At 42.9% G+C, this 121896-nt stretch overlaps 3 protein-coding genes across 3 annotated transcripts in view; 1 reads left to right on the top strand and 2 right to left on the bottom strand.

Annotated features, from left to right (window-relative positions):
- Positions 1–1571: 1571 nt before the first annotated feature.
- Positions 1572–84902, bottom strand: POLR3B (RNA polymerase III subunit B). The gene is made up of 28 exons (XM_056846945.1): positions 84822–84902; positions 82086–82118; positions 79474–79530; positions 78819–78883; positions 77768–77843; positions 76639–76739; positions 75361–75452; positions 74336–74453; positions 67411–67519; positions 56692–56814; positions 54420–54536; positions 53241–53375; positions 46629–46790; positions 44636–44836; positions 44223–44385; positions 41675–41828; positions 40666–40740; positions 39081–39179; positions 38046–38173; positions 31760–31969; positions 29238–29396; positions 27971–28088; positions 26675–26817; positions 11848–11951; positions 10468–10634; positions 9038–9151; positions 8017–8190; positions 1572–1701 (listed from the first exon to the last, which is right to left on the bottom strand). Exons 1-28 carry the CDS (start codon positions 84891–84893, stop codon positions 1572–1574), a joined length of 3399 nt encoding a protein of 1132 aa, XP_056702923.1. The 5' UTR covers positions 84894–84902.
- A 6909-nt stretch (positions 84903–91811) lies between these two features.
- On the bottom strand, positions 91812–108030 carry TCP11L2 (t-complex 11 like 2). The gene is made up of 10 exons (XM_056846745.1): positions 107943–108030; positions 102061–102232; positions 100894–101029; positions 100330–100450; positions 98877–99097; positions 97009–97145; positions 96013–96203; positions 94548–94729; positions 93799–93971; positions 91812–92061 (listed from the first exon to the last, which is right to left on the bottom strand). Exons 2-10 carry the CDS (start codon positions 102194–102196, stop codon positions 91817–91819), a joined length of 1542 nt encoding a protein of 513 aa, XP_056702723.1. The 5' UTR covers positions 102197–102232; positions 107943–108030; the 3' UTR covers positions 91812–91816.
- A 13314-nt stretch (positions 108031–121344) lies between these two features.
- CKAP4 (cytoskeleton associated protein 4) overlaps positions 121345–121896 on the top strand; it is an 8371-nt gene continuing 7819 nt past the window's right edge. The window contains exon 1 of the mRNA XM_056846770.1: positions 121345–121704. Within this exon, the coding sequence (XP_056702748.1) occupies positions 121345–121704 (360 nt within the window). The remainder of the gene's footprint in view (positions 121705–121896) is intronic.

Genomic DNA, 121896 nt, shown 5'->3' with positions numbered 1-121896 from the left:
GTACTTTTCAGGGATGTCAAAATTTATGGTTTTGGGGTTAGGCAAATTAACCATTTGTTCTGTGATAGAGAAGACTTCTTGCGAGGGATGATTGTCTGGGCATATGGGCCAATATATCATTATTTAACGCTGACAACACATTTCCCATCACATTGCGAGGAGTAGCACTTACTGCTCTTATGTCTTCCCTCATTTTGCTTCTGGCAATGTTTGCTGCTGCTTTTTGAGGACAGGAATCATGACAATGCTCTGTTGGTTCTTGAACTACGTTACCATCTTTTGTTTTTATAATTGAATGGCACTTTATAGAGCGATTCTGTCTGCATCTCCAAGTCACCACTCCACTGACAGTGCGAAAAGCGAGATACTCAAACCCCAAGTAAATCATAACTTCATTGTTCTTCTGGCTTCTTGAAAACTCCACTGTTTGCACTACAAAAATAAAAAATAAAACTCATAATGTATATTTAAAAAAAATACTTTTGAGTATTTTTTCATGTGGACTTTTTTCTGTGTGGGCTTTCTTCCATGTGGCCTTTTTTCCGTGTGGGCTTCTTTCCGTGAGGGCTTCTTTCCGTGTGGGCTTCTTTCCGTGTGGGCTTTTTTCTGTATGGGCTTTTTTCCATGTGGGCTTTTTTCTTGTGTGCATTTATGACTCTGGGGTTTTTTCTGTGGGCAATTTTCTTGTGGGCTTTTTTCATAGAACCACTGATAACACGTAAGCAACCTGGAGTGTTTACAAATATTAGTAATTTCTCTCACTGAGAAGAACCAGAAGTATCTCACTCCAGAAATTGTGCATACAAGAAGAAGTAAATATTTAAAGACATGCTCCTTTATCAGAGTATCTGAAGACTTTGAAGAAGAAGTTGGTTTGTATGCTGACTTTCTCTACCACTTAAGGGAGACTCAAACCGGCTTACAATGACCTTCCCTTCCCCTCCCCACAACAGGCACCCTGTGAGGTAGGTGGGGCTGAGAGAGCTCTAACAGAGCTGTGACTAGCCCAAGGTCACCCAGCTGGCTTCGTGTGTAGGAGTGGGGAAACAAATCCACCAGATTAGCCTCCGCAGCTCATGTGGAGGAGAGGGGAAACCAACCCGGTTCTCCAGATTAGCCTCCGCTGCTCATGTGGAGAAGCGGGGAATCAAACCTGGTTCTCCAGATTAGAGTCCACTGCTCCAAACCACCGCTCTTAACCACTACACCACGCTGGCTTAGAACTCTCAATATTGCTACACAGTGATAGCTTAAAGCTGTGATAGATGATAAAAAACCAAGATGCAGCGATGTACTTGAATTTTTTTTATTCATTTTGGTTTCTGTTTCGTTAATAAAACTTTTTTAAAAATCCAACAAAAGCCTGTGGTTTGGGTGTAGACTCAAGCCTGCACACCAACAGCTACCACAACTGTCTTGAGCAATGCCTTCCATTCAAGAAGGAAGGGGGACACACCAAGTCATGAATGAGAGGCTGATTTGCTCCCTTGTTTTGACCGTTAGTGCTTTGTCACTAATTCCTCCTGACTGTTTCCAGTTTGCCAATTTGTCTTTTTTTGGTCCTTGATCATTTACTCGTTGTACTTGGCCAGTTTTAATCTGGGAATAATGTTCATAGATTGAAGTTCTTGGAATAAGAGTTTACAGGCATACGGTATGCGCAGGGAGGACACGTGACATGAAGACTTGCAATAGTGGCACCTAAAGGAAAGGAAAAACAAAAGCAAGGTCAATGCATGTACGTCTGGTAAATTTAAGAAGAAAACAGACATCCTCTGAATGTCCCTTGCCTTGAAAACCCTATGGGGTCTCCATAAGTCAGCTGTACTTGATGGCACACACACACACAGAGTGTATCCTGCTGAAGACACATTTCACGCATCTGATCAAAATGAGCTATAGATCTACTAACATTTATGCCACAATACATACGCTAGCCTTTAACATGTCACAAAAATCCTTTTTGTTTATATACTGCTTATTAAACTATTGGTATAAACATATTTTGCCCCCCAAATTATATCTCTTGAACTTTGAAAAGAAAAGCAACCGATCAACCGAATTTATTTAAACTTCCAATTTTTAATCAACTCCATCACGCAAGAACATCCAGAAGTTTTCCCTCTTCCCAAAGGGAAACAAAACAGGCAGGCAAACATTAACCACATCTGAAATGCTGAGAATCTGAGAACATATTATGCCATCAAATGCAACTTGCAGTTTTGGTTTAAAAAACCCCATATTAATCTTGGGAAGATAGATTTCAGATATAAAGCGGACAACGCGCTTTATCTTTTACTAGGCCAGTGCCAGCCTACAGACAGGAGCATTATTTCGTGCTGTGTTCCTGCAGTTCCGCTACACAATTTCCAACGCTGACCAACCTGTCGTAAATATTTAATGCAGCCGATCTTCTGACAAACCAGCGGCTGGCCCTGACGGCTCTGCGAGGCTCTGCTGCAGCCCAGCATTACCAAGGAAACCCTCAGACAGTGGCACAGCAATGTTAATTGTGGTACTCCAATTTAGGGGTGAAGAATGAGAGTCCCCCCTCAATCTAATTTGTGAGCTGAATGAATGGCTGGACCTGTACTTGCCGGAGCTGAGAGGAAAGACTACAATAAGATTTGTTTTAAAAAAACCACCAAAACAAAAACACTACAACTAACAGGTTTTTCTGATAATGATTGTCTCCAAAAGTAAGGGAAAAGAGCACGCTAATTCAACAGCTCGCTGTTTTGTTATGACCAAACAAGTCAGTTTTTAGGAACCTTAAAAAAAAAAAAAAGTCAACAGCTTAACTAAGTCAACCACATCCAAGTCACAGAGTTAACTGGGAGTGGGGTAAATGGGACTGCCTGGATGTTATTCCTCTCCCCTGTGTGGTGAGATCAGGAAGTCACTCCCCAATTATCTTCCATAACGTTCATACACCTGCATGCTCTCCCAGTTCAGTTATTCACTTATGAGCATAGTGTGAGAGGGGGTGAAGTGGGCGGTGGGAGCACAAAAGCTTGTGACCCACTCTTTTCTCAGTGTATGTAAAAGATATGTGAGATAAGGGAAGTTAACAGTAACATATAAAGAGCTCTGGAGCTTCTGCTGGCTTAGTGTGAGATCTGGGTAGTATTCCTCAGGGAAGCAATGTAGCCAGGGAAAGGGGTCTAGTTACTGGTGACTCCTCGGGCCTGCTAAGTAATGGGAAGTTTTGGTATAAGGTGACCATTGTGGAGTGTCTTGGGTGACATTTTCCTTACATGGGCTGCTGCTGGCCCCTGCCTGAAGAATCGCTATCTTAGTGACGCCAATTCCAGCTTTCCAACATTCACTGTTAATGTGCACTGGAAGTGCTACTTGGTATGTGGTCCTTGGCCAAAGATCCTACTCAGGCAAACATTCCCCCCCCCCTTTGCGTCTTCCATATTGTTTTTAGATCCATGTGCTGCGGCAAGAGTTTCTATATAGAAATGTCTTACTAGAGCTGGAATTACCGGCAAAGGCCGCTGCAGAGGTTTGGAGCTGCTGTAATTGCCTAGTTTCTATTGTGCGGCTCATTACAGGGCTGCTTGGCTCCCACTATTGACAGACAGAGCACATAATCACCTAATAACTGGATAAGAAACCCAATTACAGGTTATGTTCCCCATCAGACATTGTAAAATGAGGATTACATCCCTTAAATGTCTTTCCAGAATCTATACAGGGCAACCTACACAGTTTAAACAATTTGTATGAAATGTTTTACAAATGTAGTGACAAGATGTAATCATCTAAAACAGCTTTTTTTTTAACTACAGGCTGGCAGTTTACTGCATTCTTTGCTCAAGAAATGTTTAATGGAATCTGACCGCTGATGTAAGCTCAAGAGAATCTCAGAATTCTATACCTGAAAACAAAAACAAGTTTCTGGTACTCATGATTGTAAAATTATGCACCTGAAAACACGCAGGTAATGTCTGCAAACTCAGTTGCTCAGAAAGTCAATCTTACACGCCTTTCTGTGCCTACAAGTACAAGCCTCTCCCCTGCAGCCTTCAGTTAGTTTCTTATAGCCTCTCAATACTATCTGAAACACTTATATTCTGGAGTCTTTGCCCTTGTTCCTACAGAGGGTCCCAGATTATCAAAATATATTTAAAAAAATTAAGAACACTATAATAATCATAAAACATAACAGGACCAAACCATAATATAAAACAGCGCAATGAGGACACAGTACAGCATAAAACAGTACAATCAGAACACTCTAAAATGAACAGAGAGCATAGACTGTGTCACTCGGGGCCATTGCAAGCATAGTTCTGGATCAGAGACAAAGAAGGGAGAACAAGGAAAGCAATAAAAGGCCTTGGAAAACAAATGTTTTCATTTGGTGCTCTGAGGTCAACAAGCCTGGTGCCAAGTGAATTACTGAGGGAGGGAGTTCCACATCCTCTATTCCTATTACTACACACCCAGCAAAAATTCCACAACTACGGGCAGGCAAACAGAATCCCTTCACACAAACAACCATTTACCCCAGTGATTTGTATAATTTACTCTGGGTATAGATCGTGTCCGCTTAAATGCAAAATAAAGAAACCCCCCAAATCAAAACTTGTGTCTTCTTCTCATAAATAAATCTGTACTGTACATGTTCACCTTTATGACCTTTACACTGATGTATTATCATTTATCTCTAACATTAATGAAAACATTAGAAAAATAATTTGCTTTTATGGAATGTTTGCATAATTTTTCTTCTTACAAAGTGTGGGTTCTCAAGCAGGAAAGGGTTGGAATTTGGTACAGAATGTCTAAAATTCCTGATATTTTCTTTGCCACCTGCGATTCCTGCAGGGCAATTCCAGCAGTGGAAGCTACATAAAGTAGAGAGTGCATCCTGTTATTCCTTGACTCCATATTTGAAAGGGAACAACCCAAAATTTCCTAATTTCCTATCCATCCCAGGAAAAATGACTTGGGAATGATTATAAAAACACACTCCTGCACTAACTTCTTAAACACTCTTTACTACCCTCCTTTCCTTCTAGTCATGGGGTACTCCTACCACATAGCCTTCTTATATAAAACCAGAGATCTGTTGCCCTGGTCTGGATAGCCCAGGCTAGCTTGATCTCATTACATCTTGGAAGCTAAGCAGGGCGGTCAGCCTTGGTTAGTACTTGGATGGGAGACCACCAAGGAAGTCCGGAGTTGCTATGTAGAGGCAGGCAATGGCAAAAACCACCTCTGTTCTTCTCTTGCCTTGATAACCCTACAGGGCTGCCATACGTTGGCTGCAACTTGATGGCATTTTCCACCACAGGTCTATAGCCAAACACTTGGCTGGTCATTCCAAGTCAGTATGAACTCTTGCTTTCTGGGCCATATGCATATTTTACCTCCCAGTTATTTCTTTTCTCCACAGACTTCTGTCTGTGCTCTTCTGTCCATTCATTTGGGCTGTTCCTTCTTCCAACTTCCCTTTCCTGGGGCTGCTACTTTCTCAGATCCCTCACCTCCCCCTTTGCCTTCTCTCTTCCCACAAAGGATCAGGACAGTTCAGTCAATTATAGAAACAGAATCTTCTGGCTCTCCTCCATATGTTATTAGGGTAGCTCTGCCAAGCACTGAGTGCTAGAAAAAACACTACAACATGGACTAGAGACTTGGCTGTTAGTATGTTAACCTCCATCCTGCTTCTAATATTCTCAACTTTACTAGCCATTTGACTCCCTTCCCAAGAAAGTGGTCTAGATCAGTCTGCACCTTCCTCCTAAGAGCACCTAGCCCTCTACTCTTGACGCCATGAACAGAATACCATTTTTTTCCTTGACTCTTTTTCTCAATGACCTTCTTCGCCTTTCCCAGGTATCTTCTTCCACTCATTTGGTCATCATGTTCTCAGCCTACAGCATAGACATTTCTCTTCCTTTTGGCTATTCCTGTGCTTTCCCGTTTCCTTCCCTACCCTCCCTATCCCTGATTCAATTTAGCTTCACCAGTACAATTGCCTGTGCCCTCTCTTTCCCCCTGAGTTGGGCCCTCCAGCTTGTGGGCATTTTTGGAATTTTGAGAATAGGCACCACCACAAAATGGCTGCCACTGGGTACTAGGGCCAGTTACAAAATGTTGAAAGACGGCAAGCCAAGCATCTTCCTATGATGCAGGCAGCTATTTCTAAATAGGTGTTCTCTGCAAACACAAAGCTGATGCCCTGTTGGGTTCTTTTGAAGCATCTCCTGCTCTAGTGAGGAAGAGGAAAGCCAGGACTGGCTTGTGCTTTGGAAAAGAAGGAAATGGGCACTAGGACACCCACCAATGGGCACTGTGGTTCCCATGGGCAACATGTTGGGAATCACTGCCCTAAGCCCTGTAAGGTTTTTATCCTAGGCTAAGCTTTATGCTACACCAGCGTGGTGAAGTGGTTAACAGTGGTGGTTTGGAGTGGTGGACTCTGATCTGGAGAACCGGGTTTGGTTCCCCACTCCTCCACATGAGCGGTGGAGGCTAATCTGGTGAACCGGGTTGGTTTCTCCACTCCTACACATGGAGCCAGCTGGGTGACCTTGGACTAGTCACAGCTCTCTTAGAGCTCTTTCAGTCCTGCCTACCTCACAGGGTGTCTGTTGTGGGAAGGGGATGGGAAGGTGATTGTAAGCCAGTTTGATTCTTCCTTAAGTGGTAGAGAAAGTAGGCATATAAAAACCAACTCTTCTTCTTGTTACTGAATGAGAAGCAGAACTGTAAGCAAAAGTATTTTTCGTAAGGCCTCTTCCCATGTTTTCATTTGCCTACTGGTGAGTTGTAGATTCTTTTACCAATCTATTCATTCTCTCAGCTAGCCCACTGTCTCTTGAGTCTTATTGATAGGGGTCCATTTTCTGGAACATTTCATAGATTTCTTTTTAGAACAGTATCATTTCATGGCCATCTTTTGCGGGGAGGGGAAGGGAAGGTGATTGTAAGCCCGTTTTAGTCCCCCTTAAGTGGTAGAGAAAGTCGGCATATAAAAACCAACTCTTCTTATGCTGCTGCTGCTGATTTTTAAGACTATTGCAGTTTTTAGGGTTGGGCAAGCCAACACAGGCTACGGTTGTGCAAAACATCGCTCACTCTGCTCAAAGAACAATCCATATACCCTTTTATTTTCTCCTTCCTCAAGATACAGACTGAAAGGCATAGTAAAAAAAGAGGAGGTGACAGTAAACATTGGTAAGAAAAAACTTATTCTACGATCCCAAACTTGGGGGAGGAAAAAAAAGAGGTTTTGCTCGCCCCAGTCTCTGTGCCCTCCTTTTTCCTTTTGCTATGCAAAATCTCAAGCCATTGAGAAAAGGGCCAGTTCCCAAGTTCCGTGAGGTTCTTTTGCCAGCCCTTTCAGTGTGGTCTGGTTTGGGTCTCGAATGAGAAAAGGACATTGACACAGCTGGTCTCCCCTCTTCTGAAAATGCTGTGACAAGTCAGCCATTGGTAACATGAGATGATACACGTGGTCCCATCTTTGTCTCAATTCCTGCACTCAGCTGATGAGCCCTTTTTGTTTTCCTAAAGTTTAGACTTGAATCTTTTCCGCCTAAAGCTTGGAAGATCTCCAAACAAGTAGATAATCTTCTGCCAAAAAAACAGGGGAGAGTCTAGTTTCCTTTTAAATGATTTTTGTCTGGTAAATACATAATCCAGCAGCTCTACGGGCACTAAAACACTTCACTAAAACCCTGACTAGAAAGGCTTTTTAATAATCTTTGAACACTTGCTTTGTAAAAAGAACAGAGATATCATCCTCTATACTAAGATAAAGAAATTATTTAAAAATTCATAAAGGGATTTCCTTCTTTCCATGCAGCACTAGAAGTATCCTCTGCAACACAGATCAAAACACAAAATATTTGCAAAGTGCTATGCCAATTATTACAGGCATGTATTTCCACTTGTCAGCAAAAGCAGTAGAAACTGTGTAGAAACACAGAGAAAAACAAGTCTGGAGGGGTAAGCCTTACATAAACACTGAAACAAAATAAGTTGTCTACTTACCAGCCAGAATATCCCAGCAGTCCACACTGGCCACACACATCCACTTCAAACGCGTCACTTGAAATCATAAGTCTCTCCAGCAAGAGCATGCTGGCTCCATAGCCTATCAAGCAATCCCGTTCCATTTCTCCCAGACGTAAGCCACCATCACGAGATCGGCCTTCTGTAGGTTGCCTTGGGATACACAACAGGGACAGGTGCTCCAGAACATCATCTTGTTTAAACCAAAAAACACCTTCCTCCAAAGAATTGCATCAACGGACTGCTGTTAAAAGGCTAACACTCGCTGTCTCTGATTCTGCAAGGCTGTATTTCGGCCAAGATTTTAGAGTAGTTCTGTTTTTTAAAACCAATATAAGGTTAGTTGTTCTATATATGACGTGTAAAAGAAAGCAGAGGAAGGCACAGTTAATAATGAGTATAATGCTCTTCAGTGGGCTACCCAGAAGTAGGCATAAGCAGTTCCTAAGGGAGGCATGAAATATCTCCCTGGTCCATTCACTGGGCTGGATCCCACAGTGAAATAAACTGTGAAATAAACATTGCAAAGCTGCTTGCGCTAAGTTAAAACTATTGAATCCAAACTTTCTTCTCTGGGCACGCGAGAGGTATCACAAGGTATTTTTTTATCCAGTCAATATTCCATATAAAGTGCTATGGGATGTAGTTGTTGTCAGTTAAGCACCTGTTTTTGCCCAGCCAACATTTTGAGAGGCTTTCTCTTCTTCACATAAAGTTACGTTTACTGATATGACATAAAATCCATAAGTAGCACTCAGTTCTTTGAAAAGCATTTTAAAGGTTACAGGACACCAAAATTGTAGCTTCAAAATAACCATTTCCATTTTTCAAGGCACATTTAAAGTAGAAACTTTTTGGGATCCAAGATCTGTCCAGAATTTTGCACAGGAATAAACTGCTGAAAAACCGAACAGCCCTGAATATACAAGGCGAAGGTCAACCGGAATGCAATAAGCTGGCTTTTACAAACTGGAAATGTGTGTTCATGTTTCTGCCGTACCTGGTAAGGACTGCCCTTGGTCCTCGAGCTCTGGCATGCATCTTATCCAACACCATGTGCTTCAGCTTCTGATAATACACTGGCCCAAAATAGATATAGGCTTCTAAGGGCTCCCTACAAAGGAAGAAAGTTAAACATTTCAGGACAGCCATGCCTGTCTGTTGTAACCGAACCAACAGCACAATCCTAAGCAGAGTTACACCCTTCTAAGTTGACAAGCTCTCCTAGGATTGCAGGGCAGGAGTCCTGTATCACCTAGAAGACTTAGGAATGCCCTTTCCATTGAGGCTTACCTGGTGCTTACCTTACTCTCCTTTAGATATCATGCCAAAACATTTATTTTACCTAGGCTTTTAAATGGAGTGGTTTCACTTTTTAAAAGCTGTTTTTGTGGTCTGCTTCTAGCCAGAGGACAGTTCTATGAATACTATTTTTGGCTGCATGATATTGTTTTGGGTTGCTTTTTATGTTGACCAGGAGAGCTACTTCTGCAATTAAGATTCACAGCCATGGGAGCGCTTCCACAACTCATCCCCTTAATCAAAATCAATTCACAGCTTGGCATTCCGAGCGACTCCTGAATTCTCGGTTGACAATTCTGATAGAATCCCATGTTACAATTTTGCTTACAGGAGTGGAACTGCAAGAACACTCCTGTCATAAAAAAAATGTAACAGAGGGAAGCAATTTTTCAGAGTCCCCAGAAAACACATTAGACAGAGGTTTCTGACAACCTGTTGGGCAAAGAAAATAACACCATACTCCAAACACAAGAGTTTCCTTAGAAAAGATAACTCTAACGCTATTTTTTTTCTTATTTAGGAAGGCAATAAATCAACAGATGGAACAAGTTAATGGGCCAGAATATGTCCAGGGAGGGGTGGGGGGAAAGAACAGGGTTATAGTGGGAATGGTGGGAAGTAGACAGGTAGGATTAAGATACATTTGAAAATGCAGACATGTTGGGCCATATGGCCTTGTCCTGTTCCTACACTGTCTCCTATTCCTTTGAACTTCATGTCTCTCAGGAAAGTCTGACCAACACAGCAAGAATTTAACAGAACAGCTAACTATGCCAGAAGCTGTGCACAAAACGTCCTGAAGGACAAGCACCTGCGTTCAATACCATATTTTACTACCTTATTCAATTGAAGGCTGCTAGTCTTATCCCGAGACCATGTAAAAACGTCTGCCAAAACTCCTTAGAATTTTTTTAAAAAGCCTTATCTGCATACCTAGTAAGCTTAAAAATTTTTTGTTTTTGCTACAGGGGAAGGTTTCTGTTGTTGTTTTTTAAAGCAATTTATGTAAATGCAATGCACTCATGCACTGACACAGTACTATCAGGTATTAAACGTAAAACAAAAAGAGACATTAAAAATAGCAAGGAAGTGCACCTCTCAATCCAGTTTCTTACAGGAGGTTCTTACCCGGTAATGCCAGATGTTACATAGTCCTTTCCTAAGTAGTTATAGCCGTGGCGAATGAGATCTTCACACACATCCTTAACTTTACTGCCTCCAAATGCTGTTCCATAGTGAAATTTACCATCTAAGACACCAGCTTTTCCTGCCAGAAGTTCAATTAGTTTTCCCACCTGTACAACAGAAAGCAAAAGAAAATTCAAAGGAAGATTTTTGTTGCATCTCAGTTTGAAATATCTCTCTAAAAATTCAGTCTTAAAGTGGCTATTTTCCCTTACTTGTGTTTGTGCAAATAAGATCTAATCGGGGGTAGGGGGGATGATGTAGGTTTAGGGAGGGATGCAAAGAACTGGTTAATTCATTTCATGATCCCACGGGATCTGGGTCTGTGTTTGCTGAACAGTAATGCCCAATTCATGCACCTTGCTCCCTCTTCCACACACACCCAATGCTGGTATGGGGAATGTGGTATGTGGTATGGGGAAGGTCCTGTTTTTGAAACAAAAAACCAGTATCCCACAGAGCAACTTGACCCTTTGATACACACCTTACGTAGCTCATGGGATCCTAGAAAGAAATCTGAAGTTAACTTTCCCCATCATAGCGGATATGTGGACCATGCGGATCTGTCTCCTATTCTTGCTTCTTCCTCGGATCCATGCTGCCCATCCAAAAGGGGGAATGGACGATCAGATATCTAAGCACCCCTATTTCTGTAACGGCTCTTAATTTTTTGTGGCATGACTAGAACCGTGGAAATGCTCCCACCCCCCAAGATGAAAGTTATTACTTAGAATTTTTGTTCCTGCCTCCAGAGATGGATGGAATGAGCAACCTGATCCAGGATATCCTCCTTCAGTAAGACAGAATATTGTCGGTGCAGACAAATAGAACCCTACTGGGAAAACCTGGAAACAAGCAACATTTTGACGATGGATAATTCACTGCTTTGCAAATACAGGGTTCACTGCTCATTCATCAGCAGGCAGAGGAGTAAACAGATATGAAGGCTATACAAATCAATCTCTACCAAATTTATCTATCGGCAGGTTGACAACCTCTAAAGGAGGTACTAATTCACTGTCACTGGGCTTCCCTTCTACAATAGTCACTAGGAAGATGAGCCTACCAGACAATTGAGAGTGTCAGCTAAGAGAATAAGAGACATAAAATACGTATGGGGTATATTATTAGACCAACTACAGTCAGGAAAGCAAAGCACAACCTTTCACAACGCCCACTTGGCTAACCCATTCTGCACCTAAGAAGAAGAATGCATAATGTGAAAGTCTGCATTTTTCTTTTATTAATAGAAAACTTCTCTCTATATAAGAAGAGGTAAGGACATCCAATTTTGAAAATGCATTAACCTGAGACATAACTGACCGTCATACGTGATGGGAAGCCATGGGGATTCATGATAATATCGGGGCAGATTCCTGTATCACAAAATGGCATGTCTTCTTGAGGCACAATCAGGCCACAAACCCCTGGAACATAAGAGTATGTTTCAAACAACAAAAAACAATGCGTACTGTGGTGCCAGTGTCAGCTATTATGCACTCTTGTATTGTCTCCTCTCTCATGGGGCACTTCTGGACAAGACTGAAGTTTTGCATTAGCCTATACAATATAGTTCCCTGAGAACAGAATTGGAGGACCAAATTATGATAGGAGAGTTATGAACTGATCTCTGGTGGAAGTGGGGTTAAGCTTAAAATCAGTCAAAGTGGGAGGCAATTCTGGACTGGGGCCACAGCATTGGGGGAGGAGGCTTTAATCCTTTCCTCCATGCCATGTTCCCAGTGGAAATCCTTTCCACCCCTGGGGCTGCTATTTGCCCCAGAGAAGACAAATACACTATACAGCTCCTGCACCCCCTCAACAGACAGCAATTCCTTTGAGCGAGGGGTATTTTCACCGGGGAGATAGTATAGGGAAAAGCATGAACTCTCTTTCCCACAGTGACATGGACTCAATCTCAGAATCAGAAAAATAAGCAGTAGCAGTATATTTCATAACACTACTATAAACATACATGAGAATGAACTATATTACTATGTCATAGACAGTGCATTACTATATAAAATTAACCCCCCACGCACACACAGATCATGCAATACTGATTAAAGATTTTAAAACATGACCAATTTAAGACAATCTTGAGTGGTATTGCATCGTACCACTCTGGATACTCTGTAGAGGATTCTGCTAGGGCAGTGATGGCGAACCTTTTAGAGACCAAGTGCCCAAACTGCAACCCAAAACCCACTTATTCATCGCAAAGTGCCAACATGGCAATTTAAACTGAATACTGAGGTTTTTGTTTAGAAAAAACAACTCGCGCTCGCTGCACCACCAGGCACTAAACGCCGGGGTGATGGAGAAAACAGCAGGTAGTTTGCCAGTTTTCATCCCCCCCCCAAGTCTCCTCGGAAGAGACTAGGCCCCCCTACTCTGCCCACAACAGGAGCCGCAACAACAGGTCCTGCTGGATGCACCCGGATCCGCCTCCCCACAAAAACAGCCCAAACCCCACAGCCGGTGCCGGGAGGAACAATAGGCGCCCCGTCCTCCTCTGCTCACAGTCCCGGCTTTGTCACCCCCCAGGAGCCGCTGATCGGGAGAACGAGAAGCTATTCTTCCAACTCTGGGCCGGGAAGGAGAGGGCCACGTCCAGGCTGGAGATGGCCGCGCTGCACTCCTGTGCAGGCTTCTCTGCCTCGCGCCTTCGGAGCGCAGCAGCAGCGCCCTTCCTTCCCTCGCCCCAGCAGCTGGTGCCCGAGGCGAGCTGTCCCCTCCACGCAGCGCCGAACTCAGGCGAACTCTGCGCTGGGGCGATTGCACGCATGCCCACAGAGAGGGCTCTGAATGCCCCCTCTGGCACACGTGCCATAGGTTCGCCACCACTGTGCTAGGGCGTCCATCCAAAATCATGTTTCATTTCTAAAAAATCCAGTCCAACATAGAAATCAGACTACAGCTACGGCTGTCAAATTATAAGTGGGCTAAAACGAATTAGGGGACACAATCTAATGTCTTAATACACTTCCCAATCCCCCAGAGAACATTTTAAATTTCAAATTAAATCAGATAGTGCATTTTATATCCTTCTGGTGAACTGAACAAAAGTTTTACATCACTGAGCCACCGAGACATTTTATGTACACTCAATAGGAATTTGTTAAACCAACCAGTTTGTGGGGGGAGGGGAAGAATGGTGATATTGTTGCCCACTCAATTCTTCCAGTATCCAATTCAAAACTAAACAAAATAGGAACTAGATACATGGGGTTGCAGTTAACAGAATGAGAAGGGATATAACAGGAAAGGTGCAGCAAACGAAGAAGCAGCTCCAGAACTTCTGAACAGTTCATTTATTAAAAGTAGTGACTTCATTGTTATTATCACAGAGAAAACACACCCCCCCGCAATCCTTGGTGATAACACACACACACACACACACACAAAGTTCAGTAGTTTTCTTACATATGAACAAAGATGCAACAGACCTACCACATGATATTTATTGTGGGGTTGACCAAATTTACATTCTCTCTCCTACCCACCCCTCTGCATTAAAGAAAGGGGTTTGGTAACAGGACGAGAGGGCACCTGTAAGCCAAAAATTAAATCTTCGCTAAACTTAAAATTACTTTAGGCGCTGAAACCCTTTCATGCGCCAAGACAGTTCCCATCGCAGACAGCCACTGTGTTGTTTGTTTTGTGTGAAAGTGAATGATAAAAGATCCATGAAATCGACACAGAAAGGCAGAACAGCAGAAAGAGCCGAGGCCTCTCCATCATAGCGGCTTCTACCCTCTGCTGACTTGTATAACAATGGGATCGAGACGTCCAACTGCAGATCTAACACAGCTGTGCATTTCATTAGATGAAGAGCACTAGTGACACAAGTAAATAATTAACTTATTCTGGTCCGCTGACTGTGCTTATGAGACCAGTCATAGCTGACAGATTTTAATACAAGTTAAACACAAAGACAGCATAATGAGATTAGATGTTAAAACAAAATATTTTGGAATCTGGAGAAGGTGGAAAAAGTACTCATCACCAGGCAATTTTTTTTAGAAGTTATCCTTTCTAAAAAAAGAAGAAGTTAAAATTCTTAAATTTCAAGGGGGGGGGGAAATGTTTTGAAAGTTGTAAGAACCTTTTTCTCTTCCAAGAAACTAAGAAGTTATGCTAACTTATATTCAGTCTACAGATGTAGCCTCTAATAATTAGGTTTTAAAAAAAATCAGCTTATAAAAAAACAAAAACAAAAAAATCAGCTTATATATTACCTTAAATTTAACATGAAGAATCAATGTTTTAAAAATAAACTCTAAAACTGTGGAAAGGAAATAGAAACTGTTGACAAACCAGACACAGCATTTTCAGATCCACATTTTCAGGCTCATTGTATGAGTCAACATAATACATATTCAGGTAAGAAATGTACCAATCTCCTCAATGGCTAAAGGGCATAACATGCTTATAGATTAGTGTCTCCAAAAGCACACTTCTATTTCCATAACACATTACTCAATATTTAAAATAAAAAAATATTTCAGTGACATTTTATAGTGCTCAAGACAGTGAAACTACATTAAAAATGTAAACGGAATATTAAAAATTTGGGGGCCAGGCAGGCTTTCCTTGGGCAGTTCTATGAAACTGAGGCCACCGCTAAAAAGACTCTGCCATGCCCCATTCTGAGCCTCCTTACACAGAGATACTTCTTGTTGAAGCAACCATATGCATCTCTGAGCGCAGCATGTAACTGATGTGACCATGAAATTGCAGTCAACTGCATGTGACTTTCACATGCGAGTGGCACTTTCTCTTCAATGTGGGACTGTAACTATAGAGAAGCAGCCAACATGGCACTCAGTGACCTGAAGCACAGTTTCTCTGGATGGTTTTAAGAGATGAGTGGGCTCAGTAAAGAGAGAGGACAGCAGTGTTGGGCAGAACCCAAAAAGAGTTTCTCAAATCCATGCTATAATGAATCCAGTGAGAGGTGAGGAAGGGCAGAAATTATAGTTCCCCTCTTTTCCAAGGGGACACAAAAAGATCAGCTCCCGATTAATTATGTCTATTTTTCTTTTTAAAAATCTTTATATAATGAAAAAAAGATTGTCTTACTAGCATTGTAGGAAGCTGAATTTGGTGGATACGGAGCAGTGCAAGTAACAGAACTTATGTACCCATCAGACTGAACCAGAATGCTTATTACCCTAACTTTCTACAACTAAGGGATTCAGTTGTTCAATACTGTTTGAGACTCCATCATTTGAAGTTGTAGAATATTATTGTTCTTTAGAATTTCACTAATGGGTTACTAGAATCATTTAGATAAAAAAATAAAATTAATGAGAAAAATAAAGTCTTTCATATTTGAGAGATTTTAAGAACAATGAATTTGCCACAATAGCTTTTTTATGTTGATACAACAGCTAAGGTAATACTACCTTCTCCTTCAGCTGTTTTAATTGATGTGTGTATTTGTGTAAAGCGCCGTCAAGTCACTTCCAACTTATGGCAACTCTATGAATTAATGACCTCCAAAACATCCTATCAGTAACAGCCTTGCTCATGACTTGCAAACTGAGGGTCGTGGCTTCCTTGACTGAGTCAATCCATCTCATGTTGGGTCTACCTCTTTTCCTGCTGCCTTCAACTTTTGTGGCATTATTGTCTTTTCCAATGACTCTCTTCTCATAATGTGACCAAAGTATGATGGCCTCAGTTTAGTCATTTTAGCTTCTACAGAGCTCAGGCTTGATTTGATCCAGAACCAGCTGGCTTGTCTTTTCGGTGATCCACAGTATCTGTAAAACCCTCCTCCAACATCACATTTCAAATAAATCCATTTTCTTCCTGTCACCTTTCTTCATTGCCCAACTTTCACACCCATACATAGGAATGGGGAATACTATGGTATGCATTATCTTGATTGCCAGTGACACATCCTTACACTTCAGAATCTTTTCTAGCTCCTTTACAGCTGCCCTTCCCACTCTCAATCTCCTTCTGATTTCTTGGTTGCAGTCTCCCTTCAGTTGACAATGGAACCAAGGAATAGAAAATCTTGAACAATTTCAGTTTCTTCATTGTTAACCTTAAAGCTGTGTAATTCCCCAGTAGTCATTACTTTTGTCTCTTTGATGTTCACCTGTAATCTTGCTTTGTTACTTTCTGCTTTAATCTTCATCGGTAATTTCAAGTCTTTGCTATTTTCTGCCAGTAATGTGGTGTCATCTCATATCTCAAACTGTTAATATTCATTCCACCAATTTTCACTCTACCTTAATCAAAATCTAATCCCTTATGATATGTTCCACATAAAGATTAAAGAGACAGGGAGATAAAATATATCCTTGTGTGACAGCTTTGCCAGCTGGGAACCATTCCATTTCTCCATATACATAACAATCAGATGTTGTGGTACACTCATTTCTTTTAAAACCAACCACAACTTTTCATGATACACACAGTCAAAAGCTTTGCTGAAATCTATGAAACACAAGCTGATTTTTTGTTGAAAGTCTCTCATATATTCCTGTAAATTTACAATATGATTTCTAGTGCCTCTTCCTTTTCTGAATCCTGCCTAAACATCTCACATTTCTCGTTCTATATATGGTAACATGTCTTTGCTGTAAGATTTTGAGCATCACTTACATTCAAAAGTATAGCAGGTATTTGGGGTTGATGCTTGAACACTGGGATATCATTACAGACCCCAGATACCAAATCTGCATATTATTTATAGTATAGATGTGTTATAAATAACAATCTGGTTCTGAACCTGTCTTGCTTTACAATAATTTTTTTTTGAGGTTTTTATTATGGTTTTGTATTATGGGGAAGGAGTATCCCCGTAGTACAGTTAGATAAACGAAACAGGGAATGGTAAAATATCAGTCAAACAGAACAAACAAGTGTTATTTATATTTTCTTTGACACATAGAATAAAATGTTTATGCACCTTGTTGTGTGGTTTATTTTATAGTGATAGAGGTTAGCAGTGTTGTGGATTTATATGATTAGACCTGGATCTAAATAGACACAGGATCCTTTAAATCACCTTAGCGTCATGGGTGCTATATTTCTACAGATGGCTCCTATGCAGCCGGGATAATATTTAAATAACCATGTGATCCACTCTCATTGCTCCTGGTCCAAGGAACTGGCAATTCCATCAGTGGCAGCATAAGCAGCTTGCATGCAGCAAGGAGAATGTTGAAAGGGCCTGTTAATTCAGAGTCTCCTTTGAATGGGATTGTGGATGTAAATATGAGGTTCCAATTTTCAGACCTGGGAGATATTCTGATGCTGGTAAACTACGCTCTCTAGAAGTTTTGCATATCTTCTTATGCAAAAATCAAGGATTTCTTTTACGCATGACAAAGTGTTGATTTTCCAATTATCACACGCATAAGATACTTTCCATATTGCCAAAACTCTTTTAAGATTCTGATAGAACAAGTGATCCTACTATACTTACACTCCAAAGAAGACCAACACCGTGCACAGTTAAGCAGTCAGAAGCAACAGCAAAACACTACTGGTGCTTTTGTCATAGTGATTAGAAATGGGACCTATTGTTGTAAGACTCAGTCAACACATTTACCATAAGATTTATCCTGAAGTTGATGACCTTCCTTACTTGCCTTATTTCTTCTACCATTATGAATCAATGTGCTTTTAGTGCTCTGTTCTATACTGTTTTGCCTGTGGATTCAGACTGTGTGGAAATGCTTTTAAAAGTACTTTTAAAAGTTCACCTGTTAGTCAGCACTAGGTCTTCTCAGTGATAGATAATGCCACACTCACAATAAGAGGCCCGCATTACCTTAAAAAAACCCATTAATACAAACATTATAATTTGGGGCCTGTAGTTTATAGACGAATAGTTTTTCAAAGTATCGCAAATGTTAAAAAGCTGTCTTGAACAGGACTCTGGAGAGGCGGCACATAAATATGACATGATAATCTAATTAGCATTCTTTATCCAGAACATGCAAAATAACACCAATTCGTTCTAGTTTTGTTCCACTGCTGAATCATTTGTGGATCTGTCATATCACTTGCTATGTATGTCCCATCTGATGTGAAAATGAACAGAATTAAAATTAGCAGATAAATAATACATAAGTAAACTTGATTAGCTTCCTTATTAAAACCATTCTAAATGAGAGGAGGTGCTAGAAGACAATGCAGCATGTACACTGGTTTCCCATGAGCTGCTGAATGGTCTGAAGTGATAAATTTGCATAGTCTGAAGCACACAAAGAGCTGATTAACTGAAACCCTTACAATAGCTGCTTCCAGGAGCATTGTAAAACAATAACCATAGGAACTTTGCAAAATACACATTGCTGAATGAATCAATGGCTTCAGGAAAAAAATGTGTTTAGGATATCTACTGTTTGAAAACAGAATTGGGAGATTTTTATTCCGTGCCATAAAAAGTTAAAGCACCGTAATTTGGGAGGGAAGGGGACAGAGGGGGAAGGATTTACTGAAAAGGGTCAGAAGGTTACCTGTTTGCTATTTGAGTTAAAATGCTTACTTGACTCTTAGAATAGCAAGTAAAGCAGAATTTAGTTTAAAAAATAATTCAGAAAGTTAGTCTTATACGACCTTATGACTTGGACTTGCTAGAAGCAGAAGGAAATAAACTAAAAAGGTTGAGAAATTTTGGTATTAATTTTAATTTAATGTAAGTTGTTAAAATGCGGTTTCGGTGTTAGAATCTGACCCAAATCCTTGGTATACTGTGGACTACAGATTCAACATGTAAAATGAAATAGAATAGATTTGCATTTTTATACTTTTTTGTGTGCAGTTAAAGCAACCTGCCCTCCATCTTCCATTATTTGGCATCAAATTCATTATCTTAAAATCCTCTCTACTACTCCAAATTATGTTGCATTCAACAGATTGTCATTTTCAGCTTGAGACTAAAAGAAGTTTATAAGTGGCATAAAGATGGCATGATAAGATTATAAGCATGTTTATATTCAGAAGTGTGGTGGGTGGCCAATGTATGCAAGGATTCTTCCTCAACGCCATCTTCTACAAAGAACTCCATTTTGAAGGAAGTATACTTGGACAGGAAGAACCAACAAGAGATGGATTGACTCAATAAAGAAAGCCACAGCCCTCAATTTGCAAGATCTGATCAAGGCTATCAAAGATTGGACATTTTGGAGGACACTGATTCATAGGGTCGCCGTGAGTGGGAAGTGACTTGACGGCACTTAACACACACACACATACTTGGACAGCTTATTGCAGAAGGGGTGAAGACTGCTTCAATTGTACTGTTATGGTCTACATCATGACTTATAGTTTTAACTGACTTAGACCAGTTTATTAACGTTTGCCTTCTAAGTGCTATGTTTAATGGCATTGTCATTTTATTGTGAATTCATTGAATTATTTTATGTAAACTGATTTGGGAATTTGCTTTCTGAATAGCAGGGTAAGCATAAAATGAAATAATAGATCTCTCACAGGATCCTCAGATATATTCAACATAATAAGTGAAAAATACTTTGGGTGTATTTAATTATTTCACTCAACTAGGAGTAGAGGTTTCCATTGGCAGAAGAGGTTCCATCTGCTGATGGAAAGCTCCACTATTAGCAGAACAGAGCACAAGCCTAAAGATATTTACCCACCATAAATTTGTCCCAATATCTGTTTGTGAGAGCTGTGGTTTTATCAACCATCCTAACAAGCCCACTATAACAGGCAAAGGATACTACAAATCAATTATCTGCTTTGCAATTGCTCTGTCCCAGCCCTAAAAGCCTATAGAACTTTGTTTTACTAAACTGGTAATGTTTATGAATTCAAAGTCATTTCCTTGTCTTTTGAGACAATGTAATACAGATGCTTCAAGAAAGGTTTAAGCCTTTATGCTGGATCTTTAGCTATTAAAACAGCTTCTGTTTGCCATTTCAATCTCCCTTCCTTAAATACAGTTCTTCCACTTCAGGAATACTGTTCAGCTCTGCTGCTTAGTTGTGTGATCTGCAGGACCTTTGTTGGAGGTGTTAATCCTTTTTCACATGACAGACTGAGAAACGTTCTTTCAGAGAACTGATATATTGCTTTTTCACATCAAAGGAATCTAACTTTTCTCCTTCACTGGGACATGTACAGAAGTAAGAGGAAATCTGGAAATATAATGATCTTGTATATATGGAAGCTGGAACTCCTTTAGTCCTGTGCTTTCCTTGCCCCTCCTTAAATCTAACAATAGATTTCATCTGGCACACTGGAAAAAATAAGATAATGGTATCCTTATGATGCTTAGGACTTCACTCAAAATTATTTGATGAAAGTCAAGCCATTGATATAAATGGCCACTAATATTCTCTTGATATCTCTATCTGAAATGTCGAAGCTCCGTTTAACAGGATGCTTAGTATTTTCTTGCATAAACAGAGCTTTACCTCCCGTCATGCAGTGAAGATCCTTGTGCTGCCAAGACAGCTGCTACTGAGACATTTTAAAAAATCTGTGCAGCCACTGTGATCTCCAATGGCCAATCAGAAGCCCCGCTGGGCAAAAGTCCCACATGGCCCTGCCAGGAAAGGTGTTGGCAGGTGCTATGGTGCCCACATGCACCACATTGGGGACCCATGGTGTAGAAAATTGCACATTCCAGCATACACACTTAGCCTTGGTCAGAGCCCATGTGTGAACTATTAAATCCCAGGAAAAAGTTGCTTGGCCTAGAATACACCTCCGTCCCCCCCCCCAAGAATCCACACTGCAGTGGAAGATTTAGTGATATTTTCACTGACATACCTTGGTAAGCTTTTAATTAATTGCAATATTCCATTAAATACAGTATGAAAAATGATTTAGGGGTAAGGACTCACTCTGATGGGATCCATATTAATCCATAAAGAATAAATACAATGGTAGGATATAGAATGGGGACATTTCCATTGCTCCCTGAGCAAACTAAAGTCTCCCCTCATGCTGTTCCTGGAGGTCCCCTGTCTCCCAGGAGCAGCATTTGAGGGAGTTCAGTGCAAGGGAGAAGCCAAGAAGTCCCATTCCATTGATGGAAATCCTTTCCACCAGTGGAGATTTTCTGCATTTTTGTTCTGTTGCACATGAACTGGTTCTGTTGCACATGAACATGTATAACTGGTTCATTTCTAGCATTTTGGAAGACTTCTACCGATCTGATGACTGCAAAAGTAAAGTGTCTGATGCGCTGCGATTCACATCTGGACACCATAATTTGAGAAAGGCTCTGACAAACGGAAGATTTTTAGAAGAGAGATACAAGTACAGTATTTACTCAAATACAAGACAAGAGTTTTTCCAAGTATGCCATCAAGAAGCAGGGTCATCTTAAATTAGCATACAAGTTACAGTGATGTGCAATACTAAATTTATCTTTGAGTACAACATTTGGGCGGGGGGAGTCATCTTAAATTCAGGATCATCCTTCTTTTGAGTAAATATGATATTGTGGAGGGTCCAGGAAAATTAAACATGTAAGGAAAGGCTGATGGAACTATGCATGCAGGAAACATTTTTGGGGTAAAAAACATGGGTAAAAACCCAACGACCCCCCCCCAAATTTTTCCAGCCATTCCTGTCCAAATAACATATGTTCTTTTGTTTCCTAATATAGGTGCCTGGAGGTGGTAATTAGATGGATGAGGGCCCATTAACTGAAGCTCAATCCAGACAAGACTGAGGTAGTATTGTTCAAGGACAAAGGTGCTCAAGGACTGAGGTCAGCCTGTCCTGGAGGGGCTTGCACCCTCCCCCCCCAAGCAACAGGGAGTTACTGCTAGGTTCTGTCTTACAGTTGGAGTCCAAGATCTCCTCTGTGGCACATAGCGCCTTTTATCAGCTTTGGTTGATATGCCAGCTATGGCCGCTACTCGAAAACCACGATCTGGTGATCCATGCTCTGATTACATTCAGGCTAGATTACTGTAAATGAGCTTTACATAGGGCTGCCTTTGAAAACAGTCCAAAAGCTTCAGCTCATCAAGCTACTGTCAAAGGCAGGATACAGGGATCTTACTATTCTGGGGCCGGGAGATCTTCACCGGCTGCCCATTTATTTCTGAGCACAATTCAAAGTGATGGTTCTCACCCTTAAAGCCCTAAATGGCATGGAGCTAGGGTACATGAAGGGCCGCCTCCTCCCATATTGTCCAGTTTGCCAGTTGAGATCTACCTCATAAGCCCTGCTTTCTGTGCCCCCCACCTTCAGAGGTGAAGCTGATGGAAAATACAGACAAGGCTTTTTCAAGTAATGCCACCTTGCTTATAGAATGCCCTTCACTTTATTTATTTATTTGATTTATATCCCACTCTCCCTGGCAAAGCTGGGCTCCGGGTGGCTCACAACATGTTACACAATTTAAAACACACAATCCCAGTTAAAATTCTTCAATATCTTGAAATTTCTCCTGGCGCCCTTAATCATTCCAGTGCGGGTGCCAGCCGAGTAAAGACATGAAACAATCTTAACAGGGGAGGGATCAAGGTTAGGAATAGGCATGACTACTAATAAAACTAGGAAGACAGATAGGAAAAAGGAAGAGGAGGGGGGCCACCTTGACGCTAGTCTGTAGCCTATATTTCTTCCTTTTAGGTGCCAGGCCAAAATGTTGCTGTTCACTCAAGCTGTTAATTAGGGGATTGATTTTTATAATATTATTTTAGCCTGGGAACTGTTATTTCAAGCTGTCAGTGGTCTGTTTTTATGGTCTCTGTTGGGCTGGGTTTTAAAATAATGGATTTTAATTAATATCTTTTATTATTTTGTTGTTATTACTTTTTATTCTGTAAGCCTCCTCAGGCAGGTTCCTGGAGAGGCAGCTTAAACTTTTTTCTAAATAAATACATGAATAATAAATAAATACTGGCATGCTTGTGCTTTCTATTTTCAGCTTATTTTTTCCCTACCTCTCAGATGGCAAATACTTAAAATACATGTGCTAAGGCGCAGCAATTTGTAGCACTCTCTTTCTAGCACCAGGTCAATTTGCAATTTTGCGTGCAGAATACTAAGGCATTTATACTTTAAAATTTCATAAATATGCCTAAATAGTAATTTTTTACATAAATATGTTTAGGCTTGATAATAATTTCCCCCCAAATTTCTGTTTTCCATCCCCCACAGGAGACCCCCCCTCCCAGACCCTGCCTTTCCCCCATGGCTTTGAAATTTCTGGAATGTTACATTTCTACTGCCAAGCGATGCAGTAGTAACTCTCCTGCCTTGTAAGTTTTGAAGAATGGTTGGATTGGCATCTACTGGGAATATAACTGGCACAGGGGGTTGGGAAGCCCAGTTGAAGGACTACCAATTCCACGGTTTTATAATTCATAAATCAGGGAGTCATACTGTATGCAAGATCAGTCAAGCATGCAATTCTAACGGCAAGTAAAAACATCAAATAGATGCTGACAACAAGGGGCGTCGCCTGAGGCTTTTGCCCCCCTCCCCACTTCCATTCGTCTCTGCCAGTTGCTTCTGCCCAGGGCAGCTAACACTTCTTCCCTTCTCATTCTCCAGGTGCCCTTAAGCATAGTGTGGCAACAACACCTGCCCAATGGGGCTTCCCAAATCCTCATGGAATATCTTCGTCTAGATTCTCTTCCACTGAGTCTGCCAATTTCTTATTCCGCACTTAACTGCTACAAAAGAGAGCACTGAGTAACGTAACCACCTGACAGAATGCAGTGATTTAACACAGTTGAGACAAATGTAGTTGACTTTATCTGTGCTTTAGGGTGAGGTGAGGCAAGAAACCAATGCTGAAGGTGAAACTGAAAGTACGTTCTCTCTCCAGAGAGAGAACTGAGGGAGGAGCGGTCTCCCGGCATCACCTCGTGGCCATTTGGGAGGGAAAGGAGCCTGGCTTGAGGCGGAGGGGAGGGGGAGCACTCCAAAGAGGCGGAATCTTCTAGAAGCTTAAAAGTCTACTTTCTGCAGCTGGCCTGTGCCTGCACAGTCCCATGTGGGACTGCACAGAATACACAATGATGAACATGGCGTTGTAATTTTTTTTTTTTTTTTGTAAAGCAGGGTCTCTAACAAGAATCCTGTGCTCTTTCCCACCACAAAGACAATCCGGAGACTCCAGGGTACAGATTGCTGCAGCATGGTTATTATTAGGAGCCAGATGGAGTATGCATATCACTTCCATTTTGCAGTCACTCCACTGGCTGCTTATCAGTTACCAGGCCCAATTTAAGGTACTGGCTATCACGTACAAAGTGCTCCATGGCCTTGGTCCCTCATATCTGCAGGATCACCTCTACCTTTATGCTCTGCCATGACAGCTTCACTCATCTGAACAGGGCCTTCTTTGGGTGCCACACTGCAAATGGGCAAAATCAACAACTGCCTGTACATGTGCCTACTCTGCTGTGGCCCCCACCTGATGTAATGGTCTGCCTGATGAAGTCAGGAAGGCTCCCAACCCTCCTGACTTTCCACAAGCTATGCAAGTCTGTTATTCAGGGCTTTTTGCACAGGAAATAGTGCTGCACTGTAACAATATGGCTCAGAAAGAAGCTTGGGGTAAAGGGTTTGGGACTGCAGACTACATAAATAGTATAGGCTGGACTACCTATTGTTGTAATTAGGCTCCTACTATGTAATTTTTGCTTTTGTGTAACATATCATGTTAATACTTATGCTGTGCTTCACCTCTGATTGATTTCCAGATCTCAACAAGTCAAACCCTACTGGACTGTCTTCTGGATGTCCTACTCTGTCCACTGCACTGATTTATTCTATGTAATCCACTTGAGTCCCAGTGAAAAGGGTGGACTATGGGTCATGTAAATAAAATAAAATAACTACAACCCTTATGACTTATTGGGGGGCACTACAGTAAGACTATAATCAGACAGGATGGTTGTTCGTCTATCAATAGTCACCTTATGAAATAAACCAAGAACCCATTTACATAAATAAAAGACATATTTTAATGAAAGTTCTATTCTGAGTATTCCAAAGGAGAAGAGCCATTTCTTACAATGTTTTGAATTTATGGGATAGTCAGACGGCTCCAGTCTCCTGCCAGGGCTGCTTGCTTTCGACCCCAGCACAGGGCAGTGCTATAGTGACTGTACATAAAATTATGTTTTTCTCTCTTCAAAATAAAAGGTCAGTTGCTCTTTAAGGCTATCACAGGGCAGTGCTGAGTAGGACCACAAATTGAATTCCATGAACATGTGAATAAACAGCAGCATTGAATGGAGCATTTCCAGGCCAATTTGTACAGACTGCTGTTTTCTTAAAGACAAGATGCTCATCTAGAAGTTAGAAACTGGCTGAGTTCATTCTTTAAATTTAATAAAAAATAATCCAAAGTGACTATTAAAACACTTCCTACTTAAGGCTTAAACTGATTGCCTGATTTCTTCTAATGTGGCAAGAAATTTACCCAGGTCTCTGTTTAATAGAAATAAGGTTCTTGCCACAATGTCTAAGTTATATAAGCACTGACCAACTTCCACAAGCTTTCAGTGATTTAACTTTACAATTTGGGAGTTGAGAAAAAAGAGAGGGCAATTTGTTTCAGACATGAATACAAGGTTTAACTATTGTTATCTCCACTTCATGAGATTTCCTCAGACTGGTAGGTGCTCAAAATTAGGCCTCCACAGCATCAGCAGAAGGGGCTGTGGGTAAAATATGTTCTTCTAGCATACTGGTGACTGAACTGAGAGTCATTTTAAAAAAATAAAAATACTTTAAATATTATGTACCATAAATATGAGCCAGTGTGGTGTAGTGGTTAAGAGCGGTGAGAGGGGGAGAACTGGGTTCTCTAATCTGGAGAACTGGATTCGATTCCCCACTCCTCTACATAAAGCCTGCTGGGTGACCTTGGGCCAGTCACAGTTCTCTCAGAACTCTCTCAGCCCACACAGAGGCAGGCAATGGCAAACCCCGTCTTAATGTCTCTTGCCTTGAAAACCGTACAGGGTCGCCATGAGTCAGCTGCAACTTGACGGCACTTTATACACACACACACACCATAAATATCTCATTTATTCCTCCAAAGAGCATATACACACACAGTCACATTATACATGGAGAAATCTACTATAAAATATTGCTATCTTACCTTATTCTAAGAACTGAAAAAAATATTTGAATTACATTAAGGAATAACTGAATACGGCTCACCTTTTTGCCCATGACGACTGCTAAATTTGTCTCCAATTTCAGGACGCCTAGTTTGCCGTAGCAATATTTTGATCAAGAATGCATCCTCTGCATTTGAAGATATCATGACTTTCTCAATGTATGAATCAGTTGCACCCTTGTAACTAATAAATAGGAGACAAAAATATTTCCGTTCAAAGAAATACAGCGAAATCTAAACAGGGCAAGTCCTCTCTGAGCATTAATAATGGTTTGAAAAAGAAGGATATTGTCCCAAGTTTCAATGGACTTAGAAGGGTGTGATACTGCTTAGGACTGCCACTGTAATGTATTTCTTAAAGAAAAGTTATTATAATAAAGCCAGTATCAAAAACTACGGGGATTAAACCCTAAGAACAGAAATGGCAGACCTTGTTTTAAAAAAAATTCCAAACACCTTTGTGCATGTGATTTATGAATTCTTAGAAAAGCAACAGCACCATCAAGGAACTTGAACATAAAAAAGTGTCTCAAAATATATCCAAGAGACACTGGCTGAATTTCTCACTGACTTCAATAAGAGATGGATTGTACCCAAAGAGCCCTATGGCATCTGAAGGACTTTATTGTTATAAAAGTATTCAGAGGTTTCCCCATAAATTTTCCAGAAATAAAATGTTGTTCATATTGTTCTGCAAATCTAACAACGCATTCCTGAGCCTGAAGGACTAAAGCCCTTAGGAGGCCATGAAGGCACTGCGCCGGCATTCCCCACCCCCCGTGCCAGCATCCAGGCAACTTACACCAGCGTTAGCAGCCCGAACACCGGTGGGAAGGCCCGGACGCCGGGCTCTGCCATGGCAGCACCACCCCAGGACACCGATGGGCCTTCCGATGCCTTCCCACTGGTGTAAACGCCCGCAGCAGCGGCCCGGGAGGCATCCTGGAAGGCGTTCCCGGGGTGTTTTGACACCAGGCTGGGGGAAGAGCCACCTTTAGGCACAGTTCCAAAGCCCTTTTGGGCCGGGAACACCCATTTTTTATTTTTGTGAAGGGCTGAAGGGTTGCATGGGTTTTTTGGCGAAAAGGAAGGTTTCGGCCCCAGTGTGTGTGGGGGGAACATCCTCCTGAAACCGGCGCAGCCATTCCTCTCAGGAATGTGTTGTAACACTGCTAACTCTACCCTGCGCCAGCCAAAGGCCTATCCATCAGCCACTACCTGAAAAACGTCTTTATCTGATCACCACTCCTAAGTTGCTCACTTCTACTGTTTTCCCAGAACGAAGCATGTCCTCCCCACCCTGCTTTGTCCTCTGCAAGTTTTTAAAGATAACATACGTGACTGGCACATCTTTATACTGTGGCTGCTGCGGTACGCTGCTGCCTTCCAGAGGGGTCTGGGTCACCGTCGGCATTGATTTATTCACAAGCACCTGCTTGTTTTCTACCTTTTCACCTGTGAAGAGATGAGAACAGAACTTGGATGACGTTGGAAAGAACGAACTGGGTGATATTTTAGGCCAATTTACAAACGTATTATGAGATATTTTAGAATAAGACTTCAATTGGTGAAAAGACGGACCATAAGCAGGAATACAGTCCACAGCATCCATCACTTAAGTGGATTGCTTTAGTAAGTCATTCATCACTAAGCCTGTTAAGAAGGCCCACAACAGAAAATTCACATATGGGATTTGGGCTTCAAATGATTACATCATATGGTTATTTCAAGATCTCTTTTTCTGCAGAACAAATGATTAAATATGATGGCTTGCTTTAACTACAGAAAACTCTATGCACTTAAACATGCAACACTGTCACAGCAAAGTGGTACATTCAATGAAGCTCTGAGAACAGTTGGTCCCGCTTGCAGGCTTCTTGTACTGCCATTGTTCTTTCCCAACCATTTTCTATTTATTTATTCCTTATATTTATAGCCTGCCCTCATTCCCAGCAAGCCAGGCTCAGAGCGGGTTATCTGTTTTGTGGAACAGGCTACCAGAGGCAACGTGCACGATACTACTAGTTTTCTCCACTGCTCCTTCCCAGATCAATTTATTCCACCCACTTTTTCGCCTTTATTTCATCAGTTTTATTTACCTGAAAGATCACCTTCACCCATATTTCCAGCCTGCTAGTTAAGATTCCCCTCTGAAGCCCTGTTATGACCCTACCTGCAGAGATGAAACAGAGTTGCACCTTGCCTTGGGAATGATGCCCCACCCCTCATGGCTTGGCCTGGCACCTACCTTACTTTACACATGAGGCTGAAACATTCCTTTTCACCCAGGTTGTTCATTAAGGGAGTTTATCTCTTTTAGCTGTTCCATGATCTGCTTCTGGCCTTAGGACCCTTATAAATAACATTTTAGGCTGCTTGGTGTGTGTTTTATGCTGTTTTTATATCCTGGTTTATTTTTAATGTTTTTTTTTTACTTGTAAGCCACCTCAAGCACATCTCTGGAGCAGTGGAATATAAAGTTTCCAAGTAAATAAATAAATTAACCACCACAGGGGAAGGGTTATGCCACTTTGTATGTTCTGCATCATACTTAGTCCAAAATTCACAGCAACGGTTTTCAAAAGACATAAAAATATTTCTCACCCGGAGAGCAAATCCCATCAGCATCTAAAATTTCATGGCGCCAAATCGGTTTGTGTGTAGCTGCATCCAGCATGGGCCCCATCACCTTGTCGAATGTCTGGTTTGTGTAACGCTTGAGAGTACACTTAGCATTCTTGTACACAAGACACCTTCCAAAACCTCAGAGAAAGCAAAGAGGTTAACTGACATTATTAACAAGGTTATCTAAGAACAGCCAAAAAGCTGTATAATCAAATATTACAATTACAATACCAACAATTTTTATCGTCAGATTTTGCTGAATAATTTATTTCCCCCTAAACTCGAAGGCTGCAATCCAACATACACCTACATGCATTTGACCAGGCTGCATCCATTTTATGATAGAAAGGGATTTTAGGGACATGCAACATTATCAAGTGCATGGAAACAAAGTGGGTTTTGGCAGATGAACCAAGCAATCCTGAAGGGGAAGTGGAGCTGCTTAGGAGCTGGTGTGACCCCCTACGCCTACGTAAGTGCCACTTGCGCCAACTAAGTGGGCCCAGATGCCGGCACAGGAGCACTCATGCTGGCTCCGGGGAGCCACACAGCAGTGCGAGCTTCAAGTGCCGGCGCTGCCGCCCCAGCAGTGTTTTTTTGGTACAAGGCCTCACCCAGCGTTGATAGGGGTTTCCTGGGACATTCCCAGGGGCACATCTGACATTAGACAGCTCTCAAAGCACTTTCGGTCTGGGAACGCACCTTTTTGCAGGTGGCTACTTGTGCCCGCAAAATAGCTGGCATAGCCCCATGAAACTCAAGGGAAGAGTTTCTCACAGGGTTTGTGCGAACTGCCATTTTCCTTTTTTATTTCGGGCTGGGAAGCCTCTCAGGAGACAGCGCAGCTGCATCGTCCCCAGACATCCCTTAACAACCGCCCGCCCTAGTCAGGATTGCTCTGGAAAAGTCATGCCACAATAAATTTGGCTTTAAGGGGCCACAGGACTTTTTTTTTTTTTTGCTACTTGCCTACAAGATTTAAAAAAATTAAAATGATAAGTTTAGTGAGGTCATGCATTTCCCTTAGATTAAAAACTGGGCTCACAGAGAATTACACTGACAGAAATAGAAAAGGCACTAAACAATAATGGCAGAAACATGAAACCCTTCATCCTACATTAACATTTACCTTTTTGAACATAATGTTAAAATCTTTAGGATAAAACAGGCACACTTTAACAAAATTAAGACACTATTAAAGGGTGTGTTTTTTTCTTTTCCTTTAATGATTCTCAGACGGTTAAAATTTTTAACCAGAGACCAGTAACCAAACAATTTAATTAGAAATTATGTAACTGGAATACTGACCACTCTTTGCTTTTCAGGGAAAACAGAGTTAAAAGTTGATACTTTGGGGGGGTTTCAACAGCCATTCACTGGCTAAAGATTTCGGTGACGCACACCCATACTCCTAAAGACAGTGGGGGAGGAGGTCCAGAACAATGCCTTTTAATAAACTTTAGATTTTAAACTGAGAGATAGATGTGAGTTATGTGAAGTATATCTCCATCCTTCATTCAGTTACACCAAGTCATTCTGGACAGTCTTTGATTTCCTCCTAATGCTACTAGTCTACCAGAAGGAAAACATTCTGCTTTAAATCATGTCTGCCTTTGTTTTAGAAAAAAAGAATAAATTAAGTGTGCAGACATTAATGCCAAAGATACATGTCTAGGAATACTAGTATTGCTGCCTGGCAACAAACTGGAGAGGTGTTAAGGATGGGGAAAGTATGCTCAACCGCATCAGTACAAGCTATGAGAAAGGGGGGGAAATGGTTTTGGTCACACTAAAACTCAGGCAGACTGTAGTATTACCAATTTCACAGAGTAGCTGGTATTTTAAAAACAACATAAAATTAAAAGTCTACCATTCAAATAAGCACAACTGAAATGAATACTGGGATAATACTTGGTTAATCACAGACTTTGCAAACTCTTAAACAATGTGCAGCTTTGCAACCGTGTCCACATAGCACTAATCTATAAACGTTAACTTTCAAAAAACAAACTAATCAGCTTTATACTTTTTGTTCGTTTTTATTACCCCCCATTATCAGATTCAAACAATGTATAACATATGCCTTCTCTCTGCTGACACCATCAAGAGCTCAAATGCCTCTGAATTTCAGCATTATAGAAAAGCAATAAAAAACAAGATATGATTCGATCAAACTCTGAAGTCCCATTAATTCTAGTAGGAGATGCATGAGGTCTCCTCTCGCTGAAATTAATGAGTTAAAATACTTTAGCTGAATTACGTTTTTCAACTTCAGTTGCAACACAGAAGTCTCTCCAAGAGGCAACTTTCACAGCAACTGAACATTTTAATATATTAACTTTCACAAATTTTAACTTTATCAAAAAAATATTTTTTTCCTATTTAAGGAAACGCTGGTATTAATTGAAACTTTCTTCACTAATATCATTGGTAGAAAGTACGCTGCGATGCAAGAAATACGGTCGCTTTTCCACTGACAAATACGACCTGCTGCTCCTTACCTCTGTCTAAAGAAGCTTTATTTAAAACAAGAGCATCCTCAATATCATAACCACTGTAACTCATCACAGCAACAGTGGCATTCTGTCCGGCAGGCAGTTTCTCAAATTCTATCAGCTCTATGGTTTTTGTCTTGACCATTGGTCTTTGCGGATATGCCAACAGATACATAAGAGTATCTATTCTGTTCCTTTGATTATATCCAATGGTACCTGTAATTTTAAAACAAAGCAGGTCATCAACAAGATGGCTTCTTTGATGTTTAATATTAGAGCTATTTGCAAATGCAGCCAAGACATTTGTTATTAAAAGCCATCAAAAGCAGCAATACTTTGTTTTTCCATGATAAGAAATACAATAGACTATTGTCTATCTTTAAAAATACAACTATCACTGGTTGACCACTACCTCAGTGTTTCAGCCTCATGAATCAAATGAAAACTCTTAAAATCTAGGATTTCTTTTACTTTTTAAAAAAAGCACCACTCATAAAATTAAATTTTTAGTTGCAAATCATTACACATCATGGTTCACATCCCAAATGAACTGAGTACTCATTCCAATTCTAGAAACATTTACTCCACAAAATAGTTGCACCAACTATTTTGCACCAACAGTTAGCAACAGTTAGCAATGGCTAACCCAATGTAACACAGCAAAGTAACTAAACAGATTTTTTTTTGTTTATTGCCAGAACTGGCATCAAAAATGGGTTAGCGCATCAGACTAGAATCAGGATAGACCCAAGCTCTGATCCCTGCTCTCCCGAGAAATTTGCTCAGCGACCTTGGGCCAGTCACTGCCTAAGCGGCTTCACAGAGTTCTTATGAGGAGAAAACAAGAGGAGGTGAGAATGATGTATGACACCCTGAGCTTGTTGGAGGAGTGGCGGGATTCCAAGAAGGAACTAAATAAATAATGAAAATGCATAATGTTATAAATGGTAGACCATATTTTCTTAAGCTCAGAGGTTAAAAACATTTTGCAGCCTTTGACACTGGATACACTGGCAGTTTTTCACACGTCTCCCAAAGCAGGCATCAATTCGGTGAGTCAATGCATTTCAATTAATTTATTATATTTACATTCCACCTTTCTGGACAGTGGTTTTCCAACGTGGCTCACGCTAATCAAGAGATACAGGCCCTGCCCTCAGGTTTTCAAACTAGATAAGACTTCACACACAAGGGAGGGAGACTAGTCTGACAAAGTCAGACCAGAGTGAGCCTCTATACCTGGCTGGGCCAGGCTGATCTTCCCTTGCTAGTACTCTTGCTTTGATGGATGTCATGAAGCCATCCTGGAGCCCTCTGGCTGATAAAGGGCCAGAGTGCCCTTCCCTTCACACCTAGCTTTATAGCTATGAGGGAAAACTAGAAAAAATTAAATCTAGTAAACAATTCCCTGTAATTTTCAGAATTCTTTCACCCTGCATAGCGCTACCTCAATACTGAAGTATCAAATAAAGCATGAATGGATTATGACCTAAACGTAAGCTCATGCTTTTGACATAGTAAAGGAAAGGAGAGCATCCTTTAGGATACCTTTCCTCAGGATAGTCAACTTTATATTCCCTCTTAATTCCTTTCAGTTCTGTGGCAAAGACCAACACTCCTGCAAATCCAAGCACTTCATATGTACCCTGGGGGCTTTCCTCGGTTCTGTTTCTAATACAGCAACTTATATGGTATGAAAGGATTAACTCGAAGAATCTCAAGAGTTTAGAAGCAGCCTGTCCATCAGCAAGGGGTTTGCGGCTGTGAGGAAACCTCCAAAGCTGTGCTGAACACCCAGAAGGTACAGAGGCAACAACACACAATGCTCTGGATGCCAGTCATACGCTTTGAAGTTTAAAGAAATATAACTGCTGGGCCCAAGGGCACATGATATTACATTTTTTAAGCCAAGCAGGTCACAGCCTTGTCAGTGTCTTGATGAGGGGAATCATTTGGCAGGCCCACTTAAACTGTACTCTGAGCTACCTGTATCAGTAGCCGCCTTAAGTCCCTCAATGAGAGAGAAAGCATTAGATATATTTTTACAACACATCCAACAGAACAAAACAATATGTCTTGCTCTTCAAGAATCCTAACAGTATTCAAAAGGGGATGAAATTACTCAAGGAACACCTGAAATAATCTTTCAGAAATTTCCAGAATCCCACTAGTCGCATTCCAAAAAGTGAGTTTCGGCATTTTAATTCACTGGATGCACCGGCTTATTTGAAGGCATACAACCATTTTCTCCCCCAGCTTGCTAAATTCAAGGCTGACATTACTAAGGCAGTGCAGGTATTCAAATGACTGGAATGGGGCAATGTTAAGCAACAGGCCTTTTCTTCTCAGTAGGGAGCTAAAACGCTATCTCAATAATCCCAAACTCTTGACAGCCCGGGAAGTGACTAAATGGACTTGAACATGGATCTCCCGGAGGACAATGTGAAGACAGTTAGCGACAGCAGGGGGCGGGCAAAGCAGACTACAGGGAGGGCTGAGCTCCCCCCAAAAAAGGACAAAGCTACAGTAGTTATATTTGATTAAATGAGTCATCATGCAGACAGATTCAAAGAAGCCAATTCATAAGACTCGCACTACTTTTTAAGATTGAGAACCTCAGGAATACTTCCTTATCCGCACCAAATCCATGAGGATATGAGAGATCTTTCCTACGAGTAAGATCACAGAGTCTCTGGTTGAAGAATAGATCTGTGGTCTTTGATTTAAAAAAAAATCAGCACAAAAATAGAAACCCCCATGTGTATAAAGCAAAAGATGACAATGTAATATGCCAGCTTCTAAAGTGTACTTCTGCTTCCCCTGCTCATTCTTCAGAACGAGGTGCTTTGTAATAGCACACAGAAACAAAGCCCTTTTTTATTATTACTTAAAGATATTCAGCAGCTTTTGTGTTCCCAGCGTCAGCAGTAACGTCAGAGGATTGTATCCAAGGAGCTAAATGTGCAAGACCCAGGGTCAAAGCAGCTGAATACACCAACCTCAGAAAACACAGACAATGAATTGCAAATGACACTGAAAACAAAACGAGAAAAAAAGCCCTTCACACAGAAAACTACAAAAGAACTCTACAGATACTGAATTGGCTTTCTGTACACACTGATCCTGCTTAACTGTGTGTGGTAACTAACCAAACCTTCAGAAGCTAATAGTCCTAAAATAGAGTCTCCTGGAAATATTAAATACAACAATGGACAGAGAAAGGTGTACTCTTTCGAATTAGTATTTTTAGAAGGATGCAGCCACAGGAAAGGGGCATTCTTTCATGGGCCCCTATCCCGGGGGAAAAGATCACAAATGACTTAAAATAAATGGACATCTGATTTCTAGCAATGCCACTGCCTTTCATTACAGAAAATATTTTGAACTTAATTCACTGACAGTTTTTCTTAAGTCTCATTGAAAATAAATGGCAATAGGCAGAATCCCAATCTGTGTGTGCAACTAAAACCACACAGAAGAAAGTGCTGATGAATTCTGCATACTGCCTTATATTTAAAACTGAAATAACCACTGGAGGCAGGAGAGAGAACTGACCGCAATTCTTTTTAACTGACTGTAAACCCAGTAAAATGCCCTTTTATATATCTCAAAAGTTGCTAGATTAGCATCCCGAAGAGCAGGGTATATTTTTATTTTAAAGTAACCTGCTCAAATTGCACAAGCAACTGATCTAGAAGTTAGTAAACGTGCAGCATATACAATGAACTGTCCTATTAGTTTTTCAATATAAGCAGAAGTTCCATAGGTGCAAGGTCAGAACAGTGAGCATTTGCACACGGAGGACTCCTAGGCCCATGTTAAGAAGAAGAAAAATCCCTGGACAAATTTATTTCACAGAGTGTTCAAGTTTATTCCTATGTTGATTTACAAAGTGCACGAGGGATATAGCACCATGACCGGTTGTATTCTTCCACTGAAACTTTGATTTTGCTGTAAACTTAGGACACTAATTTACCTTTGATAATAATATGTAACAATGATCGTCTTGCCAAACAAGAAAAAGAATGTATTAAGCTGGGATAGGATTCTTAAATGCCATTTAGCATAGCACAAGTGGGAACCCGCAAGGACTTGAGGGAGGGACCTCATTTCCCCCCCTCCCCACTATTTCCTTTTTTCCCTTTCCTGAAAGCCCCCATAGACTCTCCTAATTCTTGCTTCCTTCTCTTCCTGGGAAATTCCTAGAGATTTGGGGGTGGAGTCTTGGAAGGCAAGGTTTGGGGAGGGAAGCAACCTCAGCAGGCTATAATGCCATTGAATCCATCCTCCAAAGTAGCCATTTTCTCCAGGGGAACTGATCGCTGATCAGTTGTAGTTCTGTAAGATCTCCAGTCCACACCTGGAGTTCCCATGGAGGAAATGCCTGCTTTGGAAGATGGACAGTATGGCATTAGATCCCTTTGAGGTCCCTCCCCTCCTCAAACCCTCCCCTCCTAAGGCTCCACCCAACCAAATCTCCAGGTGTTTCCTAACCTGGAGTAGGTAACCTATTTCCTTCCCACCCAACAGCCAACATACCTTTATCTGCCCCTCTGTCTTAAACTTTTCTTCTCCCCCTCTCCCTAGCAGCCTCTATCTAGGAAAACTGTGGCCCAGTTCTGTGGTGCCGGCCATTGGGCCAGGCCTAGTTGCATGGTAGGGACCCAGGGAGCTTCCACAGCAAGATGGGGATTCGAACCTGGGTCTCCCAAATCCTACTCTGAAGCTCTAACCGCTACATCACACTGGCTTTCATAGGGTGGCTGCTGCTGAACAGTAGCAACTACCCAGGCCAAGTTGAGTCATGCAAGGGTATCAAGTCACCCAGAGGCTGCTGCAAGGCCTAGGGTTTCCAAACCCCAGGTGTGACCTCCCAGAATTACAACTGATCTCCAGACAACAGAGATCTGTCCCCCTTGAAAAAAATATGCCTGCTCTGGAGGATGAACTCTATGGCATTTTATCCAGCTGAGGCCTCTCCACTCCCCAAACCCTGGCCTTTTTAGACTCCACCACAAAATCTCTAGGAATTTCCCAACCTGGAGGTGGCAACCCTAGCAAGGCCTGGTTCCAATGAATCCTCCATCAAAGGCTAAAAATAGGCCCAGAAAAGGCCCTGCACCCCCTCCCCTTGCCTTTTAGTGACAGAACAAAACCTGGAATCTGTGGTTGCCTAGCAACAGCCACTGAGGGAAACTGTTGCTTAAAGCTACTGGAGCTCTGTTTATCATTTTGCATGCTTTTAACCCCTCCAATGCAGACAGTCAGTCTGCCAGTGTTTATTGCGGCCCACAGGCCATTCAGAAGCAGAGTAAAACAGGTAAAAAGAGAAGCAGAGTAAAACAGATAAAAACACTAATATAAAATTAATTAACTACCTAAAACCTGTCATACATCACTTGTCTTTAAGATACCTACAGTTAAAAGGTGAGAACCTGAGTAAATTATGCACTGCATATTATTTCAGCTCGTATTTTCATTGTAGAACACAGAAATTTCGCCATGGAAAACCCCCAGTTTATTTTTTTTTAAGATTTCAGATTTTTCTGCAAACCTACAGCCTTTTTCTAGTTTGTAGAATGATCTGTCTTGCCCATTTACAGCTCCAATCAGAGGATTTAAGTATCTTCAGATTTGGCCGACTTCGCTATTGATATATAGATAATTAGAAATTGCTGCTGTTAATCTCTCTCTTGAAACAGTGTATTACGCACGATTGCTCATGACTAAAACCCACTGAATTCAATTTTACTTGCTTCCTAATAAGTGTCCTTAGCATTAGCTATAATACTATTTGCTACTCCATTAAGAGTCCACTAATCAGTTCCAGTATTTCAAGAAAGCGATATAATAACTAGATTTCCTTTCCAAAACCTCCTAGCCTCCTAGATCTTGTCGTCACAGAACGGATAATTAATACTGAAAAAAAGGAGCACATTAGCTATCCACAGGAAATCTCTTCTTCATGTTCTCTGTCAGCCCGTTGCACAAACAGTCTCCCTCTCTCTATCCCTGGACCTCTATAGCATGAGATGACATAAAAATCTGCTACTAGGTCTCTAAAGATTCTGAGAAGAAATCAAGCACAGTAACTAACATACAAGAGAAAGTGGGTTTCATTTTTTCACATCTGATCATTTTTTAAAGCTGAATATGCAATCCAAACGGAACTTTGTACTTCAGTATGAAAAATAAGCTAATTATTTATGAGACATGGCTTAAACCAATCTAGTAATCACACTGGCTGCATACGACATGACACCACCCAGATCTAAAGCATGTAACATCTTACCCATGGCTTGCTTCCCCATAGCACACTGGTAAGTGTTTCTTGGGGACTGGTTATGGTGAGGGTATGGAATAAGGCCAGCACAGACACCAAGAAGGGTGAAAGGTTCAATCTCCAAATGTGTTGTCGCTCTTCAAAGAAAAAAAAAGATTGTCACAAATTCAACAGAATAGCTCCACAATTGTAAAAGGGTTTTGTTAAGATTATATTTTGCATGTTTAGTATCCTTAGAGCCATCGTGCTGTTTTTTTTTGTAACAAGTATATAGAATCGTGCTGTGTTTTTTGTAACAAGTATATAGTATCAGCATAGGTTTATCTTTAACACTTATTTTCGTTTATTATAAGGCAGGGTCATGGAAGTCACGCTGGTGAAGAGTGAAGAAGAGACAGCTCAAAAAATGTGCATTATAAATTACACAGAAAGCTCATCTCTGTTATCTGCTTTGATCAAGTGAGCCTTACAGGCTGGGACCATCAGCATGTACAACGTTTTCCCCAAGCCCACAAGGGCCTTCTCATTTATTCCAGTGGCAGGGGCAGCTACACAAAGGCAAAAGGATGTACTCATTACTTCATTGAAGTGAATGGGGAAGTACATTGGCTCTGGAGCTCCGTCAGTGTGCTTACGCAAACATGGAACTACACACTTCCATCAGCTACATCAATGGAAGCATATGATCATATGGGCAGATGAGGCAGCCTTATACGGGAACCAAACCATTGGCCCATCAAGGTCAGTAACGTCTACTCTGGTTGGCATTGGGTCTCAAGTAGAGGTCTTTCACAGCACCTATTACTTAACGGAGATGGTGGGGACTGAACTTGGGATCTTTTGTGTGCCAAGCAGATGCTCTACCACTGAGCCACAGCTCCTTCCCATGGTGTCTTTGAAGAACATCTTTAATAAACATGTTATTATTGTTCTGAAGATACACCTGAAGATATGTATGTATACGTAATTTCTTATTTTTCTCCACACTCGCAAGCTACTTCTAACATTGTCAGACAAACTTCATACTCAACACAGAACACTTACTTAGTGATTGTATGTTCATACAGTGCAATGTTGCAATCATTTTCCTCGTTCACATCCAAATATTCAACCAGACTCTCATGTAAAAAGTCTTCAAAGTTCCTACAAAAAAAGAACACGAACACTTCAAAATCATTTATTTATTTATGTCCTGCTTTTCTCACTAATGGGGACCTAACTCAGCTTGCATCACTCTCCCTCTCCTGTAGCTCACAACAACAACCCTGTGAGGAAGGTCAGGCTGAGAAAGAGAGCAACTGTCCCAAGGTCACCCAGACAGCTTCCGCAGCAGAGTGGGGTTTCAAACCCAGTTCTTTCAGATCCTAGACCCAATGTGCTAAGTATTACACCACATTGGCCGTACTGATCCAAAGAAGCTGAAATTATGTTTAAAAAAATGATGGCAAGTGACGGCTGTTGAAATTAAAGCTGCACAAGGAGGTGTGGGAACTAATTCTTCTGAAAAGCAAAGACCTGAATTAATAAGCTGTGAGAAAAGGATATTGATCTGTCCTTCATAGGAGGGTGGGCCCAACGGCTCCTTTCCTTCCTCTGCTCAGCTAAACGGGACCACTGGATCCAACCCAGTTTCCTTTGAATTCCTTTTCCTTCACTGACAGTGGCAAGGCTAGACGATTGCATGGGCAAGCAAATGAAATCTGGAGCTGCAGCCCAATTTAAGGGCTGCTCCGAGGCCTCAGAATTTAAGACCAGAGTGTCACAGTTCTCAAGAAAGGGTATCCCCAGATCCTTCCAGAAATGTCATCAGTTCACAAGGCAGGATGGCCAGGAGGGTCTGGGGAAGGCTAGAAATATAAACCACCAGCAAGGCAGCGTAGCGTGATATGGGGGCACCAGAGGTGAGAGGACAGGCTCTTGCACCTTGTTAACGTTGCGCAGAAAAGGGAATTTCAGCAGGCGTGGGCTTGTTCCTGCCCAGTAGGACAAGCCTCTCCTCTTGAAATTCTCTCTCTCGTATGTGGCTGTTAAAGGTCACCATGCTGTAAAAGTCATTTGGTCACCGTGCTGTAATTCCAACATGCAATATGTGGAGCAGAATGAGCTTCTGGTCACTTGGGAATACCCCACACGTGACATTTTTAGAAGCGTTGCAAAATAAATAAATAAAAAGAAGAGTTTCCAAAAAGAAATGTAATGTGCATTTTCAGCCCAATGCATCGGTACAGGTACATATGATAGAGAGCTGGGACTGGCTGCAACCCATCTCATGTACCCAATATATGCTGCAAATACGTAATACTCATGACCAATGTGCATATGACGCTATTTAATCTGCAAAATGGCGGCCCTTAGACTCAGAAGAAGAAGAGTTGGTTTTTATAACCCGATTTTCTCTACCTTTAAGGAGTCTCAAACCAGCTTACAATTGCCTTTCCTTCCTCTCCCCACAATAGACACCTTGTGAGGTAGGTGCGGCTGAGAGAGTTTGGAGAGAACTGTGATTAGCCCAAGGTCATCCAGCAGACTTCATGTGGAGTTTTTGATTACTGCACGACTCCTACTTTATCCTACTTTCTACATGGCTAGAGAAATAAGCCAGCATCATGAATTCTGCTAGGTTACTTACCTGTAACCCTGTGCAAGTTCTTCCATATGCTTGTCTGTAACAGCAGGTTTTTGCTTCTTTACAATAATGTAGGGTCTAGATTAAGGGAAAGAAATAGCATTAACCGATTTATAGTGAGCTTGTTTACACATCACTGTACCAATGGAAAACAAAAAAAAAGGCTGAGGTTTTGTACACTACCGTAGTCAGCAGCATACAAAATCTGAACACCCGAGTTAAGCTCAACCCTAGAAATTCATGCTGGAGCAAAAGGTAAAAACTGTTGTCTCAAGAGTGCTAAATTTCTAAACTCCACACAATGATCAGAACTCAAGAAAGTTTACATCACCACACAGAAACACGGACACAAAGAATGGCATGCACTATCAAAACGTCAAGGACTGTTGCTATTTGTACAAGATGCTGTTGCAGTGTGCAGTAAATAACTGCAACATACTTGGGCATTCCACTCCAAGAGTCCAAGCTAATAGTTTTAAAGGCTAATTAGCACTTTCAAACAGTGAAGTGGAAATCTGAACAACCGCAAAAGGATTAAGGGGAAGTGCAGGCAGAGAGAAGAACAACCACAGAGGAACTGGCAAACTGGATGACCAGCAAAATGTGTGTGTGTGTAAAGTGCCGTCAACTTGCAGCTGACTTATGGCGACCCCAGCAAGGGGTTTTCAAGGCAAGTGAGAAGCAGAGGTGGTTTGCCATTGCTTTCCTCTGCAGAGCCTTCCTTGGTGGTCTCCCTTTCCAAGTACTAACTCTGCTTAGCTTCCGAGATTTGGTTATACCATGCTGCCTTCCCTCTTTCCAGCAAGTTTTAACCTCTGCCAATTACACTGATGTCCATCATAACGGGTTTACAAGTCATACCTTTTTTCTGGCCACAGGATATCTTTTTGGTAGTCACCATTTAGTGAGGGTGTGAGAGTAACCTGCTCTTGTGGATGAACAAAATGGTGCATTTGGGGAAGGAAGGTGCTGGTGGGATTTCCCAGGAGGGTTGTTACTGTAGGACGCTTACCTGCACAACCTGCCTCCATCAGAAGAGATGTAGACACATCTGTCTGCCAGATTTGTGGAGATTGAAACAAATTCATTGATGTAGCCTGCTCTACGCATCAGCCGAAATGTGTTGACCAGTTTCTGGTGATCCTGAATGACACCAAGGATGTTGCCTGTCCAAGAAAACAACTGTTTCATACATTCCTGTCTCTCTCTTCTTTTGCACAACTTTATCAGCTTTCAGATGGATGGGGCCCTATAGCGGCTCTCTGTGGTTGTAAGCAGGCTCGTTTTCTGTTAAGCCTGCTATGATATGCTGGCTCCCGTTCCACTCTTCCCTACAACTTCAAAATCTACCACTTAATAGAGAGGCCATAGAATGTCTTAGAAATTAAAATCTGCAACTCAATGGGCCTTTTGCAAAGGGTTTGAGTTTCTAATATTATCACTTGATTTTTTTTTCTTTTTTTTGAAGAGCTTAGGGTTGTTTCTGACTCGCAAGCAAGGGACTGGGTTCCAATCATTGATCTTATCAAGAATGGCACTTAAATGCCTCTACCAGTACTGAACTACTTTGAGGTCTTCAAAATATCAAACTCAACTGAAGACCACAACAAAGAAGGCTCTCTATACTACAATTTCAAAGCCAACTTTCTGGCCAAAAAGGATACACAAATGATTTTACAAGCAACATTAAACTAACATCTGAAACAGTTCACCCACATGAACAGTGACATTAAAAATAGTTCTATGAGCCTTGAAAACACTGGTAGAAAAAAAATGAAGTCTAGCCTGTGTTTTAAAAATTAGCAATGATGTATCCTGGACAATTTCTTTGGGAGAGTGAATTCCAAAAATATGGTACAAACACAGAAAACCTTAGGTAATTCAGCCTCCCCTTCTCTAATCATAGTGCTTAGAACTGTGAATGTGAGGATATCAAGCAGCTCGAACTGGAAAAACAACTTTAATTTTTAAATAAAAGCAACAGTCAGCGATCCTGCAGCTTTCCTTTGCTATTACTCCGATGTATTCCGAACTACCCAAGTTTAAAATTATTTACTGTCTCAGCACCAATGTCTGCCTTCGTACTCCACATAATTCACCAATCTTTGTCAGAATTTTATAAAGCTGTCCCTCATTTTAAATATATTATCGACATGCAACTATAAATACCTCCCCGCCCTTCCCTCCCACACTACTAAATAAGAACTATTCTAGGAATTATTGGAAGTACATTGACCTTTTGGGCCAGGCAGCAGAAGCAGATTAGGGCTGCATTTCTATTTTGTAGCCCCCATACACACACACATCAGATACTGCTTCCTCACTGAGAGCTGGTATACACATAACCAGGTCAGATCCTTGATCACGGTTAAGAGGTCAGGCGTTGACAGCACAGCCATGCTCACAGAATTCTGCCTTCTGTCCCTGCAGGGAATTTTAATCATCCCCTTTACTGTGGTTCACAGATATCTTGGCCCTGATATTAAGAGCGGTTAAGGGGGCTAAACACATTCTGCACTTAACCAGGATGCCCAACTCTGTTTTAAGAACCCGTGCTGAGCAGAGACCCTGATTAACCACCATGCAACAACTGTGCAGAGAAGGGACAGGGCTGCAGAACAAGAACATGCAATGTTGTGGTCAGCTCCTAATCTCTTAGCAATGGCTTAGAGAGAAGCTCTGTAAAATTAACACTGGAAACCTTTCGAACAACCTGAGAGCTACTTTCTTCCATGGTTTAGTTGTAATGTATAAAGGCCTGCAAGGGTCCTTCGTATGAAAATGACCCACCCCTCCTGACAGGATGCCAATTTAGCATTAAGGACCCATATTACTGGCACTGCCTAATGGCTGTTAAGAGTCTTGCTGTATGAAAGAAGAGGGGGAAACTGGTTTACGGTGTTTTTAATGGCTTGTTTTGTTTTTATATTGATAATTTATAAAACATTTATGGTGGGTTTTTTCCACGCAATCTATCTTGAGCAGGAGTCCGGAGAGGGGGCACACAAAGTTCCTAAATAAATAAAATAACGAACAACAGCTGCTTCCATGTTCTGCAGTAATACAATAAAGGTGCCCAACCACAAACCCGATCTAGGGGAGTACAAATCCAGATAATACCATGACAATGTGACATGAACACATGAAGCTGCCTTATACTGAATCAGACCTTTGGTCTATCAAAGTCAGTATTGTCTACTCAGACTGGCAGCGGCTCTCCAGGGTCTCAGGCAGAGGTCTTTCACATCACCTACTTGCCTAGACCCTTTAACTGGAGATGCCGGGGATTGAACCTGGTACCTTCTGCATGCCAAGCAGAGGCTCTACCACTGAGCCACAGCCCCTCCCAAATGTGCGCACTGCATTATGAGGGGGAATAACTCTCTTTGGTGTGCTTGTGTTATCAACTCAAGGCCTCCCTATAAAACTCTCATCCTACAAAGCACCACTGTATGGAGTTCAGATAAAGAGGGTGATAAACAGAAGTAGCTGCTAACTTTTCATTCTCCATCTGTTTTTCTAGTTTAAAAAATCAGACAATTTTGAGGAGGTTGCCATACCGTTAAGGAAAACAAGAAAGACATTGGGATATGAAAGTTCTTCCCCGCAGAGAAGATTTACGTCTTCTACTCCCAGGTTACCAGCTAATTTAATAATAGGGCCATCTTCCATATCAGTAGTAATGTGAGTCATCAGAGCTAGGTTTTTAACCAATCCGCAAGCCTGAAGAAAACAAAAGAAGCATTTATTTTAAAAAGCAGTGTTCATATAAATGCTACCCAATGGCCCAAACACAGCGGACTGTCACACTATTGCCAAAAAATATTTATATATTTAAAATATTTATATCCTGCCTTTCCACAATCGCCAAAGTGGCTTACAGAAAGTAAACATACACATGTAAACATACAAGCACATAAAGTAAAGTACATCAAGTTGAAATGTTAAGGGAAATTCAGCTCGCTTTCCTTACCTCTCCTTCGGGAGTGTCGGATGGACACAGCATGCCCCACTGAGACGGCTGCAGAGATCGAGGGCCGCTCACTTTCCTTGTCTTCTCAAACTGAGAAGAGATTCTCGTCATCATTCCCAGTGCAGATATATATGACAAGCGGGACAACACTTGAGTCACACCCTGGCGATCCATCTTGAATCTCTTCAGTGACCAGTTTCCCTAAAGGCCAAGAATTAAACAAATTTACAAAAACACAGCATAAATCTCTCTCCATTTTCTAATCCATAACCATTTAAAAATGTAGATACCCAAAAGCCTACTGGTAGGACAGCTTTAGCTTTTCAATTGTCCTCAAGATTTTATGGCAGAAACATCAGACTAACTTTTCAGTGAAAAGTTATTTAACACTCCGTCACAAAGGCTGTTCTTTGATTTCACATGACCACATGAAGCTGCCTTATACTGAATCAGACCCTTGGTCCATCAAAGTCAGTATTGTCTACTCAGACTGGCAGCGGCTCTCCAGGGTCTCAGGCAGAGGTCTTTCACATCACCTACTTGCCTAGTCCCTTTAACTGGAGACGCTGGGGATTGAATCTGGGACCTTCTGCATGCCAAGCAGAGGCTCTACCACTGAGCCATGGCCCCTCACACTTTAATTATTTCTTGCAGATGAAGGACTTACATAAGAGCAACTTCACGCTTGACATTTTTTACACTGGTAGAGGTGCCCAAGGAAAAGGATACTACCTGAATATTAATATAAGTTGTGGGGCTCTAACAGACTTACACCCTTCTAAATCAATTGAAGTCAGTGGGATTAGAAGGGTGTAACTCTGCTTAGGACTTCAACATAAAATACTTTGAACTAGTAATTGGGATGTGGCTGGGTCACCTCTGCTGAGTATTTTTTAAGTGCACATGCACCTGCTAACATATAAGTATACCCTACACAATGGACAATTTGCTTGCTCATTTTGTACTCGGTTACTTGAACTGTACTCAAGTAAAACACTTTTTAAAAATTACTTGTATTAATAGGACCATTAACATCTCATATTAAGACAGCAGAAGGAGAAAAGATGTTACAGTTCAAACAAAAAGAGCCAGTTATCTGGTAGAAGACACATTAAGATTTAAGGAGAGAGCAACAAAAAACAACATCTTGCAATCTTTGATTTAATACGCTGACAGCACTCATAAAACAATATGCCATGCAGGCTTTAAGACAGTCTCCATACATTCTGGAGAATTTAAGACACCAAACTCCATACATTCTGAAGTTTTACAATGCATTGTCAAATATTGTATATTAATAAGACTTTGGATTAAGACACATTCCACGCAAGAGCCGGAAGAACTGCCCCGTTGTCAGAGCAGGAGCCCGTGGGCGGGGACAGCCTCAGGCACACCCCCTTCCTATTCCGCTACTGTCCCTGCCCCGCCTGTTTCTGCTTGGTCGCATTGCTTACGAACAGGTTTGCCCGCTGCTTGGCAACTCCCCCTCTCTTTAACAACTGGCCTGTGGTTCAGCTGTTAACGGAAAGAAGCCTGTAAAAGGTAAGGGGGGAGCAGAAAAATGGAGCCAAGCTCACCCCCCACCAGATTAGCCAAGCATCTACACTGACGCTCATTCACCGAATTTTCGTTTTTTTCTCCAGCTTAAAGGGGAAAGCCCTGGGAGCGACACATGTGCTCGGAATGAGCACACTGCCATGTGGAAACAAAAAAACCGTTGCTGTTGGGGAGGTCAAGGTTGAACAAAAGCTCTGTGCGGAAGTGGTCGAAGTCTCTATACTCTGTAAAGCACCACGCACACTGGTGGCACTATATAAATAATAACATTAATATTCTGGAACTAAGTTTAAAGACGCACAATTTCAGTAGTTTGCCTTCAAGGCCATTTCTTTCCTAGAGCTGGGTCCTATAGCCAAAGATGTCTAATAAGAGCCATTGCTGCTGCAGCTGAAAGAGACTCTATGCCTTTCAAATAATACACGGGGACACTTACAGTAGAGATAGCATTCACCATACCATTGGTGATCTGATCTTGCCGCATGTGCTTAACTACATCAAACTGGGCCGCTCTTTGCTTGGGAATTACTTGATCAGCAATCTTCTTCAACTCAGAGTTAAACTTTTTGAACAAGTCTTCAAAGAGGAGGGAAAGAAGCTGCAAGAGAAAAACAAGATTGAGAGAAAACAGCTCCAGAAGCTACACTGGAAATCTATCAGGGGCCATTCCTATACGTGGCCCATCCTGGAACAGAATGGCATTGGCACTTCTGACCTATTGATCGCTTTCCACCCCAAAAATAAATAACCCTCAATTTATGGATACAAGAAGTCTGTTCTGTTCTTGAGAACTTTTGAAACTAAATGTTTGAATTTGCCAGAGGCCATCTAGAGTCCAACTCTCAACACTTAAAAAGGAACATGACATATAAGTGGTCATTCATTGACCTTTAAAGTGAGGTTTTTAGATGAAGGAGATTGGTCACAGTACTGCGTAAAAACTACCTTAACCTGGTGTCTTATTCTCAGAATTGCTTTACATACCTATAATCTATAACTGGTGGATCACTCATGAAGATATCCCCAAAGAATCACCAGCATGAATATCTGCTATTCAGGAAAAGGGGGAAGTGCTTGCTCCCCTCACTTGGATGGGTCTTTATTTGTACTATTTCCAGCCCTGTCCTTCCCTCTTTTCCACTTAACGTTTTAGGAAATACACTTGCTCACCAATTAGCCTGTTCACATCTCACCACTCTTCTACTCACAAACAAATGGAATGAATCCTCTCTGTTCCCTGGAGGAGGGGGGAGTTTAAGTTCTTGAACTTGGCAATTCTTTCCCAAGTGTTGGATTTTACAGCAGCTCTGTCAGGAAGACTAAAAATACAGCACCTACCCAATGCCAAAAATACAAGTTCCCAGTATAAAAAGCATTGTGAAGTGCCAAACAAACTAGGTATTCAACTAGACCCTGTTAAGACATTCTGGAGTCTATTGCGTAATTTAATTCCTTCATGGAGTAAGACCAATTTACAACTCTCTCAATTTTCTTAGCAGTAACAGAACTGTACCGCCTCAGTGGGCTGAAAGCCAGCCAGCCACCCATTCTGCTGCCCAAACAAATATTTATATGGTCTATAACTTGCTGTCCTTCCACTATCATTATGTCTTTTTGGTTTGCACACCAAGCACATGGACACTGAAACATCCAGGACCTTTTATCGCACAACATAGAAGATTTCATGAAATCTTCTGGAATTATAAATGTAATCCAGTCAACTACAACGGCCCCTCTGATGGTGCTCTGAAAGTCCATCTAGATTCCAACTCCCTACTGTTTTAAGATGAACGAGAAATACACGCAGTCTGAAAGAGTACCAAGAGCATCAGAACTTTTACATCAGTGGTACATACCAATGACCACTCTTTCTTCCAAGGCTGGAAATGTCCCCATCCCTCAAACAACTAGCTTGCCATCAAGAGTCCGCCTTAAGGACATTCTGACAAAAATCTCTAAAGTATTAGTGTATAAACTGGATTACCTCAGATAATATTTTGACTAACACACTCGTTTGTATTCAGCCATGTAGTTCTGAATTCTTAAGTGCACTTCAGTCTTCGGAAGAGGAGGCAGTGATTTCCTCCCTCACACTGCAGAGCCCTACTTTGCCCCCCCCCCCAAAAGCTGTCCCTGGGGATACGCCGGTCTTCAAGAACTCAATTTCAGAGGGGTTCAGTGGGCTGCAGTGGGAGTGGTAAATGGGAAAGTACTGCTCTGTGAGTAGGTTTCATTAGATACAAGCAACAAAAGCAAATTTCAGAGTAGCCACCATTTCAGTCTTGCAGCATGTTTAGCTAATCTTTTTTGCAATATACGCTCTCATGGACTATTTAGTCAGAAGTATGAAGTTATCCTCAGCTGACAGATTATACATATGCCTACATACAAAAGGATGGGAGGGGGGGTATGTGCTTACAAAGTGAAGGTGGAGGTTAAGAATATAAAAAGAGCCCTGCTGGATCAGACCAGTGGTCCATCTAGTCCAGCATCCCATCTCACACAGTGGCCAGCCAGTTACTCTGAAGGGCCAACAGGCCGAGGCCAGCGTGGTGTAGTGGTTAAGAGCGGTAGTTTGGAGCGGTGGAGTCTGATCTGGAGAACCGGGTTTGATTCCCCACTCCTCCCCATGAGCGGCGGAGGCTAATCTGATGAACTGGATTTGTTCCCCCACTCCTACACAAGAAGCCAGCTGGGTGACCTTGGGCAAGTCATATACTCTCAGTCCCGCCTACCTCACAGGGTGTCTGTTGTGGGGAGGGGAAGGGAAGGTGATTGTAAGCCAGTTTGAGTCTCCCTTAAGTGGTAGAGAAAGTCGGCATATAAAAACCAACTCTTCTTCTTCTGATGCTGCCTACTGGCATTGGTAGTCAGAGGTTTAAAGTCTCTAAATGTGGTTCAGTAATACAAGAGAAAGGTGTGCTACATTACTACAGAGAATACAAATAAAACTGAAATACATTCCAAAGAGTAAAAAGATCAAGTCAGAATGGGTGTGATCCATTTCCAACCAGTGATGACCCATCAAATATTAACAGTATTTAAAAGCATCTAAAAAGGGGAAATTTGCTTTCTATAGAGAGCGAGCCATGCTGTCAACATTCAGCTCAAGCCTGAGAGCAAAGCTAGACATGATGGTAGAAGATCCATGAATGGACCCCCTTCCAGGGTTTTAAATGTGTATATAGCTGTTATGGGGGAATTAAGATTTGGATTAGGATTCTGGCAAGGGGGGGTGACCAGAAGATTAATCGTCCTCCTTGCTGTTTCCGCAGTACAAGACACCTTCCCCCTTGTGACAGTGTCGCTCAAGCAGATATTGGATAGAGTTTGTCAATGGAATTTACAGCTTGGGCTAGTTTCTGGGGTTTTGTGCCATCTTTCAGTGATCCATTGTTGCTGTACAACAGTATCACCTTCAGAAAAAAATGAAATTCTGAAATTATACAACTGAAATAGCTGTCATATATAAGAAATGGAATAAAACAGAGAAATTTGAAATGCGCTAACACTCACACCATCAATTTAAATGTGAGCAGTGTAACATTTCCAAATAAATAAGGTCTAGGAAACCACTTTAAAGAGGCTGTCAGAACAGACTGGCAACTACTAGGCTAAGCCTGTCATACATTTATCCTACCTTTCATCTACAGAGTTCACAGCAAACATGGCTTCCCCCTCCTCCATTTTGTCCTTCCATGAGGTAGAATAGGCTGAGAGGGAGTGACTGGCCTAAGGTTAGTTACCATGGCTGCTTGGAGATCTGAACCCAGAACCTCGCTCCAGCCCTACACCACACTAACCACTACACCACACTGACTCTGTCACACACTACTGGGGGAGGGGGAAGAGGAGGAGGAGGAGTTGGTTTTCATATGCCGACTTTCTCTACCACTTAAGGAAGAATCAAACCGGCTTACAACCACCTTCCCTTCCCCTCCCCACAACAGACACCCTGTGAGGTAGGTGGGGCTGAGAGAGCTCTAAGAGAACTGTGACTAGCCCAAGGGCCCCCAATAGGCTTCATGTGGAGGAGTGGGGAAACCAACCTGGTTCACCAGATCAGCATCTGCCGCTCACGTTGAGGAGTGGGGAATCAAGCCTGGTACGCCAGATTAGAATCCACCGCTCCAAACCACCACTCTTAACCACTATACCACGCTGGCTACAACACTACAACAAGCCATAAAAAACCCATTCCATCAGCATTGGACTTGACAGAGATCTGTGCCAAGTAAACATAATGTAGTGCATTGGCCCTAAACCAATCTCTAAATCATATTACCGAACTGTCACAGCTTCATGGATACAATCCCTGTTCACCCATGGACTTCATAACAATTTACCAGTAGATATTACAGTTCTCAAAAATATGGTTTTGATATTTCCCACAACTTCAACGTACAGATGCCCATGAAAAATAATGCATCGTATATGCACTTGGTTTTCTACCAACCGTATATAGTGCAGATTTTACAAGTTCCTGCACCCCTGCATTCTGCACCAAGATTAAAGACTTACTTGTTCAGGACATCTAAAAATCTAACCACAACTGGTTGTGACTTCCAAATTTGGGTAGTCTGCTTCAACAAACTGGGATTCTAAACCACGGAATAGAATGTGTGGTCAAGAAACAAAACCCCAATTTGTAGAAGCACCTGAATAAGTCCCAATCGACTGTAGTTACAGTGAAGACTTCCTGCTTTAGGAAGACTTTCGTTTCGGCACTGCATGAGAGGCTCATTCACATCATGAAAAACTGGCGGTTTGTTAGTTATGACTGAATGCAGCTACGGCTTGAAGCAAATCTCCCTTTCTGCCTCCATTCCCCATCCATACAGTAACAAAAAAGCCTGTTTTAAACATTACAAAGTACTCTGGACAAACATACAGAAATAGTTCCCCATTGACTTCAGAAGAGTCACCAATATTCTCTTTCTGACTGAAGTAATAAAGTTCAACTAGAAACTTCTTCACATTTTTCAGCCTGAAGCATTCCTTTGCCAATTCTTGTACACCCACAAGGCTGTCTCTCAGAGCATAGCAAAGTTTCACAATAACCTATTTTTTTTAGGTCAAGTATAAGTGATTAAAAAGAGAAAGGGTTGGCATGCCAGTGATAATATTCATTGCATTTTATAGCTAACCCAAGGTCTTTGAGACAGGAACATTGAAGAGCAAATTAAATTTGAGGGGTGGGGGGTGAGAGAACTTAGGGGAGAGGAAATGACAGTCCATCAATTGATTTCCATTGAAAATCCCAAGGAAAAAAATTAATAAAGTAGTTAAGCTGCTGAAATACAGTTTCACCAATTAGCTTAATGTCAGAGAATTCTAATTAGGCGCCTTGAGATTGCCATTTAGTGTTTGAGGCTTTGGAGTGCCAAATTCTCCTTTTCAGACAAACTGGTTGCAAAACTGAAGACATTAGGCAGCCTTAATTATATTATCAGAACAGCTGGGATTAGTCAATCTCTGAAGTCAAGGCGGTTTTCTTTTGTCACAGGGTAGAAATCCCTTCCTTTCCAGGGTGCCGGATTTTGGTACTATTCCATATCTCACCCATACAAAGCAAGCTGAATTAGAAAAGGAAGAAAGAAAGAAAGGGGGGGGGCAAAAACCCCAAACAAACCCCAAGGACAAAGACAAGGGAAATGCTCAGCAAATAATGAACACATTAAGGAAAGAGAAAAGGTAGGTGAAAAGATTAAGCCTGGAATCGGTAGGTTTCGCTAACACCTCTGCTGGCACCTGGCCTGCCAAGCCTCTAGTGGCAGAAAGACTAAGAGGAAGCTCTGTAAACCAGCTTGGCTAAGGGAAACAACTGTTATCTAAAGCGAAAGCACATTTCGTACTCCCTTGTCCCATGGGGTGTGAAATTAGCAGCTATTGTTTTCACACATTTTTACAGACACAATGCCTTTTATGTCTTCACATTGTATAGACTGCTATGTTTTCCTCCTCATACAGAAACAGTCTTTTTTCATTCAAATTTTTAAGCAACAGGATTTTTAAGCCCAGAAACACAACCATTGCTAATATATATGTATATATAGCTATTAAAGGCAGAAACTCTAGCCAACTGAAAACTCTTAAGAAATAGGCATAAAGCAGGATGTTTTATAAATTTGCAAAATATAGTCAAGAGAATTTGGAAACAGCAAGAGAACATAAGAACGTAAGAAAGGTCATCCTGGATCAGACCAAGGTCCATCAAGTCCAGCAGTCTGTTCACACAGTGGCCAACCAGGTGCCTCTAGGACGCCCACAAACAAGACAACTGCAGCAGCATTAACTTGCCTGTGTTCCAAAGCACCTAATATAATAGGCATGCTCCTCTGATCCTGGAGAGAATAGGTATGCATCATGACTAGTATCCATTTTTACTAGTAGCCATGAATAGCCCTCTCCTCCATGAACATGTCCACTCCCCTCTTAAAGCCTTCCAAGTTGGCAGCCACCACCCCATCCTGGGGCAGGGAGTTCCACAATTTAACTATGCATTGTGTGAAGAAATACTTCCTTTTATCTGTTTTGAATCTCTCACCCTCCAGCTTCAGCAGATGCCCCTGCATCTTTCTCTCTGGCCTACTGAGATGAGAAAAATCTCAAGAGCAGTTTCAAGATATATTTTAGATCTTAATCATTAAAACCAGCCAGAAAATAAACCATGACTGAACTCTTACAAAGGATCAGTAAATTAGTGGGCATATACTAGAGTATATAAAGCTCTATAATTTTAGAATATCCCCCTAGTCTACAGAATCTGCTACAGCAATTTTAAGAGTTGTCTGTAAAAATAGTTTACCACGTATCAATGCCAGCCTTAAGTGTCTGGGGGCTATTTTTCACATTATGATTTTTTTTAAGTGTACAGTTAACATGTCCTACATGGGGATTAGTTTAGTTACCTGGCTATTGCCACAGCGGAAGGAAAAACCCACGCCCACTTTAATAAGGGGAGCGTTATTCTGCATCAGCAGACTATACCACAAAAATTTACTTAGGCCCATTAAGCATGTGGATGCAAAACACTGGAGCAAATTACCTGTCCCGCCAACTCCAGTCGCTTATTACCATAATAGTCTCTGTCATCTACTTTATTGTCACCTTGGGCTAGAATCACCCTGCGGACCATCACAGCTGTATAAATGCACTTGGAGCGGAAATTGAATTCTTTCACCTGAAAGAGAGAAAGCAGATGGAAACTAGTAGACAACGGTGAGAACCTTCCTCCAAGAAAAAAAGATCTTGAGGGCCCAAACTAGTGAATTGGGCAGAATACCTAAATTTCTTCCATAGAAAACTGGAAGGGCTTTAACTTTTCTAAAAACAGAAAATATAATAGCCACAAGGATCAGTTAGAGGTGTGCATAATCCAGCATGTTGATGTATTTGTTGGTTTTTTTAAACATTTCTCGTGGTAGGTTAATAAGATTGAAGTTGTTAAGGTGAGGCAATATCAGCCTGATCAGCTAGACAAATTCATATGAGCACAGAAGGGAATATTGCAGAACACAGTTTATGAGAACTGGGTGAGCAAATAAGGAACTTGGAGAATTCCAAGGAAGCAGTGGAAAATAAATGAATCTGGCAGTTCTGATTTCACAGACCAGAATATCAACATAGCTCAGCATCAATCCTTTTGTCATTCCATTTGTCCTCCCCATTACAATTTAAACACAGGAAGGAAGGAAGGAAGGAAGGAAGGAAGGAAGGAAGGAAGGAAGGAAGGAAGGAAGGAAGGAAGGAAGGAAGGAAGGAAGGAAGGAAGGAAGGAAGGAAGGAAGGAAGTAGACAGGCCTAAATCTGCAAGATGATCAAGGTCAGGATCATGTTTAAAACAGAATACTTGCAAAACACCATCTCTCAGAAATAAAGTATTTCTTTTCAATTTTGGAATTCGTGATGGAAACCCTAAATGGTTATCTTGTTCTTAATGAAATGAACATGCTCACTTTTACCTCTCTTCCATCACATATTCCACTGCTTCCAGCATGACTTGAAAATACAGGATCTCAATAAATCATGTAAATCCCATTTTGATTTACAAAAGAGAACCTTGGAGAATCTGTGTCAAATAGGACAGTTTGCCCTCAACCATTTAACTCTTGTTTGAAGCAAGAGAAAGAAGAATGAGTGAGAGAGGAAGGCAACAGGGCATTAAGATTTCAACAACAGCAACAACCACCAGGGCCACTGCTTTAATACCACTTATCATACGTACGGGGACATGGGCAAGGATGGTTGCTGCCAGCAGCTCCCTCGCTTCTTCCATCTTGGTCTTCTTGGGTCCTCCCCACATCCTCTGCCTTCGTACCTTATTTCCCAAATACTTCAATGCCTGTGAAGTGGATACCATTTGTAAGTCAGTATAGAATACGCTCCCACTGCATAGTCTTCTACTTCTGTAATACTATTTCCCACATTGTTTAACATATCATGTCTGATTTTTTTGGGCTTTGTTTCAAATTTCTGTAATCCTATTCTGAGTGCATTGCTTATTAGATATCATGTTTAGCACTGGTTTTAGCGGACATAGAAGGGTGTAACTCTACTTAGTATGGCACTGAAAGGGGCTTAGGGCACCTTTGCTGTTTTGAATGCAACAGCCTAGTGCTTCTAGAACTTAAGCAATGAAAATCAGTCAGGGACACTACTTTAAGGAGCCAGTGTGGTGTAGTGGTTAAGAGCGGTGGTTTGGAGCGGTGGAGTCTGATCTGGAGAACCGGGTTTGATTCCCCACTCCTCCACATGAGCGGCGGACGCTAATCTGGTGAACTGGATTTGTTTCCCCACTCCTCCACATGAAGCCAGCTGGGTGACCTTGAGCAAGTCACATTCTCTCAACTTCACCTACCTCACAGGGTGTCTGTTGTGGGGAGGGGAGGCGAAGGTGATTGCAAGCAGGTTTGAGTCTCCCTTAAGTGGTAGAGAAAGTCGGCATATAAAAACCAACTCTTCTTCTTCTTTATTTTAACTGGAGCCCTTTAAACCAGTGGTTTCCAGTGGGCAGTACCACCCCCTGGGAGGCATTGGGATTACCTAGAGGACACTAAGAGGCAAGGGGGCAGCAGGGGGGTGCTAGAGGTGGGTCTCTTCAACTGTGTTGTTGGATAGGGTAGGGGGAGCTGGGGTTGAGTTTGTGGAACAGAGGGGGCGGTGCCCCAAAAGGTTTGGGAACCGCTGCCTTAAACGGATACGAACAGGTTTCCTCGTTTTATTTTAACCATGCCCAAATGGTACCCCCACATTCTCCAATTTGCATACACCAGTTACTATTCTAATATGTCAGTGAAAAGGTATTGAGCATGCCCATTATTTTTCTTAACCTTGTAAATAAAAATGGCATTGGCCTTTTTTGCCACAGGACAGTACTGAGTGAGCTCATCTTCAGTTTATCAACCATGATGACTTTCAAGGCTTTTTCAGCACTAATATCGCCCATGAAGAGTGGGTATATTTGGTGTGCCCCACACCAGCTTTTTGGGAAACAGCCAAAGACTTTATAAGCCAAGTTCAGAATTGATGTTTGGCCAACTTACAATTGAAAGGCTAGTGGCTATTAAAGTAATGAATCTGTCTGGGGCTAAACAGAGGATAAAAACAATCACAGACGAATGGAGAAGGGGACTCCTCAAGTCTGTGCCAGTTACACACATCAGAAGACCTGCTATTACATTTCATACGTTTGTCTTGCCCCATTTGCTTGCATGTGCATCTTCAGGCAAGTTAAGGCAACCTCCCCATTCACATGATGAAATCTCACTATTAACACCGTAAGAACCCGGCTGCATCAGATTAAAGAGCAACATATTCCAACTTCCTGTTTTACACGTTGATCGACCAGAAGCGCCTGGGAAAAACACAAGCAGGGCAAGAAGGCCAATTTCCATACCACTGCTATTGCCTCCTGTCATCTTGAATTCAGGCCACGCTACTTCAGAACATGGGAGGTCTCTTTGAGCCACTGTTGTTAATAGCCATTGGTAGACATACATTCCCCCCCCCCACATGAATATGTCCTATTTCCTTTTAAACCTATCTAAGCTAGCGGCCATTGCCACATCTTGCATGGCAGCAAATTCCATAAAAGATGCCTTGAGTACTTTTTTTGGGGGGGGGTCTATCCTGGAGCCATATCACTGGGTGAGTTGCTAGGGTGTTGTAGCAGGGGGAGAGGAAGGGAAAGTTATCTTGCTTTCCCCGTACCACATGTAACTGTACAAACCTGTATTATCAAGGGGGTGAGCTCTTTCCAAAGTCAGCTGGTGCCTATACGTATCAAAAAAACCAATCGCAATTATTGGTCGAGACTGACTTTTGAACTGCGGCACCAACAATAAGAATGGAAGCCTGACGGGCAGTACTGCGAAAGGACTTCCCCCCCCCCAACACACACATCTTCCACATCACCCAATAAATCCACAAAAGGCAAATATAAAAAAGCTGCCATCTCTAGAAACGCACCACTGATGGATGTTTGAAAGGGCACACACCTGCATCTGTGTGAAAATCTGAGCTTTCTGGCACTCTTCCAAGCTGGGGGCAAAGGCAGCCATCACGTGCTCCTCCGTACCAATCATCTGCACAATCTCTTGGTCACTCTCGACACCCATGGCCTAGAAGAAGGGTTTTGGGGGTGGGGAGAAATCAAAGGTAGAAAACAAGAGAAAGAACATCGGCTTTGTGTTAACTCGCTGACATTTGCTTATGCTAATTTGGTATTGTATGCCGGTATTACTCGTAAGCAAAAGCGAGTTCTCTCAGAGACACGGCCATCTGGCACTGGCACCAGCACGCTCTCAAACTAGGGGATGGAAAGCTTGATAAACAGCAGCAGAGAAGGCAAACTATAGGGGAGCGAGCTTTTGCTAGAATGCTGTTGGTGGCTCCTCTGTGCAAGAAACATCATGTTGTTTCTTTATTAAAAGTCACAGCCAGCGATTTGTACCTGGCATCGTTAAATTATGGAACTCCCTGCCCCAGGATGGGGTGATGGCTGCCAACTTGGAAGGCTTTAAGAAGGGAGTGGGCATGTTCATGGAGAGGGCTATCCATGGCTACTACTAAAAATGGATACTAGTCATGATGCATACCTATTCTCTTTAGGATCAGATGAGCATGCCCTTTATATTAGGTGCTGTGGAACAAGGGCAGGATGCTGTTGTAGTTGTCCTGTGTGGGCTTCCTAGAGACACCTGGTTGGCCATTGTGTGAACAGACTGCTGGACTTGATGGGCCTTGGTCTGATCCAGCATGGCTTTTCTTTTGTTCTTATGATGCCCGCTGAAGCACTACAGGAAAGCCACAGTGCTTTTCTAGGGCTCAACCATCAAAAAAGTGACATTTTGGGGAGCACCGAGTTTGCTTCCAAAAAGCAGCATGCTTTCGCTTTTTGCTGAGGAACTCTGGGCAGAACACTTGCCAGAAGATCCTGTCAAACTTCACAGATAATTCCTGGCTGCCCCTCAACGCAGCTGCTGCAGCCAGTACTGTCTTCCACCTTTTGCAAAGGGTGTGTGTGTGTGTGTAGGGGATGACTGCTACATATTGCTGAAGCTGGGGGCTTTTTTTTTAACCTTTTGGATTGCCTCCCCCCATTGGCAAGGGACCCTTTTTGCAGGAGCAGACTACTGGATGGATGGCCTCTCCCCATTTCAGCTCAGTCCTAGTCTCTTCAGGCGGCACACCCACATGTGAAAAGGTTACAGAAGGTTCATTTTCCAGTTATTTGGCTTTCTGGCATTCTACCTTCAGGAAACATGTTCTGTGTCAACGTGTCCGCTGGGAGACCTTTTCAATCAGGCCACAGAACCCCAGTATCATGCAGAGGAATCCAGGGACTGTTCCAAGAGGAATATGCAGTTCAAGCAGGGCTCTGCTGTTCTTCAGCACCCTCTTTTGCGGACCAAATGTGCACCCTATAATTCACCCAACGCTACCCTGAAGTTGCTCATTGCAAGGGGAGGGGCTTTGGCTCAGTGGTAGAGCATCTGCTCCACATGCAGAAGGTCCCAGGTTCAATCACTGGCATTTCCAGTTAAAGGGACTAGGCAAGTAGGTAATGTGAGAGACCTCTACCTGAGACCGTGGAGAGCCGCTGCCAGTCTGAATAGACAATACTGACTTTGATGGACCAAGGGTCTGATTCAGTATAAGGCAGCTTCATGTGTTCATGAGATTGCCCGCCATTTCCATGTTCTCTTTCAAAGACGTTTGCCTGCCATTACTTCTCAGCAAGAAACTCTTGGGAAGCTTCCAAGGAAGCCCAGCCTTTCCTGGGATGCAGCCCAAAAAAACCACTGTTCATCTGCCACCACCCTCCCAGTACTGCCATTGAAAAGAAGAGACACAAAATAGGCTTTCCATATAGAATCCTGACTTGAAAGCCAGTTGGTCTGTTTTTTTCACTGAATACTTTATACATTGTTTAATAAAGTGAGAAAGAGCTTAACAGGTTTAGGGGGGGATCTCTTCAATCTACCCATGAATAAAGTGTTTCAAGGTGGCCGCCGGCAGCGCAGCCCTTTGTAAATTCCAAACAGCGCTAAAGCTTCTCCTTTCAGACATTTGCCTGGAGTTCTGCCATATCAAGAAACAGGGAATAATCTCACTAAAACCTCCTTCTGGCAGAGCAATAATATGCTTCTCAGAAGTTGGGAGGGAGAAAAGTTATGCTTGCATTCATGTTGCTCTTAAGCCGTGCGTAACAAAAAGACCCTGCCAAATAACTCCTTGGGTACACTGTGTACAACTGGTGCTCGTTGGGAACGGACAATGCATCCCCGAACTACATTTCCAAATAAAACGGCAGGAAATGTCTTGCTAGATGCCTTCCACGGACCCTTTTGTCCTACTGTCACCCGTGATAAGGAACGATGTTTAGGGACATTCCTTGGGGAGTACAAAAGGATGCTCAGTGGGTGCTGGTTTCCCCAGGCCCTGAGACTACTTCGGGCACGCTCCTGTGCTGTCTTCAGTAGTGTGCTCAACAATCGATATTCAAAAAGGAAGCCCTCCAGCCCCCTCTCCTTAGGCTAGGGCCTTCCAACCTTTTTGAGCCTACGGGCATTTCTGGAACTTTGAGAACAGTTAACTAGAAGCCACCACCAAACGGCTGCCATGGTGGGGTGCAGCCAATCACAAAACGGATGCCATGAGATCTGCAGCCAATCACAAAACAATGGGCAGTTCCAAGCCACGTGTCATCCTATGATAGGGGCAGCTGCTTCTGAGTAGGTGCTCTCTGAAGACACAAAGTTGATGCCTCCTGAGCTCTTCCGAAGCACATCATGCTTCAAAGAGGTTGAGTAAAGTTCGGACTGCCTCTTTGCTTTGGTGAAGAGAAGCTCTGGGAATAAAGGAAGAGGGCACCAGAGAACACTCTGGAGGGCACCATGGCACCCATAAGCACCATATTGAGAATCACGGCCCTAGCCAGCATCACTGTTACAAAAAGGTCCACTTACAATTCCTGGTCAATGCAAGGCTCTGTCCTTTCTCATCACGTCCCCAAAAGATATATATACTTGCAGCAGGTGTCTGGGGCTGACACCCATCTTGGACTCAACTTGTCCCCCGATGGACTCAACATGGCCTCCGCCAGTCTTGGTGGGACTTGCCCTGATGCCTCGACGACTGGTCCCAACAAGCAGGCCCGCAGGAGAAGGAGGCAGGATACGGCATGGGAGGCTGACAGAGAAGGAGCGGCACTGGAAAGAACCAGCAGCAGCCAAGGTAAGAGGCCAGGGGTGGGGCCAGGACCGGACGAGGGTAGGAATAGGATTAAGCTCTTGGCCGGGTTGGGAGGGGAGAAGGGAGTGAAGAGACAGCATCAGAAGACAGGCAGGAAAGTTTCCCATGCTGGATTGGCCCTGCCAAGCAGAGGCCTGGCTGGCTTAGGGTTGGGCTCAGGGTCAAGGGGGGTGGGTGGGACTAGCACCCTTCAAAAAGGGAAGCTCCCATGACAGGCTGATGAGGAAGGTTAAGGGCAGGGCTTCCTGTGTGAGGCTCGGAGGAGCTTTCTTCAGGTCAAACCAACACAGCTGAAGGCAGGAAGGTGGGGCCCATGAGGCAGAAGCCTCACAGCAGTCCTTGGGCAGCAACAACTGGCTTACACATGCCTCCAGGATGCACATGTCCCCTCTAACTCCACAACCAAAGCCACAATTTACAGGCATTTTCACACATTACAAGTAAAAGAATGTAGATTGCATGTGCACAAACGAATAAGGCATGACTTAAGCACGATGCTGGAGATTAGAAAATATTCCCTGTGGGTAGGGACTGTGGCTCAGTGATACAGCATGTGCTTTGCATGCAGTAGGTCCCAGGTTAAAAAAAGGATCAGATAGTAGGTGATGTGAAAGATCTCTACCTGAAGTCCCAAAGAGCTGCTGCCAATCTGAGTAGACAACATTGACCTTGATGGACGAATAGTCTGATTCAGTACAAGGGCAGCTTCATGTCTCTAGCAGTCTTCAAACAGCGGCTGGAAAAACACTTATTGGGGATGCTCTAGGCTGGCCCTGCATTGAGCAGGGGGTTGGACTAGATGGCCTATATGGCCCTTTCCAACTCTTATGATTCTATGTGTATGTGTCCATGATTTCAGATTCACACAGCAACTTGTTTAAAATGGGCTATCAGATGTGCAAACCAGCTTGCATGTTTAGTCATCAGCACACTGGAAACTGGTATCGCAGACTGGCGCTGATGTGCTAACTAAAAACACATAGCTGCTTTGCATCACCAATGGCCCAGTTTACACATGCTGTGCAAGTTCACAGTGCCACACAGAAGTGCTTGTGCCTCACTTAGCCTTATATTTAAAATAGGCTCTTACCTATCACATGGACACATGAAGTTGCCTTATATTGAGTCAGACCACTGATTCATCGAGGTCTGCAGCTGCTCTCCAGGGTCTCAGACAGAGGTCTTTTGCATCCCCTTCTACATAATCCTTTTAATTGGAGATACCAGGGACTGAACCTGAGGCCTTCTGCATGCAAAGCAGAAACTTTTCCACTGAGTCATGGCCCCTCCTTGTCAACATGTGAAGCAGGTATTTATTCATTTAGAAATTTTTTATGCCTTCTCTCCAGAAACTTGCGTGAGGTGGCTTACAAGATAAGAATAATAAAAACAAAACATTAAAAGACATTAATTAAAACCCAGCATAAAAACATAAGACTGTAAGACCACTGACAGCAGTTACACATTTCACTACATGTAAACATGCTGGGGAAGGGCAACAAAACACTGATTTCAGCCACATGTGGATGCAGCAGGATACACATGGATTACCATTGTAAATATGACAACGCATACCATGTGTCTGTCATCATATGAAAAGGCTTTATTTAAATTTATATCCTGCTTTTCTACTGTGCAGCAGTCAAAGCAGATTACATCCAATAAGGAGAGTTAATGGCAGGCATAAATGTGTTGAGTGCCAAATGGGAAGCTGGACACCAAAACAACGGCTTTGAAAGAGGAGCTGATACAGATGATTTGCCAAATGGATCAGTGACAGACTTGGCAATAAAAGTGCAGAGCTCTTGCCTAGAAAAAGTGTGCTGCACTGCTTTCTATGTCTATCTCTGACTAGAAGCCTTCCTCGCAAAAGTCACAGGCATTTTCAGCAAGCCATGAAGACTCAGTTCTCAGAACACAGCGCCCGACAAACTCTCCCACATGGGTTATTAGGTACCTAGATGTCTCTGGTGTCCCCTGAAAAGTTACGGCTCTCCCAATTTTGTGCTCATTAATTTCTAAAGCAGATGTACAGTAGAACAAACCCCACCGAGAGAAATGCAGCCTGACCGGCCGTCCTGCAGCTTTACACACTTAGGCACTGAGCCCAGGTTTACAGATCTAGGAGCAAACGATGGCGGAATTGTGTTTTAGACTGTCAAGATTCTGTAAACAGCTCCAGAGGTTTCTCGGTGCAAATAACTCTCGTGTAATAAGTGCATTCGATTTCCAGCTCAAACACATAGCAAGGACTTTAGAAATGGGGAAATCTCCAAGAACACACCCATATCTTGGTAAAAGAGAAGAAATGGCCTGTGGCATTTGTAGAAGAATCCCCCACCCCCAGGTTAGGGCCAAACTGGTGCCCCCATTAGCAAAAAATCAAGAAAACCTGCTAGCGTTACACTGCCAACTGCCCTGATTTTGCAGTGCCAGATTTTGGGACTGAACATTTTTCTTCGCTTTTAAAGCATGCATAGAAAAGGGAACACAGTAGAGAAATCCTCTGGAAATACTCTTAAGGCAATGCATTCCTTAATCGGGATGGCTGGAATCAATTACGTTCTATGCAGTTGCATCAACATATTATGTGCCCACAGGTCAATAACAATAATGACAACAGTGACAATGACAACAACTCTACTGTTTCACTAGCAAAGGGGAATGGAATCCCCCCCCAAAAAAGCTGTGAATGCACATTACACCTCCCAGAGTGCGCACGCAAGGTCTCAGGCAATAACTATACTGAGATGCTACATGGATGTTACTGAATTCTCATCTCGTATGCATCTAATCTTTTATACGGCACTCAGGGCCATTTTGCATGCCATGAGGTATTGCGGGAACCTAAAACCAAAGTAGATGTATTGGAAAATGCAGCATAGATGCAAGTACCGCCCTGACACGGGTATTGATTTGCACACGAACTATGAGAATCAGAAAATGGATCAAACGCTCCTTAAAGTGGTGGTGACCGATATTTCCAGAAAGTGTCCCACAAATCAAATCCAAAGGATAAGGCAGGGTGATTCTAGCACACAGTAAGAAACGTGTGCTGCTGCATCCCCACTTCCTCCTCCCGGGGTGGCTTTGTTTCTTGCCTATGAAGCTCAAAAACCAGGCGGCAGTATAGTGCTCAGTCAGTAAGCAGAGATGCGAACTACGGCACAGTCCAGCATGTGGGCAGTCCTTCTCACACTCCTGCTCCAATTCCCCATCCTGTAGGCTGGCGACTCACATCCTACAGCCAGAATGCTGCCAATGCTGTAAGATCTTTTATTAGTAGTATTATTTAGGAGATTTTTAATGCCTGCTCTCCAGAGGCCTGCTCGAGGCAGCTTACAAATAAATTCATCATGAAATTATCAATTAAAAACCAAGCAATCCAGGGACATTAAGCAGCATAAAAATATCCATAAAACAAGAGTCTGACCTAAAGCAGCACATGGACAGCTTAAAAACCCTCTTATTAAAAGCCTGAGTTTTTTTAAAAATGTTTTGGCCTGGCACCAGAAGACAGTTCAGTCAGGAAAGCCTTCACATATTGGGACAAGCTGGCAAAAATGAATTTTACTAATATAGTGAACGAGTTGTAGATACAATTTTTTTTGTAGTTTTAATTATTGTCAAAACATTGCATTAACAAACTGCTTAGACACTTCTCCAGAAGTTTAACACGGTGGGGGGGGGGTGAGGGGAATGAAAATAGTAGAACAAATGTAATAAGATTGCAAAGAATGTATTTTGGATCTTTTCAATTTTTTTCTTTTTTAACTATATGTAATTCTTATTACGTAGTTTTTTTTTATATTTTTGTTTTCTGTATTTTTTTTGAAAAATAATAAAAAAATTAATTAAAAAAAGGAAAGCCTCAAGGCATTCCAAAGACAAGCAGCCACCACACATAGTGCCCCTTTAATGACCTCATCAGAAACATGCTGGCAACAAATAAATATCCACCCACCTACCCCCACCCCCAAACCCTTTTACATCCAAACATCTTTGTTATTCAGGCGGTTCTGAAGTTATGAGCAAGTGCTGCCCTCTTCTGGCAATGCTTCTTTAAATTTAGTTTTCAGAGGGCAGCCCTGTTGGTCTGCGGCAAAAAGATCCGAGTCTGGTAGCACCTTCGTGCACCCTGAAACTGTTGTTGGTCTCTAAGGTGCTACTGGACTTGAATCTTAAAATTAGGTTACTGTTTGGCCCTATCCTGAATGCTGCTCTAGCACTGGCCCGCCCAAATAGGAAACCTAAAAATAGAAAAACAGTTTAAAGTAGACCAAACCTGCCCAGGAAAACATTCCATCTCTGCATATAGTCTCTCCCTTTCTTTTCCTTTTCATAAAAATTAAAAAGGAAGTGGCAATTGCTGCAGTAACGTAACCCCCACCAGGTACAACCCATGGACACCTGAAGCGGCTTTATACGAAATAAGGCCATTGGTCCATCAAGGTCATTATTGTCTACACTGACTGGCAGTGGCTCTCCAGGGTCTCATACAGGGGTATTTAGCAATACCTATTGCCTTTTAACTGCAGGTGCCAGGGATCGAGACTGGGACCTCCTGCATGCCAAGCAGATGCTCTACCACTGAGCCATGGCCCCTCACCAGTTAACCCATCAGTTAACGACCAAGGAATTGAGATTACAGATTATTGTGTACATGGCACCCTAAAACCGCAAATGCACCATAAACAAAACAGGTACCTTGCACCGAGGTACAAGCATACCTCGGAGTTATTGCAGATTCTGTTCCAGACCACCGCAATAAAGCGAATGTCACAATAAAGCAAGCCGCACAAATTTTTAAATTTCCCAGTACATATAAAAGTTATGTTCACACTATACTGTAGTCTATTTTTTTAAAAATAATTTTTATTGGTTTTTTAAAACTATAAATTCTTCATAGTATCAACAACAATTCAAAAACAATATCAATGTCACAAGTACATCAATTGTTGTCTTGATTGGAAATGAAAATAAAACAAATAGGCTTCCCCCCTCCTCCATCTACCTCTTAATAAAGTATAACTGCCCATCATTGATGTATTCTGATCCTAATATTAATCTCATACTAAGATTTCATATCAAATAAAATTTAACTTTTTGGATCAGAGTAAAAGGTAACCTTTCATTTTTCCCAGATATTATATATGTTCACTATAATTCATCCAAATCTCCCATTATCCCAAGAATTAGTCTCCATCTCCTCCAGCTCTAACATTTTAATCTAATCCCCTTTTTTCTGGAACATCCATCCCTTTCCCTTTGGCTGCATCTAACAATTTTGCAGCCATTGTAACATGAATTTAAAAATATCCTTTAAGTTTAAATGCCATTGAGAATCATACTAAATATCATCATCTTCAATATTTTTTAAAAAAGTTTCTGTATAATCCATTTTATTTTGTAACGTCCAAATCTCAATTTATACCATAAATAGCCATGCCTGTATTCAAACCAGACCTTTAGCCATGATCTAATATTTCCTTCCGGATCTGTAGTGGATCAGTCAGGTGTAAAAGCCAAATCTCTTTGTTCTCTCGGCAGCTTTCTCTGACCTTCATCTTGACTGTATTCTGGTTGGTTTGTGTTGCTTCAGTCTGTTTTTCTTGTCTTTCTATCTTTTTCTTTGTTTCCTCATGACCCTCCACAGCTCTTTTAACTAAGAAATCCATCAGTTGTATGTCTGTTTTCATTGTCACAAGCAGGTTGCTTTCTTGTTCTATCTTCTTTTTTATATCCTCATGTACTTCCATAACCTTTTTGACAGAAGAATCCATTACTTGCTTGTCTGTGTTTATGATCATCATTTGATCCTTGACATCTTTTTCCATCTTCATAGTCATAATTTGTGTCTTGACGTCTTTTATATCTTGCGTGACAGCATCCATCTTCTGATTGATAGCTTGTGCAGATTGGTCAAGAGTAGTCACCATTGAAATCAATTGCGCCATCTGTGTTGTCATCTGTTCAAATTGTTTAACTGTTGCCTCAGATTGTTTAATAAACATCTCCTGTAGTTTTTTCTCCATGGTTAAGGCTGTGAAGTTTCTTTTAATTTTGTGAAGGCAGGGCTATATAATAAGTCGAAACAGGGGTGAGTTCCAGACGTTTATATTTGTAAATAAAATCCAGACATTTACATTGAAATAAGGCTGGTAAAATACATGTCGTCAGGCAGGGCCCTCTGGCTTGCAGTTAATAGAGAATAGTTCAATGAACAGCTTAACAATTTTTCCGAATTGAAAAGGTCAAAGTTTCACTTTAAAACAGCTTGTTAAAGATTTGGAGTACCAGCGAGTTTTACCGGACGCTCTAGGTCGGATCAAACCAGGAAGTATTCCGGAAGTTGATTTTGCCACGGACCTTCTACCGCCTCTTCTCGATGGTTGTTTCCTTGAGGAATTATTTCTATGTTGCTCGAGTGCGACATGTATCCGGTCCTACGACTTACTTCCTGTTGTTGTAGAACAGATGATAGAGAGGGTGGTCTAGAGGGTCTTCCGGTCCAAGGGATCCCTTGTTATGCAAACGTGGCAGGAAGTCCTTTTTTCACCGGCAACTCAGAGAGTAATTCTCCCTCCCCTTCCCTCAAGGTTGCTTCTCATTGGTAAGGATTTTAGTCCATCTCATAAGCGTCCTTCTAACTCTTTGTTTTGATTTAAGCTGATCAACTTGATAAGGCTCCTGTCTCCAATCCTGGTGGATTTTGTAGGTCAAACTTATCCGATTCAGTTAAGGGAGGAATAAGGGTACTGGGAATATCTTCATCTACCCCCCCCCCCGGTTATTCAGTACGCCAGTAAGAAACGAGGGATTCTTGTGTACTCACTTGGGCATCCAGAGCTGAGGTTCTTGTCTTAAAGAAGTCCTTATGTTGGTTATAAGGTGGTGGAGGGTAGAGTCTTATGCCGAAGTTGCGTTTTGGCGATTTCTTTCCCTCAGTGCCCAGGCAGGACCGGCATCCAAAACTTCGGGGGACTTATAAAGCTCCCTCGGAGTATTTAGGAGGTCAAACTGCAATAATGGGCTGCAGGGAATTCCTGCTACCCAACCCACTTGCAAGGGTCGGGTTGGGGTGTATAAAACACCCCAAGGTTAACGCAAACTTGGATTTCACCCAGGAGCTCCTGGGCAAAGGTAGCACTCACCCCAGCGACACCACCGGAAGTCCTCACTATACTGTAGTCTATTAAGTGTGCAATAGCATTATGTCTAAACAAATGTACTGTAATAATAATGAACAAGTTTGAAATATTGTGAGAATTACCAAAATGTGACACAGAGACACGAAGGGAGCATATGCTGTTGGAAAACGGCACTGATAGACTTGCTTGGGAATGCAATATCTGTGAGGTGCAATAAAGTGAAGCACAATAAAATGTGCCCGCGCTTTAAATTCTCCTGCAGGGAGTTCTCAACACTAACACAGAACTTGTTCTTTTAAAAAAAATTACCTTAAAGATAATGGCAATGGGAATATCTTCTGAGAGGGTGTTGTGCTTCAGGTAGAACCTCCCCTGCTTCACAGTTATATTAGTTCTGCTCTTCTTCTCATGAGTGGAGCTATTTTGTTTAAAAAGGGGGGAGAGGGGAATACAGTTATTTACATTTTTCATACTAAGAATCTTTAGTATATTTTGATCTGTTACTGACTAGTTGGGTGCTTTAAAGTAGAATCTTATATGTTGAGGGCCTGCAAGGAACTGACTTGTGTGTGTGCGTGTGCGTGGAGGAATATGTAATTAGGAAATTCATTCCACAGCACAATATACAACAATGCTGAGTGTTGGCTAAACACCATCCTGCTCATCTACTCCTGAACTTCAGTAGTCTACAGCTGAAGTGCCTGGACTACCAATGTTTGGAGAAGATGAGCAGGAAGTTGTCTATTTAATTCTCAACCTGAGCTGTGCAATACAGGCCAGGAATCATGTTACTTCTCCTCCATGCTTCAAGAGATTTGGGGTGTGTTTCTAAAGTTGGGCATGTGCTGCCTACCCCAGTTTCACCGCCTACAAATATTTCAAAAGACTGCAAAGTGTCAGCAGTTCTGCCCCCTTTGCAGGTAAACGGAGCCTTGGCTTACCTGTGAGGGCTCCTTCTTCTGAGCGAAAAGGACATCTGATCAGCGGGTTATTCTGTTCCTATGCTCAGGGAGAGGCAGGATTCACAGACCTTTACTTCCTGTCCCTGTGCTAGGACCGCCCCCAAACTTCCAGTTCGAGGACTTCCCAAGCAGTATTGTAAACAGGAAGAATATAAACTTGTAATAGAAAAAACAGTTAACTAGTTCTTCAGAAGTCTGAAGACAGAGAAGACATTAACTTAGTCAACAACAGGCTAATAACATTGAACACCAAGGTAAATAGGGATAAGAATAGGTACCATCATGTTTTTTGTTTTGTGGTTTTTTTTTGTTTTTTTTAGTTGTTGCGGCTCTTTGCCCTGGGTGGGCCAGATGTCCTTTTCGCTCAGAGAAGAAGGAGCCCTCACAGGTAAGCCAAGGCTCCGTTCTCTCTCTGAGATGCAAGGACATCTGATCAGCGGGATATTTAAAAGCTGTAACAATTTGGGTGGAATCAGACCTCAGTTGCTACATGTTGAAGTACTCTTCTTCCGAAAGCCGCATCCGCTGAAGAGTAGGTGTTAATTTTGTAACAAAACCTTGGAAAATACCTAGTGGATGAAGACATGACCCCAGTAAGGGAACCTGAATATCAAAGGTGGACTGGCCTGAGATTTTGGCAACTATGTCCTGCTAAACCAGGAGTTAATGTGGCAGTGGTTGTCACTTGTCTGCACAAGGTGGAGAACTGGACACCCTGGCATACGTTGTCTTACAAGGCCCCAAAGTAACTGCCAAACCTAATAATTTAGGGTTCCATATGCTTATGCATCCGCTAAAGGACACACATTTTTTACGAGTAAGAGCATATGCTCAAGGGTTAGTTTTTTTTTTTTTTTTTTTTTTTTTGTGACCGGAGAAGCTCCCTCAAGTCACTTCCAGTGTCTTTCGATAACCAAGTAGTCGGTAGCAGTCAGTGCAGATCCATGGAATGAAAGCAGGCAATGTGGACTAATCCTGGCATACCAGGGGCCTCCACAGTTCCTATATAGCCCGATTTCCCCCGAATGGAAACCGTATTTTTACCTTATCCCACATAGGTACACAAATACAGCTACTGCTGGTTCCTGTCATAACCTTTTCAGATTCATGGAATGCTCTATAGAGGAAAAAGGCAATTGTTAGACCTTGAACCAAGGAAAAAAAAAACCGGTGGGCAACCATCCCTTCCATTCCACCCTTGTGAGGTGATACCGGGAAAACCTTTGGGCCATAGAGACTAGAAGCTAGCATGGATAGTTCCACCTGTGGAAGCCCATTCTGAGCACTGACTGTTGGAGGGAACTCGATTTACAACTCATTTATCTGTGAACTGATGGCCTAGTCATTCCAACTGTACAATGGGAAGGAGGTTATCCCGGTGTCTGTACACTCGTTGATCCTCCAGCAAAAGAAGATATCTGTGTCATTCTAGTTTATTATGTGGACTTATCAGAGAGTAGTCTATTCTGATGAGGGTGGAAAATCACAAGGGCACAATCCTGCTTAGCTCCAAGGATGTGAGGGACTCAAGCTAGCCTGGTCCACCTATGTCGGTTAGCCTGGCCTTGACAGGAAAGAAGCACCTGTGTAGTGTTCTAGGGATGGCCCTGAGTTCCAGTATATTCAGACTCCCATGACAAACCATGAACCTTGAACCGATTGGCCGGGGAAGGGGTCCCTACACCTGGTCACCTTGGTTATTGAGAGATTTGAAATAAAGAGTAATGGGAGTGCTGCTAACAGGAGTGCTGTTGACCCCTGATCAGGTTGCTGGAATGGCCCACCAGAACAGGCTCTGTTTTAACAGGAGTGGTCTGGTGTGCAATAGAGACATAATGAACCAACCCTATGTATAACAGGTAAGTCCATAGCAATTTTCTGGAGATCCACTAGGATCTGGGTGAGCTGGATTGAAGATCGGAGCTCAGCCTGCTGGGCTACTATAGACATAAACGCCTTGGGAAAAATCCTGGATACTAAGGAGGCCAAAGTTAGGGCCCAAAACTGAAGGGCTGGTCCCAGGGATTGAACCATGAAAAAACTGCTGTGGTTGCTGCAAACCGCTTTGTGTAAACAAGATATTTGAGAGGATGAGGGAGGCCAAGACTACACCAGGGCAAGTCTGTAGTGATCAAACCGCCAAGTCTCCCTGTGAAGGATTTCTGCACTATGGCACGTTGTGCAGATGGGGTCTGGTACATTATCTCATCCCCTTTGTCTTAATAACAGAGAGAAAACAGGAATAAGGCTGTGGCTAATGTGCGTCCAACTGCGCACTGTTTTGATAACTCCCTATAGAATTAGCCAAGGGCAGCCTCCAGCATTTGCATGACCACCCGGATCAAGATATCCCGAGAAGGGCTTTCTTTTATCCCTGGTTTCTGCCAGGATACTGTCTAATTTCACCCAAACAACTTTCCCCCTTGGGAAGGATATCCCTTTAGGACAGTTTTGGAACGGGAATCCACCTGCCAGGATCTGAGCCAAGGGGCACGTCTAATGGCTGAGCCTGCTGACATGGCCCTGGAGGCAAAGGATATCCAGGGCAGAGTAAGCCAGAAGGGTGGTAGCTTTTAAGGCTTTTATTATTATTATTTTTAATCTCAGGAGGGATAAACTGAGAAGATACGAGTCGACAGTATAACGGCCCTAGAAATAAGAGTGGAGGTTGCTGATGCACTGACTGCAAGAGCAGAGAACTCCTGGTGTTTCTAGCTGCAAGGTCAGCCTTTCTATCTATTGCGTCCCAACAAAGTCTAGGCTGTCCTCTGAGAAGAGATCTGAGGACTGTAGTGTGGCTACCTGAGTATCCATCAGGGGGAGCTGTAGCAACTCCGAGGCTTTAGTCATCATGTTAAAACTTTAAAAAACTTTTCCCACTCAGCCCTAAAAGGGGGTCTTGAAGTAACCAGGGAAAGCACCCCCTGAGAAGGGGTGGCATGCCTATGGTATAATTGCTTAGTCCCGTCTGGCTTTTTAAAAATTATTTTGGGTGACCCATCGGGATCATCATTTAAGTCTAGACCTGTAATGGTCAGCACACTGATAGTCTTTGCTGCTAAATAGCCTGGTGTGTTTCTTTTGTGGTTCTTCCTCATCTGAGGAAAAATTCTCCTTCTTCTCTATGTTCCTCAGTGGAGGAGCGAGGGAAAGGCTGTGCAGAATGCACTCATTAGCCTGAGGAAGGGGGCCTTCCTTGCTGCTTTAGTGGGCCAACTAGAACAGGACACAAGATTGTGAGGTGTCCCTACAATATATACGGCCCTTGCATGGGGATCCAAGCATGCAGGCACTGGCACCAACCCCTAGGATCCTCCGATTGAGGGAGGGGGAGAAGGCAGCTGCAATGAATGCAAGCCATCTAGGAGGCTCCTCTCTTAAGTAGGCCAGTTCTGCACAGAGGACTTGGAGACCACCCACCGGTTGGCTGGGGGGGGGGGGGCTACATTACCAGCCACAGGCAAGCTGCAAGACTCAAGCAGAGGAGGAGACATCCTTCCTGAAGTGCCTGGAGCAAGAGCCATTTTCCATGCCTCCTTATGCGAGGCCTTTTTCCCGCTCTTTTTTGGCTGGGGGTAAATGAGGAAAAGGCTACATTGCCAGTTGCAGGCAAGCTGCATGACTCAGGCAGAGGAGGATAAATCCTGAAGTGCCTGAAGCAAGAAACATTTTTGAAGCCTCTTTCTTATGTGAGGCCTTTTTCCCGCTCTTTTTTGGCTTGGGGAGGAAAAGGCTATATTATCAGTTGCAGGCAAAGGTGCACGACTCAGGCAGAGGAGGATAAATCCTTCCTGTAGTGGCTGGAGCAAGAACCATTTTTGATGCCTTCTTCTTATGTGAGGCCTTTTTCCCGCCTTTTTGTTACAACAATAAGAGGCAATCGGCTCTTTCCCCTCTTTCAACTCCGTGAGACCACAACAGTGGCTGTTGGAGGACTGGCCCAAGGAGGGCTGATCCGAAGTGCTCAGCAATGCCAAGAGCAATCCCACTATGAGGTCTTCTGGTAAAACAAGGTGAGGTTCCAGAAAGAAAGCGAAAGTAGCAGAGCTCTGCTGAAAAGCTGCTTCCCAATGCAAGGCAGGAAACAAAAAAGAAAACTGAGGAGGGGCTTATTCCCTCAAGAGGAGACAGGAAGTTGAAGGTGCCCAGTAGGCCCCTGAACTTGGTCTTGCTTTTAATGGCCTTAGTGTCCTCATCCTCATGGAGGTCAAGGGCAGCCAGGGCCTTGCATAATAGGGGTTGATAACCCTCACTAGCAAAACAACAACAACAACAACCGTGACTGATGGTCCTGATCTGGGGTCCCTTCCTCCCCCTCTTTGCTCTCTTCTTCGGAAGAGAATTCTCCCTCCGCTCTTTCTTCCCCTTATATGTTAGGTTTTGCATGTGTCTTAGCACTACTGAAGGGAGGGGCTTTTCTTGCAGCCTTGGTTGGCCTGGGGTTGTAGGAGTTGCTGCAGGATGCCCTGTCCATAGCATCTGAATAGGTAGAACCCCTGGAGGGAGAGGAGGCCCTGGAATTGATAGGGTCTTTACAGGAAGGATCAGTCAGATGAACTAATTCCTAAGAGCTCTCCGCATGAGATCTAGCATGCCCCGATCAGCCGGGCCCCCCCCCCACCGATCAAAGGGGGAGAAGGAGCCTGTACATTACCACCTCCGTCGCCTGTAGCAGAGTCTCCTCTGGAGCCAGCATTACAGGCATTCTCCTCCACCGCACCCTCGTTACTCCCGGGGGCCGAACGGGGGGTGGTTGCAGCCTCTTCTGTGGCACGCGTCTTTTTTTTTTTTGAGCCATTTTTCAGCTCCTCCGCAGGCTGCCTTCTCTTTGGCGCCGGCGCCTCAGCGGCAAGCCAATCGCACCATTTTGCACGACTAGTGGCTTTTGTGAGCACTTTTTCCTCCACGGTGGTTTTCCGGCGAGGCAGGAGCCCCAGTACCTGCTCCTCATCTCCGGACATGAGCTCTTCCCCGGATAGCTCTCCACCCACCGCCATACTATTCGGAGTAAGGAAAAGGCGGGAAAAGGTGGGAGACAAACTCAGACAGGGGAAAAGAACAGAGGAAATTTTTTTTTTTTTTTAACGAGGACGAAGGTTAGGATGTTAAGTGAACACACTTGGATTGTAGATGTAGGTAAAAGTAGTAATAGAGGAGAAGGCCTAGCTGTGGAGCTCTCTCTAACGCTGCTTCTCCCTCTGAAGGCAGGAGTAGAACTGGAAGTTTGGGGGCGGTCCTAGCACAGGGACAGGAAGTAAAGGTCTGTGAATCCTGCCTCTCCCTGAGCATAGGAACAGAATAACCCGCTGATCAGATGTCCTTGCAGCTCAGAGAGAGAAGATCCCTCCTTCTCCCCTAAAACGTTTACAGCATCTTGGACTGGAAGGGAGAGGCAATTAGGGTTGGGGAATGAAAGCCTCATGGTGCCCTTTCTTGACCCTCATCTGCCCCTGCAGGATCCTAAAAGCTGTCTGGGGCTCAAGTCCCCCCCAAAATGCCTTGTATGTGGGTGACCTCATTTTTCTACATGAGTTTTAGGCACCTGACAATGAACTTCAGTAACAGAGGAAACACTATAGGATATGTGTTTGGTGGTATGGTAAATAAACATTAAGGAAATTCCCATCATGACTCGAATCTCCCACTACTGGATACTAACAGATAATAGTTTCATGAGGTTTTTTTTTTTTAATTGACGAAGTAATGGTTTCTGCATACCTGGGGAGAGCCAGATATGACCCCTCCACAAAGTATGCAGAAACTCCTACCTTGTCAATAGGTGGGCCTCTTTCTTTGACCTACTGAAAGGCTCCCAACCATGAATGCTGCTATTCGAGTGTATGTGTGTGATGATCCTTTCATGAATCAGAACACTGAACAGATCCTAAAAAGTTTCTGTGCAATGTATATGTCATATGGCACATCACTTAGCTCCGAGTTGTTATATAAATAGTAAATATTATCTGACAGATCACCAGCTTTTGCTTCAGTCTGCAAACTGTATTTTCCTGGGAACTTAAAACTAAGCATAATATACCAGTTCAGCAAATACCACAGAGTTTATGAGCCTTGTTTTACAATAAATCAAATCAATTGATTTTAGGCTAATTTCTTGAAAGCTTGGGTAGGATTTCTGTAAGGTTTAGACCATAAGGATTAGAGATTTACGTTTAACAAGCAGTTGCTTGCATTTAACAAATAATGCATCATATTCAAAACAGGAAAAAGATCTTTATGTGATGTAAAGATGTGGCATGTCCATAATTTATTACCTGGTAACTGAAGCACCAACTGTCCCTTTTCTGTCAGCTTCTACAATTATCCTGTTTTTGGATAACTGCTCTTGAATAAGAATTACCTTTTCCACACCTTTGACAATGAAGTAACCACCTGTTAATCAGAGAACAGGAAGCCTAAATTGACATTTCTCTTACCAGGCTGTTTTACGGGAATCAAAAAAGCATCTTACTACATATTAACTTGATACAGACTTAGAATGCTATGTACAGAACTTCTCCTCTGGGAATCTCCTAGTATCCAAAAAGACACAGGCAGCCAAGCCCTTGCAAACCCCAGGAATACTTGGGAGTTGAATAGCAAGCAAACTACAAATTGTGTGGCTTGTTGTTGGTGCTTCTTTGTTCCTGGATGGAGAGCTTTCAGACTGCTCTATGGGAGTTTATATGGACCTTTTATTAATTTTTTGCATGTTTTAAATTGTGATTTGTAAGCTTACCATGGGGAAAGGAGGGGTCTAAATACTTTAATTAATAAATATGTGAATAAATAAATGTTATTCTTAACAAATGTCACTCCATAGTCCCGGGGTCCCCAACCTTTTTGAGCCTGCAGGCACATTTGGAATTCTGATATAGTGGGGTGGGCGCAGCCACAAAATGGCTGTCACAAAATGGCTGCTGCAGAAGGGAAAGTCAACCACAAAATGGCTGCCAGTTTACCTTCAATAACACAGTCTTTGTGCAACAGTGGCAGCTGCTGCCAAAGCAATCTCCCATGGTCAATCAGAGGCCTTGCTGGGCAGAAGTTCCAGCTGGCTCCACCTACTTTCTAAAAACACTTGGCGGGCACCAGGAAAGATGTCAACGGGTGCCACGGCACCCCACGGGCACCACACTGAGGACTCGTGCCATAGTCCATACCTGCCTAACATCAGTGTAATCACAAACAGCAGAGAAGTCGAAGGGCTCAGAAGGGTGTAACACGTTTCCATTGAGTTAACACATTAAGAGTTCCCAGTGTATCAAAATGGAGCCAAGAATGCTAGGAAGTAACTTACCTGGATCTAAAGGACATTCATTAAGCTTGCCGAATTCAGCAGGAGTTTTCCCCGTAAGGACGCAATTCGAGCTGCGCAGCATTATTGGCATTCTGCAAGAAATCCAAAATACAAGAATTAACTTGGTGAATCACAGTAGAGAGGATTTTTTAAAATTTATTTTTATACATTAGGGTACAGAAAAAAAAAGGGGGGGAAATCAAGTGAAAAAATATGTCTGTGTCCAAGCTTCAAAGTAATTACACATAGATGCACCCATCATCAACTAAATTACACACCAAAGAACAAAAAAGTTGAAAGCACTTAATTAATAATTAGTAATCAAATAATAACTATTACGATTCAAAACCGGTAAATACATACTCGTTTCTGTATCAATTAAACTAAAGCTACAAGCGTCAGATGCTAAAAACTAGTTCGGCATTCTACTTCTTTACGTACTAAAAAACAAAGGAGCTTGAGGCACATGAGTATTTATCATATAATGGCTGCCATTTCAACTTGATATGACCTAACCAGTTTTAAAGCTTTTTATATTAATGGCCTTCATGTTATGTGTGTGTGTGTAAAGTGCCGTCAAGTCGCAGCCGACTTATGGCGACCCCTTTTGGGGGTTTTCATGGCAAGAGACTATAACACTGCACAAACAAGCACTTTTGTTTGCCTCAGTTTTATTTGTCCTGAATCTGACAGAGTTCTAACAGTTTGAGAGAAAGCTGGAGGCAAAATATTGTTTATGCAAAGGACAGGCAATACCACAGGCAAAATATGTTGGTCTCATGCTTTGTGATTTGAATTAACAACTCTTGCATCAGCATCCTTAGTGGAATGACACCCTTCTAAGACTTCAATAGACTGAGGGCATTCTCCTATTTAGAAAGGCACTGAAAATAGTCATTCACAAGAGAGGTGGCCAGAATCTTTCAATGGGAGAGTTGTTTCTTCTCCCTGGTAAGCAGGGTGTCTACCTGTGGTGCTAGCAACAGCTATGCATAATAGTACCACATCACAGGATATGAGGTCCAGTTTGTTAGAAGCAGACGGAGCTATAGTTGTGGCCCTAAGGTACCTCTATTACATTTCTTTTCTGACTGGCAAAGGTGATTCTGTGCAGGGCCTAACAACATGGGGAAAGATTTGCACATCCCACTGAAAATGAATGGAAGATGAACCACAGCAAAGCTTGGTAAATTGCGCCCTTGGAAAAATTAGCCACGTGTTCTTTCCCAGCAAATAATAAAATATATCACCAGCGTAAGAAGTAGCTATGACTCTTACCTGCCAACAGGTAGTGCATTGCGAATAATTCTCTGGCTACCTCGAGTGTATTCAATGTCCACTGTAATTGGGGCAGAATAAGTCATATCTCTCAGGCGACACTTGAAAGAGAACAGACCTACAGTTGAACACTTTCCAGGAGGAAGCCCGCAACACTCCATCATTGCTTCCATATTTATCCCAGTCTCCCAGCTCATGCAATAAAATCCCAGAGAAACTAGCTAGCAGCCTTTGAAAGTCCTGCTTCTGAGATTAGAGGGTGGCAACCCAGGAGAGGGCCTTCTTGGTCATGGCACCAAAGCTCTGGAACTCTCTCCCCAGCAGCTGAAGATTTTTTTTTTGTTTCGTTTGGCATTTCCTCAGGGATCTCTCCTTCCTGACCAACATTTTAATTGCTATTTTTATGCATTTGTACATATTTTAACTCGGCTTTAGATTTGTTTTAATTATGCGTGCTGGGGAGCAGATAAACCATTAAATGCTGATCACATATAATTATTTCATTTCTAGAATACATCAACATAGGAGGAATACTAAGATAACTGTCACTGCAGAAATTTTATCTAGCCTTGTAGCAGCAGCACCAAATGGAGCTTGCACTGTAACTTTGCAAGTAGATCAGCATATTAATATCACTGTTGATCCTAAATACAAACATGTTGTTTCCATCAGAACACAAAAGTGTAGAACAAAAATGAGCCTATGGGCCATTTTATCTGCATGTTTTTGGTCTATTGATAAGGTAGGACTGGATGAAAGATGCAAAAATACCCACCTTGCTATTCCATTAAAGAAAGATGCAAAAATACCCACCTTGATAATCCATCACTTTACTATGTCACTACTTGTTTGGGGTCTAGCTTTTCCCAACATCCATGTACACTGATCTATTAACTGAAGTTTTTAAAAAAGAATATAGTCTTGCCAAGTCAACTGACATCACATAAGTTACTACCTTCATCCAAAATAAGTGCAACAAAAAGGCAAGAGAATGCATTTTGAAAATCTGCATATTCTACAAGGCTGAAAGTCTCCCTCAGCTCACTCATTGCAATCACCTATGGCAAGAAATGCAAACCCCATTAGCTGCTGTACAAAAGGATTCAATGGTGCAGAGTCTATGCAATACCTCGTGAGGAGAAACCGGTCTTGTTACATTAAAGCTTTCTTCAACATCTGGAGTACCCACATAGATATTGAGATATCTGCAACATAAATATTGCTAGTATAAGCCATAGAGATTTGTTTCCTCTATTTCCAATTGTTTCCTTATTTAAGACCACATCATAAACTACAATCGTTGCTCAAACATGTAATTCAAGATCAATGCTTCCCTTTATTAAACACAATCAATCTCCAACTACATCTAAAAAACACACAAAAAAAATAGTAAAGGGTATCTTTCCCTCAACTATGGAGGAGGGTTGGTGGAACCTAGCCTCTCCTTGTGCTGGTGAGGGTATCCAAGGTAGTTAGACAAAAACAGCCTATTTTACACAGTTCTCTTGTCAGTAAATCCAGCAGTACCATTTAGTAGAAGAGTTGGTTTTCATACCCCACTTTTCTCTACCTTAAGGAGTCTCAAAGCGGCTTATAATCACAATCCCTTTCTCTCCCCACAACAAACACCTTGTGAGGTAGGTAGGGCTGGGGGATTTCGGAGAGATCTGTGACTGACCCAAGGTCACCCAGCAGGCCTCGTGTGGAGGAGTAGGGAATCAAACCCGGTTCACCACATTAGAGTCCGCTGCTCATGTGGAGGAGTGGGGAATCCAACCTAGCTCTCCTGATTAAAGGCTGCAGCTCATGTGGAGGAGTTGGGAATCAAACCTGGTTCTCCAGATTAGAGTCCACTGCACTTAGGGGAAATGATGCATGTGTGTGAATGGGAGTTAAGTAAATTTGATTTTAAGCAGCCGAGCTGAGACAGATTGGAGCCTGGAAATTGTATTCCACTGAAATCTACCATCCTGAAGAACAGCTCACATTGGACTGTACGGAAAATAAATCAACCATTAACGTTACGTACCATTTTGTACAACAGTGTTGCTTCACACAAAACCTCACAGCGTTTAGATAAGGGCCATACAGAACGTATTAAGGAAGTAAAGTTCAAACCCTGGGCATTCCCCACTCTACCTCTCTCTATAGACCACCACCAAAATCAAATGCAGGCTTACTTTAAGTACCACATTGGGTCAGCATCACTTGTGATTTTCTCATTGGCTTTCATGATTTTCTTTATCTGGAAATAAAAGAAGTCAAGTCTACGCACAGGGTTGCAGGTTAAAGGATTTATTCATTTGTTTATTTATTATTTCAATTTCTAACCCGCCCTTCCCGGCTGAAGCTAGGCTCAGGGTGGGTAACAACCATAAAATTAACATATTCCAATATAATATCCATAAAAACATTTAAAACAGTAAAATGCAATTGCCAACCATACAATAGTCAACCATTCAACTAATTAAATCATAGATGGCGCTCAATTTCCATATGATATCTGCTGAGGGCAACAGGCGGCAGGACCCCCTCAGGTCCATGCAGAAGCATGGGTCACCAAAAGAAAGGAGGGGGTTAGAGAGGCCAGCATTGATGAACCACCTGCGGCTGCCCTCAGCTGTAGGCCTGGTGGAATTGCTCTGTCTTGCTGGCCCTGCAAAACTCTTTAAGGTCCCACAAGGCCCTAATGTTACCAGGAAGAGCATTCCACCAGAATTCGAGAAAAGCCACACACTTAGGGCTGGGGACCACCAGCAAGTCATTGTCAGCAGAACGTAACGTCCTTCGAGGGGTATACATATTTTATTCCTTCTGCTATTAAAAAGGGCTTACCTCTACGTTGATGAAATAATTGAACGAGTCTATGTGCTGCTTTACAAGTCCTTTCACCTACAATAACCAAAACATAAGATTAATTCTAGTAAAAATGAACTCCAAGAATAGTGTTCAAATCAGCAGACAGACATCACTTAATTACTGCCAATTCACAGCACAAGTCCAGAATACAGCAGTACCTGACTAAGGTGATGAATGTTGTTGGGAGAAAATTGGGTCTGGATTTTTCCTGGAGCTGTCCTATCTTGCAGGGATGTCCTGCAGTGGGTAGACCCACCAACTACCCAAGGGGAATTCATTCAGAAATCAAATTACACAGCAACCTTTGTCAGAGCGAGGAGGATCAGGCCTCACTCAGAGAGGGCAGGATCGTGTACAACGGGGGCAATTTCCACTATTCTTCTTACCCAGTGAAACACAGGAAACCGATTCAGTTAAAGCACAATTTATCCAGCAACAGAAAGACAGAGTGAGCACTGGCAGCAAGCCTTCCGTTGCCTCCCAGAGCCAAGAGACCCTCGCCTTCGCAAAAGGCTGGTCTCTCCCCAGGTTCCCCAGGAAGGAAAGCCTGACACAGAGCCACACACAAACACAGAGGTAAGGTATACTTATCCTACTAGGTCAGCGTGCTATGATGCCTGGGGATCAAACAGTAGGCGGGCAGCAACTGCCCTTAACCACAGGAGGGTCAACCCTTTACTATTCTAATGGTCCTCCTTTTATAAGGCAGTCAAACTAAAGGTCCCTTATGCCTGCATTCCATCGCCCTAGTCGTGATGAACATACGTGTATCTGCACGTTCTGTTTGTTCAGTGCACATTGCAGGTGTTTTGGGAGGACAGAACAGGGCAGACCCCCTTCTGGGGTGTTATATGAACTCTTAGCACTGTATATTCCCCTAGGGCAGGCCTCTGGAAGCTCCTAGTCCTTTGTAAGAAACAAGAGACCTTCAAGGGCAATAAGACGTTCTCCAGGCTATCTCTTGCTGACATAGTAAGGTACATTCTTTACTGAGACATAGGCTGTGCTTCTGGGAAAGGCAGAAAGAGGATTCTTAACATGGCTGTGCTAAGGCCCAGGAAATGGCCCAGAAAGAGCAGAAATATGGCTCTGTTTAGCAGGGAAGATGGCTCCACACTGCAGGGTTGGTTGCTTTGTCAATGTCAAGAACAACCACTGAAAATGGAGGCCGGCCATTCCTTCTTTTTATTTGAAACATCTATTACAGTGGTTCCCAACCTTTTTTTGACCAGGGACCACTAGAACGTTTTTGTTCGGTGCAGGGACCCCAAGGTTCAAAATAAAAATTCCGAGTGCCAATGCGGCAATTTAACCTGAATACTGAGGGTTTAGTTTAGAAAAAACAACTCATATGTTAACATCTTTTGCCTTAAAAGAAAAACACAATAGCAGAGCTTTCAATGATACAAACAACTTTTTATTGAAAGGCAAATCCAAGGCAAAACCTCCCATTCACAGATGGCCAATAACCCCCCATGCAGTTTTTTGAGAATCTGGATGGGGAAAACGTGCATCTGAGTGGCAAATCCAAGGCAAAACCTCCCATTCACAAATGGCTAATAACCCCCCATGCACAGTTTTGAGAATCTGGATGGGGAAAACGTGCATCTGAATGGCAAATCCAAGGCAAAACCTCCCATTCACAAAATGGCCAATAACCCCCCATGCACAGTTTTGAGAATCTGGATGGGGAAAACGTGCATCTGAGTGGCAAATCCAAGGCAAAACCTCCCCACAAATGGCTGGGAGATAGGAGGACGAGCGAGGGAGAGAAGACACGGCCCTATAAAGAGGGAATGGGGTGGAGGCCGAGGAGGATCGCCACGGGAAGGCAAATCCAAGACCTCCTCCTCCTCGCTGCCACCGCCTGGGCTCCTTCCTACCTTCCCTCCCCGGGGGGCCTGCTATCCGCCCGTCCTCAGCGCCTCGCCCTCCTCCGCCAGCCAAAACCAGCGGGAAAATCCTGCCCGCTGATTGGCTGCTGCCGCCACCCACCTTGGTGCCGCCGGCCCTCGAGCGCCGCGTGCAAAACCCGGCCGCGCTGTGACGAGAGGGAAAGGGGGGAGGAGGAGGAGGAGGGCACTTTACCTCACGCACGGCCCCTGAGCCGCGGCCGCAGCTCAACTGAGAGAGCGGGAGAGAGCTGCGTGCCGGACCCCTGGTGGTAAACTTTGTTTCGCGGACCCCTGGTTTAGTTCTCGCGGACCCCTGGGGGTCCACGGACCACCGGTTGGGAACCACTGAATTAAGACCACATTGCCAGTATGCTTATTATAGCTTATTGTATAGCTCAGATACCTTCAGTGAACAGATAAAATATGAACAAAACACACATGAACTGATAAACTTTCAGGGAGCCAAGAATGAGATCAGCATACACTTTGAGGCAAAGCCCCATTTTCTGCTGAATCACTCATAAATGCTGCCTTCATGCTTTAAATTCATATTTACTGGTAGCAAAAGAACAACAACAAAAACACCCTCCATATACTATGTTAGCAGTATTTCTTATTGGTATACCAGTGAGAATATTTTAATTTAAATGGACACCCTTATTAGCAGCTGTGAACATATGCAGATGCACAAACCTTCAGAAATGCTGGAAGTAGCCTCCATTTTTCCTGAAAAAAATAAAGAATACAGTATAAGACAACTTCCAGAATATAGGGGAAAACTTATATATACTTTTTTTTGCTGACAAGTCAAAGCTGACTTATGGAGTTTTCAAGAGGGGTTTTCAAGGCAAGAGATGTTCAGAGGTGGTTTGCCTTGCCACTGCCTGCCTCTGCATCACAAGCCTGGTATTCTATGGAGGTCTCCCATCCAAATACTATCCAGGGCCAACCCTGCTTAGTTTCTAAGATCTGACAGGATCAGGCCAGCCTAGGTCAGGGCAAAAAAACTTATATGCGAAAGGTCAATAATCAGTAGGTAATTCACATTCATATGTACACAGCTGCTTTAGCCGTAGAAGTACAATAATATTCTGAAATCATCAAGCAAATTCTTAAAACCAGAGATGAGCACTAAGATACATATGCACAATAACAGTCTGAATGTTCCATACACATCAATGCACTATAAACAACTTTGGAAACTTTGGTATGTGTGTAAGATACTGCTTAAGCTAACGTTTAAGCATTGCCCCCAACACGGTTGGTCAGAAAATATATTTTCTTAGTCCACAGCAAGACATGTTAAATGGGTGGAGCATCAGACTAGAATCTGGGAGACCCAGGTTCAAATCTATACTCTGCCATGGAAGCTCGCCTGGGAGGCAACACTGGGACAGTCACTCTCTCAGCCTAACAACATGGTTATAATGAGGATAAAACTGAGAAGAGGAAAAAATGTTTTAAGTTGCTTTGTTTCCTCACAGAGGAGAAAAGCAGGGTATAAACATATAAATACCAAGGTTTTAGGCTTAGAAGTATCCAGATTTAAACACAGAGTGATTTCTTTCTGTAGTGGTTCCATGAAAGGTTTTATTGAGCTGTTGCCAGTGAAATACCATGCAAAGTATTGAGAAAAAGCAAAGAACTTACTAGAAAGGCTCTTCCACACCGCTCAGTATGGTGAGAGGTTCATGTATTGGAAGTAGTATGGTTTAAGCATTCATTTGTTTTGTAGTAGAAATACACCCATGCAAGTGGAACCACAGGGTTCACATGAAAGTACATGGAGGTGTTGCTGCCCATTTGGACCATTCCTTCATTCTGGAAAAAGCAGCAGCTCCTAGCCAGCAGGGCACAGCATCAGAAGTTGAGGCAGTAGCTGCTGATCAAGGTCCCCCACTGAAGTTGTTAGGGTTTTGTAGCAGGCAGAAAGCCAGACTCGGATAGGCCAAGATTCAAACCCCCAGCTGTGAAACTCACCTGGTGACCCTGGATCAGTTCCTTGAAGGGTGAAACAAAAAATGAGAGGGAAACAGGGGCATCTAGGAGATAAGATTGCCCACTCCAGGTTGAGACATTCCTGGAGATTTGGAGTCGAAGCCTGGAGATGGCACAGTTTGGGTACAGGTGGGAGCTCGCCAGGGATTAGTTGCCATTGACCCTGCCCTCCAAAGATACCATTTTCTCTGAGGAGGACTGATCTTTGTAGTCTGGAGATCCAGGATAACTCCAGGCCCTACCAGGAAACTGGCAACCCTATGGATCTGGCATATGGGGGAGACGAAATAAGGGGGTCTCCTAGTGGCACAGATTGGAGACAAACAATAGAAGTCCAAGGGACCAACGCTGGCTAGGTCTGGTGGCTGAAGGGCAGAGTCTTATGGTCACTGGAGACAGAGATAATATCCAAAGCAGTCGCCACACCGAAAATAGCTTGTCTCTGGATCCATTGTCCTGAGATTGTATCCCAGGAGATCCTGTGGGGGAGACTATAGCCCTGGAATTTCTGGACAGGCCTGGAAAGCCAATCAAGGGTAAGAAAGGAAGCTCAGCAGTCACGTCACAAGCACAAGTGACAGTACTTTGGCAGGCTGGGGTGAGCTCTATGACTTCTAACCATTATTACTGAAATACAAATTTGAAGCCCCCTCAATATGTTTTCTGTTGCCCCAGGTCGGACCAGAACCAGCGGGTTGAAATTAAATCAAAAGTTTCCATCTAGACATTAGGAAGAATTTTCTAACAGTTAGAGCGGTTCCTCAGTGGCACAGGCTCCCACGGGAGGTGGTAAGCACTCCTTCCCTGGAGGTTTTTTAAAGAAGAGGTTAGGTGGCCATCTGTCAGCAATGCTGAGTCTATGACCTTAGGCAGATCATGAGAGGGAGGGCATGGAGTAGGAGCCACTGGAGGTGTGTGTGTGTGGGGGGGAGGTAGTTGTGAGTTTCCTGCATTGTGCAGAGGGTTGGACTAGATGATCCTGGTGGTCCCCTTCCAACGCTATGATTCTCCCTGACCAGAAAGCAGTTTGCCCTTCAGACCCGGCCCCTTCGACCTCAAATTTCACTCCAGGAGACCCTGAGATGGCGGTTAAAGCTCGGAAACTCATCGCCAAGCAAGCTGCCTCTTTAATTGCCACCCCGAAACGAAGAAAGCGTGTACTCCTCAGGGGGCAGCCCAGAGAGAGAGGGGGGGCGGAGAGAGGGAGAGGACGTGGAAAGGGGCTCTGCGCATGCGCCGTCAGAATTCGGGTTTTCAAACAAGCCCCAGGAATAATAATAATAATACAGCTCTGTGCGCATGCGCCGCCGAAAGCGCCGTTCTGGAGAGCCTCCGCGGGCCGCCAGTATAGAAAAGGACCGAGAGAGGCGGCAGCGCCTCCAATTCCTGTTCTCGCCACGCCTTTTTGTGATCCACGCCGCCTTCACTCACCTCCACCGTGTTTATGGGAGCCGCCAGTTGCTCCGGCGTTGAAGCTCCCAGCTCCGCCGCTAGCACCTCCATAGTAGATGGCGGGCCGGGGGCCGCGGTGCACCGAGCGCAGCGCTTGCGTCGGCGAAATGGGCCCCCTGCTGCAACTAGCGAGGCACGCAGAGGTTCCGCGACGTTTTCCGTCCCTTGTCGATGTCGTGCCGCTTGGTCGGGGAGGGCGCCAGAGCGTTTCATCGGGAATGCGAGGCTCCTTCTGTAACCACGCAGAGTGCCTCGACACTTACCGGGCTGTTTGCTTGCCTCCGCGTGGAAGATCCGGGGAAAGGGTTTTAAATGCTTTCAAACCTTTGGATGAAAATAAAAACCAGAGATAAAGCCTAAGGACAATGACGCTGGAAATATTCGATATCAGTGTCATCATCCTCAGTTATAACTCTGGATGAAAACCCCTTTTAAACGGCGTGTAGCGTGATGTGTAGTGGATGGCCCAGGCTAGCCTGACCTCGTCAGATCTCAGAAGCTGAGCAGGGCCAGCCCTGGTTAGTATTTGGATGGGGGACCTGACGCGGAAGCCAAGCGGATTGGCAGCCTGTCCAGAATAACCATCAGAAAGTCCTCTGCTACTTAGAAAAGTGTAGTTTATTTTACAGTGCAAAGATGTAATACAGATACTCCTTTCACACCCTCTGCTCATGCATCCCGCATAGAACTTTAGCTTCACTCCAATATATACACCTGGTGGACGCAGCCACCAATCACAGTAGATACCTAATCATCCTGACATTGCTACTGCATTGCATCAGCCACCTGGCTATAACTGGATCAGGCCAGCTTTCTCTAGCTCCTCAGGGACTTTCCAGGCTGATTGCATCATCATTAGATCCATCCAACTGATCTATCCTCACCTGTCAAACGAATCTGACAGACTTGTAATCTTGACAGGACCACCAAGGAATACCAGGGTTGCTGTGCAGAGGAAGGCACTGGCAAACCATCTCTGTTAGTCTCTTGCCATGAAAACCCCCCCAAAACCCCAAGTCGGCTGCAACTTGACGGCACTTCACACACACAGTGTGATGGATGTAGCATCTCTTGTTTTCTGATAACCACTGTATTCCGTGCATGTAGTGTTCCCCGCCCCGCTTGTGCATTAACAGTTGCTAAAGGTCAGAAACTTAACGTGTAAATAATTTCCCATTACTGTATCTTCATGTCAGGTAATCGTGGAGATACCCAAATGCTTGTTGGAGGAGAGAGAAAGGCATTTGAGTATCTACTTTGCATCTGATGAAGTGAGCTCTGACTCACAAAATCTCATGCTGGAATAAATGTTGTGTTCTTTAAAGTGCGGTAGAACTTCTGTCTTACATCCCCAAAAGGACTATCCATGTTTTCTGACTCTGTGAATAGCTCTCTATGCATCCTTGGGCCAATTTCTCACAATATAGCCACCAAGCGGTAAGTACTTGAAATTGCTTACACACAGAGAGGGCCATTTCCTATACCACCTTGATTGCCAGATTTGTTATGCTGTCACCTGGCGGCAGCTTGGAGACCCACCACATGTTGAAGAGCCTATGTACATGACAAACAGGAACATACTACACGATGGGTAGCCATGTTAGTCTGTCAATAGCAGTAGAAAAAAGCAAGTGAACTGTGGCTCACGAAAGCTCATACCTTGCCAGAAATTTTGTTAGTCTTTAAGGAACATATTAATGTCTCACCAGGGAGTGCAGATGCCATATGTGGACACAGTTGCCATACAGCATCCAGTTAGATTCGTTAAAACCAATCTTCCTTTGCAGCAGCAGAAACAAATACTTTGGCTACTATTTAAGCTAAAGAGGCAGGTTAACTGGTTTTGCTCTTGCATTAGATCAGAGATTCTGATCCCATAAAACCTGTGTGTGCTCTTGAAAGATGTTAATGTCAGACATTTGGTGAGTTTCCCTCCTGGTAAGACTTGGGATGTGTGCAGGTCAAAGAGTATTCTGACACTTAGTAAGAAATGCCGCAATCAAATAGCTTCACATAAATGTAAATGACATTTACCATGCCGCAGGTGTATATGTAAAAGCAAAAGATTTCTTACATTTCCCTCATACATTATAGTTGTACGTCTAAAGAGTTGGTAGCTATGGTTTATTTGTCTCCATTCTGAAAAGGCACTTGAATCCAATTCCTGCCTAATCCTATGTATATTTATTTAGAAGGCAGTATTAAATTATGCATATTATTTTTAAATCAATGTATACATAATTGCAGCTATGATCTCTTTATCTCAATAGGGTTCTTCTGATTAAAACAAGGTATCAGTTGCCTGAGTATTTGCTGCAGCATGATTGGGAATTCAAAGGCACTAAAATTATGGTCATAATTATTCAGAAATTCATAGTATGTTTTCTAGTCATTTTAGTACTCTAGAATTTGGAGAAGTTCCAGCCCAGAGTTAGTGATGGCTCTCTCACCCAAACTGAATTCATTTCAACAGAGATAAATGTAAAGTTCTGCATTTAGGTAGAAAAAATCAAATGCATAATTATAGGATCGGGGAGACTTGTCTTAGCAGTAGAGTGTGTGAAAAGGATCTAGGGGTCTTAGTAGACCAAACAATGAACATGAGTCAGCAGTGTGATGCGGTAGCTAAAAAGGCAAATGTGATCTTGGGCTGTATCAACAGAAATATAGTGTCCAGATCATGCGAAGTGATGGTATCACCTTATTCTGGTTAGACCTCATCTAGAGTACTGTGTTCAGTTTTGGGCACCGCAATTTAAGAAGGATGTTGACAAGCTGGAACATGTCCAGAGGAGGGCAACAAAGATGGTGAGGGGTCTGGAGACCAACTCCTATGAGGAAAGGTTGAAGGAGCTAGGTATGTTTAGCCTGCAGAGGAGAAGAGTGAGAGGGGATATGATAACCAAGTACTTGAAGGGCTGTCATATAGAGGATGGTGCTGAGTTGTTTTCTATTGCCCCAGGTCGGACTAGAACCAACGGGTAGAAATTAAATCAAAAGAGTTTCTGTCTAGACATTAGGAAGAATTTTCTAACAGAGTAGTTCCTCTGTGAAACAGGCTTCCTCGGGAGGTGGTAAGCCTTCCTTCCCTGGAGGTTTTAAGGCAGAGGCTAGATGGCCATCTGTCAGCAATGCTGATTCTATGACCTTAGGCAGATCATGAGTGGGAGGGCATCTTGGTCATCTTCTGGGCATGGAGTAGGGGTCATTGGGGGTGTGGGGGGGGAGGTAGTTGTGAATTTCCTGCATTGTGCAGGGGTTTGGACTAGACCTAGTGGTCCCTTCCAACTCTATGATTCTATATATCTGGTCAGACAGCCACCGAACTGATAGGCCTCAGTTTTGTATATAGTTTATACAAAAGCAGTTCTTTGCCTTGATCACTTCTCTGCATTTTAGCCTATGAAAAGTTTACAGGATCTACCATACAGTTCCTCGACATACATACACTGAAGGACAAATGTACCTGTCAGCTTGATGTGCCACATGACCCAGAGTGGACTTTTAATGACTTCTAGCAGCCAGTAAACAGCTCGCCATCAGCACAGAAGAGGTTTAAATAATATATATCCTATATTCCAAGCACCATGTCTACTTTCGTTTTAAAATTCGCTTTAACAGTGGATCTTCAAAATTAAATTGCTATATACACAGTTAATACCAGAGTGCCAATAAGAGAGCAAGGTTAGAACTTTTAATATATTTTCTACAACTGGTGTGCTTCAGAATTTTGGATTTAACAATGACAGCTTATTTTGTGTTTGTGCAGAGCTGAGCTGATTTAGGCAACAGCTAAACCGTGACTGAACTGCAGTGTCTGAACCAAAAATATCCAAAAGTCAGTGCATCTGCATATTCAGTTTTTGCATTAGTAATTTAAATGAGAGGCAAACTTAACAGCACTATTTTTTTAATCACAAAACAGGCTTTATTAATATAGCAAACTTTAACTCAAAACCCACCTACAAAGCTGCTACATACAATATTTTGTTTTCATTATCCAAATGAAGAAAAATGGAGGGTAGACTTGTTTGGACAATTTCAACAATTAACGTATAAGAGGGACAAGTCAATTAATTTGGACATCCAGAAGGCTGCAAGCACTACAAGACAGGTAAAGGTTGCTGAATGGACATGCCATGCTATATAAAATGCCCTTTGCAAGTTACTGATAAAAATCACCAAACAAAGCTTGCTTTCTCTTCCCAGCTAGGATGGATATTTGTAGACAGAGGTGCTCCTACTCGCTGCCATGGTTTCTGTTTCACATGTGCAGTAATTAAGAAAACAAATATATTGCACACACTACCAAAAAAAATATCTTGTAAATGTTCAAAACATAAACAGCCATATTGAGGCCCAAAATATTTTTCTATTCCCCCCCCCCAAAATTTAAGAAATTAGAGTTTCTTTGCTTTTCAAACATATTTGCTTTATAATACAAATCATTTACGTACCAGAAATCTTTTGATTCTGTACATAATTTAATTAGCATACTTGTTATATTACAATAGCTCTCACAAGTCAGAGTTTTTCAGACTGAGCTTTGCTCTACAGAAGAATGCAAAACAAAAATGAACCTTCTTTTAAGTATTTATAAGACAACAGCCATATCTAGGCCCCAAATATTAGACAAAACATCTCAGAGCAAGAATGGGGCAAGGGATGCGTTAGCCCTTTTCATATATTCTGGGAGGATGAGCTCATCTGGGCGGGGTGAGGCGAATGGAGAATAGCATCATGGTGACAGACTCCACTTCTGACCAGGGCCGGGACACACCTAGGTGTGCAGATGTTTTTCACGTGTACAAGTTCTTCACATATACAAGTGTGCCTACACAGGGATCGCTCCCTACGATTAGGAATCCTGGTTTTGTTGTTGTGGTTATTCAGGATTCCGGATTACTCTGCAACTCCACAAGATAATCAAGACTCACAGAAAGTAACTCTGCCTCCCACCCCCCACAGGAAACGAGCCTCGGGGCGGGGGGAGGCAGAGTTGCCTATAAAACCACAGTGTTCTTAATGCTGAGGTCCTTTTAGTTTGTCATAGATGTGCCAATGGCACGGTATGGCAAGTAGGTTACACATTATTCCCAAAATGCACAAAGATTAATTCTTAGCAAAAAAAAAAAAAACATTGAAGGAATATGAAATATCTACAGGGAGTGTTTAGAGGCACACACCCACTGAAATTGGACACTTTAGAAGTTTAGCATTTGCTAGTAGACTCACAGTGAGCCAATACTTCCCAGAAGTATTTTTTTTCAAGTTATTATTCATTCTGTTATAAATTGGAGGTCTGTATACTCAATATACTGCAGCCCTTCTATATTCAGTAATTTGACATATGCAAAAATAGTTTATATAAATATTGCAGTTTGTCATGTAATCTTCTACATCAAATTGTTCCCACCAACTTGTGTTAACAATTATACATTTCATACACTTCTAGATGGTATGCAAAAAAAAAGTCAACAGGCTCTTTACCATGAAATAGCTTGGGATGTGGCCGCTATAAATACTGCAAGATTGGGCAACAACTGGCAAAGCAGAGCCTAGGCCAAACACCCATCTAACTCCTCCCCACCCCAGTTGCCAATCCAGAAGTGAAGGAGGGTAACGACAGAGCAATGAGACTGTGGAAACAGGACTTGTTGGCAAACCACTTCAGGGAAGGCCTACACCCTAATCCACACCATGCCCTGCTTCCTCAAAGTAGCCCTGCCTTAAAACTGATTTCTGACCAAGATGATAAAGAAACAAGAAACATTAGGTGCTCTGTTTATAAAACTAGATTTTAGGACCATTATTTCTGATTCGAAGGCTCTGTCCGTCAATATAACTTATACTGAGCTTCAAAAGACCTACTGAACAGAAGCAAAAGTATCAGGCCTATCCAGAGTCTATCCACACAGCCAAATCACTCCTCCAGAAGGTATACAATCACAAGGAGAAAATGTTACATGGGCAGTATATGAGGACTAATTAGTCTCCCTGTACACAGTACCAGTGCAGATGTAATGCTTCTGATCTCTAACCCTACTTAAGGGATAGCAGCAGGCTTCCTCCATCCTTCTGACAAAGGCCATAAATATGATTAATAATTATATTTGTATCTGTCTTAATGGTTTCCAACATGACTAGGGCTAGATGAAAATCCTGGTTATTGTTAACTGAGGTTAAGGTCAGGAAAGATGCCATCATTAACCACAGTTAAAGAGTGTTGGGGGAGGGCTGGCAAATGAAAGAAGGGACTTGCACTTGACTACTGAGCTATTGGCATGTATATACACTATTGTGTGGAGCAATTCAGTAGTTGCATCTAGCCAAAAAGCAGCAAGTGTTAATCGCTGTATGATTAAGGTACGTAACTGTCCCTGCATGCCTGAATCAGAATACCTCCAAACAAGTGTCGCAAGACATTTGCCTACAGTGGCATGTTGGTATGCAAAAAGGAGTGTTTGGGGGGGAGTGGGGGGGGGATAGAACAACTGGTCCTGTGACCTTACCTACAATAGGATCAATATAATCATTTAGATTGTTTTTCCTCTAGTTGCTAGAGGTCTTATCAATAACTGACCGCTCACATTTGTATAGTGTGCCATAAAAAGTGATATTTTAATTCAGATTAAATCTGACCTACAACCTTCTCTTTCATTGCACCAAAGATACTAGAGGAAGCACATTCGATTCTTGCTTTGGAGAAACCATTTACAGTAGACAGTAACAATAAATGTTATAATTCATCATTATAAACAGCAGTAATCCTATCAAACATATGTTTAAACTTAATAGCTTCCCAGGGATTTGAGGTACAGGGCCACCTTTATTTGAATGCAATTGCTAGGATCTGTTTCATTAGACATACACATTTCTCTCTCATTACCAATCATCGCTTGAAGCTATGCACATTCAGAAGAATAAATCACCACTATATAAACACTGTGAAGGGGGAAGAGGATTTACATATTTCAATTCTTAGAAGAGACAGCTTCTGCTATACTCGTTACTGGCTCGTTGAAAAGCAGTTTTCGAAAGATATTTGCATAGAACGGTCCATACACCTGTTTATTAAGGTTGACAATGTTGGCAAACTGAGATCCAATGCTCTCCACCTCAGTCTGAATCACAGCAAGGCCTCCTGGAATTGTGGGCATCGACTTCTCAAAGCATGGAGAGGCAAGCAAGCTTCTCATGTACAGCTGAATTCGCTTATCTGGACAAGGGATGAAGGAAAATTGCATTGTAATTCAAATTATGTATATCCTGCCTTTTTACCAAAGTCAACCAAGAAATAATTTAAAACAACAACAACAAAATAAATGTATAATCAATCAGCACTGATAACACCACAACAGGTCAAACTAACTTTCCCTTGTGTCTTTCAGCCCAGGGACTATCAAGTTCTAAATACAAATGAAGTGTTGTTCTTTGTGAGTCCTGATATTTCATCTTCCTTTTTTCTTCTGATGCTTTTGAGTTTGGGGGTTTAATGTGTTCTGCTGTGCCACATAGGGTTGCCAGCTCTCTCTTGGGAAATTCCTGGAGATTTGGGGCTAGTGCCTGGGGAGAGCAGAGTTTGGGGAAGGGAGTGAGCTCAGTGGGCATGGAATGTCACTGTAGGACTTCCATTTCTCCTAGACTTTATTGTACCACATACCGTCAACCCTCTGAAGTCGCCATTTCCTCCAGAGGAACCAATTTCTGTAGTTTGGAGATGAACTGTAATTCTGGGAGAACTCCAGGCCCTACCTGGAAGTTGGCAACCCTAGTGCTATGGGGCTTGCAGAAGGTTTCTGCATTTTCTGTAAAGCCCAATTTAAAGCTGGTTTTAACATTCACATGTAGATCTCCCCCAGGATCAATGTTTTAACACTGTACTAATCAGATTAGGCATCTGGATGCAAAGGCAGCCAAGCCTTAGGATGCCAGATTGCTGTCAGATCTTTCCTTTATTGAGCCTGTATCACCACATCTGCCCCAGCCAACCAATGCACTATTTAGAAGAACAGCTGGTTTTTATACCCTGCTCTTCTCAACCTTTAAGGGACCTCAAAGCGGCTTACAATTGCCTTCCCTTCCCCACAACAGACACCTTGTGAGGTAGGTGGGGCTGAGAGTTCAGAGAGCTGTGTCTAGTCCAAGGTCACCTAGCAGGTTTCATGTGGAGGAGTGGGGAAACCAACCCGATTCTCCAAATTAGAGTCCACCACTCTTAACCACTACACCACGCTGGCTCTCACAAAAGAGTTAGAAGGCAGTTACACATAATCTAGAAGTTACATTTTTAATACTGATTAATCTTGAATATACCCAGGAACACATACTTGAATCTTGCTTCTTCCTCTCTCAGAATTAGGGTTCCCATTTTCCCGGTATTGACAGGCAATTGACCGGGCTGCCTGCCAATCCTTAGCTGGTCAGCAGGTGGAAGCAGGCCAGCTGAAGTGGGGGAGGAATCCACGTGCCGAGCTTGATGATGTCACTTCCAGGATTACCCGGAAGTGCCGACATCGTGCTAGGGACGCTCTAGTACTCTCCCCCCAAAATTCTATGGTCATCATGCCAGGCACACGGATCGCCATCCCAACGAAGCTTTCGCTGGTTGCCAGGAGGGACCTGGCAACCCTACTCAGAATCCATCTCACCTTGAAGTCCAAAATGGCATCCTCTCCATTCTCTTCATCATTAGTAGGAAATAATGGGGGGGTGAGGAATGCAGTGGCCTACATCAGACAGGGAAGTGTCTAAAGAGGGGATCTTGTGGTTGCTAGGCAACTGGTAACAGCAGCAGCCAATTCAACCCCAGTCAGTGGGCACCATGGCACCCAAGGGCACCATGTTGAGGACCCATGCTATCATGACTGGAAGATTTTATTTTATAAGCACCAAGTAAATTTAAGTATAGCATTAATCAGTAAGACTCCCATAGTCCAAGAGTTACATTACTAACCAATTAAGGAGCTGATTGCATTATCTTCCTCTATGATGTTGCAGATCTGACCCACTAAATTTTCATGAACTTCTTTATTTAGTGGCGGGAAACCCCTCTCAGTTAATGACTGGTTTATTTCACTACATGTCTGAAGACCTATGGCAGTAAGAGCTTCTTTCAAATCAAAGGTCCTGCAAAAAACAACAACCCAGAAATAACATTAACTCAGTCAGGTATGTTATAGTCGTGTTAAGACTAGTTGTGTTAAAGTGGAAAGAAACTGCAAAAATCTCTTTGGTTACTTATGTTTAAAGCAATTCACATAATTTATGTAGAGTTTAGACAGCAGCCTTCCATCCTCATGAACACATGAAGCTGCCTTAAACTGAATCAGACCCTTGGTCCATCAAAGTCAGTATTGTCTACTCAGACTGGCAGCGGCTCTCCAGGGTCTCAGGTAGAGGTCTTTCAAATCACCTACTTTGCCCAGTCCCTTTAACTGGAGATGCTGGGGATTGAACCTGGGACCTTCTGCATGTCAAGCAGATGTTCTACCACTGAGTCCCTCCTCCTCCTGCTTTACCACTGAAGTAGAAAATGGAATGTGTGAGGACAGTCTTTGGGAAAAGCAAGACATTCTCACAGGAATCCACACTGATCCCACACAAGTCCCTGTCAGGACATTTATAATTAATTTTAGAACACACCCCACACTCAAGTCCACCTATTGCTAGTTTCCTTTTCTTAAAAACACCACCACCACTTACTTCTTATTCATTCCATCAAGCAGGATGAACAAAATCCTCTTTTGTCTGTCTTCAAAATCTGGAATTCCTTCAATAGCTGTACCCACCATGTTGCTTGTTATGAGAGAAACACAAGCCACAACCTTCAACTGATTCAGTTTCTCTGACAGTTCCTGAAGGCGGCCTTCATCTGTCACCAGTGTCTGGAACAATTGTTTAGAAAAGGATGTGTCATTACTACAGCAATCAAACGTCTGGTACAATTTAACATTAAAAATGTGTTTTTACTAGGAGACCAATTCTGATGAGATATTCTCTCAAATAAGTTCGTTCAGTCAGAAAAAAAAAATAGTCTCCGTGGAATATAGCTACCAAGAATTGTACAATATTCAAAAAGCCTGTGCTATAATATTTACATTCTGATGTTTGGCATAAAGATTCAGAATTTGTTTCCAGTTTTTCTGAGCACTGTACAACATCTCATCTCAACTGTATGTACCATGTTTTCTCAAATAAAAATTAATGGCTTCCATCAGCTTTGATGAGAGAAAGCAAACACAGCAGGTAAGAGAGACAGGTGTTTCATCCGTAACTAAGGGCTAACCTCAGTTAAATGGATCCACATGCATTTATTTCATATGTTCATACATTTGTGGGTAAAGCACGTGTATGAATGTATGTTTTTTAAAAGGGAATGGGGGGATCTGTGGAGCTAAATCCAACTCCCTGTTCATGCCTCATCTCACCCCATTCCACTGCTTTAAGAACTTTTTTTCTAGATCTGCTTGTTTGTTTTTTTAAATCCGAGCCAGACTAGGAAAAATGTGTTTCAAACAATAGAACTCAGTAAAATAAGAAGGGGATAGGACAGGCGTTTACTCCATGTTGAATACACCATTTTCTATTAAAAAAAAAAAAATCCCCCCAAATGGACAGACACATGGACAAATATATCTCTTATTTGATACAAATAATGACTTATCAAATTCAAGGTATACATAATTATCATACAACAAAATTTAAAAACCCCAGCTAACATAGAAGAACACAACATTTTCATTAGTCAGTGACAGTCAACACAAGAAGACACATACAGTCTACAAAAAGATTGAGAGAGTGTCATAGGCTGCTATTGGATAGGACCTGTGACATGACTATAGACACATAATCACTCTCACTTCCTCATGTCCATGTATGTTCAGGAATTTAAACAATTTTTACTCTATGTCTTTAGCAGTTGAACTAGATGTATAATGAGAAAGATTATTATTAAGCTACTTTACTTCTCCCTCAGAAGTGGGAGTATGATTCTGGAGAGGCAACATATACATTCCCTAAATAAAAATACTAATAAAATAAGTGGCAAAGAATCTTACCTGCAAGCAATGTTACTTTCATTACATGGGGGCGGACTACTGAGAGAGTATTGTACTAAGGGGGAAAGGTTTTTTAAGCCCTTGCACAGTGAATAGTATTCACATTTTACCTCAGGAATTATCTTTTTCTGATAATCCCATTTCAATAATTTCAAGAAGCTGTTGGTTAGCACCAGAGTAGGGCTCAGATTTGGTTTTGAGATCCCACCAGCACCAGAGGATGAAGATGCTTCACAGGAAACAGAAGACAGTTCATCCTGTATAGATTCCCTTATCCATTCTGTCGTCAGGTCCAGGGCACCTAAACAGTCCAAGACAGTGGAGAAACTTCCATTAACTGTTTTGCTTGCTACAGGAATTACTGCACATTTGAGCAAATAGCCCTGTGGGGTATAGGGCAACCTCATGGCAAAAGGGAGGTGAAACACAACAGTTGGGAAAAGCTGCAGAGTTTTTTGGCCACAATCACATCATGGGGGAGTGGTTGCAATATTGCACACGTTGTGCTGAGATGCCATCACACTACTGCGGTGTGGGCTGCATCTGCTGCAGAAAGAGCACTGGATGTTTTGTGATGCAGGCGCTGATGGTGCAGGTTCTACCACCACGACACCCTCTGGTAAGTTCCTCAATAAATGGAACACTGGAGCCTCAAGAAAAGAAAATGTGATTTCACTTGTGCTCATCTCTCATCTCCCTCCTTGCTGTTGCTAGTTTGCAATACATGCAACTGCTTTCAGAGCAAGTTGGCTTCCCATGCAGGAGGAGCTTCATCACTCCCTCCCTTCCATCCTTTCGCTACCAGAAAAGGGCTGTGGGGCAGGGAGGGCTGTGGTGTAGTGGTTAAGAGTGGTGGACTCTAACCTGGAGAACTGCCCCAGAGCTGATTCTATCCCCACATGAGCTTTGAGGGCATATTAAACATGAGTTGGGTTGCAGTTTCCCCCAATGCAATTTGCATTTAACATATCATCTAATCAGACCCCCAGTAAGGAGGACGAAGATGCAAACCCCTTCTTGAGCCTCTCCTAAGCTACAGGCCCCAAGGCATCTACCTGCATTCCCAGGTCACTGGCTACACCCTCCTATGTCAACAAAGAACATACTTGGTGTTTCTTCAAGTATTTCCTGGAACTTTGCTCGTTCATAATCCACCAAGTTGTGCTGAAGGTGAGGTCTAAGACTCTGAATAATAAAATTAACCATATCCGTCATCATGAGATCCAGAACATGGAATATTTGCCTGAAAGGATAGAAACAAGTCTGCAGTGTGCATCATGGAAGAAATCTCTTTACATACCACTGAATAGCAGCCCTCTTTTGACCACACAGTAGACAGATCTACACACTTATCTCAGTCCCCCAGCAATTCACTTTAGGAAAAAGACAACTGCCCCACCCTCAAGTTAAAATCTGGCACTGTAGAACAACTATTATTAGAACTTCTTTGATGATTCATGCACTTGTATGCCTCATTAAGCAATACAGCATACATTTATGCCCAGGGTAATTCCAATCGCCACTTTGGGGTCAGGAAGCATTTTTTCCTCCAGGCCAGATTGGCCAAGGATCCTGGAGGGGATTTTTTTTTGGCCATCTTTTGGGTGTGGAGTAAGGGGTCACTGTGTGTGTGTGTGTGTGTGTGGGGGGGGGGAAGTAGCTATGAATTTCCTGTATTGTGCAGGGGGTTGGACTAGATGACCTTGATGTTCCCTTCCAACTCTATGATTCTATGATCTTATGTTAAACGTTCACAAAACACAGAATTGTCTCCACTGATTACTAAGGGGAAAACCATAACATAACAGCATGCAAAGCAGCTAAGACCTACTGAAATCACCTGGAGACAAAAGTTACCTTCCACATCATGTTTTACATCATTCCAGAAAGTAGTGCTGGGATACAGATCCTGAAAGGCTACTCCTAGTGCAGAGAGATTACTCCATGGCAATGCCTGCATTCTTCTGACAGCAGTAACATACCAACCTTACCCACAAGATATGATTATAGCACGGGATGACTTATAATGGGTGGATGTTCTATTTAGCATTATATTAATGCAAAGCCAAATTCTGTATCGGCAATATGATAACCCACCCCTAAGTAATGGAAGAGGAGAAGTGGGCCAAGGACTTTGGGGGGGGGGCAAGGGTACAAAATTCTAGGCCCCTGCCACCATGGCCCAGGGGGCCAAGAAAGATGCTGCTTGGGGACACATATGGTTCTCCCTATCTCTGGGTATCCTCACAACAACCCTGTGAAGTGGGATAGGCTGAGAGAATGGCTGGTCAACAGTCACAAGGTGAGCTTCATAACTGAGTGGGATATGAACCCAGTTCTCCTCACTCTGTGAGAACAGATTTGTAGAAAAAAAACAAAATCCAACCAAAGTGCAGGTCTGGATGCACTGAGCCAGTGTGTTGTACTGGGTAGAGAGGTGGACTAGGATCTGGGAGAACCACGTTTGAATTGGCCATGGAAGCTTGTTGGGTAACCTTGGGTCAGTCACACACTCTTATCCTAACCTTCCTCACAGGTTAGTTGTGAGGATATAACGGAGGCAAGGATAACTATATAATTTGCTCTGGGCCTTCACTAGGAAGAAATGCAAGTTATAAATGAAGTAAATATAATAAATAAATAAGCTCATAGGTGTGTGGCATAGTGGTTAGAACAGCAGCCAGGTTCAAATTCCCAACCTTCCATGAAACTCACCCTGAGCCAGTCACCTTCAGCCTAACCTACCTCAGAGGGCTGTTGTGAAGATAAAATGGAGGGGGAAACTATATATACCAATTTGATCTCTTTGGCAAAAGGGAGGGATAGAAACATAATAAGCTGATTTACAATTTCGTCCTAGAGCAATTCAAATAGCTTATTTAAAAATCAAAGTATTTAAGTAATTCTTTGGCTTTGGGGAGGGAATGCTGTAAAGCGATGGAACAGCATTTAAAGAAAGCAATTACACACCAACCTCAATAAGGCTACAATATTCCCAGTGGCTTTTAACTGGTTTACATCATTATCTCTTACTGGAGCACAAAGTTTCCCCATTGTGCTAATGACATAGTTTGCAAGGCCCTGGATGTCAACCGCGTCATGCTGGGCCTGCTGCCTTATGAGGTCTGCATCGAGGACCTCACAGATTTGGCTTCGCATCCTGTTTGCACCAGGGTTCAGAAACGAAAGAAGAATCTGCAATGTTAAAAGTGAAAAGCAAAACAAAACACAAGCCAGTTAAGATCTATCAGTCACAGCTAACGGCCCACAACTGTAATTTCTGATATAACATGTACAGTGACCACTTGCAAGAAAGATCAGACCTTCTGTTCTTTCAGTGGTATCATGTAAAAAAAAATGGGAATTCCATTAGGGCTGGTTTGTCTCCTACTTACATGAGAAGCTGCACCCACCAGTCCCTGTCTACCTTTGTATCTGGGATACATGCCTGGCAACCAGTAGGACAGCGGCGGCGGCGGGGGGGGGGGGGAGCCACTGGCAACGGTGTGATGTCACTTCCAGGTGTGATGTCACTTCCAGGAAAACCCATCGGTCCTCTCTAGAAATTGCCAGAAACTCTGGAAAAACTATAGTGTTCCCGGCAATTCCTAGAAAGTAGTGTGCCATCACTTCCTGGTTTCTCCCAGAAGTGACATCATATTGTTGGGCAGCCTGCCAGCCATTTCCCCACCTCCCACTACTCCTTTGAGCAGTGGGGGTAATGAGAGGTGGGGGAATCCCCTCCCACGGGGGTGCTGGCAATCTTAGAGTCACCCTACGCAAACACTGTCCTTTAAAATAATTGGCATCATATAGAAACTACATTTGGATGTAAAACAGGCACACACCTGTTGGTGAGTAAAAGAGCCAGTTTACTTAAAAATAAACATTATTGTGCCTTAGAGTATATCGCTTCAGTTTTCATCATTTGTTTTGTCCTGCGATACAGACTTTCTAGGCTGTGCACTCCAGAGATTTAGAACAGGGGTGTGGCAACACCGCTTTAATTATAGGGCTAGGGCAAGATTAGTAAAACTATTACTTATATTGGTTCTTGTAGGTTATCCGGGCTGTGTAACCGTGGTCTTGGAATTTTCTTTCCTGACGTTTCGCCAGCAACTGTGGCAGGCATCTTCAGAGTAGTAACACTGAAGGACAGGAGACAGGAGACACTGTCCTTCAGTGTTACTACTCTGAAGATGCCTGCCACAGTTGCTGGCGAAACGTCAGGAAAGAAAATTCCAAGACCACGGTTACACAGCCCGGATAACCTACAAGAACCAATGAACTCTGACCGTGAAAGCCTTCGACAATATTTATTACTTATATATTATTTTATTATATTTCTAACCCGCCCTCCCCCGGCCAAAGCCAGACTATAAACGTGGCACAGGTGAAGAGACACCGAAATCAAAGGCTAGACTTGCCTCTTTAATTTCTTCAAACAGCTTGATAGCGTGCTCATATTCAGGAGGATCTTCATTGAGGTCTTCCTCCAAACGATCCCAGAATGCTTTGTGTACAATTTGTTTCACCCTTCCAGGCAAACTATAGGAGGGGGGGGGGAAACCCACAAACTATAAAGAACTGAGAAGAAGAAACCGTCACAAAAATTCGAGCTCTTTGCTTGTGGAAAAGCACCAAATGGTTATTAACTGCAAGATCCACGCTCAAAATTTGATAAATCAGTAAAATAGGCTGGGAGGGTTAAAGAGAGGAAGGCACTGCTTATAATTATGTTGAAACAATCAAGAGAATATCAAAGAACAAATTTTTCCTTGCAACCTCCCTTTTCTCATGTGCATAGATCATATTATGACATGGCCCTTTAGAAGCTAGACTGATGGTTACCAGCAGCAGAGCTATTTCCCCTTTAGGACTCCCTTCCCAATGCAAGTCATCTGCGGCTTGCTAAAATTTATTTAAAAGACAGCTCCTGCATGAGCAGCATCTGAATTTTAAGCTGTGGTTTTTAAGAGCTTCTAGATTACCTATTCTGTGGGAGCTTAACGCGCTGCAAATGAAAATTCTCATTTACGGCAATTTCATGAGCCAGAGTCAGGTCGGACAAGTTTCTTGCCGCTGCCATCATTTCGTCAAATGTTACCACATTGGGAGGGCTTGTTGCTGGAATAAAGGGAAGAAATGCATATCAGACTGAGATGAAAACAAGAGATGTGAAAACTAAACATCCATAATTTTATTTCTTAATGGGCCCTCCTAAGCAGAGCTGCCAGAAAATCAAATCTGGGGCAAAAAAGTGCACTTGTCAGACCATTCAAGGGCCTTACTGTCTTTTAGGTGCCAGAACAAGACATTTCTTTTTACCCAGGCTTTTAAATATGTTTTTATTAGTTTGTTTCTAGGCTGAGAATTGCTTTATGAGACTGGACTGTTAATAATTCAATTTTAAAACTATAGGCAGATTTATTTTTTTACAGGTACAGTTTTGTAAGCGATCATAAGCTGGTTGTTTGGAAAGGCAGCATAGAAATGTTCTAATCGAATAACTAACAATGGTTTGTTAGATATGAGATTGTCCCCTTGGCCTTGCAGACTTCCACATTCTTTGGTGTACAGCTGTGATAGTGAGGACTGCCTGGCTTCTGAGAAACCAGTTTGTCATTAAGTAGAAATTGAACAAAACTACAAACTGTAGTTTGTTGTCCTGCTATGAACTAGGATTCCACAACAAGGTTCAGTCCTATTTCTTGGAAGCCAGAAAGTTTTTCACTGGCACACACAAGGGGAGGAGGAAACATGGGAACCAGAGACTTGTTCTCTCAACAAACAAACCATGGTTTGTTCGTTATGGTTGAACTTGTTTGCTTCTGTGTAATTGCCATGGGACACCAAGTGCAGTGGAGAGGATTTGGGAGTATTTTCTGGGATGTACAGTCAGTATATGTCCAGCTCTTCAAATGAACAAATCCTAGAACACACTCAGTACTCTCCTGCAGATGGACACTGCAGGAAAACATTGGTAGTAATGGCTTTCAAGGAAGCTTGCCCACTCTTAATCTTTTCACTGAAGAATACTAGTGGACTTCCAACGGACCCCAGGGTTTATCAAGCACAATTAACTGCCAACTCTGCAAAAACCTCTGACTTTAAGTTACGCATCTCACACTATGTGCAAGTGATTCATGCTTGCTTACAAGCTGGGGAGCTGGGCTTGCTTGAAGAGTCACTGGTAAAACTTTGCCTTGAATATTCGGAATCACTGGAAGAAGCTGCACTTTCGGACAACCTTGATGAGTCGCTGTCGCTGTTCTGCTCATCATTGAGAGGCATCGTGGGTCAACCTTTGCTGACCAGAGTATGCAGAACCTGAAAAGACCAGCCGAGTCATCTAAACCAGTCTATTTTCTAAAAGTCACTTTTAAAAAAATCAAACAAGCGATATGGAAAAAGCACCCATGCAATACAAAATATAAATAAGGAAGGCTGGCCAACTGTATATTCCATTTATCTGATTTCATTTTTTTAAGCTGCAGTTGCATCAGGCAATCAAATTGCTTGGCATGCTTGATATTAGGTTTTTATAGCTAGAAACTACAAATTGGCTTGTTCTGCATAGTGCTTAGAGGCCTTCTTAGGAACCTTCACCCCCCAGTATAAAGAGGAAGTCTGTAATTATTAGTAATCCCTGGTTCTACAGCTAAAAACCTATATTCTGCGGCAGCTGGAGTTCCCAAATTGATTTTCAGAGGAGACCAACGTACAGTGCATTACAGTAGTCTAGTCTTGATGTCACCATGGCATGGATCCAGGTGGCCAGATAAGCCATATCAAGGCAAGGGCCATTTTTTGAGCTAGGTTGAGTTGGAAAAAAGTCTTCTTTGCAATGGCATTAATTTGCTTCTCCAGCAATAATATTGGGTCTAGTATAACCCTGAGGCTCTTAAATGAGTTGGCAATGGTCAGCTGAACCCCATCGAAAAGTGGGGAGCATGTTATATCATGTTGGGGAGGAGTCAGAAGACATGCATGTTTTCATTCTCTTGCTGACACAGAGATGGGTTAACGGGCATTTTCCTACAGCTGTGCAGATACAGAACGCTAGGCATTATTGTATTGTATTCAGGTAGAGATGCTTTGCTTATGTGAGGTAAACAAGAATGACAGTTACTTTGGTTAATTACTTGGAAAGATGAAGAAAGCCAAAGGAAAGCCAATGGCTGAGATTTAGTCCCTCACTTCTGAAGTATAGGATGAAAGGTGGCCTTAAATCTGCAAACTCTGTTGAAGAAACACGCCAGCTTTTGACACTGAAGCTCCTCCAAATTACCCATCTTTAAACTTCCTTATTTTTAACTGATTAAAGGAGAAGACTGCTTTAATGTTTTAAGTATGGCAGAGGGGATTTGAAAGAACAGTTGCTTACACATTGGGGGTGGGGGGAGAAATGATTCTGTCAGTTTCCAGTGTCTTGGAAAAAGCCACCTTTAGTAGACTCCTATTGATCGGCTCCCCTATCAACAACAGCATAGTTCCTTCCCCCAACCACAGAGCAGTTTTGCAATCGTTTTTGATAATGTTCATGAACATATTTTGGACGGTACACATATAAGCTATATGTAACACTTCAAAACCTGTTCTTATATATAGCTCATCAGAAGCCCAAGGAGAAGAGCAGGACTCAGTGATGATCTAATATGTGATTTGCATACACATTCACCTGTAAGGCAATTCACTCTGTAGCCTGTGTGAATTTTGGGTGGCACTGTGATTTAGCTACAAATATTTTAAGTGACTACAAGTGCAATCATGAGCAGTGTAAGGCTGCAAAGCCTAAACAGACTTACTAGGAAGTAAGTCACGCTGAATCTACTTAAAGAGTAATTCTGCATAGGATTGTACTTGTGCTTGATTCTGTGACTAAAAGCATTGTCAGACAAGCAGGAACCTGGCTTCCAGGGGGTTGTTAAGAAGGTTCTCTGGGTCTGCTAGTCACGAGAGTCATGACTCTGAGGATGTCATTAGCTCTTGGAAGGGAAGAAAAGCCAAACATTTTGTCACTGAGGATCATTCAAAGGTTTATAGCAACCTACCTAAAGTTACTGAATGACCGTCTCACAATTGTGCAGAAACTGACGCCGTTTTCCTACAATTAAAAAAAAAGCAGAAATGATTAGATTCAATATTTAGCATTTCTAGAGCATTTCAGAGGGTTGCATTATTGTAACAATCTTTGCAGCAGCTCTGTAAAAATGGGAGGTGGGAGTGAGGTGGGGTTTGTTGAAGGCCACCCAGTGAGATTAGAACTCAGGGCTTCATAGTTTTCATTCTGAGCCATTACACAACACCAGCTCTCATTCTTGGAAGGCCAGCCGTTTTAAAGAGCAGCTGCTACTACGTTTAAAGTAGTATTAGGAAACAATGTGGCTCAGCAGCAGACCCTCTACTTTGCATGCTGAAGGTCCCAGGTTCAGTCCCTGGCATCTCCAGTTAAAGGGGCCAGTTAGCGGGAGATGAGAAAGACCCCTACCTGAGACCCTAAAGAACTGCTGTCAGTCTGAAGAGACAAAACTGCTAGAGCAAGGGTCTGACACAGTATAAGGCAGCTTCATGTGTTCAAGTTTACACCTGTCAGGACTTAAATGCGGCGAGATAATTTCCTTCTTCCTGAAGAGCAGTTAATTCCAGTGTAGTGCAGATGACTAAAAGTCTAGCCCTGCAACTCGTGTAGGACAGGAAGTGATTATTCCATCTCATTTGGAGCTCCCCGTGGAATTTAGATTATCATACTGCAGATACTCCAAGTATGTCGTGGCTGCGAGCCAACGAATTTAATCTTGCATCAGGTGCCAGAAGTCAAAGTTAGATCTCTTGCTTACAAGACAGAAATTTGCCAGATGTCCCTCACTTTAAGGAACCTTCATTTATTCTCGCTACTGCCAACAGGGGAACAGAAGGAGCTCACCCATAGAGACGGGGGGGGGGAGGTAAAAATACCCCTTTCCGTATTGGACAGCTCAGGTTCAGGGCTACACTTGTAGTCTCTTGTTCACCTGAGTTCAAGTCCAGGTAAGCAAGCAGATAACTATTCCTCTAGCTCAGAATCGAGAAATTTGGCATTATTACACTACCAATGAGGGGGAATTTCCTAATATATTGTCGAAGGCTTTCACGGTCAGAGTTCATTGGTTCTTGTAGGTTATCTGGGCTGTGTGACCGTGGTCTTGGTATTTTCTTTACTGACGTTTCGCCAGCAGCTGTGGCAGGCATCTTCAGAGGAGTAACACTGAAGAGTAACTGAAGGAGTAACTGAAGGAGTAACACTGGAGAGACACTGTCCTTCAGTGTTACTCCTCTGAAGATGCCTGCCACAGCTGCTGGCGAAACGTCAGGAAAGAAAATACCAAGACCACTGTCACACAGCCTAGATAACCTACAAGAACCAATTTCCTAATACTTTATTCTGCTAATGCATCCCTCCTCTTTCCACAACTCCTTGCAGATTGCCGTATCATCCCTCTAATAGCAAAGATGACGACCCAATCAGTAGGACAAGGGAAGGGATTCTGAGGGGACTCACGTGAACATATGAAGCTACCTTATTCGCTAAATCAGAACGTTGGTTCATCAAAGTCACTATTATCTACTCAGACTGCAAGTAGTTCTCTGGGGTTTCAGGTAGGGGTCTTTCACATCCCGTTACCTGGTTCTTTTAACTGGAGATGAACTTGGGAACTTCTGCATACCAAGCAGATGCTCTACCAAATAACAGATAAGCACTGTGCATGCCCATATTAGTAATCATATTAGTGACAGCAGTCCAGCATCCATTTAAGAAGGCAAAAAACTGAACTCTGAGTGGAAAGGAAATTGGCATGCTGAAGCTCCTAACAGTTTTAAGTATCCTGGAAGGGGGCATAATGACCAAGGATAGGCACAATGAGGCATGTTCCCCCCCCCCATCTTAATTCCCCATCCCCAACCGGATGCTCTAAACTTGAAGGGGCACCAAATAACTCAAAGCTGAAAGAGCACTAAAGGGAATTTGGTTCACACTACATTGCACTGCTCAGGTTCAGATGAGAAGCTCCCCATTTGCTTTGCTTCTGACCTCAGTTGTTGGGGTAATTTTGATACAATGCTAGACTGTTAAAGTCTAGGTGAGCAGAAAACTGTTTCCACAGTCCAAAATTAAACAGTTTTTCACTACTGCCTTTTGGGAGGAGATACCCAACCGCTGATTTTCCTCTCTTATTCCTGCAATTCCTTACACACCCCAGTATTATAGAATGTGATAAGTATATTTTGTTTCACAACTCTAAGATGTGTACCAAAGTATGGAGTAGATGCCAACATTCAGATTCTTAAACGCACCCACCCCAACACATACAAACAAGCCTTAAAAAAAAATCTCAAAGCATAAAGAATTACTGAACAATGAGATCCACAATTTGGCTAAGGTTGCCAAACTCCGTGTGGGTCCTGGAGTTCTCCTAGAATTACATCTGATCTCCAGATTGTAGAGATCGATTCCCTTGGAGAAAAGGGTAGACTCTATAGTTCCCCCTTCTTCCCAGACTCCACCCTCCCCAGGCTCTGCCTCCAAATCTCCAGGAATTTCCTAACCTGGAGTTGGCAACCTTAAGCTTGGTCCATTTGGGTTTGTGACATAAGCACATCAGCGCAGTTGCAAACTGACATTGTGATTCACTGTCATTATGACAACGAGAAACTCATTAAATTATTGGGCAGTCATAGCAACAGTGACACATTCGCCTGTTCATGTCAAACAGTTTTGACAGAGCAAAGTTTGGTTCTCAAACAGTATATGAGGTGGCAGATCTGTGCCTGGACTGTACCACCTCAGGCTGTGTGTGGGGGTTCACATGAAACGTAGAATGTAGACAACACACAGGCAACTCATTACCTTGTGTGAGAAAAGGAAGAAGAATTTCTATGTCTAGGAATGTTTCTCTTTTCCATGGAAGACCCTTCCATCACAGGAGGTCCATTTTACAACCTAAAACGGTATAATCTAGGTAGAGGTTTACCACCTCACCTGCTGTTTGTAAGAACCAAGCCAAGGATACAGAGGCCAATTGGATGGGGCATGGTTGTTATCACACTGAACAGCTGGTTCCAGTTCCTGACTGCACAGGCTTATACAGAAGGATGGATCCAGCACAGTTTCTCTGTAGTTGCAAGGACTTCCATCCATGGGCAGAAACTTTCATGGATCCCTCTCCAGCAGCAGCCCCAAATGTCTCCCATTCTGTCCTGGGGGGCAGAGGACCCCCTCAGGAATAGGATTTCAGGCTGCTACAAGGAGGTAGGAGCCCCCAAAGCTGTGCCCTGCAGGCAGAAGTCCTTGCACCTGTGGAAGCACCACGCTGGGTCTAACACGACTGAGTCTGGAAGTCAAAGTCCTCAGCCTTCACTCATCCCTTCCATGCATATGCATACAGCAGAACACAAACTGCCAAGACTAGTATTCCTTTTGGGGGGGGCATAGTTATCCCAAGGTTCCTACCGGTGTCACTTTACAATGGTAGATGTCAGCAAGATTCTTTCCAGTCAGCAAGATTCTTTCCAGAGATAATTCAAACAACCTGTAATGCCAATATGTGGAGTATCAGATTCTAATCTACTACCAAGGCCAGCACTGGACAGCTTCCATAATGCAGTCCATTCATATTTGCCACGTGGATAAAAGGAAGGATCTGCAGAACCACTACAAAGAGGTCTCTACATGCTTTACTCAGCCTGATAAACATTTCCTGAGCACAATTTAGGTCAGATAACAGGGGACAAAAACCAGCGTCCAAAAACATAGCTTCATTCTCCCTAGCATTACACTCTTCCTTTAGAAGGGGCAGTGAAATGCTATCACCAGCATAGACATAGTGTTCCAAAGAGTTGTTGTGAGAGCTATTTTAAGCAGAAAGAGGGAGAGGCACACACCTACATACACAGATCATAGGATAAAATAGCACCACACTTCAATGGGTACAGTAAACCATGGTAAATTGGAGACCACACTACATTTTGGATAGCCTTGCCCATTCTTTTCAGCCCGTACCTGCTCAGGAATTCTCCCACATACAGGATCCGATGCAACTTACTGGAGGTTGCACTTCCAATGTTCTGTGCATTTAAGGTCCTTGCTTGGCAATTCTGCAGACTGGGACAGACAAAAGAAAACAGATTTGTTTGCAAAATGCACAATTCCATTGTGTACCACACCCACTGAACAGGAGCTGCCTTGTTTGTACCGAAGGAATTTCAGTGATGGTTTAGATTTTATTGTTGCAATTTTATGACAATGCCATTGTTAACTTCAGTAAACAAAATTAATTTGGAACATATACTCTACAGTCATCCATTAATGACCAGGCACAAACACTGAAGCCATGCTGATATCCTCTCCAAAAGAATACAGCCCTTCCATTAAGTGGATTCAACTGCATTACCCAGAGCTTGGATCTAGCCCATGTACATGTGCTCACAGAGAGCCACTGAGGTTTCAAATGCTACCGTTTATGAATTCTGGTTTTCCCTAGTGTACTTGGTATTTCAGGTTAACAATTTCCGAGCAGGCACCAACATCTCCATGCTAGCTTTGCTTGGACTGCCTTTCTTCTTGTACAATGATTGATATCAGATGGATCATTAGGAGTCAGGCTGTTTCATGCTTTGAACTTGGATGTTTTGGGTGCCTCTGGTGGAGGATAAGTCATGGCTATATAAGGGAAAATAAGGCCACGATGCTCTTTGGGGCCCTTGCTCTTTGGCTCCACCTTGCAAGCACTGCCAACTCCATTAGCTCCCCTTGACTAAGCTGACATAAATATTTTTACGTTATGCCTGGATCCTTGCCTGAGCATCGGTCCATTTGGTCTGTTCCTATTTTTCTTTCCAGTTTCTCAAACTCTGCCTTAGAGGGATCGCTTGGCTCCTGACCTCGGCTGCCCATGATCCAGACTCCATGGTACTTCTTCCTCCGATCAGTATTCTATCCAAGCCCCCAACTTATGGTTTCTGACTTGCCCCAATGGTCCACTGAGTGCCCGCTCCTCTTCTGATGGGATTCATATCTCAGGTCCTGTGACTTTGCTACCGACAGTGATGTGACCCACTGGCACTCAACTAGATCACCCTCCAGAGCATCTATTTTCTCCAGGAGAACTGATCTCTGTAGCCTGGAGATGAGCTGTTATTCCAGGGGATCCCCAGGTCCCACCTGGAGGCTGGAATCCCCAGCTTAACAGCCCTTCCAAACCATGTGACTGTTTATTCAAGTGAGTCCCACAAAGTCAATAATATTACTGAGTTGTAATGAGAACATAGAAAGACCCTCCAGGTACACCCAAAGGACTGATCTCAGCTGCTTATGAAATCACTCAACAGATTTATTTTATACAATTTGGGCCTAGAGGCCTTAAGTGCAGCTACTCACCAAGGTGCTTACGACCTCTCTTCCAAACATTAACTCTTTATTAACGGGATCATCCTCACTTTTTACCACACTGGGGTCAACAAACATGGAGAAAATCCATACCCCTTCAGTTGGTCCTTCATTTGACAAAAACCATAGTCCTTAGTGGCACCATGAAGTTGTCATTTATGCATTTCTATTTGTAAACTGCCTTGACCACCATATGTGACAGAAAGTTGGAATAAAAATCTTGTAAATAAACAAATATCAAAATTAGCACCTGAAAGTCCATTCATGGAAATTCTGTTTGATAAGTCCTCCAAGGCCTAACATGGTCCATCGATTTGCTAGGACTCTCATTTGGTTTTTGTCAGTTATGGTCCAGCTGACTAGGCTATATTTTCTTTACAGGACATAACATACACATCTCAGTTTACTAATAACATGGTCTTGTCTATAGTTCAAATTATGCACATTGTTTCTGCACACTGGGAGCTGCACGGAGCCTTAGATAGAAACTTCCCAATGTGTCATTACAAGACTTTCAGTACAGTCCTAAGCAGAGCTATACCCTTCTTAATTCATTGAATTCCATGGATTTAGAAGGGTGTAACTCTGTTTAGGACTGCACTGTTTATTCTGTCCAGGTTACCCAATGTATTGTGATTAATTTGATAGAGGGTAGAAGATAAAGGAAAGAAGGTCATTTTTAGTAGCTCTTGATAGGTGCAAGAATTATTTAGTTTATTTTTTAAACTTTCAATGCAAAGGTTGAGTTTTAGGCTTTCTGCTTAGAACTTTCTTTATTAAAACATTTATATCCTGCCTTTCCTCTTGGTTCAAGGTGGCTTACAACAACAGTTAAAACATCCCCAGCTAAAACCAAAGATAAAATAACAAATCCCTCCCCCCCTTAAAAGATGCCTATTGAAACCCCTTCAAAAGCCCTGGCAAACAGGCTGGCCTTGCAGCACCTTCTGATGATCTCCAAGGAGGGGCCTCCTCTCACCTCTTCAGGGAGCCCATGTCACAGAGCCGGAGCCAACATGGAAAAGGCCAGGCCCTGGTCAATGCCAGACGGGTTACCCTAAGTGGCGGGATAGCCAACGGATGGTTGCCTGATGACCACAGTTAGGGTTGCCAACTTCCATGTAGTAGCTGGAGATCTCCTGCTATTACAACTTATCTCCAGCCGATAGAGATCAGCTCACCTGGAGAAAATAACAAGAAACAACAGCACGTGGGCTCTATAAGAAATAACAATTTACTGTGTGAAATTATTTATAATAACCAAGCATTTACACATAAACGTCCAAGAATTAGTATTTGCATCATACAAAATTACCATCCAAGAATTTGTATTCACTTCATACAAAAAACTTCAGACAGGTAAGACCATATATCAATGAACATAAATTGGTTAATTCACCAAGAATTTGCATTTACTTCATGCAAGAAACTTAAGACAGGTAAGACCATATATCAATGAACATAAATGGTTAATTTACCATACACGACACCTTATTGTGGAATAATATTTTGTGTTGCTGTTGCATAAGAATTATTTTCTGTTTGGAAGTGTATGGTAAATTAACCATTTATGTTCATTGATATATGGTCTTACCTGTCTGAAGTTTTTTGTATGAAGTGAACACAAATTCTTGGATGGTAATTTTGTATGATGCAAATACTAATTCTTGGACGTTTATGTGTAAATGCTTGGTTATTATAAATAATTTCACACAGTAAATTGTTATTTCTTATAGAGCCCACGTGCTGTTGTTTCTTGTTATAGCCATAATTTTCAGCATAGGTTATTGTTCTGATAGAATTTCTACACCTGGAGAAAATGGCCGCTTTGGCAATTGGAGTCTATGGCATTGAAGCCCCTCCCCAAACTCCGCCTCCCCAAAAACCTCCTGCCGGTGGCAAAGAGGGACATGGCAACCCTAACCATAGCTGACACACAGAGACATATGACTTATGGGCCGTAGTTGGTGCACAGGGATATTTACGTTACTTATAGTCTGCCTTTCTCACTGAGGCTTAAGGTGGTCTACCCAGTATAAGCATAGTCTTCATTGATCCTTGAGTCATCAAGGTATGAGAACATTCACTAAACTGCCCTCAAAGTTCTCTTTCTATCGCTTTGTTCCACATAACCAGCTAGGTGCCTTCCCTTTTCTTGTCATTCCAAGCAGCCTTGGACCCAATAGGTGTTATTATAGTTCGGGATTAGCATGTTGCCTGCTTTAGTTTAGGTCTGCTAATAGCCCGTTGCTCTCTGTAGAGCTAATCTCAAATCTGCTTAAAGACCTTTATTCTTCTGCTACTGAAGTCTTTGGATCCTATAAATACATTCCATGAGTGCTAGATAGTTTTAGTAGAACGGGAAGCTCCACAGCCCAAACTATCTAATGTGCACAGAACTCATTCATAGGATCCAAGCCTAGGAATTCTTAGACGCATTTAAGCTCATGACTATGTTTAAGCTAGGTTTATGATAAATGACACCGTTCTTAGGAGCACGATCGGGGTGAAACAGAGTTCATTTCTCTCTCCACAGCTGAGAGTTTTCCCTTGTATTTACAGTCTAAGAAAAAAAGAAAAGGTAGAATCCTGGCAATTTCAGATGGGCTGTTTGGATGACCTTAGGCCTCTGACTTGGTTGAACCTACTCAAAGAATTGCAGTGAGGGTAACACGGAGGAGGTGGAGACCACGTATACTGCCCTGAACTCTTTGCGAACTGGTGGGATAAAAATGTAAATAAATAAAAGTGTGGTCCACAGGCAGCTACCAGAAAGATGGAACAAAGATGCTTTTAATTGGAGGACCAAACGTAAATTACTTTGATGTAGTACAGCGCCCTTCTGGCTGATCATAGGAAGTGTAAATTTAACTCCTTGGAAGTGTCATTTTTAAAACACTTGCTTTCAATAAGGCAGAAAAACAGCCTGGATTAGATCTATGCTTCTAATGTCAATTCATATTATTTCCTCAACCAATCTAGCTTTCATGTCAGAATTTGAAGCACAAGAGTATTTGAAGCAACAAGACAAAAAAAAAGGAAGGAAGGAAAAGAAAAAGCTCCATCAGTTTAGGAAGTAGGGCTTACTTCAGAGGAAACATGCTTGTGTTGATGTGTGGCACACTGGGCCAGAAATAATGCACTTTGTGGTAGGATTGCGAGATCAGGGTGTTGCCCATTTCCCATTGCAGGAGTTGGTTCCTTATTTGGTTCTTCATGCACCTTTATTTATTTAATTAGATTGATAATCTGCCCCCCCCCCAGCCTAGACCGGGCTTAGGGTGACTCACATAAAATTATGCAGCACCTCTGGGCTGCATACGGAAATATAAATTTCAGTCATCTCAGCCCAAGGGCAAGCTTTCTACCCCATTACAAAAACAGCTGCAACATAAACACCTTTGACTCAAAACCGTGGCATTTTCAAATCGTCCAGAACACTTCATCAGACCGGTTGTTTTTTGGTTTTTTAAAAACTGTTCCCTCTCCAGCACGGTGTAGTGGTTAAGAGCGGTGGAGTCTGATCTGGAGAACCGGGTTTGGTTCCCCACTCCTCCACATGAGCTGCGGAGGCTAATCTGGTGAACTGGATTTGTTTCCCCACGCCTACACTGGATTTGTGTCCCCACGCCAGCTGGGTGACCTTGGGCAAGTTACAGCTCTGTTAGAGCTCTCCCAGCCCCACCTACCTCACAGGGTGTCTGTTGCGGGGAGGGGAAGGTGATTGTAAGCCGGTTTGAGTCTCCCTTACGTGGTAGAGAAAGTCAGCATATAACAACCAACTCTTCTTCTTCCTTTTAACAACCCGCCCGCTCAACTCCAAAATCCGCACAGTTGTGTTGACCTTAATAAAACAGCCTTTGCTCCAGAGAAAACCCCCACAGGGGCTACCTGGAACCGCTACCCTGCTCCAAGCAAACGATACATTTTTACACCGCTGGTATTCCTGGGACTTCCAGAGGATGTACACACAGAGGATGTACACACACATTTATTCATGGAAGGCTTTGCATTGGATTTGTCACTCTATAGATGCACTTTCCCCCCATCCATATTCTCAAAACTCAACAAGAAGCGGCCAAGCAGAGTTTTGAGAATTCAGATGGGGAAAATGTGCATCTAAAGAGTGGCAAATCCAACGCAAAACCTTCCATAAATAAATCTAGTGCCTACATTTATTCATGGAAGGTTTTGCAGTGGATTTGCCACTCTTTAGATGTACTTTCCCCCCATCCATATTCTCAAAACTCAACAATAAGCCACCATGCAGTTTTGAGAATTCAGATGGGGAAAATGTGCATCTAAAGAGTGGCAAATCCAATGCAAAACCTTCCATAAATAAATCTAGTGCCTACATTTATTCATGGAAGGTTTTGCAGTGGATTTGCCACTCTTTAGATGCACTTTTTCCCCATCCATATTCTCAAAACTCAACAATAAGCCACCATGCATGCAGAGTTTTGAGAATCCACTGGCTCCGACTCTTCTAACCTTTGCATCCCGCTGCTGCACACGTCCCCCGCCGCTGCGCTGCAGCCAGCACACAAACTCTCCCAGAGCTCCTCCTCCTCCTCCCCCCCCCAACCCCGTGTATTTTTGGCAGTTAACTCTGAAGCACAGGCGCTGTAGCGCCGAAAGATCAAAACAAAGCAGCGTTTCCAAGGGGAGCTTTAACAACAACAACAACAAAAGAGCCCTCTTCAGCGCCACCATTTGCCTCTCCTCCCGCTAACATCTGTAGCGGGAGACCTACGCACCAAACCAATCGGAAAACACGGCTGGCCCCTTCCATTGGGCACCCCAGAGAAAACCGATTTTGGGGGGGGGGAGAGAAGATAACATTTTTTCTTCCTCTTCTTCTTCTTCTTCTAAGCATTGACAAAATGGCCATGAGCTTTGTAAACAATAGCCATCCGTTTGCAAATATGGGCAACAGCGACCTTCCTCTAGAGTCAGAGGGAGGCAGATTGTTTACCATTCGCTTACAGGCGGCAATTGGAAGCACACTAATCGGAGAATAAGCCTCTCTTTAAACACAAGCGCTCGCATCCGAGCAAACAAATGTAAGATCGGGTTGCATGTTGGGTTATGTTTAAAAATAAAACAGGGAGAGGAGGAAGCATAACGTGTCTTTTTTATTATTTTTTTGCAAAAGCAAGAAACCACCTAGGATGCCCCCCACCCCGCACCGCACCTGAATTTAGCTTTAACCCCATGCAAACTAGGATTCCCTCTGCCTGAAGTGGGGAAGGGGAGAATCTGGAGCAGAGCAGGTTATAGCTAGAGAAACACCTTGGGGTGAGGGAGAGAAGGAAAAGCAGAAGGAAACACAGAAGCCCTCTATGGCCACTCACCCGAGGGATATCCTAGCAGGCAGCTCCCCCAGCTTGCTCCCCCTTCCGTCTCCTTTTGCTTCTACTCAGCTGTTCTCAGACGGGCTTTAACTCCCTCCTCCCCCATTTAGTTATACATAGTCCTTGGCCGGTCTATTCGCAGCTGCCCGGACGATTCCACTTCTCTAGGGAGAGGGGTGCGCGCGTTTAATATTTCTTGCGCCAACGCGCCGGTAATTCGGGTAAGTACAGAGAAACAAGCCTTTAGAGGATCTGGTAAGCCAAAGGGTATCGTCTGACCCCCCAGGGGTTGGAGGACATAGGTCCGGCAAAGGAAGACAGTGCAGTCCACGAAATCTGCACGCCCCCCCCCCCAAGAAGAGAAAATGCACTCTTCCCGGGAGAGGGGCGGGACTGACTGGTGTTTACGGAAGGGAGAGACGTGTCCTCAGTTCTCCTTTAACTGCTGAATTACCTGGGCTGAATAGAGACCTTGCATTCATGGCTCATGACCAATGCTGATTTCTCCACACCCATCTCTCCCCTGGACATCCCAGACGCTTCTGCATACCCCACCTAAGCCCATCACGCCTGCTATTCACATTGACATACTGTTCACATTGACATACTAATGCTTGTCTGAATTCACTCTCCTCTACTTAAAGACAGATGGATTCACATTCTAGCTGCATCTGAAGAAGTGAGCTGTGGCTCATGAAAGCTCATCCCCTGCCAGAAAATATTCTTGTTAGTCTTTAAGGTGCTACTGGACTCTTGCTTTTTTCTACTACTGCAGACAGACTAACACGGCTACCCACTGTGAATTATCTTCAGTTCTTCTTGTTTGCATTCTGTTCGGTGTAGGCTGTCCCTCCTCCCGGTGCTCGATTTCTAGGCTGGGGCTATAGCAGATGCTCACCATCCCCACATGACTCTGACTTTTGAGGTGGGTGGGGCCAGCCAAGCAGCCTGTTGCAGGCATTTCTCGATTTTTACATTGCTTCTAATTGTTCCAGAACTGTACAGGTATACTAACTTGAGCTACTTTCATGTTCTGGGAAAGTATTGGGGGGGGAGAGAGAAGAATGTGAAAAATAACTACATAGAGGGAAAATGCAAAAAACATACTAACATAAGAAAGGCCATGCTGGAAGGAAGTTTTATATGGAAATGATACATGGAGATGTTCTCCTGACAACTACCAATAATTCTCCTGAGGGGTACTCCTCTATTGTAACAAAATAAAGCAGAAGTCTAGTGGCACCTTAAAGGCAAACAACGTGGGTTCCAGCATGAGCTTTTCTCAGTCAGAGCTCACATTTCTGCTAGGGATGCCAGCCTCCAGGTTGAACCTGAGGATCCCCCAGAATTACAGCTCATCTCCAGACTACAGAGATCAGTTCCTCTGGAGAAAATGGATACTTTGGAGGGTGGTCTCCATGGCATTGTACCCCACTGAAGTCCCTGTCCACCCCAGGCTGCATCTCTAAATCTCCAGGAGTTTCCAAAGCTGGATTTGGCAACCCTACCCCCACCAGTGGGTAGAGGACCTGGCAACCGTATTTCCTACCTTTCAAAAACAAATTACCTTCCCCCAAATAGTTGAACATTACCTGGTTTTCCTTCTAGTGAGGCCATTTTCACAGTGTGGTTGGAGTACCATATATTGCAATAGGTCATGATGTTAAGGTACACTAGTGTGAGAAGGTCTTGCTTTTGATATTCAACATGAAATACATACACCTTTTGAGTATATAGTTAGGAATTATACAATGCAAAGCAGTCTAAATCTAGAATGCACAAAGGGACTGTGTTATGTAACCAACATATGTTTGATGCTCTGATGACCCTTTGGCTTGTTAAAAGCAATCCTGAGTCATGAGCATAGAATTCCACTTACCAGGAAGACAGGATGCCAAACGATGTTATTAGCATTCCTAAGTCTTTTTAGAATTACACTCTTTCTTCACTTCAGTTATTGCGAAACCTGATACAGTACATATGGCCTTTCTCTTTTGATCAGTATTCAGCAGCAGATCACCAGACCTTCTGTATGCCAAGCAGATGCTCTACTACTGAGCCTGAAGTTCAGTGAGACTTATTTTTCTAGTAAATGTACAGAGTTGTAACCATATAACCCAATCCTGTGCATATTTACTTGGAGGCTATTCCCATTTTGTTTTGTGGCATTTACTCTCAAGGAAGTGTGTGCTTAGAATGACAGAATGTATTTCAATAGGGTTTGTGCTCATCCAGTGTTTTGAAAACTAGATTTGGCCTTGAAAGTAATAAGGGGGCATCTAACCACTATCTGTATCCAAATACTGGAAAAGAACCTGTTAGCTGTCATCTTCTAACCCACATATCTATTTTATACTATAGACTGTTGTGGTCCTGACCTTATGGAATGGCCTCCCTGTCAAGGTTAAGAAGGCTCCCATTCTCCTGGCTTTCCACAGACGATGCCAAATGGAATTATTCAAGAGGGCTTTTTGCACAGGAAAATAGAACTGTACTGTAATGAAACGACTAGGGTTGCCAACCTCCAGGTGGTTTAGAATTCAAGGTGCAAGCACCAGCAAAAGTAAACCTAAAATAAGGTAACTACAATACAAAATTGCTCTTAAAAAGTATATTAAAGGTAATTACTAACAGGAACAACGTTGGTTGAGCAAACAGGAAAGTTACAAAAGGTTCAAAGTGAATTCAATATAACAGCATACAAGCTTTACACAAAGATAAATATAGGCAAAAGTGCTCAATGTATATCATAATTTCAAGTCTATGCATGTAGATTGCAAAATTCAAGCAACGGAGACAAGACGTGGTGCAATGGAAATCTGGTATAATTCCATTACATATGAAACTTTTTCAAGCTCTTAGTCCTTCCGGGCTAAGTTCATTCAATATATGAAGGAGTGTGCCTTCCTTGTATACATGGACGGCAAAGTGAGACGTCTTACTTTGCCGTCCATGTATACAAGGAAGGCACACTCCTTCATATATATATTGAATGAACTTAGCACGGAAGGACTAAGAGCTTGAAAAAGTTTCATATGAAATGGAATTATACTTTGAACCTTTTGTAAATTTCCTGTTTGCTCAACCAAGGTTGTGCCTGTTAGTAATTACCTGTAATATACATTTTAAGAGCAGTTTTGTATTGTAGTTACCTTATTTTAGGTTTACTTTTGCTGGTGCTTGCACCTTGAATTCTAAACTCCCGAGTAGCACTTGCAGCCGAATTTTGACTACTAACCTCCAGGTGGTGGCTGGAAATCTCCTGGAATTATAACTGGTCTCCAGATGACAGAGATCCGTTCCCCTGGAGAAAATGGTTCCTTTGGTAGGTAGACTCTACGGCCTTGTACCTTGCTGAGGTCCCTCCCCTCCCCAAACCCCACCCTCCCCAGGCTCCACTCCCAAAATCTCCAGGTATTTCCCAACCTAGAGCTGGCAACCCTATTAAACACAGTAATGGGAGATGCTGCACCTGTGGAATTTCTACCTGCCACCTAGTTTTTAAAGGTACAGAGGAAAAAAGTGGAACAACATAATTTCATATTATTGCTTCAGAGTTCAATAAACTCAGCAAGTGAATATAAGAAACGCCATGCTGGATTAGACCAAGGCCCATCAGGTCTAGCAGTCTGTTCACACAGCAGCCAACCAGGTGCCTCTAGGAAGCTGACAAACAAGATGACTGCAGCAGCATAGTCCTGTCTGTGTTCCACAGAACCTAATATAATAGGCAATAGTGGTAGATCTCATTTGAATGCAAAGGAGTAAAAGTTAGGATGGCACTGATAAGAGACCTCATAACATACATTCTTATTCTAATTTACACAAAAATGTATACCATGGCAGTGTGAAAAAGATGAAACTTGGGACCCTGACCTCCTTCAGCCACTTGTTTATTTCATGTTACAGCTATGCAATTTCATTGTATTAAACACACATCATCATCAAAGTCAAGTGTTTGCAGTAGCATGCTCTGTCGTACAGAATGAAAGATGCATGTGCCTTGGCCAGAGCCACCTGAAGTGGTAAGTTCCCTTCCTCTCCCCACAACAGACACCTTGCGAGGTAGGTGAGGCTGAGAGAACTCTAAGACTAGCCCAAGGACACCCAGCTGGCTTCATGTTTAGGAGTGGGGAAACCAACCCGGTTCACCAGATTAGAGTCTGCAGCTCATGTGGGGGAGCGGGGAATCAAACTTCCAGATTAGAGTCCACTGCTCTTAACCACTGTACCCCGCTGGCTCTCAATGAAGAAGCTGAAAAATGTGATTTTGTGGACAGTTCCTAAAATAGCCGGCAACACTTTTGGAACCACAATGAGTACTGAAGTAGCTAATGTAACTATGGTCAGTTTGCTTACAAGTTAGATGCTACCTTGAGTGATATTAGCTAAAATATTATGCATGCTCATTTGAAAATTCCATTCCAGTATACTGAATAGAATGCTGGGTGACACTGCTCTTGGCATTTGAGTTGGGCAGCATCACCAACTCCACAAGTTTAGACAAGTGGGGATCCACAAAACTCGCAGGGGGATTCCTTCCCCCTATTACTGAGCCCACTGAGGCAGCCCCCCCGTCCCGATCTCTAGGCGGCTGTCAGCATCCCACCAGTCCAGAGCAACTGCCTCTGGGCCAGGGGATGCTGGCAGCCACCAATGGTAGGTGTGTTCTCTGTGCGTGTGCAGAGAACCCTTTTGGGGGGGGGGATTTAAAGCCCCTGGTGTTTTTTATTTTTAATTCAGATTTTTCTGTAGACCCAGGGGGTCCCCTGAGTCTGCAGAAAAACCTGTTGGGGGGGCAGTCAATCTGCCTCCTATCTGTGCATTTAAGTATCCGCAGGCAGGGGGCAGACTTGGGAATTAGAGATATAGATAACATCTCTAACTTTTTGTAACAATCTAATGAGAGCGCCAAACTGGAACGTGCAAAACATTTTAGTACATGCACTGCATGTAGAAGCTGCTACTTTATCAACAGTTGCGCAGTGGAGACCGCAGTTCTGTTTTCCTTGGCAATAAATCCCACCCAACATGGTCAAGAGAAGGCTGAGGAAGTTTGAGCTCACTGGGAACTTTTTACAAACATGCTTTTCACAGATTTCTTTAGCACACTGTCTCACAGGAATGTCACTATCCATGTTTGCACCAACCTTATGAGACAGTTTTGGAACTGAGGCAATGTATTGAGTTAATTTCACCTTATTATCAACCAATTACCACAAACGGACTCTTCCTGTTTAACTCATTTGTATCTCACCTTATTCTGAGGACCTGCAGGCACAAATGACAGGAGCCTCAGATAGTTGTCTGCCCCCCCAAGGGAGTGTGAATAGGCTTATCCTGTTTTACTCACACAAAGACCCTGTGAGCTCAGCAAGGATTTGAATTCCAATCCACTACAGCGTGTTGGCTAACACAACAAACTGGAATGGATTGATTAGGTTCCCCATAATGGCTTCTCACCCAGGTTTATGAGTCTTTTAACAGTTGCACGACTAGTAGAAATCTAACGTATTAAGAATAAGACAAAAGTTTGATAGATTTCCATGATTGAATTATGCATATAATGGAGTAAAAAATGGTAGCAGAAGAGATATCAGTAATAGAGAATTTGTAAATGCATTCAGTTTTCAGGCTAGAGCGGTTTTATACTAAACGATAGACTAACATAGATATGTACGATTTAATTACTAGTAAGGAGAGCACAAGTTTGTTAACTAAGGACTAATTATTTTTATTATAAAGTATAGTAAATATAGCAAAGATAGTAACGATAGAAATCTATGAACCAAATTAAGATTAAAAATGGGGTAAGACTTTGTCAGAGGCCGGGACTGAAAATCTGGCCTTCATTTTATGGGCGTTAGCAATACCCTTTTGAAACGAAAGGGTTTCCAGTTCCACGGAATGATTACGATGACCTAGTATTACACACGTTCATGCCTAGCTAGAATAACGGGGCTTGCTCCTGGATCATCCGCCCTGGTCAAAGAGAAAGCGCCATTGAACTCCCTGGAGCACTTCCGAGCAGACAGGCACAGGACCTGGCCGCACATCTTCAATTCTATGCGCTCGTACTTGGAAGTAAACTCCGTTGAATAAAGTGGGCTTACTTCCAAGTAGCCACGTATCGGATCGTCTGCAATTCCTGCACGTTTTCCTGGACGTTGCTTTGAATTCTGCAAGATTTCGGAATAAGCGCGCATTGGATCGGCTTGTAAAAAAAAAAAAACAGCCTTGTGCAAGGCTGCAGAAAAGAGTTCCAGTAGATTTCAGGCCTTTATTATTATTATTTGCAAAACAGATTTCAATCTGGTCGTGCCGTCGCCAGGAGCAGGGAGTCGCCACGTCCCGGGCGCAGCAGAGGCCTGCAAGACTGCAAGGCTCCCGGAAACGGAGCAAATCCCTTTCGCGCCCTCCCGCCTCGGGCTAGTCTGCGTGGCAGCCCGCTGGAGCGTTACGGAGCTGGGGAGGCGGGTGCTGGGCGGGGATGCAGCGAATCCCCCCCCCCCCCCAGCCTTCCTCTCCCTGCAATCTCGATGCCTAAATTGAATGGGGAGGCGCGCCGAAGCTCGGCTCCCCCCCGCTAGCAGCTCTCGGAGGCCTCCGTCGCCCCTCTTCTGGGGAAGCGCCCGAGTCTCCCCCCCCCCCTGCAAGCCAGCATGTCTTCGGCCAAACAAAGGAGCAATAAAGGCGGCGGCGGCTCCTCTCCGTCCGAGAAGGGAGCCCATTGCAGCCTCCCCGACGACGTGGCCAAGAGGCCCCCGCAGCAGAGCCCGGCTCCGTCCAAAGGCGCCAAGGTGAGCGCCTCTGGCGCGGGGAAGCCCTCCTCCTCCTCCGCCCTGAGCCTCGGCAGGCTCTTCAGCGGCCTCTTTTACCTGGCCCTCCTGGCCGTGGCCGGCCTTTCCGGCTGGGGGGCCCACCGCCTGTGGGAAGAAGTGAGCCACATCGGCCTGCGGCAAGAAGGCTTCGCGAGGCAGCGGGAGGAGCTGGCCCGCGCCTTGCAGGGCGTGGAGCTACAGGTGAGCGCGCGTGGGGGGGGGGAAAGAAAAAAAACCTTCGCTCTTTTAAAAGGGGGGGGGTCTTTATGCCCGGGATGTTTTGCTTTGGGCTTGCCGCTCCGCACGTGCGCGTTTCCCCCCGTCCAAACACAACAGTAAGCCCCCTTGCAGAGTTTTGAGGATTTGGATGGGGGGGAAATGTGCATCTGGAGG

Source organism: Euleptes europaea, chromosome 3, assembly GCF_029931775.1.
Source record: "Euleptes europaea isolate rEulEur1 chromosome 3, rEulEur1.hap1, whole genome shotgun sequence".
NCBI lineage: Eukaryota > Metazoa > Chordata > Lepidosauria > Squamata > Sphaerodactylidae > Euleptes > Euleptes europaea.
Note: the sequence above shows the minus strand (reverse complement) of the source record. Positions and strands in the feature narration are given on the sequence as shown.

Bases quoted from the DNA above. Each gene is read 5' to 3' on its own strand.
- TCP11L2 (XM_056846745.1), bottom strand. From the start codon at position 102,196: ATGCCTCTCAATGATGAGCAGAACAGCGACAGCGACTCATCAAGGTTG. The intron at 94,730-96,012 runs GTAAAATGTGAA...CAATTGTTCCAG, and splicing joins AGAAAAAGATAATTCCTGAG to ACACTGGTGACAGATGAAGG. The intron at 93,972-94,547 runs GTAAGTGGTGGT...TGTTTTTTGCAG, and splicing joins CTTGATGGAATGAATAAGAA to GACCTTTGATTTGAAAGAAG.
- POLR3B (XM_056846945.1), bottom strand. From the start codon at position 84,893: ATGGAGGTGCTAGCGGCGGAGCTGGGAGCTTCAACGCCGGAGCAACTG. The intron at 41,829-44,222 runs GTATGGCAACCT...TTTCTTGGACAG, and splicing joins CTTTCTTGTTTTCCTTAACG to GCAACATCCTTGGTGTCATT. The intron at 1,702-8,016 runs GTAAGTAGACAA...CCTTTCCTTTAG, and splicing joins CTGCTGGGATATTCTGGCTG to GTGCCACTATTGCAAGTCTT.